The sequence below is a fragment of the Anser brachyrhynchus genome (genome assembly GCF_964034855.1).
Source record: "Anser brachyrhynchus genome assembly, chromosome: 9".
Classification (NCBI taxonomy): Eukaryota; Metazoa; Chordata; class Aves; order Anseriformes; family Anatidae; genus Anser; species Anser brachyrhynchus.
In genome coordinates this window covers 7,501-113,699 of record NC_137703.1, presented here as the reverse complement: position 1 = coordinate 113,699, position 106,199 = coordinate 7,501, and the positions used below count along the sequence as shown (strand labels likewise).

The 106,199-nt window shown below is 49.8% G+C and overlaps 2 protein-coding genes and 4 long non-coding RNA genes across 69 annotated transcripts in view; 4 read left to right on the top strand and 2 right to left on the bottom strand.

The window, feature by feature from the left end:
- Positions 1 to 10,174: 10,174 nt before the first annotated feature.
- LOC308199874 lies at positions 10,175 to 10,974 on the top strand. Of its 2 annotated transcripts, none has more exons than XR_013955063.1 (2): positions 10,175 to 10,315; positions 10,792 to 10,974. It is a non-coding gene; the product is annotated as an uncharacterized lncRNA (long non-coding RNA). The 2 variants fall into 2 exon arrangements; XR_013955064.1 differs by having other exon boundaries at positions 10,215 to 10,315; positions 10,789 to 10,974.
- Positions 10,975 to 14,013: 3,039 nt separating this feature from the next.
- LOC308199676 (uncharacterized protein) lies at positions 14,014 to 63,555 on the top strand. Of its 13 annotated transcripts, none has more exons than XR_013954813.1 (7): positions 14,014 to 14,035; positions 18,751 to 18,806; positions 26,308 to 26,375; positions 26,497 to 26,556; positions 30,517 to 30,602; positions 30,776 to 31,751; positions 32,215 to 33,968. XR_013954813.1 is itself a non-coding variant. In XM_080604165.1 (6 exons), exons 1-6 carry the CDS (start codon positions 54,153 to 54,155, stop codon positions 59,596 to 59,598), a joined length of 477 nt encoding a protein of 158 aa, XP_080460291.1. In that variant the 5' UTR covers positions 53,794 to 54,152; the 3' UTR covers positions 59,599 to 60,487. The 13 variants fall into 13 exon arrangements, 1 of the variants encoding a protein (XP_080460291.1); XR_013954815.1 differs by having other exon boundaries at positions 26,497 to 26,573; XR_013954814.1 differs by having other exon boundaries at positions 30,517 to 31,751.
- Positions 45,151 to 49,740, bottom strand: LOC308199680. The gene is made up of 2 exons (XR_013954856.1): positions 49,433 to 49,740; positions 45,151 to 48,801 (listed from the first exon to the last, which is right to left on the bottom strand). It is a non-coding gene; the product is annotated as an uncharacterized lncRNA (long non-coding RNA).
- A 1,680-nt stretch (positions 63,556 to 65,235) lies between the features above and the next one.
- LOC308199679 lies at positions 65,236 to 67,226 on the top strand. 2 transcript variants are annotated; one of them, XR_013954854.1, is made up of 4 exons: positions 65,236 to 65,293; positions 65,424 to 65,482; positions 65,582 to 65,631; positions 66,768 to 67,226. It is a non-coding gene; the product is annotated as an uncharacterized lncRNA (long non-coding RNA). The 2 variants fall into 2 exon arrangements; XR_013954855.1 differs by lacking the exon at positions 66,768 to 67,226 and having other exon boundaries at positions 65,582 to 66,253.
- Positions 67,227 to 84,942: 17,716 nt separating this feature from the next.
- On the top strand, positions 84,943 to 101,755 carry LOC308199677 (uncharacterized protein). 50 transcript variants are annotated; one of them, XR_013954835.1, is made up of 21 exons: positions 84,943 to 85,121; positions 85,473 to 85,573; positions 89,621 to 89,684; positions 89,850 to 89,902; positions 90,002 to 90,054; positions 90,154 to 90,388; positions 90,565 to 90,679; positions 94,430 to 94,629; positions 94,731 to 94,865; positions 94,949 to 94,999; positions 95,129 to 95,188; positions 95,289 to 95,342; positions 95,709 to 95,800; positions 96,423 to 96,622; positions 96,731 to 96,794; positions 96,935 to 96,989; positions 97,341 to 98,792; positions 98,913 to 99,142; positions 99,223 to 99,457; positions 99,634 to 99,721; positions 101,370 to 101,755. XR_013954835.1 is itself a non-coding variant. In XM_080604172.1 (18 exons), the coding sequence occupies exons 3-7, from the start codon at positions 89,595 to 89,597 to the stop codon at positions 94,959 to 94,961; spliced, it is 351 nt and encodes a 116-aa protein (XP_080460298.1). In that variant the 5' UTR covers positions 84,943 to 85,121; positions 85,473 to 85,989; positions 88,799 to 89,594; the 3' UTR covers positions 94,962 to 94,999; positions 95,129 to 95,188; positions 95,289 to 95,342; positions 95,709 to 95,800; positions 96,423 to 96,622; positions 96,731 to 96,794; positions 96,935 to 96,989; positions 97,341 to 98,792; positions 98,913 to 99,142; positions 99,223 to 99,457; positions 99,634 to 99,721; positions 101,370 to 101,755. The 50 variants fall into 50 exon arrangements, 19 of the variants coding, with proteins under 19 accessions (XP_080460298.1, XP_080460300.1, XP_080460302.1 ...); XR_013954839.1 differs by having other exon boundaries at positions 89,618 to 89,684; XR_013954823.1 differs by lacking the exons at positions 89,621 to 89,684; positions 90,002 to 90,054 and having other exon boundaries at positions 90,154 to 90,210; positions 90,295 to 90,388.
- A 146-nt stretch (positions 101,756 to 101,901) lies between these two features.
- The window catches only part of LOC308199678, a 4,949-nt gene continuing 651 nt past the window's right edge, over positions 101,902 to 106,199 (bottom strand). The window contains exons 1-2 of the long non-coding RNA XR_013954853.1: positions 105,924 to 106,199; positions 101,902 to 103,094 (exon numbers count right to left, since the gene is read on the bottom strand). The exon at positions 105,924 to 106,199 is cut by the window's right edge and continues 651 nt beyond it. This is a non-coding gene — a long non-coding RNA (uncharacterized lncRNA). The remainder of the gene's footprint in view (positions 103,095 to 105,923) is intronic.

Here is a 106,199-nt window from a genome sequence, read left to right as displayed (position 1 = left end):
GTTTGATTGGGCAGGTCCAGCTCGGTTGGCAGATCCCCTGGTATTGACTAACCAGGTGGCCTTTGCCAAATGTGTATCCCAATTTTTGAATGTCCCAGCACCCATTGCTTTCAGTGTAGTCTTCAACAGTCCATTGTATCGTTCAACTTTTCCAGAGGCTGGTGCATGATAGGGGATGTGATACACCCACTCAATACCATGTTCTTTGGCCCAAGTGTCTATAAGGTTGTTTCGGAAATGAGTCCCGTTGTCTGACTCAATTCTCTCTGGGGTGCCATGTCGCCATAAGACTTGCTTTTCAAGGCCCAAGATAGTGTTCCGGGCGGTGGCATGGGGCACAGGATATGTTTCCAGCCATCCGGTGGTTGCTTCCACCATTGTAAGTACGTGGCGCTTGCCGTTGCGGGTTTGAGGGAGTGTGATGTAATCAATCTGCCAGGCCTCTCCATATTTATATTTCAGCCATCGTCCTCCATACCAAAGAGGTTTTGACCGTTTGGCTTGCTTGATTGCAGCACATGTTTCACAGTCATGAATAACCTGTGCTATAGTGTCCATGGTCAGGTCCACCCCTCGATCACGAGCCCATCTGTATGTTGCATCTCTACCTTGATGGCCTGAGGTGTCATGGGCCCATCGGGCTATAAATAATTCACCTTTATGTTGCCAGTCCAGGTCCACCTGAGCCACTTCAATCTTAGCAGCCTGATCCACCTGCTGGTTGTTTTGGTGTTCTTCAGTAGCCCGATTCTTGGGCACATGAGCATCTACATGGCGTACCTTTACAACCAGGTTCTCTACCCGGGCAGCAATATCTTGCCACAATGCCGCAGCCCAGATGGGCTTGCCCCTGCGCTGCCAGTTGTTCTGCTTCCATTGCTGTAACCACCCCCACAGGGCGTTTGCTACCATCCATGAATCAGTATAGAGATAGAGAACTGGCCACTTTTCTCGTTCAGCAATATCTAAAGCCAGCTGAATGGCTTTTACTTCTGCAAACTGACTCGATTCACCTTCTCCCTCAGCAGCTTCTGCAACTCGTCGTGTAGGACTCCATACAGCAGCTTTCCATCTCCGATGCTTTCCCACAATACGACAGGACCCGTCAGTGAACAAGGCATATTTCTTCTCATTTTCCGGTAGCTTGTTGTACAGGGGGGCTTCTTCAGCACGAACCACCTCCTCCTCTGGTGATATCCCAAAGTATTTGCCTTCTGGCCAGTCCATAATCACCTCCAAGATTCCTGGGCGACTGGGGTTTCCTATTCGAGCCCGCTGAGTAATCAGTGCAACCCACTTGCTCCATGTAGCATCAGTTGCATGATGCGTAGAGGGGACCCTTCCTTTGAACGTCCAGCCTAGTACCGGCAGTCGGGGTGCCAGGAGGAGCTGCGCTTCAGTACCGACCACTTCCGAAGCAGATCGAACTCCTTCATATGCTGCCAATATCTCCTTTTCAGTTGGAGTATAGCGGGCTTCAGATCCTCTGTATCCCCGACTCCAAAACCCCAGGGGTCGACCTCGAGTTTCCCCAGGTTCTTTCTGCCAGAGGCTCCAGGTGGGACCATTCTCTCCGGCTGCGGTGTAGAGCACATTCTTTACATCTGGTCCTGTTCGGACTGGCCCGAGGGCTACTGCATGAACTATTTCCTGCTTAATTTGTTCAAAGGCTTGTCGTTGCTCAGGGCCCCATTCAAAAGCATTCTTCTTACGGGTTACTTGGTAGAGCGGGTTTACAATCAGACTGTAATTTGGAATATGCATTCTCCAAAACCCCACGACACCTAGGAAAGTTTGTGTTTCTTTTTTGCTAGTTGGTGGAGACATAGCTGTTATTTTGTTGATCACATCCATTGGGATTTGACGGCGTCCATCTTGCCATTTTATTCCTAAAAACTGGATCTCTCGTGCAGGTCCTTTAACTTTATTCTGTTTTATGGCAAAACCAGCCTTCAGAAGGATTTGGACTATTTTCTTCCCTTTCTCGAAAACTTCTTCTGCAGTGTCACCCCACACAATGATGTCATCGATGTACTGCAGGTGTTCAGGAGCTTCCCCCTGCTCCAGCGCAGACTGGATCAGTCCATGGCAAATGGTAGGGCTGTGTTTCCACCCCTGGGGCAGCCGATTCCAAGTATATTGGACTCCCCTCCAAGTGAAAGCAAACTGTGGCCTGCACTGTGCTGCTAGAGGGATGGAGAAAAATGCATTAGCGATATCAATTGTGGCATACCACTTGGCTGCCTTTGATTCCAGTTCATACTGGAGTTCTAGCATGTCCGGCACTGCAGCACTCAGTGGTGGCGTGACTTCGTTCAGGCCACGATAGTCCACTGTTAGTCTCCACTCACCATTAGACTTTCGCACTGGCCATATGGGACTATTAAAAGGTGAATGAGTCTTGCTGATCACTCCTTGGCTCTCCAGTTGACGAATTAGCTTATGGATGGGACTCAGGGAGTCTCGGTTGGTGCGATATTGCCGCCGGTGCACAGTTGTGGTAGCGATCGGCACTTGCTGTTCTTCAACCCTCAGCAACCCCACAACAGAAGGGTCCTCTGAGAGACCAGGCAAGGTAGACAACTGTTTAATGTCCTCTGTCTCCAAAGCAGCTATGCCAAAAGCCCAGCGGAACCCTTTTGGGTCCTTGAAATATCCTCTTCTAAGATAGTCTATGCCAAGGATGCACGGAGCATCTGGGCCAGTCACAATACGGTGCTTTTGCCGCTCATTACCGGTTAGACTCACTTCAGCCTCCAATACAGTTAACTGCTGGGATCCCCCCGTCACACCATAAATACAGATGGGCTCTGGCCCTTTATAGCTTGATGGCATTAGAGTACATTGTGCACCGGTGTCTACCAAAGCCTTATACTTCTGTGCGTCTGACGTGCCAGGCCATCGAATCCACACAGTCCAATAAACTCGATTGTCCCTTTCCTCCCCCTGGCTGGAGGCAGGGCCCCTCTAGTCCTGGTCAGAATCTTCATTTCTGTGTTTAAAGGACTGCCTGCTGGAAGTTGGAGCAGCAAACCTTTCAGAGAACTCCTTTTTCCCAATTGTTTTCCTTTGCAATTCACGTACCCGTGCCTCTAGGGTCGCAGTAGATTTTCCATCCCATTTTCTCATGTCCTCTCCATGGTCACGTAGGTAAAACCACAGGGTGGCGCGGTGTGTGTGCCCACCATATTGTCTTCCTTGCATAGATGAACGTTTACCCCTAATAGCTGAGACACTGGTTTGTACAGGTGGGGAGGAAAATAAACTCTCTTTAAGTTGGTGGATCTCTTCAGAAAGTTTCTCCAAGGTATTCTCTTTTAGCTGGTGGACACTGGTTCGTTCAGGTGAAGGGGAAGATAATCTTTCTTCAAGTTGGTGGATCTTTTCAGAAAGTTTCTCCAAAGCATTCTCTTTTAGCTGGTGGACACTGGTTCGTTCAGGTGAAGGGGAAGATAATCTTTCTTCAAGTTGGTGGATCTTTTCAGAAAGTTTCTCCAAAGCATTCTCTTTTAGCTGGTGGACACTGGTTCGTTCAGGTGAAGGGGAAGATAATCTTTCTTCAAGTTGGTGGATCTTTTCAGAAAGTTTCTCTAAAGCATTCTCTTTTAGCTGGTGGACACTGGTTCGTTCAGGTGGAGGGGAAGATAAATTCTCTTTAAGTTGGTGGACCTCTTCAGAGAGTTTCTCCACAGCTGAGACACAGGCCTTTAGGGAAGAGGAGAGATTTCCTTCGTACTGCCGGAGTATTTTAGTCACTTCATTCACTGTGGGATTCTCCTCCGTTTTCCAGGCTAGCATTGCCAATGAGCTGGCATATGATGATGGGGCACTCTGTACAAACTTCCGCCACATGGGTAGTGTACACCGGACTGCATCTGGATCTGCGGATGTTTGTGCGTCGTCTAGGTCCTTATAAATTACTTCCCGTACAGCCAATTCCCTCAGGTACTGAATTCCCTTCTCCATGGTGGTCCATTTGCTTGGTAAACATACAAGTTCTTCCTTGAAGAGATACCTTTCCTTCACAGCTGACAGGAGACGCCTCCAGAGGCTGCGAGATTGTGCTCCATCTCCAATTGCTTTGTCAATGCATGCGTCCCTAGCAAGGGATCCCAGCCGCCTGGCTTCCTTGCCCTCCAATTCCACATAATTGGCTCCCGTGTCCCAGCACCGGAGCAGCCAGGTGACAAGCTGCTCGCCTATACAGCGACCAAAATCTTTTCGCACATCTCGTAGCTCACGCTGGTATAGAGTCCGGGTAATTACTGTTGATTTTTCGACATCCTCATCCTCATCTTCAGTCTTCTGCACCTTTGATGGCCGGTGTAGAGTCCGGGTAGTTACTGTTGATTTTCCGACATCCTCATCCTCATCTTCAGTCTCCTGCACCTTTGATGGCTGGTATGGAGTTCGGGTAGTTACTGTTGATTTTTCGCCATCCTCATCCTCATCTTCAGTCTCCTGCACCTTTGATGGCCCAGCCTCGTCTTCACTACGCCCAGACTTAGCAGAAGACTGTCTGCGTTTTAAACGACCTGAGCCTCTATACCATTTTTTCACCTTGTCTACAGGGGCAACTTGCACTGCTACAGCTCGTTTCTCTGACCCAGCCACAGGGTCTGCCACAGGGGTTGGAATACCCTCTGCGGGGTCAACTTGCACTGCTACAGCTCGTTTCTCTGACCCAGACGCAGGGTCTGCCACAGGGGTTGGAATACCCTCTGCGGGGTCAACTTGCACTGCTACAGCTCGTTTCTCTGACCCAGCCACAGGGTCTGCCACAGGGGTTGGAATACCCTCTGCGGGGTCAACTTGCACTGCTACAGCTCGTTTCTCTGACCCAGCCACAGGAGTGGGAGCAGCTGCACGAGCTGGGGCAGCTGCAGGAGCTGGGGCAGCTGCAGGAGCTGGAGCGGCTGCAGGAGCTGGAGCTGGAGCGGCTGCAGGAGCTGGAGCTGGAGTGGCTGCAGGGGCTGGAGCGGCTGCAGGAGCTGGAGCGGCTGCAGGAGCTGGAGCTGGAGCGGCTGCAGGGGCTGGAGCTGGAGCGGCTGCAGGAGCCGGAACGGCTGCAGGAGCTGGAGCGGCTGCAGGAGCTGGAACTGGAATGGCTGCAGGAGCTGGAGCGGCTGCAGGAGCTGGAGCAGGAGTAGCTGCAGGAGCTGGAACTGGAGCGGCTGCAGGAGCTGGAGCGGCTGCAGGAGCTGGAACTAGGTTGCTAGTAGCATCAATTGCAGCTCGATAGGCACAAGCCAGACCCCAGCACGCTACAGTGATTTGTGTCACTTTGGAACTGCCAGAGTCATGACACCTTTTTTTCAAGCATTCTGCCAGCTTTTTAGGATTTTGCAGTTGTTCAGGGGTGAATGTCCAAAACACTGGAGGTGACCACTGCTCTAGAAACCTGCCCATATCCTCCCACACTCCCTGCCACTCGCAACTATCCCGCCTCAAGACAGATCTCCGGATGAGATTCCTAAGTAGTTGTTTAACCCTCCACAAAATCTGAAGCGCATTCAGGAGACATAACAACAAGAGCAGGCTGGTCTGAGTATCCCAAGGATATTCAACATCTCGGAGAACCACCGTAACTAACTCGGGGGATAAGAGGGTGGTGGTGAAGGAGAAAGGGAGAGTGAACAGGTAGGGAAACATGTCTTCCCCTGTCCCCTTCACAGATTGGCTCCCTAACGAAAACAGGCAATAGGTGTAATTGCTAATAGTTTCCGAGATATGGGTTCCAAAGTATAGAGTCGACGTCAGTGCTGAGTACAAATACCAGGTTAAAGTCACGACCAGATATCTCATCATTTCATAAGCCATTGTTACACCGCACAGTACCATAACAATCTTAAACCAGGGCCCGGAAAGGATAAACAGTGCAACAGGGAGCACATACAGAAAGTAACGCACCATAAAACTCAATTTGGAATACAGGTACAGCAGACTGGAGATTAAGGCAATCAACATCGTGACTAGCAACTATTAAGCAGGTCCAATACTTATACCAATTTTAGTTTAACACACTCTGGTCAGATTTGTCGATATCTCAACCCTTCGGGCCCCACGTTGGGCGCCAAAAAGACTGTTGTGGTTTAACCCGGCTGGCAGCTAAACACCACACAGCCGTTCGCTCACCCTCCCCCCTCCCTCTCTGGGATGGGGGAGAGAAACGGGAAAGTGAAGCCTGTGAGTTGAGATAAAGACAGTTTATTAAGACAGGAAAATAATAACAACAATAATAATAATAATAGTGATAATGGTAATAGTATTAACAATAATAATGTGTAAGAAAACAAGTGATGCACAATGCAATTGCTCACCACCCGCTGACCGATGCCCAGCCTATTCCCGAGCAGCCGGCCCCCCACCCCGGCCAGCCACCCCTATATATTGTTTAGCATGACGTCAGATGGTATGGAATACCCCTTTGGCCAGTTTGGGTCAGCTGTCCTGGGTCTGTCCCCTCCCAGCTCCTGCTGCACCCCCAGCCTGCTCGCTGGCAGGACAGAGCAAGAAGCCGAAAAGTCCTTGGCCTGGTGTAAACACTGCTCTGCAACAATTAAAACATCAGCATGTTATCAGCGCTCTTCTCATCCTAATCCAAAACATAGCACCCTACCAGCTACTATGAGCTACTTAACTCTGTCCTAACTGGAACCAGGACAGTTTCACTTAGGAAAAAGTACAGCAGAGAGTACAGCTCTGTTTATGAAGCCATTTACAATTATGGCAAGATACAGTAGAAAACAGTTTGTTTCCAGTCTTCTTTCCAGAGGCCTGGCACGTTTAATGTCCGTAGCTTCACTTAAAGGAATGTGTTTTTTTCCTTCTAGCACTTTAGATATATTTAAAGCCACTAGTAGGCTCCAAATATTATATGATAGTCTTTAACGAGACTCTTTTCTCGTGTATTAGAGAGGACAATGTGTGTTGTTTTTTTTGTTTTTTTTTTTTTCCTCCCTGGAGTAATACAATTGAAGGATTGAAGGCGAGTGTGCTGTGTTTTCTTAATGGTTACTATTTATACACTGGTTTTCTGTTCAGTTCTGTATTACTTCTTACCTGAACTTGGGGAGTTAAGACAGATCAAAGCTGTGCATTGGTCCAGATAAGAAGTGAAAAACGATCAAGAAGTGAGACAGCGGTAAGAGTAGCAATTTGGAGCAACTGCGAGGGGAGTAAGGATTGTGAGATGTCAAATAAGCAATAGCGGAACTCTTTTATGAACTGTGGAGTAATCCTGGGGAATGTGGGCATTAAACCGTGAAGTTGATAAACAGAGATGGACAGGATCAGAAGCTACAGATTGCAATAGTTTTTTTTTTTTTTTTTTTTTTTTTTTTAACAATTGTAATCTAGCTTTTTAAAAGCAGCTTGTATTAAACTACTCTGATAGGGAAACCTGCCTAATGCTTGTCTTGTAACCTCTCATCACACCTCTCAAAGACCTCATTGACTTTGAGAGCTATTCATGATTAGTACGAGGAGTGTTTTAGTGCTAGTTGCAGCATCACGGGGGGTAAGCAGCAAAATTCAAGTTACTTCAATATCATAGAATCACAGAATATCCGAGTTGGAAGGGACCCACGAGGATCATCGAGTCCAGCTCCTGGGTCCCCAAGGGACGCAGTGTAAAGCAGCTGTTTGATTTGATTTCACTTGAACTAGGAAGGAGAGAGGTCACTTCCTTGCCAGATCATCAGGGGCAGAATTCGTCTTATTGCATAAAATACTTGGAATCATAGAATATCCCAAGTTAATTGTGACAGATCGAGTTGACATCATGTAGGTCTGAGCACAGCAGGCACTCTTGTGACTGTCAAAGCAGAAAGGCTAAACTTCCAGAGTTCTGCTAAAATCTGTTATCTAAAAAGTACTGTAAACCCACACATGAAGTAATGCCAGGGCTTGTGAAAGCTGTTCGAAGGTTATCTGCTGCATCCCTGTCCTCATGTAGTGTTTTTTCTAACAATAACCTTTGTTACAGGTGGCTTCTTAACTACAGCGTATCTTATTATGAGCATTGTCCAGTTGTGTAAAATTACACCATTTGTTCTCCCCCAGACTTGGTGATCTGTAGGAGATGACCACAGGAAAAATATGTAAATATTTTTTAGCTGAGGTTTGCACATTTTTCCGATTGCCTAGTGGTTGTTCTGATCTTGATGCGTCTCTAAAACCTTTGTCTACCTTACCCCTCCTCTTTGTGAAATAAGATGCACATTTGTGCCAAAATTATGTACGTTGTGCATAAGGTGCACAATGATTATGGGGCATTTTCAGCTTTTCACAGGTAAGGGTCCACGTTTACCTAATCACTTAAGTGTAGTCCTGGCTTTAAGCATAGGCATAGCTAATGATTATTACTCAAGTGGTTATAAAGTTTAAAATGTTAGTTTATATATATATGTATATATATATAAATGAAACTGAATCTGTGGAGTAAAAGACTTTTCTGCTCGTTGCGTATACTCACCTATCAGCAGACTCATACGCAAGCTGATCCAAACTGGGTGCCAAGCTGTGCCTTTTTTATCGCCTCGAATGTGCAATCTGCGCACCTCGGGTGTACCTTCTCTATTAATTATCTCTTACATTGTGCCACCCCATTAATATCAGTGGATGTACCCAGCAGTGCCGTGGGGCTACACAGAACGTGGAAATTTCTAGTATGTTAATGTTACTCTGTTAACAAAACTGACGTACTAGCCGCTTGCTGTTTCTATTTTTTTTTGTTTTTATTTTCAGTAGTCTCCTCAAAAGTTGTTGTGGACACGTTGTGTATCTTTTCTGTTCTTCCAGGATTCGTTCGTCAGGAAAGACGACCATGAAATCCGAGGGCTGCGGACAACCGTCTACCAGATGGTTGTTGCAGTTGCCTTTGGTCACGTCATTCGTCCCTTTAGCTCGCCCTTTCCTTTATCTCGAGTTGAATTTTTGTGCAGCGCTATGTTTGCAGTGGTAACATTGCGGCCAAGGTGTTTTCGATTAAAAACGATCTTAACTGTAATAGTGAATTCACTGGGTGTGGCTTTGTATAATGACTCCCACGATCAAAACATTTTTCTCCTTTGTCACAGACAGGAGAAAAGCTCTTTCCAGAGAGATGGAGAAGGAATTAATTATACCTCTGCCTCATCCTGAGACCAGAAGACATGGAGTAACTGTAAGCTGCGATTCTCAGGAGACGTACTAAGAGTCTCGGGTTCCTTTTCTGCCCGCCCCCCAAGGCCTTGGGCACGTTGGGTTCACCCTGGGAAGGGCACGTTGCTCAGGGCAGTTATTTCCTCCCCGAGATGATGCGGGGTGCATTTTTCTGCTGCACTTTTGGTTTTCCAGGTGTGGTTTTCCACGTGGTTCGCACTGCTTCCATTATTGAGAAGGCGGTTTGGGAAGCTGTGTCTGCCACTTCTCAGGATTTTCTGCCAACACCTGCTGGCAAAAAAAATCAGTAACGCGGGTGGAGCCACGTAGGACTTCTCAGAGGTAAGCCTTCGGCGTACGGGGACGCCTAAACTCGTGAGCCGAGCATGCAGGACGAATGTCCGTGGCACGAAGATCAAGGACGACTTCTCAGGGGTAAGCAGCTTTCCCTTTGTTTCCCCGTCCTCTCGAGAGCCCTCTTTATGATGCTTGTACACACTTCAGGCTCACAACACTCATTTTCTCCTCTACTTAGTACTCCTAGTCCCTGCCTAACCCGCCCTCCCTCCCCCCACTTTCCAAAGACCTACGTGCTCTGCTCAGGTCCCTCCTGAGGTCTTACAGATCTTTTAAATCTGCTCAGCGTCCTTTCCGGCTTGTACTGTGCCATTATTTTTTCCCTGCTCCTTTTGAGAATGTCTGTACCCTTTTCAGATTTCGATTGGGTTGGCTTTTTTGGACCCGTCTGCATAGCCTTTTGTTTTTTAGACAGTCTACTAAGGTATGTTACTTCTCCTGTGAGTTATTTTACTACAATGAATTGTACTTTTGTGGTTTGTAATCTGTTACACTCCTAGATTATTTCCACCTATGTAAAGAAAGGTTTCAGCTAATTACAGTCAAAACCAGTTTTAATTACCTACTTGGTCGTATTGTCATTTCAATAATCAGACCTGAAGCAAAAGCACAGGAATTGTTGCTTCTAGTAACACTCCACACACTGTTGAGCTAAGCCAAATAAAAAACGCAGCTGCTGCTCTCTTTATCCCTTCCTGTGCTTTGCCCTTCCTCTTTCCCAGGTGATTGGGGCAGGGTGCCAGGTGGGGCCCAATGGTATAAGAGCCGCAGGTGTCCTATCAGAGAGCTCATTCTGCCTGAGCTGCTCTTTGGGGTAAGTGCTTTGTTTTTCCTTCAGTCAGATGCAGGTTTTTTTTTTTTTTTTTTTTTTTTTTTTTTTTTTTAAGGTGGGTCAGAGTCTAGGGGTTGGTGCGTTTCCGAGATGAAAGAGACAAGTACATCTATTTAAAGTAACATCTAGTAGGATCATTTAAAGTAAACTATACAGTAGTAGATGCCTTTATTGCATGCAGCTCTTCTTCAGGTAATTCTTATAGTATAAGTAATTCATTTCCCATGTGTTTTGGTCATGATGTTTGTAGCGTGCCTGTTTATGTATGTGTTTGGCCTGGAGCTGTCCTGCCTGGCAATTAGTGATGGTAGCTGATGTGGTGGTTCATCAGCGCAATAATACATTGTCCTGAACCTTTTGGGAAAGACATCTGGTCTGTCTCTGGGCGAATACTCAAGCTCTGGGCGAGTACTCAAGGGCAGCTGGCACAGTGTCTTTTTTCTTTTTTTTCCCAGCAGTAGGTAAACCTTAGGAGGAATTTGTCAAAGGAAACAGCGACTGTCAAGTTGCTGTTCGGCAAAAAACTGTCAAGTTTTTGTTCGGCAACTCGGTGACTGGTTTGATCTGCTTCTCGGAGGTAGAGGCAAATGGACTGCTCTTTTGAAATGATAAAATAAAAAATATGAAGTTTGTCAAATGTGGCAGTGCCTGTTTGCAGTCTGTTTATTGCTTTTGCCAGTGGTAGATAACACTTATAAGGAATCGGTCAAAGGAAAGAGCGCCTTCTGGAACCGTGAAGCTCTGCGTTGGCAACTCGGTGACTGACTTGACCTACTGTCCATCATCAGAGGGAAGCGGACTGCTGTTTTGAAAATAAGAATTAAAAAAAGATATTAAAAATTAAAAAAAACTAGGGTGCTGCTCTGTGGCACCTGGAGGACCGCCACTCTGCGTGGCAGTTAAAAGAATGTGATTTGGAGATGGAGAGCAGCAGAGGTAAAGCAGCTGGGAAGACAGGTATAGGTATTGCAGTAGGTAGGCTGCGGTTATGAGGTGCCTCAGGGTGTGCTTTTCGTCTTGTTTCTGTCCTTCCGTCGTGCAGCCTTGGAGAGGTGAATTCCCCATGTTGTGGAGTGGTGCAAAAAAGGTGAGAGGGTGTTGTGGTTTAACCCGGCCGGCAGCTAAACACCACGCAGCCGTTCGCTCACCCTCCCCCCTCCCTCTCTGGGACGGGGGAGAGAAACGGGAAAGTGAAGCCGGTGAGTTGAGATAAAGACAGTTTATTAAGACAGGCATATAATAATAACAATAATAATAATAATAGTGATAGTGATAATAGTATTAATAATAATAATGTGTAAGAAACAAGTGATGCACAATGCAATTGCTCACCACCCGCTGACCGATGCCCAGCCTATCCCCGAGCAGCCGGCAACCCCACCCCGGCTAGCCACCCCTATATATTGTTTGGCATGACGTCAGATGGTATGGAATACCCCTTTGGCCGGTTTGGGTCAGCTGCCCTGTGTCTGTCCCCTCCCAGCTCCTGCTGCACCCCTAGCCTGCTCGCTGGCAGGACAGAGCGAGAAGCCGAAAAGTCCTTGGCCTGGTGTAAACACTGCTCTGCAACAATTAAAACATCAGCGCTCTTCTCATCCTAATCCAAAACATAGCACCCTACCAGCTACTAGGAGGAAAAATTAACTCTGTCCTAACTGGAACCAGGACAGAGGGTTATCGGCCCGATCAGTTTCCTTCAACAAAGCTAAGGCAGGTCTTTCAAGAGAAACAGCCTGGTTGCCTGTGCTGTACTGTGCACGCTGCTGACCTAAGCCACGCCAAAAACAGGGCTGCTGTTCCTCCTGCTCTCTTTACCTCTTGTCATGCACGGCCCCTCCCATTTCCCATGTGATTGGGGTGGGGTGCTGGGTGGGGTGCAATGGTATATGAGTTGCAGGCATCCCATCAGAGAGCTCATTCAGCCTGGGCTGCACTTTAGAGTAAGTGCTTTGTTTTTCTTTCAGTCAGTTGCAGGTTTCTTTAGGTGGTTAAGAGTCTATGGACTGATGCGTTTTGAAGTAGAGACCGGTACGCCCATCTTTGTGAGGTAACAACTAGTAGGATCTGTTAGAGTAAACCAATCTAGTAATAGGTGCCTGTATTGCATGCAGCTCTTCTTCAGGTGAGTAATTGTTATAGCATGTTTACGGATAGGATGACGATGTTACTTTGTGTTTGCTTTGTGGTTCTGGGTCCCTTATGATTTTTGCCGAATTGCGGGGCTTACTTGTGAGTCTTTGCCCGTATGTCAAATCTTATCAAAGTTACAACCTTGGTGGCAAAGTGATGGAGCACGGTTTCGGAGGTAAGTATCATCGAAGCTCCCTGTATAAGCACGTATCTGAAAAGAGCAGCAGTAGACATGTAAGATGTAGTCTTTTTCAGGGTTAGGGACAGTTTGTTATATTTTTGGAGCTTTTGCCTGCAGTTTGGCTGGCTGTAGAGTCTTTAGACCTTGCAGCCTTCTAGATTTTAAGTGCTTGGAATTCACGTAATAGAGGTGTGCTTAGGAGGTGTTGCTGCCTAACTTGTTTTTAAGAAATGGTGGGGTACGGTTCCTCGACCGCATAAGCACGGTAGTATTACCAAGAGACTGAGCAGGGTCCCCTTTTTCATCTGTAATGGGTATGTCTGTGATTGCTGCCGTCCGGGCACGTTTTCATGCCCATCACTACAGTTACTTTACTACATCAAATAGAGTAAAATTCCAGTTTCTCTTTTAGAGGTGCTATAGGTGGCTACAGAGAATGGGTGGAAGCATCTGCCATGTGGGGTAGGTAAGAGGCTGAGGTAAAGGAGGGGATGAGAGTAACTGCCCTGAGGGTGCTGTGGCTTTTGCTGCAGTGGTTGCTTTCTCTTCTGTTTACCAGGTGCCACAGGCAAGGTGGGCTGTGATAGTCTTCAGAACAGGAGCAAAGCAGGTCACTGGAATGCTGTTTGGTTCCTGAGACAGGTGTTGTAGAGGAAAAAGCTTGTCTGGCGTGGCAGCTCCTGATGGTGGTCGTCTTCGGTAGGTGAAGAGGTGCCTGAAGCCCCATGCCGTGGAGCCTGAGTACACCTCGCTGAGGATGAAGCCTGCTTTCCAGCAGTTCCCAAAACTGTGTTGAGGCTGAAATGCTGTGTCTGTGTTTGGGTTGCACCTTGGTGAGTGTAGGGATAGGAATCAAGCTGGTGCAGCAGAGGGCCAGGCTCCATTGTCCTGTAGTGTGTTTTGACCCATCAGCATAGCCTTTTGGTTTTCAGATAGCCTACTCAAGTATGTGATTTTTCCTGCGAGTGGTGTCATTACATGGAATCTTTTTTTTTTTTTGGCTTGTAATCTGTTATGCTCCTAGATTTTTCTTTCTATATAAAGAAAGGTTTGAGCTAATTCCAGCTGAAAAAATTTCAGTTACTTGCTTGGTCATATTGGCCTTTCAATAGTCAAAGCTGCAGCAAAAGCATGGGGATTGTTGCCTCTAGAAACACCCCAGTTCTCTTGTCTGCAGTCTGCATGCTGTTGAGCTAAACCAGATTTAAACAAACAAACAAAACCCCCCAAAAAAACCACACAGCTGCTGCTGCTCCTGCTCTTTCTACTTTCTTGTGCTTTGCCCCTCCCCTTTTGCAGGTGATTGGGTTTGGGTGCTGGGCGGGGCCAAATGGTATATGAGCTCCAGGTGTGCCATTAGAGAGTTCATTGTGCCTGGGCTGCTCTTTGGGGTAAGTGCTTTGTTTTTCCTTCAGTCAGTTGCAGGGTTCTTTGGGCAGGTTGGAGTCTATGGATTTCTAGATTTTAAGTGCTTGGAAATCACTTACTAGAGGGATATTTAGCAGAGGTTGCTGGCTCACTTGTTTTTGGGATGGTGGGATCCACTTGTGTTTTTGGGTTATATTTGAATCTCTAGAAGTATGAAGCAACTTGTGTAACTCTCCAGAGGACTAAAAAGAGCTTGATTACACACTACAAGAGGCTTGACCACGTAGGCGCAGTATTTCCAAGAGACTGAGCAGGGTCGTATCAGAGTTACCTTTTTCATCTGTAAAAGGTAGGTCTGTGATCGGCGCCGCCCGGGCTCTTTTTGGCGCGGCGCCGCCCGGGCTCTTTTTGGCGCGGCGCCGCCCGGGCTCTTTTTGGCGCGGCGCCGCCCGGGCTCTTTTTGGCGCGGCGCCGCCCGGGCTCTTTTTGGCGCGGCGCCGCCCGGGCTCTTTTTGGCGCGGCGCCGCCCGGGCTCTTTTTGGCGCGGCGCCGCCCGGGCTCTTTTTGGCGCGGCGCCGCCCGGGCTCTTTTTGGCGCGGCGCCGCCCGGGCTCTTTTTGGCGCGGCGCCGCCCGGGCTCTTTTTGGCGCGGCGCCGCCCGGGCTCTTTTTGGCGCGGCGCCGCCCGGGCTCTTTTTGGCGCGGCGCCGCCCGGGCTCTTTTTGGCGCGGCGCCGCCCGGGCTCTTTTTGGCGCGGCGCCGCCCGGGCTCTTTTTGGCGCGGCGCCGCCCGGGCTCTTTTTGGCGCGGCGCCGCCCGGGCTCTTTTTGGCGCGGCGCCGCCCGGGCTCTTTTTGGCGCGGCGCCGCCCGGGCTCTTTTTGGCGCGGCGCCGCCCGGGCTCTTTTTGGCGCGGCGCCGCCCGGGCTCTTTTTGGCGCGGCGCCGCCCGGGCTCTTTTTGGCGCGGCGCCGCCCGGGCTCTTTTTGGCGCGGCGCCGCCCGGGCTCTTTTTGGCGCGGCGCCGCCCGGGCTCTTTTTGGCGCGGCGCCGCCCGGGCTCTTTTTGGCGCGGCGCCGCCCGGGCTCTTTTTGGCGCGGCGCCGCCCGGGCTCTTTTTGGCGCGGCGCCGCCCGGGCTCTTTTTGGCGCGGCGCCGCCCGGGCTCTTTTTGGCGCGGCGCCGCCCGGGCTCTTTTTGGCGCGGCGCCGCCCGGGCTCTTTTTGGCGCGGCGCCGCCCGGGCTCTTTTTGGCGCGGCGCCGCCCGGGCTCTTTTTGGCGCGGCGCCGCCCGGGCTCTTTTTGGCGCGGCGCCGCCCGGGCTCTTTTTGGCGCGGCGCCGCCCGGGCTCTTTTTGGCGCGGCGCCGCCCGGGCTCTTTTTGGCGCGGCGCCGCCCGGGCTCTTTTTGGCGCGGCGCCGCCCGGGCTCTTTTTGGCGCGGCGCCGCCCGGGCTCTTTTTGGCGCGGCGCCGCCCGGGCTCTTTTTGGCGCGGCGCCGCCCGGGCTCTTTTTGGCGCGGCGCCGCCCGGGCTCTTTTTGGCGCGGCGCCGCCCGGGCTCTTTTTGGCGCGGCGCCGCCCGGGCTCTTTTTGGCGCGGCGCCGCCCGGGCTCTTTTTGGCGCGGCGCCGCCCGGGCTCTTTTTGGCGCGGCGCCGCCCGGGCTCTTTTTGGCGCGGCGCCGCCCGGGCTCTTTTTGGCGCGGCGCCGCCCGGGCTCTTTTTGGCGCGGCGCCGCCCGGGCTCTTTTTGGCGCGGCGCCGCCCGGGCTCTTTTTGGCGCGGCGCCGCCCGGGCTCTTTTTGGCGCGGCGCCGCCCGGGCTCTTTTTGGCGCGGCGCCGCCCGGGCTCTTTTTGGCGCGGCGCCGCCCGGGCTCTTTTTGGCGCGGCGCCGCCCGGGCTCTTTTTGGCGCGGCGCCGCCCGGGCTCTTTTTGGCGCGGCGCCGCCCGGGCTCTTTTTGGCGCGGCGCCGCCCGGGCTCTTTTTGGCGCGGCGCCGCCCGGGCTCTTTTTGGCGCGGCGCCGCCCGGGCTCTTTTTGGCGCGGCGCCGCCCGGGCTCTTTTTGGCGCGGCGCCGCCCGGGCTCTTTTTGGCGCGGCGCCGCCCGGGCTCTTTTTGGCGCGGCGCCGCCCGGGCTCTTTTTGGCGCGGCGCCGCCCGGGCTCTTTTTGGCGCGGCGCCGCCCGGGCTCTTTTTGGCGCGGCGCCGCCCGGGCTCTTTTTGGCGCGGCGCCGCCCGGGCTCTTTTTGGCGCGGCGCCGCCCGGGCTCTTTTTGGCGCGGCGCCGCCCGGGCTCTTTTTGGCGCGGCGCCGCCCGGGCTCTTTTTGGCGCGGCGCCGCCCGGGCTCTTTTTGGCGCGGCGCCGCCCGGGCTCTTTTTGGCGCGGCGCCGCCCGGGCTCTTTTTGGCGCGGCGCCGCCCGGGCTCTTTTTGGCGCGGCGCCGCCCGGGCTCTTTTTGGCGCGGCGCCGCCCGGGCTCTTTTTGGCGCGGCGCCGCCCGGGCTCTTTTTGGCGCGGCGCCGCCCGGGCTCTTTTTGGCGCGGCGCCGCCCGGGCTCTTTTTGGCGCGGCGCCGCCCGGGCTCTTTTTGGCGCGGCGCCGCCCGGGCTCTTTTTGGCGCGGCGCCGCCCGGGCTCTTTTTGGCGCGGCGCCGCCCGGGCTCTTTTTGGCGCGGCGCCGCCCGGGCTCTTTTTGGCGCGGCGCCGCCCGGGCTCTTTTTGGCGCGGCGCCGCCCGGGCTCTTTTTGGCGCGGCGCCGCCCGGGCTCTTTTTGGCGCGGCGCCGCCCGGGCTCTTTTTGGCGCGGCGCCGCCCGGGCTCTTTTTGGCGCGGCGCCGCCCGGGCTCTTTTTGGCGCGGCGCCGCCCGGGCTCTTTTTGGCGCGGCGCCGCCCGGGCTCTTTTTGGCGCGGCGCCGCCCGGGCTCTTTTTGGCGCGGCGCCGCCCGGGCTCTTTTTGGCGCGGCGCCGCCCGGGCTCTTTTTGGCGCGGCGCCGCCCGGGCTCTTTTTGGCGCGGCGCCGCCCGGGCTCTTTTTGGCGCGGCGCCGCCCGGGCTCTTTTTGGCGCGGCGCCGCCCGGGCTCTTTTTGGCGCGGCGCCGCCCGGGCTCTTTTTGGCGCGGCGCCGCCCGGGCTCTTTTTGGCGCGGCGCCGCCCGGGCTCTTTTTGGCGCGGCGCCGCCCGGGCTCTTTTTGGCGCGGCGCCGCCCGGGCTCTTTTTGGCGCGGCGCCGCCCGGGCTCTTTTTGGCGCGGCGCCGCCCGGGCTCTTTTTGGCGCGGCGCCGCCCGGGCTCTTTTTGGCGCGGCGCCGCCCGGGCTCTTTTTGGCGCGGCGCCGCCCGGGCTCTTTTTGGCGCGGCGCCGCCCGGGCTCTTTTTGGCGCGGCGCCGCCCGGGCTCTTTTTGGCGCGGCGCCGCCCGGGCTCTTTTTGGCGCGGCGCCGCCCGGGCTCTTTTTGGCGCGGCGCCGCCCGGGCTCTTTTTGGCGCGGCGCCGCCCGGGCTCTTTTTGGCGCGGCGCCGCCCGGGCTCTTTTTGGCGCGGCGCCGCCCGGGCTCTTTTTGGCGCGGCGCCGCCCGGGCTCTTTTTGGCGCGGCGCCGCCCGGGCTCTTTTTGGCGCGGCGCCGCCCGGGCTCTTTTTGGCGCGGCGCCGCCCGGGCTCTTTTTGGCGCGGCGCCGCCCGGGCTCTTTTTGGCGCGGCGCCGCCCGGGCTCTTTTTGGCGCGGCGCCGCCCGGGCTCTTTTTGGCGCGGCGCCGCCCGGGCTCTTTTTGGCGCGGCGCCGCCCGGGCTCTTTTTGGCGCGGCGCCGCCCGGGCTCTTTTTGGCGCGGCGCCGCCCGGGCTCTTTTTGGCGCGGCGCCGCCCGGGCTCTTTTTGGCGCGGCGCCGCCCGGGCTCTTTTTGGCGCGGCGCCGCCCGGGCTCTTTTTGGCGCGGCGCCGCCCGGGCTCTTTTTGGCGCGGCGCCGCCCGGGCTCTTTTTGGCGCGGCGCCGCCCGGGCTCTTTTTGGCGCGGCGCCGCCCGGGCTCTTTTTGGCGCGGCGCCGCCCGGGCTCTTTTTGGCGCGGCGCCGCCCGGGCTCTTTTTGGCGCGGCGCCGCCCGGGCTCTTTTTGGCGCGGCGCCGCCCGGGCTCTTTTTGGCGCGGCGCCGCCCGGGCTCTTTTTGGCGCGGCGCCGCCCGGGCTCTTTTTGGCGCGGCGCCGCCCGGGCTCTTTTTGGCGCGGCGCCGCCCGGGCTCTTTTTGGCGCGGCGCCGCCCGGGCTCTTTTTGGCGCGGCGCCGCCCGGGCTCTTTTTGGCGCGGCGCCGCCCGGGCTCTTTTTGGCGCGGCGCCGCCCGGGCTCTTTTTGGCGCGGCGCCGCCCGGGCTCTTTTTGGCGCGGCGCCGCCCGGGCTCTTTTTGGCGCGGCGCCGCCCGGGCTCTTTTTGGCGCGGCGCCGCCCGGGCTCTTTTTGGCGCGGCGCCGCCCGGGCTCTTTTTGGCGCGGCGCCGCCCGGGCTCTTTTTGGCGCGGCGCCGCCCGGGCTCTTTTTGGCGCGGCGCCGCCCGGGCTCTTTTTGGCGCGGCGCCGCCCGGGCTCTTTTTGGCGCGGCGCCGCCCGGGCTCTTTTTGGCGCGGCGCCGCCCGGGCTCTTTTTGGCGCGGCGCCGCCCGGGCTCTTTTATCTCAGGTTGAGCTAACAAGCAGCAGAAGTAAAGCAGCTGGGAAGAGAGAGATATTGCAGCAGGTATGCTGTGGCTGTGAGGTGCCTCAGGGTGTGCTTTTCTCTTGTTTCTGCAGGTGCCTGGTGCAGCCTTGGACAGGGAAATCCCCGTGTCACGGAGCAGTGAGGGAAGGTGAGCGTGTTGTCAGCCTGGTTGTCCCTTAACCGAAGCGAAGGGATGTAGTGGGTTTATGTGGCAAGGTTTTGGTAGCAGGGGGCTCTAGGGGTGGCTTCTGTGCAAAGAATCTAGAAGCTGCCCCACGTTCGATAAGGGCCCCGGTGCCGAGCAGAGCCAATAAGCGATGTTGTTTGCGCGTCTGTGAGAGCATATTTAAGACAGGAAAAAAAAAAAAACACGCGGTGCCACACAGCAGCTGGGAGAGCAAGAGGAGTGAGGAACAGCCTTGCAGGTGCCAAGGTCAGTGAATAAGGGGGGGGAGAGGTACTCCAGGTGCCGGAGCAGAAGTCCCCTGCGGCCTATGGCGAGGACCATGGTGAAGCAGGCTGTCCCACTGCAGCTCATGGAGTACCCCGGTGGAGCAGGGTTCCACGCTGCAGCTGGTGGAGGAGACCACGGTGGAGCAGGTGGACCTGCACTGACAGAGGCTGCGGCCTGTGACAGACCCCTGCCGGAGCAGATTCCGGGCCGGACTTGTAGACCGTGGAGAGGAGACCACGCAGGGAGGGGGAGTGAGAGAGTGATTGTGGTGGAGCTCGGTTGCCCACCTGTTGTGGTTTAACCCGGCTGGCAGCTAAACACCACACAGCTGTTCGCTCACCCTCCCCCCTCCCTCTCTGGGATAGGGGAGAGAAACAGGAAAGTGAAGCCTGTGAGTTGAGATAAAGACAGTTTATTAAGACAGGCATATAATAATAATAGTGATAATGATAATAGTATTAATAATAATAATGTGTAAGAAAACAAGTGATGCACAATGCAATTGCTCACCACCCGCTGACCGATGCCCAGCCTATCCCAGAGCAGCCGGCCCCCCACCCTGGCCAGCCACCCCTATATATTGTTTAGCATGACGTCAGATGGTATGGAATAACCCTTTGGCCAGTTTGGGTCAGCTGCCCTGTGTCTGTCCCCTCCCAGCTCCTGCTGCACCCCTAGCCTGCTCGCTGGCAGGACAGAGCGAGAAGCCGAAAAGTCCTTGGCCTGGTGTAAACACTGCTCTGCAACAATTAAAACATCAGCATGTTATCAGCGCTCTTCTCATCCTAATCCAAAACATAGCACCCTACCAGCTACTAGGAGGAAAAATTAACTCTGTCCTAACTGGAACCAGGACCGATATCCACCCCTTATTCCATACCATTTATGTCATGCTCAGGTTACGCTCTTTCCAATACCTTGTAATTAATCACTATTTTCATCTATGATATATAGCAATCATGGTAGTGATGACATACAGTATTATATAATAAACAACATACTACAATTCAACTCATGGGCTATTCTCACCCAGTATCAAATCCCCTTGAGGTACACACCGGACCTCCCCATTCTTTTGCATTACCCACCAAGTGCATCCAGGTCCCTGAGCAAAAGCAATTCCACGAATGGGTTTGCCTTTTCCCGAGGCAGGAGTAGCCCAGACTATTTTACCCAGCATGTTTCTTACGTGCACTACAGGAACTTTATCCCCTTCTACAGTGCGTAACAGGTTTGATTGGGCAGGTCCAGCTCGGTTGGCAGATCCCCTGGTATTGACTAACCAGGTGGCCTTTGCCAAATGTGTATCCCAGTTTTTGAATGTCCCAGCACCCATTGCTTTCAGTGTAGTCTTCAACAGTCCATTGTATTGTTCAACTTTTCCAGAGGCTGGTGCATGATAGGGGATGTGATACACCCACTCAATATCATGTTCTTTGGCCCAAGTGTCTATAAGGTTGTTTCGGAAATGAGTCCCGTTGTCTGACTCAACTCTCTCTGGGGTGCCCTGTCGCCATAGGACTTGCTTTTCAAGGCCCAGGATAGTGTTCCGGGCGGTGGCATGGGGCACAGGATATGTTTCCAGCCATCCGGTGGTTGCTTCCACCATTGTAAGTACGTGGCGCTTGCCGTTGCGGGTTTGAGGGAGTGTGATGTAATCAATCTGTCAGGCCTCTCCATATTTATATTTCAGCCATCGTCCTCCATACCAAAGAGGTTTTGACCGTTTGGCGTGTTTGATTGCAGCACATGTTTCACTATCATGAATAACCTGTGCTATAGTGTCCATGGTCAGGTCCACCCCTCGATCACGAGCCCATCTGTAGGTTGCATCTCTACCTTGATGGCCTGAGGTGTCATGGGCCCATCGGGCTATAAATAATTCACCTTTATGTTGCCAGTCCAGGTCCACCTGAGCCACTTCAATCTTAGCAGCCTGATCCACCTGCTGGTTGTTTCGATGTTCTTCAGTAGCCCGATTCTTGGGCACATGAGCATCTACATGGCGTACCTTTACAACCAGGTTCTCTACCCGGGCAGCAATATCTTGCCACAATGCCGCAGCCCAGATGGGCTTGCCCCTGCGCTGCCAGTTGTTCTGCTTCCATTGCTGTAACCACCCCCACAGGGCATTTGCTACCATCCATGAATCAGTATAGAGATAGAGAACTGGCCACTTTTCTCGTTCAGCAATATCTAAAGCCAGCTGAATGGCTTTCACTTCTGCAAACTGACTCGATTCACCTTCTCCCTCAGCAGCTTCTGCAACTCGTTGTGTAGGACTCCATACAGCAGCTTTCCATCTCCGATGCTTTCCCGCAATACGACAGGACCCGTCAGTGAACAAGGCATATTTCTTCTCATTTTCCGGTAGCTTGTTGTACAGTGGGGCTTCTTCAGCACGGACCACCTCCTCCTCTGATGATATCCCGAAGTATTTGCCTTCTGGCCAGTCCATAATCACCTCCAAGATTCCTGGGCGACTGGGGTTTCCTATTCGAGCCCGCTGAGTAATCAGTGCAACCCACTTGCTCCATGTAGCATCAGTTGCATGATGTGTAGAGGGGACCCTTCCTTTGAACATCCAGCCTAGTACCGGCAGTCGGGGTGCCAGGAGGAGCTGCGCTTCAGTACCGACCACTTCCGAAGCAGATCGAACTCCTTCGTATGCTGCCAATATCTCCTTTTCAGTTGGAGTATAGCGGGCCTCAGATCCTCTGTATCCCCGACTCCAAAATCCCAGGGGTCGACCTCGAGTTTCCCCAGGTTCTTTCTGCCAGAGGCTCCAGGTGGGACCATTCTCCCCGGCTGCGGTGTAGAGCACATTCTTTACATCTGGTCCTGTTCGGACTGGCCCGAGGGCTACTGCATGAACTATTTCCTGCTTAGTTTGTTCAAAGGCTTGTCATTGCTCAGGGCCCCATTCAAAAGCATTCTTCTTAACGGGTTACTTGGTAGAGCGGGTTTACAATCAGACTGTAATTTGGAATGTGCATTCTCCAAAACCCCACGACACCTAGGAAAGTTTGTGTTTCTTTTTTGCTAGTTGGTGGAGACATAGCTGTTATTTTGTTGATCACATCCATTGGGATTTGACGACGTCCATCTTGCTATTTTATTCCTAAAAACTGGATCTCTCGTGCAGGTCCTTTAACTTTATTCTGTTTTATGGCAAAACCGGCCTTCGGAAGGATTTGGACTATTTTCTTCCCTTTCTCGAAAACTTCTTCTGCAGTGTCACCCCACACAATGATGTCATCGATGTACTGCAGGTGTTCAGGAGCTTCCCCCTGCTCCAGCGCAGACTGGATCAGTCTATGGCAAATGGTAGGGCTATGTTTCCACCCCTGGGGCAGCCGATTGCAAGTATATTGGACTCCCCTCCAAGTGAGAGCAAACTGTGGCCTGCACTGTGCTGCTAGAGGGATGGAGAAAAATGCATTAGCGATATCAATTGTGGCATACCACTTGGCTGCCTTTGATTCCAGTTCATACTGGAGTTCTAGCATGTCCGGCACTGCAGCGCTCAGTGGTGGCGTGACTTCGTTCAGGCCACGATAGTCCACTGTTAGTCTCCACTCACCATTAGACTTTCGCACTGGCCATATGGGACTATTAAAAGGTGAATGAGTCTTGCTGATCGCTCCTTGGCTCTCCAGTTGACGAATTAGCTTATGGATGGGACTCAGGGAGTCTCGGTTGGTGCGATATTGCCGCCGGTGCACAGTTGTGGTAGCGATCGGCACTTGCTGTTCTTCAACCCTCAGCAACCCCACAACAGAAGGGTCCTCTGAGAGACCAGGCAAGGTAGACAACTGTTTAATGTCCTCTGTCTCCAAGGCAGCTATGCCAAAAGCCCAGCGGAACCCTTTTGGGTCCTTGAAATATCCTCTTCTAAGATAGTCTATGCCAAGGATGCACGCAGCATCTGGGCCAGTCACAATACGGTGCTTTTGCCGCTCATTACCGGTTAGACTCACTTCAGCCTCCAATACAGTTAACTGCTGGGATCCCCCCGTCACACTGTAAATACAGATGGGCTCTGGCCCTTTATAGCTTGATGGCATTAGAGTACATTGTGCACCGGTGTCTACCAAAGCCTTATACTTCTGTGCGTCTGATGTGCCAGGCCATCGAATCCACACAGTCCAATAAACTCGATTGTCCCTTTCCTCCCCCTGGCTGGAGGCAGGGCCCCTCTAGTCCTGGTCAGAATCTTCGTTTCTGTGTCTAAAGGACTGCTTGCTGGAAGTTGGAGCAGCAAACTTTTCAGAGAATTCCTTTTTCCCACTTGTTTTCCTTTGCAATTCACGTACCCGTGCCTCTAGGGTCGCAGTAGATTTTCCATCCCATTTTCTCATGTCCTCTCCATGGTCACGTAGGTAAAACCACAGGGTGGCGCGGTGTGTGCCCACCATATTGTCTTCCTTGCATAGATGAACGTTTACCCCTAATAGCTGAGACACTGGTTTGTACAGGTGGGGAGGAAAATAATCTCTCTTCAAGTTGGTGGATCTTTTCAGAAAGTTTCTCCAAAGTATTCTCTTTTAGCCGGTGGACACTGGTTCGTTCAGGTGGAGGGGAAGATAAATTCTCTTTAAGTTGGTGGACCTCTTGAGAGAGTTTCTCCACAGCCGAGACGCAGGCCTGTAGGGAAGAGGAGAGATTTCCTTCGTACTGCCGGAGTGTTTTAGTCACTTCGTTCACTGTGGGATTCTCCTCCTCTTTCCAGGTTAGTATTGCCAATGAGCTGGCATATGATGATGGTGCACTCCGTACAAACTTCCGCCACATGGGTGGTGTACACTGGACCTCATCTGGATCTGTGGATGTTTGTGCGTCGTCTAGGTCCTTATAAATTACTTCCCGTACGGCCAATTCCCTCAGGTACTGAATTCCCTTCTCCATGGTGGTCCATTTGCCTGGTAGACATACAAGTTCTTCCTTGAAGGGATACCTTTCCTGCACAGCTGACGGGAGATGCCTCCAGAGGCTGCGAGATCGTGCTCCATCTCCAATTGCTTTGTCAATGCATGCGTCCCTAGCAAGGGATCCCAGCCGCCTGGCTTCCTTGCCCTCTAATTCCACATAATTGGCTCCGGTGTCCCAGCACCGGAGCAGCCAGGTGACAAGCTGCTCACCTATACAGCGACCAAAATCTTTTCGCACATCTCGTAGCTCACGCTGGTATAGAGTCCGGGTAGTTACTGTTGATTTTTTGACATCCCCATCCTCCTCTTCAGTCTCCTGCACCTTTGATGGCCCAGCCTCGTCTTCACTATGCCCAGACTTAGCAGAAGACCGTCTGCGTTCTAAACGACCTGAGTCTCTATACCATTTTTTCACCTTGTCTACAGGGGCAACTTGCACTGCTACAGCTCGTTTCTCTGACCCAGCCACAGGGTCTGCCACAGGGGTTGGAATACCCTCTGCGGGGTCAACTTGCACTGCTACAGCTCGTTTCTCTGACCCAGACACAGGGTCTGCCACAGGGGTTGGAATACCCTCTGCGGGGTCAACTTGCACTGCTACAGCTCGTTTCTCTGACCCAGGCACAGAGGTGGGAGCGGCTGCGGGAGCTGGAGCGGCTGCGGGAGCTGGAGCTAGGTTGATAGTAGCATCAATTGCAGCTCGATAGGCACAAGCCAGACCCCAGCACGCTACAGTGATTTGTGTCACTTTGGAACTGCCAGAGTCATGACACTTTTTTTTCAAGCATTCTGCCAGCTTTTTAGGATTTTGCAGTTGTTCAGGGGTGAATGTCCAAAACACTGGAGGTGACCACTGCTCTAGAAACCTGCCCCTATCCTCCCACACTCCCTGCCACTCGCAACTATCCCGCCTCAAGACGGATCTCCAGATGAGATTCCTAAGTAGTTGTTTAACCCTCAACAAAACCTGAAGCGCATTCAGGAGACATAACAACAAGAGCAGGCTGGTCTGAGTATCCCAAGGATATTCAACATCTCGGAGAGCCACCGTAACTAGCTCGGGGGGATAAGAGGGTGGTGAAGGAGAAAGGGAGAGTGAACAGGGAGGGAAACATGTCTTCCCCTGTCCCCTTCACAGGTTGGCTCCCTAACGAAAACAGGCAATAGGTGTAATTGCTAATAGTTTCCGAGATATGGTTTCCAAAGTATAGAGTCGATGTCAGTGCTGAGTACAAATACCAGGTTGGAGTCGTGACCAGATATTTCATCATTTCGTAAGCCATTGTTACACCACACAGTACCATAACAATCTTAAACCAGGGCCTGGAAAGGATAAACAGTGCAACAGGGAGCAGATACAGAAAGTAACGCGCTATGAAACTCACTCTGGAAAACAGGCACAGCAGACTGGAGATTAAGGCAATCAACATCGTAACTAGCAACTATTAAGCAGGTCCAATACGTATACCAATTTTAGTTCAACACGCTCTGGTCAAATTTGTCGATATCTCAATCCTTCGAGCCCCACGTTGGGCGCCAAAAGGACTGTTGTGGTTTAACCCGGCTGGCAGCTAAACACCACACAGCCGTTCGCTCACCCTCCCCCCTCCCTCTCTGGGATGGGGGAGAGAAACGGGAAAGCGAAGCCGGTGAGTTGAGATAAAGACAGTTTATTAAGACAGGAATATAATAATAACAATAATAATAATAATAGTGATAGTGATAATAGTATTAATAATAATAATGTGTAAGAAAACAAGTGATGCACAATGCAATTGCTCACCACCCGCTGACCGATGCCCAGCCTATCCCCGAGCAGCCGGCCCCCCACCCCGGCCAGCCACCCCTATATATTGTTTAGCATGACGTCAGATGGTATGGAATACCCCTTTGGCCAGTTTGGGTCAGCTGCCCTGTGTCTGTCCCCTCCCAGCTCCTGCTGCACCCCTAGCCTGCTCGCTGGCAGGACAGAGTGAGAAGCCGAAAAGTCCTTGGCCTGGTGTAAACACTGCTCTGCAACAATTAAAACATCAGCATGTTATCAGCGCTCTTCTCATCCTAATCCAAAACATAGCACCCTACCAGCTACTATGAGGAAAAAATAACTCTGTCCTAACTGGAGCCAGGACACCACCCCAGTAAAACTACCACAGGGGAAGATGTTCAGGTGTTTCCCTCTGAGGGTCTGAGGTGAGGCTGTTTGGGACAGAGGAGCAGTGTGGCAGGTGGTTGCTTGTGAATACAGTGATCATTTTGTCCTTCAGTATTCCCAGGTGGCATGGGTGATGGTGGCCGTTCCTTTCGAGCTTGGATCTAACTTCCAGGTACAGAGGCAAATGGACTGCTGTTTTGAAACGAAAACATTAAATACGGGGTCACTTACGTTGTTGAGGGGTGGGTGCTAATGCTGTCAGCTGAATGTTTATCTTCTGACTGTGTTTTCCTTTGTTCAGGCTGAAACGCAGTGTGCGGTACAGGACGTCATGACCTGAACTACCTCTGGAGTGACTCTGGTGAGTGATGAACAGAGGTAGGTGTTATTTTTGGGGTGCGGTTGTCGCTGCACTTCCTTTACTACATCAATTAGAGTAAAATTCCAGTTCCTGTTTTAGAGGTGCTCTAGGTGGCTTCAGAGGACGGGTGGAAGCATCTGCCGCGTGGGGTAGGTAAGGGGCTGAGGTAAAGGAGGGGATGAGAGTAACTGTCCTGAGGGTGCAGTGGCTTTTATTGCTGTGGTTGCTTTCTCCTCTGCTTATCAGGTGCCACAGGCAAGGTGGGCTGTGAGAGTCTTTAGAATAGGAGCAAAGCAGGTCACTGGAATGCTTCATAGTTCATTCAATCTATCGCATTATTTGTAGCGTGCAAATGTTGAAACAACATCTCATGCTTTTCTCACTGTATAGTCTGTGGGTTTGTTTTTTTTTCTATCGTCTTTTATTGGGATATTTGGTGTTGCCTCACAGCTTCCAGAGTGTTCACAATGCAGATGCAGCACTTCTGTTCCCTGGACTGGGCAACAGCAATCACGTTACCCAGGCCCCACACTCTTTTACATTAGTTGTTGATAGGAAGGCAAATTTAATTATAGCTAGTACTAGTTAGGGGGAGAGAGTGGGATGGACACTTGTTTGTTTGAAAAGCCACAATTGGCATAATAAGAAGACCTGGGCTCGCTTTGTTTTTGTTTTTTTTTTTTTTTTTTTTTCTGTTGCTATTGCCAGTGACTATATTTTGATGCAGAGTCTTGCCTATGAAGGTCGGTTTGTTGCAGCAGTTGATGCTGATATAGCTGTTGTGGCTGGCACTTAAGATCTGAAGCGAGTTTGAGTATGCGTTGAATCTTAGATAGTTTTTCTGTACTGCTTTTGTGACTGTATTTTTATTTGCCGTAAAAATGTGAAAAACTTGAAAGCCCTGCAATGCTTCTGACTTTATAACAGTTCATGAAGTGAACTCCACTGCATAATTTTAACGTTATGTCAGTGCTAAGTATAGGCTAAGTATAGTACAGATCCTTCCCATTCTGTGTTCCCCACTATCTCCTGGAGAAGACCTAATTAACATGACACTCCTCAAGTTTCAGGAAAGGTTTAAGGTGCATTTTTTGTTATTTGAGGTTGTTCTGTTATTGAGGGTACTATATGTTCTTCCAGTACCTGTAATTTACAAGGGATGTTCTGAGTATTTTAGATCAAATAGGGATGACTGCTACAAAGTTTCTGGGTATTATTGCTGTGTTCTCTGCTACAAGAGGCATAAAAAATTCATAGATAGGAATTCACAGCCTTTTTTTTTTCTTAGTCGAAATGTATGTTTTATAGCTCTTACAAAAACTATAGTATAGAACGATTTGTGCCATGATCTTGCTAAAAAAAAAACCACGCTGCATTTGTACATAAGTTGAACATTAATTTATTTATATGTTTAGTGGTTATAATGGTCCACTTAAGAGATACAGCCTATAGTATTAAGCGGTTAACTTTGGTATGGCTTATGTTCAAGAAGGCCATTTGGATAAAGCACAGTATCACTTATGTGAATACGTATTGAGGAAATGTGTTTCACTTAGGAAAAAGTACAGCAGAGAGTACAGCTCTGTTTATGAAGCCATTTACAATTATGGCAAGATACAGTAGAAAACAGTTTGTTTCCAGTCTTCTTTCCAGAGGCCTGGCACGTTTAATGTCCGTAGCTTCACTTAAAGGAATGTGTTTTTTTCCTTCTAGCACTTTAGATATATTTAAAGCCACTAGTAGGCTCCAAATATTATATGATAGTCTTTAACGAGACTCTTTTCTCGTGTATTAGAGAGGACAATGTGTGTTGTTTTTTTTGTTTTTTTTTTTTTCCTCCCTGGAGTAATACAATTGAAGGATTGAAGGCGAGTGTGCTGTGTTTTCTTAATGGTTACTATTTATACACTGGTTTTCTGTTCAGTTCTGTATTACTTCTTACCTGAACTTGGGGAGTTAAGACAGATCAAAGCTGTGCATTGGTCCAGATAAGAAGTGAAAAACGATCAAGAAGTGAGACAGCGGTAAGAGTAGCAATTTGGAGCAACTGCGAGGGGAGTAAGGATTGTGAGATGTCAAATAAGCAATAGCGGAACTCTTTTATGAACTGTGGAGTAATCCTGGGGAATGTGGGCATTAAACCGTGAAGTTGATAAACAGAGATGGACAGGATCAGAAGCTACAGATTGCAATAGTTTTTTTTTTTTTTTTTTTTTTTTTTTTAACAATTGTAATCTAGCTTTTTAAAAGCAGCTTGTATTAAACTACTCTGATAGGGAAACCTGCCTAATGCTTGTCTTGTAACCTCTCATCACACCTCTCAAAGACCTCATTGACTTTGAGAGCTATTCATGATTAGTACGAGGAGTGTTTTAGTGCTAGTTGCAGCATCACGGGGGGTAAGCAGCAAAATTCAAGTTACTTCAATATCATAGAATCACAGAATATCCGAGTTGGAAGGGACCCACGAGGATCATCGAGTCCAGCTCCTGGGTCCCCAAGGGACGCAGTGTAAAGCAGCTGTTTGATTTGATTTCACTTGAACTAGGAAGGAGAGAGGTCACTTCCTTGCCAGATCATCAGGGGCAGAATTCGTCTTATTGCATAAAATACTTGGAATCATAGAATATCCCAAGTTAATTGTGACAGATCGAGTTGACATCATGTAGGTCTGAGCACAGCAGGCACTCTTGTGACTGTCAAAGCAGAAAGGCTAAACTTCCAGAGTTCTGCTAAAATCTGTTATCTAAAAAGTACTGTAAACCCACACATGAAGTAATGCCAGGGCTTGTGAAAGCTGTTCGAAGGTTATCTGCTGCATCCCTGTCCTCATGTAGTGTTTTTTCTAACAATAACCTTTGTTACAGGTGGCTTCTTAACTACAGCGTATCTTATTATGAGCATTGTCCAGTTGTGTAAAATTACACCATTTGTTCTCCCCCAGACTTGGTGATCTGTAGGAGATGACCACAGGAAAAATATGTAAATATTTTTTAGCTGAGGTTTGCACATTTTTCCGATTGCCTAGTGGTTGTTCTGATCTTGATGCGTCTCTAAAACCTTTGTCTACCTTACCCCTCCTCTTTGTGAAATAAGATGCACATTTGTGCCAAAATTATGTACGTTGTGCATAAGGTGCACAATGATTATGGGGCATTTTCAGCTTTTCACAGGTAAGGGTCCACGTTTACCTAATCACTTAAGTGTAGTCCTGGCTTTAAGCATAGGCATAGCTAATGATTATTACTCAAGTGGTTATAAAGTTTAAAATGTTAGTTTATATATATATGTATATATATATAAATGAAACTGAATCTGTGGAGTAAAAGACTTTTCTGCTCGTTGCGTATACTCACCTATCAGCAGACTCATACGCAAGCTGATCCAAACTGGGTGCCAAGCTGTGCCTTTTTTATCGCCTCGAATGTGCAATCTGCGCACCTCGGGTGTACCTTCTCTATTAATTATCTCTTACATTGTGCCACCCCATTAATATCAGTGGATGTACCCAGCAGTGCCGTGGGGCTACACAGAACGTGGAAATTTCTAGTATGTTAATGTTACTCTGTTAACAAAACTGACGTACTAGCCGCTTGCTGTTTCTATTTTTTTTTGTTTTTATTTTCAGTAGTCTCCTCAAAAGTTGTTGTGGACACGTTGTGTATCTTTTCTGTTCTTCCAGGATTCGTTCGTCAGGAAAGACGACCATGAAATCCGAGGGCTGCGGACAACCGTCTACCAGATGGTTGTTGCAGTTGCCTTTGGTCACGTCATTCGTCCCTTTAGCTCGCCCTTTCCTTTATCTCGAGTTGAATTTTTGTGCAGCGCTATGTTTGCAGTGGTAACATTGCGGCCAAGGTGTTTTCGATTAAAAACGATCTTAACTGTAATAGTGAATTCACTGGGTGTGGCTTTGTATAATGACTCCCACGATCAAAACATTTTTCTCCTTTGTCACAGACAGGAGAAAAGCTCTTTCCAGAGAGATGGAGAAGGAATTAATTATACCTCTGCCTCATCCTGAGACCAGAAGACATGGAGTAACTGTAAGCTGCGATTCTCAGGAGACGTACTAAGAGTCTCGGGTTCCTTTTCTGCCCGCCCCCCAAGGCCTTGGGCACGTTGGGTTCACCCTGGGAAGGGCACGTTGCTCAGGGCAGTTATTTCCTCCCCGAGATGATGCGGGGTGCATTTTTCTGCTGCACTTTTGGTTTTCCAGGTGTGGTTTTCCACGTGGTTCGCACTGCTTCCATTATTGAGAAGGCGGTTTGGGAAGCTGTGTCTGCCACTTCTCAGGATTTTCTGCCAACACCTGCTGGCAAAAAAAATCAGTAACGCGGGTGGAGCCACGTAGGACTTCTCAGAGGTAAGCCTTCGGCGTACGGGGACGCCTAAACTCGTGAGCCGAGCATGCAGGACGAATGTCCGTGGCACGAAGATCAAGGACGACTTCTCAGGGGTAAGCAGCTTTCCCTTTGTTTCCCCGTCCTCTCGAGAGCCCTCTTTATGATGCTTGTACACACTTCAGGCTCACAACACTCATTTTCTCCTCTACTTAGTACTCCTAGTCCCTGCCTAACCCGCCCTCCCCCCCCCCACTTTCCAAAGACCTACGTGCTCTGCTCAGGTCCCTCCTGAGGTCTTACAGATCTTTTAAATCTGCTCAGCGTCCTTTCCGGCTTGTACTGTGCCATTATTTTTTCCCTGCTCCTTTTGAGAATGTCTGTACCCTTTTCAGATTTCGATTGGGTTGGCTTTTTTGGACCCGTCTGCATAGCCTTTTGTTTTTTAGATAGTCTACTAAGGTATGTTACTTCTCCTGTGAGTTATTTTACTACAATGAATTGTACTTTTGTGGTTTGTAATCTGTTACACTCCTAGATTATTTCCACCTATGTAAAGAAAGGTTTCAGCTAATTACAGTCAAAACCAGTTTTAATTACCTACTTGGTCGTATTGTCATTTCAATAATCAGACCTGAAGCAAAAGCACAGGAATTGTTGCTTCTAGTAACACTCCACACACTGTTGAGCTAAGCCAAATAAAAAACGCAGCTGCTGCTCTCTTTATCCCTTCCTGTGCTTTGCCCTTCCTCTTTCCCAGGTGATTGGGGCAGGGTGCCAGGTGGGGCCCAATGGTATAAGAGCCGCAGGTGTCCTATCAGAGAGCTCATTCTGCCTGAGCTGCTCTTTGGGGTAAGTGCTTTGTTTTTCCTTCAGTCAGATGCAGGTTTTTTTTTTTTTTTTTTTTTTTTTTTAAGGTGGGTCAGAGTCTAGGGGTTGGTGCGTTTCCGAGATGAAAGAGACAAGTACATCTATTTAAAGTAACATCTAGTAGGATCATTTAAAGTAAACTATACAGTAGTAGATGCCTTTATTGCATGCAGCTCTTCTTCAGGTAATTCTTATAGTATAAGTAATTCATTTCCCATGTTTTGGTCATGATGTTTGTAGCGTGCCTGTTTATGTATGTGTTTGGCCTGGAGCTGTCCTGCCTGGCAATTAGTGATGGTAGCTGATGTGGTGGTTCATCAGCGCAATAATACATTGTCCTGAATCTTTTGGGAAAGACATCTGGTCTGTCTCTGGGCGAATACTCAAGCTCTGGGCGAGTACTCAAGGGCAGCTGGCACAGTGTCTTTTTTCTGTTTTTTCCCAGCAGTAGGTAAACCTTAGGAGGAATTTGTCAAAGGAAACAGCGACTGTCAAGTTGCTGTTCGGCAAAAAACTGTCAAGTTTTTGTTCGGCAACTCGGTGACTGGTTTGATCTGCTTCTCGGAGGTAGAGGCAAATGGACTGCTCTTTTGAAATGATAAAATAAAAAATATGAAGTTTGTCAAATGTGGCAGTGCCTGTTTGCAGTCTGTTTATTGCTTTTGCCAGTGGTAGATAACACTTATAAGGAATCGGTCAAAGGAAAGAGCGCCTTCTGGAACCGTGAAGCTCTGCGTTGGCAACTCGGTGACTGACTTGACCTACTGTCCATCATCAGAGGGAAGCGGACTGCTGTTTTGAAAATAAGAATTAAAAAAAGATATTAAAAATTAAAAAAAACTAGGGTGCTGCTCTGTGGCACCTGGAGGACTGCCACTCTGCGTGGCAGTTAAAAGAATGTGATTTGGAGATGGAGAGCAGCAGAGGTAAAGCAGCTGGGAAGACAGGTATAGGTATTGCAGTAGGTAGGCTGCGGTTATGAGGTGCCTCAGGGTGTGCTTTTCGTCTTGTTTCTGTCCTTCCGTCGTGCAGCCTTGGAGAGGTGAATTCCCCATGTTGTGGAGTGGTGCAAAAAAGGTGAGAGGGTGTTGTGGTTTAACCCGGCCGGCAGCTAAACACCACGCAGCCGTTCGCTCACCCTCCCCCCTCCCTCTCTGGGACGGGGGAGAGAAACGGGAAAGTGAAGCCGGTGAGTTGAGATAAAGACAGTTTATTAAGACAGGCATATAATAATAACAATAATAATAATAATAGTGATAATGATAATAGTATTAATAATAATAATGTGTAAGAAACAAGTGATGCACAATGCAATTGCTCACCACCCGCTGACCGATGCCCAGCCTATCCCCGAGCAGCCGGCAACCCCACCCCGGCTAGCCACCCCTATATATTGTTTGGCATGACGTCAGATGGTATGGAATACCCCTTTGGCCGGTTTGGGTCAGCTGCCCTGTGTCTGTCCCCTCCCAGCTCCTGCTGCACCCCTAGCCTGCTCGCTGGCAGGACAGAGCGAGAAGCCGAAAAGTCCTTGGCCTGGTGTAAACACTGCTCTGCAACAATTAAAACATCAGCGCTCTTCTCATCCTAATCCAAAACATAGCACCCTACCAGCTACTAGGAGGAAAAATTAACTCTGTCCTAACTGGAACCAGGACAGAGGGTTATCGGCCCGATCAGTTTCCTTCAACAAAGCTAAGGCAGGTCTTTCAAGAGAAACAGCCTGGTTGCCTGTGCTGTACTGTGCACGCTGCTGACCTAAGCCACGCCAAAAACAGGGCTGCTGTTCCTCCTGCTCTCTTTACCTCTTGTCATGCACGGCCCCTCCCATTTCCCATGTGATTGGGGTGGGGTGCTGGGTGGGGTGCAATGGTATATGAGTTGCAGGCATCCCATCAGAGAGCTCATTCTGCCTGGGCTGCACTTTAGAGTAAGTGCTTTGTTTTTCTTTCAGTCAGTTGCAGGTTTCTTTAGGTGGTTAAGAGTCTATGGACTGATGCGTTTTGAAGTAGAGACCGGTACGCCCATCTTTGTGAGGTAACAACTAGTAGGATCTGTTAGAGTAAACCAATCTAGTAATAGGTGCCTGTATTGCATGCAGCTCTTCTTCAGGTGAGTAATTGTTATAGCATGTTTACGGATAGGATGGCAGTGTTACTTTGTGTGTTTACTTTGTGGTTCTGGGTCCCTTATGATTTTTGCAGAATTGCAGGGCTTACTTGTGAGTCTTTGCCCGTATGTCAAATCTTATCAAAGTTACAACCTTGGTGGCAAAGTGATGGAGCACGGTTTCGGAGGTAAGTATCATCGAAGCTCCCTGTATAAGCACGTATCTGAAAAGAGCAGCAGTAGACATGTAAGATGTAGTCTTTTTCAGGGTTAGGGACAGTTTGTTATATTTTTGGAGCTTTTGCCTGCAGTTTGGCTGGCTGTAGAGTCTTTAGACCTTGCAGCCTTCTAGATTTTAAGTGCTTGGAATTCACGTAATAGAGGTGTGCTTAGGAGGTGTTGCTGCCTAACTTGTTTTTAAGAAATGGTGGGGTACGGTTCCTCGACCGCATAAGCACGGTAGTATTACCAAGAGACTGAGCAGGGTCCCCTTTTTCATCTGTAATGGGTATGTCTGTGATTGCTGCCGTCCGGGCACGTTTTCATGCCCATCACTACAGTTACTTTACTACATCAAATAGAGTAAAATTCCAGTTTCTCTTTTAGAGGTGCTATAGGTGGCTACAGAGAATGGGTGGAAGCATCTGCCATGTGGGGTAGGTAAGAGGCTGAGGTAAAGGAGGGGATGAGAGTAACTGCCCTGAGGGTGCTGTGGCTTTTGCTGCAGTGGTTGCTTTCTCTTCTGTTTACCAGGTGCCACAGGCAAGGTGGCCTGTGATAGTCTTCAGAACAGGAGCAAAGCAGGTCACTGGAATGCTGTTTGGTTCCTGAGACAGGTGTTGTAGAGGAAAAAGCTTGTCTGGCGTGGCAGCTCCTGATGGTGGTCGTCTTCGGTAGGTGAAGAGGTGCCTGAAGCCCCATGCCGTGGAGCCTGAGTACACCTCGCTGAGGATGAAGCCTGCTTTCCAGCAGTTCCCAAAACTGTGTTGAGGCTGAAATGCTGTGTCTGTGTTTGGGTTGCACCTTGGTGAGTGTAGGGATAGGAATCAAGCTGGTGCAGCAGAGGGCCAGGCTCCATTGTCCTGTAGTGTGTTTTGACCCATCAGCATAGCCTTTTGGTTTTCAGATAGCCTACTCAAGTATGTGATTTTCCCTGCGAGTGGTGTCATTACATGGAATCTTTTTTTTTTTTTGGCTTGTAATCTGTTATGCTCCTAGATTTTTCTTTCTATATAAAGAAAGGTTTGAGCTAATTCCAGCTGAAAAAATTTCAGTTACTTGCTTGGTCATATTGGCCTTTCAATAGTCAAAGCTGCAGCAAAAGCATGGGGATTGTTGCCTCTAGAAACACCCCAGTTCTCTTGTCTGCAGTCTGCATGCTGTTGAGCTAAACCAGATTTAAACAAACAAACAAAACCCCCCCAAAAAAACCACACAGCTGCTGCTGCTCCTGCTCTTTCTACTTTCTTGTGCTTTGCCCCTCCCCTTTTGCAGGTGATTGGGTTTGGGTGCTGGGCGGGGCCAAATGGTATATGAGCTCCAGGTGTGCCATTAGAGAGTTCATTGTGCCTGGGCTGCTCTTTGGGGTAAGTGCTTTGTTTTTCCTTCAGTCAGTTGCAGGGTTCTTTGGGCAGGTTGGAGTCTATGGATTTCTAGATTTTAAGTGCTTGGAAATCACTTACTAGAGGGATATTTAGCAGAGGTTGCTGGCTCACTTGTTTTTGGGATGGTGGGATCCACTTGTGTTTTTGGGTTATATTTGAATCTCTAGAAGTATGAAGCAACTTGTGTAACTCTCCAGAGGACTAAAAAGAGCTTGATTACACACTACAAGAGGCTTGACCACGTAGGCGCAGTATTTCCAAGAGACTGAGCAGGGTCGTATCAGAGTTACCTTTTTCATCTGTAAAAGGTAGGTCTGTGATCGGCGCCGCCCGGGCACATTTTGGCGCGGCGCCGCCCGGGCACATTTTGGCGCGGCGCCGCCCGGGCACATTTTGGCGCGGCGCCGCCCGGGCACATTTTGGCGCGGCGCCGCCCGGGCACATTTTGGCGCGGCGCCGCCCGGGCACATTTTGGCGCGGCGCCGCCCGGGCACATTTTGGCGCGGCGCCGCCCGGGCACATTTTGGCGCGGCGCCGCCCGGGCACATTTTGGCGCGGCGCCGCCCGGGCACATTTTGGCGCGGCGCCGCCCGGGCACATTTTGGCGCGGCGCCGCCCGGGCACATTTTGGCGCGGCGCCGCCCGGGCACATTTTGGCGCGGCGCCGCCCGGGCACATTTTGGCGCGGCGCCGCCCGGGCACATTTTGGCGCGGCGCCGCCCGGGCACATTTTGGCGCGGCGCCGCCCGGGCACATTTTGGCGCGGCGCCGCCCGGGCACATTTTGGCGCGGCGCCGCCCGGGCACATTTTGGCGCGGCGCCGCCCGGGCACATTTTGGCGCGGCGCCGCCCGGGCACATTTTGGCGCGGCGCCGCCCGGGCACATTTTGGCGCGGCGCCGCCCGGGCACATTTTGGCGCGGCGCCGCCCGGGCACATTTTGGCGCGGCGCCGCCCGGGCACATTTTGGCGCGGCGCCGCCCGGGCACATTTTGGCGCGGCGCCGCCCGGGCACATTTTGGCGCGGCGCCGCCCGGGCACATTTTGGCGCGGCGCCGCCCGGGCTCTTTTATCTCAGGTTGAGCTAACAAGCAGCAGAAGTAAAGCAGCTGGGAAGAGAGAGATATTGCAGCAGGTATGCTGTGGCTGTGAGGTGCCTCAGGGTGTGCTTTTTCTCTTGTTTCTGCAGGTGCCTGGTGCAGCCTTGGACAGGGAAATCCCCGTGTCACGGAGCAGTGAGGGAAGGTGAGCGTGTTGTCAGCCTGGTTGTCCCTTAACCGAAGCGAAGGGATGTAGTGGGTTTATGTGGCAAGGTTTTGGTAGCAGTGGGCTCTAGGGGTGGCTTCTGTGCAAAGAATCTAGAAGCTGCCCCACGTTCGATAAGGGCCCCGCTGCTGAGCGGAGCCAATAAGTGATGTTGTTTGCGTGTCTGTGAGAGCATATTTAAGACAGGAAAAAAAAAAAAACATGCGGTGCCACACAGCAGCTGGGAGAGCAAGAGGAGTGAGGAACAGCCTTGCAGGTGCCAAGGTCAGTGAATAAGGGGGGGGAGAGGTACTCCAGGTGCCGGAGCAGAAGTCCCCTGCGGCCTATGGCGAGGACCATGGTGAAGCAGGCTGTCCCACTGCAGCTCATGGAGTACCCCGGTGGAGCAGGGTTCCACGCTGCAGCTGGTGGAGGAGACCACGGTGGAGCAGGTGGACCTGCACTGACAGAGGCTGTGGCCTGTGACAGACCCCTGCCGGAGCAGATTCTGGGCCGGACTTGTAGACCGTGGAGAGGAGACCACGCAGGGAGGGGGAGTGAGAGAGTGATTGTGGTGGAGCTCAGTTGCCCACCTGTTGTGGTTTAACCCGGCTGGCAGCTAAACACCACACAGCTGTTCGCTCACCCTCCCCCCTCCCTCTCTGGGATAGGGGAGAGAAACAGGAAAGGGAAGCCTGTGAGTTGAGATAAAGACAGTTTATTAAGACAGGCATATAATAATAACAATAATAATAATAATAGTGATAATGATAATAGTATTAATAATAATAATGTGTAAGAAAACAAGTGATGCACAATGCAATTGCTCACCACCCGCTGACCGATGCCCAGCCTATCCCAGAGCAGCCGGCCCCCCACCCTGGCCAGCCACCCCTATATATTGTTTAGCATGACGTCAGATGGTATGGAATAACCCTTTGGCCAGTTTGGGTCAGCTGCCCTGTCTGTCCCCTCCCAGCTCCTGCTGCACCCCTAGCCTGCTCGCTGGCAGGACAGAGCGAGAAGCCGAAAAGTCCTTGGCCTGGTGTAAACACTGCTCTGCAACAATTAAAACATCAGCATGTTATCAGCGCTCTTCTCATCCTAATCCAAAACATAGCACCCTACCAGCTACTAGGAGGAAAAATTAACTCTGTCCTAACTGGAACCAGGACCGATATCCACCCCTTATTCCATACCATTTATGTCATGCTCAGGTTACGCTCTTTCCAATACCTTGTAATTAATCACTATTTTCATCTATGATATATAGCAATCATGGTAGTGATGACATACAGTATTATATAATAAACAACATACTACAATTCAACTCATGGGCTATTCTCACCCAGTATCAAATCCCCTTGAGGTACACACCGGACCTCCCCATTCTTTTGCATTACCCACCAAGTGCATCCAGGTCCCTGAGCAAAAGCAATTCCACGAATGGGTTTGCCTTTTCCCGAGGCAGGAGTAGCCCAGACTATTTTACCCAGCATGTTTCTTACGTGCACTACAGGAACTTTATCCCCTTCTACAGTGCGTAACAGGTTTGATTGGGCAGGTCCAGCTCGGTTGGCAGATCCCCTGGTATTGACTAACCAGGTGGCCTTTGCCAAATGTGTATCCCAGTTTTTGAATGTCCCAGCACCCATTGCTTTCAGTGTAGTCTTCAACAGTCCATTGTATTGTTCAACTTTTCCAGAGGCTGGTGCATGATAGGGGATGTGATACACCCACTCAATATCATGTTCTTTGGCCCAAGTGTCTATAAGGTTGTTTCGGAAATGAGTCCCGTTGTCTGACTCAACTCTCTCTGGGGTGCCATGTCGCCATAGGACTTGCTTTTCAAGGCCCAGGATAGTGTTCCGGGCGGTGGCATGGGGCACAGGATATGTTTCCAGCCATCCGGTGGTTGCTTCCACCATTGTAAGTACGTGGCGCTTGCCGTTGCGGGTTTGAGGGAGTGTGATGTAATCAATCTGTCAGGCCTCTCCATATTTATATTTCAGCCATCGTCCTCCATACCAAAGAGGTTTTGACCGTTTGGCGTGTTTGATTGCAGCACATGTTTCACAATCATGAATAACCTGTGCTATAGTGTCCATGGTCAGGTCCACCCCTCGATCACGAGCCCATCTGTAGGTTGCATCTCTACCTTGATGGCCTGAGGTGTCATGGGCCCATCGGGCTATAAATAATTCACCTTTATGTTGCCAGTCCAGGTCCACCTGAGCCACTTCAATCTTAGCAGCCTGATCCACCTGCTGGTTGTTTCGATGTTCTTCAGTAGCCCGATTCTTGGGCACATGAGCATCTACATGGCGTACCTTTACAACCAGGTTCTCTACCCGGGCAGCAATATCTTGCCACAATGCCGCAGCCCAGATGGGCTTGCCCCTGCGCTGCCAGTTGTTCTGCTTCCATTGCTGTAACCACCCCCACAGGGCATTTGCTACCATCCATGAATCAGTATAGAGATAGAGAACTGGCCACTTTTCTCGTTCAGCAATATCTAAAGCCAGCTGAATGGCTTTCACTTCTGCAAACTGACTCGATTCACCTTCTCCCTCAGCAGCTTCTGCAACTCGTCGTGTAGGACTCCATACAGCAGCTTTCCATCTCCGATGCTTTCCCGCAATACGACAGGACCCGTCAGTGAACAAGGCATATTTCTTCTCATTTTCCGGTAGCTTGTTGTACAGTGGGGCTTCTTCAGCACGGACCACCTCCTCCTCTGATGATATCCCGAAGTATTTGCCTTCTGGCCAGTCCATAATCACCTCCAAGATTCCTGGGCGACTGGGGTTTCCTATTCGAGCCCGCTGAGTAATCAGTGCAACCCACTTGCTCCATGTAGCATCAGTTGCATGATGTGTAGAGGGGACCCTTCCTTTGAACATCCAGCCTAGTACCGGCAGTCGGGGTGCCAGGAGGAGCTGCGCTTCAGTACCGACCACTTCCGAAGCAGATCGAACTCCTTCGTATGCTGCCAATATCTCCTTTTCAGTTGGAGTATAGCGGGCCTCAGATCCTCTGTATCCCCGACTCCAAAATCCCAGGGGTCGACCTCGAGTTTCCCCAGGTTCTTTCTGCCAGAGGCTCCAGGTGGGACCATTCTCCCCGGCTGCGGTGTAGAGCACATTCTTTACATCTGGTCCTGTTCGGACTGGCCCGAGGGCTACTGCATGAACTATTTCCTGCTTAGTTTGTTCAAAGGCTTGTCATTGCTCAGGGCCCCATTCAAAAGCATTCTTCTTAACGGGTTACTTGGTAGAGCGGGTTTACAATCAGACTGTAATTTGGAATGTGCATTCTCCAAAACCCCACGACACCTAGGAAAGTTTGTGTTTCTTTTTTGCTAGTTGGTGGAGACATAGCTGTTATTTTGTTGATCACATCCATTGGGATTTGACGACGTCCATCTTGCTATTTTATTCCTAAAAACTGGATCTCTCGTGCAGGTCCTTTAACTTTATTCTGTTTTATGGCAAAACCGGCCTTCAGAAGGATTTGGACTATTTTCTTCCCTTTCTCGAAAACTTCTTCTGCAGTGTCACCCCACACAATGATGTCATCGATGTACTGCAGGTGTTCAGGAGCTTCCCCCTGCTCCAGCGCAGACTGGATCAGTCTATGGCAAATGGTAGGGCTATGTTTCCACCCCTGGGGCAGCCGATTGCAAGTATATTGGACTCCCCTCCAAGTGAGAGCAAACTGTGGCCTGCACTGTGCTGCTAGAGGGATGGAGAAAAATGCATTAGCGATATCAATTGTGGCATACCACTTGGCTGCCTTTGATTCCAGTTCATACTGGAGTTCTAGCATGTCCGGCACTGCAGCGCTCAGTGGTGGCGTGACTTCGTTCAGGCCACGATAGTCCACTGTTAGTCTCCACTCACCATTAGACTTTCGCACTGGCCATATGGGACTATTAAAAGGTGAATGAGTCTTGCTGATCGCTCCTTGGCTCTCCAGTTGACGAATTAGCTTATGGATGGGACTCAGGGAGTCTCGGTTGGTGCGATATTGCCGCCGGTGCACAGTTGTGGTAGCGATCGGCACTTGCTGTTCTTCAACCCTCAGCAACCCCACAACAGAAGGGTCCTCTGAGAGACCAGGCAAGGTAGACAACTGTTTAATGTCCTCTGTCTCCAAGGCAGCTATGCCAAAAGCCCAGCGGAACCCTTTTGGGTCCTTGAAATATCCTCTTCTAAGATAGTCTATGCCAAGGATGCACGCAGCATCTGGGCCAGTCACAATACGGTGCTTTTGCCACTCATTACCGGTCAGACTCACTTCAGCCTCCAATACAGTTAACTGCTGGGATCCCCCCGTCACACTGTAAATACAGATGGGCTCTGGCCCTTTATAGCTTGATGGCATTAGAGTACATTGTGCACCGGTGTCTACCAAAGCCTTATACTTCTGTGCGTCTGACGTGCCAGGCCATCGAATCCACACAGTCCAATAAACTCGATTGTCCCTTTCCTCCCCCTGGCTGGAGGCAGGGCCCCCCTAGTCCTGGTCAGAATCTTTGTTTCTGTGTTTAAAGGACTGCCTGCTGGAAGTTGGAGCAGCAAACTTTTCAGAGAACCCCTTTTTCCCAATTGTTTTCTTTTGCAGTTCACGTACCCGTGCCTCTAGGGTCGCAGTAGATTTTCCATCCCATTTTCTCATGTCCTCTCCATGGTCACGTAGGTAAAACCACAGGGTGGCGCGGTGTGTGCCCACCATATTGTCTTCCTTGCATAGATGAACGTTTACCCCTAATAGCTGAGACACTGGTTTGTACAGGTGGGGAGGAAAATAATCTCTCTTCAAGTTGGTGGATCTTTTCAGAAAGTTTCTCCAAAGTATTCTCTTTTAGCCGGTGGACACTGGTTCGTTCAGGTGGAGGGGAAGATAAATTCTCTTTAAGTTGGTGGACCTCTTGAGAGAGTTTCTCCACAGCCGAGACGCAGGCCTGTAGGGAAGAGGAGAGATTTCCTTCGTACTGCCGGAGTGTTTTAGTCACTTCGTTCACTGTGGGATTCTCCTCCTCTTTCCAGGTTAGTATTGCCAATGAGCTGGCATATGATGATGGTGCACTCCGTACAAACTTCCGCCACATGGGTGGTGTACACTGGACCTCATCTGGATCTGTGGATGTTTGTGCGTCGTCTAGGTCCTTATAAATTACTTCCCGTACGGCCAATTCCCTCAGGTACTGAATTCCCTTCTCCATGGTGGTCCATTTGCCTGGTAGACATACAAGTTCTTCCTTGAAGGGATACCTTTCCTGCACAGCTGACGGGAGATGCCTCCAGAGGCTGCGAGATCGTGCTCCATCTCCAATTGCTTTGTCAATACATGCGTCCCTAGCAAGGGATCCCAGCCGCCTGGCTTCCTTGCCCTCTAATTCCACATAATTGGCTCCGGTGTCCCAGCACCGGAGCAGCCAGGTGACAAGCTGCTCACCTATACAGCGACCAAAATCTTTTCGCACATCTCGTAGCTCACGCTGGTATAGAGTCCGGGTAGTTACTGTTGATTTTTTGACATCCCCATCCTCCTCTTCAGTCTCCTGCACCTTTGATGGCCCAGCCTCGTCTTCACTATGCCCAGACTTAGCAGAAGACCGTCTGCGTTCTAAACGACCTGAGTCTCTATACCATTTTTTCACCTTGTCTACAGGGGCAACTTGCACTGCTACAGCTCGTTTCTCTGACCCAGCCACAGGGTCTGCCACAGGGGTTGGAATACCCTCTGCGGGGTCAACTTGCACTGCTACAGCTCGTTTCTCTGACCCAGACACAGGGTCTGCCACAGGGGTTGGAATACCCTCTGCGGGGTCAACTTGCACTGCTACAGCTCGTTTCTCTGACCCAGGCACAGAGGTGGGAGCGGCTGCGGGAGCTGGAGCGGCTGCGGGAGCTGGAGCTAGGTTGATAGTAGCATCAATTGCAGCTCGATAGGCACAAGCCAGACCCCAGCACGCTACAGTGATTTGTGTCACTTTGGAACTGCCAGAGTCATGACACTTTTTTTTCAAGCATTCTGCCAGCTTTTTAGGATTTTGCAGTTGTTCAGGGGTGAATGTCCAAAACACTGGAGGTGACCACTGCTCTAGAAACCTGCCCCTATCCTCCCACACTCCCTGCCACTCGCAACTATCCCGCCTCAAGACGGATCTCCAGATGAGATTCCTAAGTAGTTGTTTAACCCTCAACAAAACCTGAAGCGCATTCAGGAGACATAACAACAAGAGCAGGCTGGTCTGAGTATCCCAAGGATATTCAACATCTCGGAGAGCCACCGTAACTAGCTCGGGGGGATAAGAGGGTGGTGAAGGAGAAAGGGAGAGTGAACAGGGAGGGAAACATGTCTTCCCCTGTCCCCTTCACAGGTTGGCTCCCTAACGAAAACAGGCAATAGGTGTAATTGCTAATAGTTTCCGAGATATGGTTTCCAAAGTATAGAGTCGATGTCAGTGCTGAGTACAAATACCAGGTTGGAGTCGTGACCAGATATTTCATCATTTCGTAAGCCATTGTTACACCACACAGTACCATAACAATCTTAAACCAGGGCCTGGAAAGGATAAACAGTGCAACAGGGAGCAGATACAGAAAGTAACGCGCTATGAAACTAACTCTGGAAAACAGGCACAGCAGACTGGAGATTAAGGCAATCAACATCGTAACTAGCAACTATTAAGCAGGTCCAATACGTATACCAATTTTAGTTCAACACGCTCTGGTCAAATTTGTCGATATCTCAATCCTTCGAGCCCCACGTTGGGCGCCAAAAGGACTGTTGTGGTTTAACCCGGCTGGCAGCTAAACACCACACAGCCGTTCGCTCACCCTCCCCCCTCCCTCTCTGGGATGGGGGAGAGAAACGGGAAAGCGAAGCCGGTGAGTTGAGATAAAGACAGTTTATTAAGACAGGAATATAATAATAACAATAATAATAATAATAGTGATAGTGATAATAGTATTAATAATAATAATGTGTAAGAAAACAAGTGATGCAAAATGCAATTGCTCACCGCCCGCTGACCGATGCCCAGCCTATCCCCGAGCAGCCGGCCCCCCACCCCGGCCAGCCACCCCTATATATTGTTTAGCATGACGTCAGATGGTATGGAATACCCCTTTGGCCGGTTTGGGTCAGCTGCCCTGTGTCTGTCCCCTCCCAGCTCCTGCTGCACCCCCAGCCTGCTCGCTGGCAGGACAGAGCGAGAAGCCGAAAAGTCCTTGGCCTGGTGTAAACACTGCTCTGCAACAATTAAAACATCAGCATGTTATCAGCGCTCTTCTCATCCTAACCCAAAACATAGCACCCTACCAGCTACTATGAGGAAAAATTAACTCTGTCCTAACTGGAGCCAGGACACCACCCCAGTAAAACTACCACAGGGGAAGATGTTCAGGTGTTTCCCTCTGAGGGTCTGAGGTGAGGCTGTTTGGGACAGAGGAGCAGTGTGGCAGGTGGTTGCTTGTGAATACAGTGATCATTTTGTCCTTCAGTATTCCCAGGTGGCATGGGTGATGGTGGCCGTTCCTTTCGAGCTTGGATCTAACTTCCAGGTACAGAGGCAAATGGACTGCTGTTTTGAAACGAAAACATTAAATACGGGGTCACTTACGTTGTTGAGGGGTGGGTGCTAATGCTGTCAGCTGAATGTTTATCTTCTGACTGTGTTTTCCTTTGTTCAGGCTGAAACGCAGTGTGCGGTACAGGACGTCATGACCTGAACTACCTCTGGAGTGACTCTGGTGAGTGATGAACAGAGGTAGGTGTTATTTTTGGGGTGCGGTTGTCGCTGCACTTCCTTTACTACATCAATTAGAGTAAAATTCCAGTTCCTGTTTTAGAGGTGCTCTAGGTGGCTTCAGAGGACGGGTGGAAGCATCTGCCGTGTGGGGTAGGTAAGAGGCTGAGGTAAAGGAGGGGATGAGAGTAACTGTCCTGAGGGTGCAGTGGCTTTTATTGCTGTGGTTGCTTTCTCCTCTGCTTATCAGGTGCCACAGGCAAGGTGGGCTGTGAGAGTCTTTAGAATAGGAGCAAAGCAGGTCACTGGAATGCTTCATAGTTCATTCAATCTATCGCATTATTTGTAGCGTGCAAATGTTGAAACAACATCTCATGCTTTTCTCACTGTATAGTCTGTGGGTTTGTTTTTTTTTCTATCGTCTTTTATTGGGATATTTGGTGTTGCCTCACAGCTTCCAGAGTGTTCACAATGCAGATGCAGCACTTCTGTTCCCTGGACTGGGCAACAGCAATCACGTTACCCAGGCCCCACACTCTTTTACATTAGTTGTTGATAGGAAGGCAAATTTAATTATAGCTAGTACTAGTTAGGGGGAGAGAGTGGGATGGACACTTGTTTGTTTGAAAAGCCACAATTGGCATAATAAGAAGACCTGGGCTCGCTTTGTTTTTTTTTTTTTTTTTTTTTTTTTCTGTTGCTATTGCCAGTGACTATATTTTGATGCAGAGTCTTGCCTATGAAGGTCGGTTTGTTGCAGCAGTTGATGCTGATATAGCTGTTGTGGCTGGCACTTAAGATCTGAAGCGAGTTTGAGTATGCGTTGAATCTTAGATAGTTTTTCTGTACTGCTTTTGTGACTGTATTTTTATTTGCCGTAAAAATGTGAAAAACTTGAAAGCCCTGCAATGCTTCTGACTTTATAACAGTTCATGAAGTGAACTCCACTGCATAATTTTAACGTTATGTCAGTGCTAAGTATAGGCTAAGTATAGTACAGATCCTTCCCATTCTGTGTTCCCCACTATCTCCTGGAGAAGACCTAATTAACATGACACTCCTCAAGTTTCAGGAAAGGTTTAAGGTGCATTTTTTGTTATTTGAGGTTGTTCTGTTATTGAGGGTACTATATGTTCTTCCAGTACCTGTAATTTACAAGGGATGTTCTGAGTATTTTAGATCAAATAGGGATGACTGCTACAAAGTTTCTGGGTATTATTGCTGTGTTCTCTGCTACAAGAGGCATAAAAAATTCATAGATAGGAATTCACAGCCTTTTTTTTTTCTTAGTCGAAATGTATGTTTTATAGCTCTTACAAAAACTATAGTATAGAACGATTTGTGCCATGATCTTGCTAAAAAAAAAACCACGCTGCATTTGTACATAAGTTGAACATTAATTTATTTATATGTTTAGTGGTTATAATGGTCCACTTAAGAGATACAGCCTATAGTATTAAGCGGTTAACTTTGGTATGGCTTATGTTCAAGAAGGCCATTTGGATAAAGCACAGTATCACTTATGTGAATACGTATTGAGGAAATGTGTTTCACTTAGGAAAAAGTACAGCAGAGAGTACAGCTCTGTTTATGAAGCCATTTACAATTATGGCAAGATACAGTAGAAAACAGTTTGTTTCCAGTCTTCTTTCCAGAGGCCTGGCACGTTTAATGTCCGTAGCTTCACTTAAAGGAATGTGTTTTTTTCCTTCTAGCACTTTAGATATATTTAAAGCCACTAGTAGGCTCCAAATATTATATGATAGTCTTTAACGAGACTCTTTTCTCGTGTATTAGAGAGGACAATGTGTGTTGTTTTTTTTTTTTTTTTTTTTTTTTCCTCCCTGGAGTAATACAATTGAAGGATTGAAGGCGAGTGTGCTGTGTTTTCTTAATGGTTACTATTTATACACTGGTTTTCTGTTCAGTTCTGTATTACTTCTTACCTGAACTTGGGGAGTTAAGACAGATCAAAGCTGTGCATTGGTCCAGATAAGAAGTGAAAAACGATCAAGAAGTGAGACAGCGGTAAGAGTAGCAATTTGGAGCAACTGCGAGGGGAGTAAGGATTGTGAGATGTCAAATAAGCAATAGCGGAACTCTTTTATGAACTGTGGAGTAATCCTGGGGAATGTGGGCATTAAACCGTGAAGTTGATAAACAGAGATGGACAGGATCAGAAGCTACAGATTGCAATAGTTTTTTTTTTTTTTTTTTTTTTTTTTTTAACAATTGTAATCTAGCTTTTTAAAAGCAGCTTGTATTAAACTACTCTGATAGGGAAACCTGCCTAATGCTTGTCTTGTAACCTCTCATCACACCTCTCAAAGACCTCATTGACTTTGAGAGCTATTCATGATTAGTACGAGGAGTGTTTTAGTGCTAGTTGCAGCATCACGGGGGGTAAGCAGCAAAATTCAAGTTACTTCAATATCATAGAATCACAGAATATCCGAGTTGGAAGGGACCCACGAGGATCATCGAGTCCAGCTCCTGGGTCCCCAAGGGACGCAGTGTAAAGCAGCTGTTTGATTTGATTTCACTTGAACTAGGAAGGAGAGAGGTCACTTCCTTGCCAGATCATCAGGGGCAGAATTCGTCTTATTGCATAAAATACTTGGAATCATAGAATATCCCAAGTTAATTGTGACAGATCGAGTTGACATCATGTAGGTCTGAGCACAGCAGGCACTCTTGTGACTGTCAAAGCAGAAAGGCTAAACTTCCAGAGTTCTGCTAAAATCTGTTATCTAAAAAGTACTGTAAACCCACACATGAAGTAATGCCAGGGCTTGTGAAAGCTGTTCGAAGGTTATCTGCTGCATCCCTGTCCTCATGTAGTGTTTTTTCTAACAATAACCTTTGTTACAGGTGGCTTCTTAACTACAGCGTATCTTATTATGAGCATTGTCCAGTTGTGTAAAATTACACCATTTGTTCTCCCCCAGACTTGGTGATCTGTAGGAGATGACCACAGGAAAAATATGTAAATATTTTTTAGCTGAGGTTTGCACATTTTTCCGATTGCCTAGTGGTTGTTCTGATCTTGATGCGTCTCTAAAACCTTTGTCTACCTTACCCCTCCTCTTTGTGAAATAAGATGCACATTTGTGCCAAAATTATGTACGTTGTGCATAAGGTGCACAATGATTATGGGGCATTTTCAGCTTTTCACAGGTAAGGGTCCACGTTTACCTAATCACTTAAGTGTAGTCCTGGCTTTAAGCATAGGCATAGCTAATGATTATTACTCAAGTGGTTATAAAGTTTAAAATGTTAGTTTATATATATATGTATATATATATAAATGAAACTGAATCTGTGGAGTAAAAGACTTTTCTGCTCGTTGCGTATACTCACCTATCAGCAGACTCATACGCAAGCTGATCCAAACTGGGTGCCAAGCTGTGCCTTTTTTATCGCCTCGAATGTGCAATCTGCGCACCTCGGGTGTACCTTCTCTATTAATTATCTCTTACATTGTGCCACCCCATTAATATCAGTGGATGTACCCAGCAGTGCCGTGGGGCTACACAGAACGTGGAAATTTCTAGTATGTTAATGTTACTCTGTTAACAAAACTGACGTACTAGCCGCTTGCTGTTTCTATTTTTTTTTGTTTTTATTTTCAGTAGTCTCCTCAAAAGTTGTTGTGGACACGTTGTGTATCTTTTCTGTTCTTCCAGGATTCGTTCGTCAGGAAAGACGACCATGAAATCCGAGGGCTGCGGACAACCGTCTACCAGATGGTTGTTGCAGTTGCCTTTGGTCACGTCATTCGTCCCTTTAGCTCGCCCTTTCCTTTATCTCGAGTTGAATTTTTGTGCAGCGCTATGTTTGCAGTGGTAACATTGCGGCCAAGGTGTTTTCGATTAAAAACGATCTTAACTGTAATAGTGAATTCACTGGGTGTGGCTTTGTATAATGACTCCCACGATCAAAACATTTTTCTCCTTTGTCACAGACAGGAGAAAAGCTCTTTCCAGAGAGATGGAGAAGGAATTAATTATACCTCTGCCTCATCCTGAGACCAGAAGACATGGAGTAACTGTAAGCTGCGATTCTCAGGAGACGTACTAAGAGTCTCGGGTTCCTTTTCTGCCCGCCCCCCAAGGCCTTGGGCACGTTGGGTTCACCCTGGGAAGGGCACGTTGCTCAGGGCAGTTATTTCCTCCCCGAGATGATGCGGGGTGCATTTTTCTGCTGCACTTTTGGTTTTCCAGGTGTGGTTTTCCACGTGGTTCGCACTGCTTCCATTATTGAGAAGGCGGTTTGGGAAGCTGTGTCTGCCACTTCTCAGGATTTTCTGCCAACACCTGCTGGCAAAAAAAATCAGTAACGCGGGTGGAGCCACGTAGGACTTCTCAGAGGTAAGCCTTCGGCGTACGGGGACGCCTAAACTCGTGAGCCGAGCATGCAGGACGAATGTCCGTGGCACGAAGATCAAGGACGACTTCTCAGGGGTAAGCAGCTTTCCCTTTGTTTCCCCGTCCTCTCGAGAGCCCTCTTTATGATGCTTGTACACACTTCAGGCTCACAACACTCATTTTCTCCTCTACTTAGTACTCCTAGTCCCTGCCTAACCCGCCCTCCCCCCCCCCACTTTCCAAAGACCTACGTGCTCTGCTCAGGTCCCTCCTGAGGTCTTACAGATCTTTTAAATCTGCTCAGCGTCCTTTCCGGCTTGTACTGTGCCATTATTTTTTCCCTGCTCCTTTTGAGAATGTCTGTACCCTTTTCAGATTTCGATTGGGTTGGCTTTTTTGGACCCGTCTGCATAGCCTTTTGTTTTTTAGATAGTCTACTAAGGTATGTTACTTCTCCTGTGAGTTATTTTACTACAATGAATTGTACTTTTGTGGTTTGTAATCTGTTACACTCCTAGATTATTTCCACCTATGTAAAGAAAGGTTTCAGCTAATTACAGTCAAAACCAGTTTTAATTACCTACTTGGTCGTATTGTCATTTCAATAATCAGACCTGAAGCAAAAGCACAGGAATTGTTGCTTCTAGTAACACTCCACACACTGTTGAGCTAAGCCAAATAAAAAACGCAGCTGCTGCTCTCTTTATCCCTTCCTGTGCTTTGCCCTTCCTCTTTCCCAGGTGATTGGGGCAGGGTGCCAGGTGGGGCCCAATGGTATAAGAGCCGCAGGTGTCCTATCAGAGAGCTCATTCTGCCTGAGCTGCTCTTTGGGGTAAGTGCTTTGTTTTTCCTTCAGTCAGATGCAGGTTTTTTTTTTTTTTTTTTTTTTTTTTTAAGGTGGGTCAGAGTCTAGGGGTTGGTGCGTTTCCGAGATGAAAGAGACAAGTACATCTATTTAAAGTAACATCTAGTAGGATCATTTAAAGTAAACTATACAGTAGTAGATGCCTTTATTGCATGCAGCTCTTCTTCAGGTAATTCTTATAGTATAAGTAATTCATTTCCCATGTTTTGGTCATGATGTTTGTAGCGTGCCTGTTTATGTATGTGTTTGGCCTGGAGCTGTCCTGCCTGGCAATTAGTGATGGTAGCTGATGTGGTGGTTCATCAGCGCAATAATACATTGTCCTGAATCTTTTGGGAAAGACATCTGGTCTGTCTCTGGGCGAATACTCAAGCTCTGGGCGAGTACTCAAGGGCAGCTGGCACAGTGTCTTTTTTCTTTTTTTTCCCAGCAGTAGGTAAACCTTAGGAGGAATTTGTCAAAGGAAACAGCGACTGTCAAGTTGCTGTTCGGCAAAAAACTGTCAAGTTTTTGTTCGGCAACTCGGTGACTGGTTTGATCTGCTTCTCGGAGGTAGAGGCAAATGGACTGCTCTTTTGAAATGATAAAATAAAAAATATGAAGTTTGTCAAATGTGGCAGTGCCTGTTTGCAGTCTGTTTATTGCTTTTGCCAGTGGTAGATAACACTTATAAGGAATCGGTCAAAGGAAAGAGCGCCTTCTGGAACCGTGAAGCTCTGCGTTGGCAACTCGGTGACTGACTTGACCTACTGTCCATCATCAGAGGGAAGCGGACTGCTGTTTTGAAAATAAGAATTAAAAAAAGATATTAAAAATTAAAAAAAACTAGGGTGCTGCTCTGTGGCACCTGGAGGACTGCCACTCTGCGTGGCAGTTAAAAGAATGTGATTTGGAGATGGAGAGCAGCAGAGGTAAAGCAGCTGGGAAGACAGGTATAGGTATTGCAGTAGGTAGGCTGCGGTTATGAGGTGCCTCAGGGTGTGCTTTTCGTCTTGTTTCTGTCCTTCCGTCGTGCAGCCTTGGAGAGGTGAATTCCCCATGTTGTGGAGTGGTGCAAAAAAGGTGAGAGGGTGTTGTGGTTTAACCCGGCCGGCAGCTAAACACCACGCAGCCGTTCGCTCACCCTCCCCCCTCCCTCTCTGGGACGGGGGAGAGAAACGGGAAAGTGAAGCCGGTGAGTTGAGATAAAGACAGTTTATTAAGACAGGCATATAATAATAACAATAATAATAATAATAGTGATAATGATAATAGTATTAATAATAATAATGTGTAAGAAACAAGTGATGCACAATGCAATTGCTCACCACCCGCTGACCGATGCCCAGCCTATCCCCGAGCAGCCGGCAACCCCACCCCGGCTAGCCACCCCTATATATTGTTTGGCATGACGTCAGATGGTATGGAATACCCCTTTGGCCGGTTTGGGTCAGCTGCCCTGTGTCTGTCCCCTCCCAGCTCCTGCTGCACCCCTAGCCTGCTCGCTGGCAGGACAGAGCGAGAAGCCGAAAAGTCCTTGGCCTGGTGTAAACACTGCTCTGCAACAATTAAAACATCAGCGCTCTTCTCATCCTAATCCAAAACATAGCACCCTACCAGCTACTAGGAGGAAAAATTAACTCTGTCCTAACTGGAACCAGGACAGAGGGTTATCGGCCCGATCAGTTTCCTTCAACAAAGCTAAGGCAGGTCTTTCAAGAGAAACAGCCTGGTTGCCTGTGCTGTACTGTGCACGCTGCTGACCTAAGCCACGCCAAAAACAGGGCTGCTGTTCCTCCTGCTCTCTTTACCTCTTGTCATGCACGGCCCCTCCCATTTCCCATGTGATTGGGGTGGGGTGCTGGGTGGGGTGCAATGGTATATGAGTTGCAGGCATCCCATCAGAGAGCTCATTCTGCCTGGGCTGCACTTTAGAGTAAGTGCTTTGTTTTTCTTTCAGTCAGTTGCAGGTTTCTTTAGGTGGTTAAGAGTCTATGGACTGATGCGTTTTGAAGTAGAGACCGGTACGCCCATCTTTGTGAGGTAACAACTAGTAGGATCTGTTAGAGTAAACCAATCTAGTAATAGGTGCCTGTATTGCATGCAGCTCTTCTTCAGGTGAGTAATTGTTATAGCATGTTTACGGATAGGATGGCAGTGTTACTTTGTGTGTTTACTTTGTGGTTCTGGGTCCCTTATGATTTTTGCAGAATTGCAGGGCTTACTTGTGAGTCTTTGCCCGTATGTCAAATCTTATCAAAGTTACAACCTTGGTGGCAAAGTGATGGAGCACGGTTTCGGAGGTAAGTATCATCGAAGCTCCCTGTATAAGCACGTATCTGAAAAGAGCAGCAGTAGACATGTAAGATGTAGTCTTTTTCAGGGTTAGGGACAGTTTGTTATATTTTTGGAGCTTTTGCCTGCAGTTTGGCTGGCTGTAGAGTCTTTAGACCTTGCAGCCTTCTAGATTTTCAGTGCTTGGAATTCACGTAATAGAGGTGTGCTTAGGAGGTGTTGCTGCCTAACTTGTTTTTAAGAAATGGTGGGGTACGGTTCCTCGACCGCATAAGCACGGTAGTATTACCAAGAGACTGAGCAGGGTCCCCTTTTTCATCTGTAATGGGTATGTCTGTGATTGCTGCCGTCCGGGCACGTTTTCATGCCCATCACTACAGTTACTTTACTACATCAAATAGAGTAAAATTCCAGTTTCTCTTTTAGAGGTGCTATAGGTGGCTACAGAGAATGGGTGGAAGCATCTGCCATGTGGGGTAGGTAAGAGGCTGAGGTAAAGGAGGGGATGAGAGTAACTGCCCTGAGGGTGCTGTGGCTTTTGCTGCAGTGGTTGCTTTCTCTTCTGTTTACCAGGTGCCACAGGCAAGGTGGCCTGTGATAGTCTTCAGAACAGGAGCAAAGCAGGTCACTGGAATGCTGTTTGGTTCCTGAGAAAGGTGTTGCAGAGGAAAAAGGTGGTCTGGCGTGGCAGCTCCTGATGGTGGTCGTCTTCGGTAGGTGAAGAGGTGCCTGAAGCCCCATCCCGTGGAGCCTGAGTACACCTCGCTGAGGATGAAGCCTGCTTTCCAGCAGTTCCCAAAACTGTGTTGAGGCTGAAATGCTGTGTCTGTGTTTGGGTTGCACCTTGGTGAGTGTAGGGATGAGTTTTAAGTTGGTGCAGCAGAGGGCCAGGCTCCATTGTCCTGTAGTGTGTTTTGACCCATCAGCATAGCCTTTTGGTTTTCAGATAGCCTACTCAAGTACGTGATTTTCCCTGCGAGTGATGTTATTACATGGAATTGATTTTTTTTTTTTTTGGCATGTAATCTGTTATGCTCCCAGATTTTTCTTTCTATATAAATAAAGGTTTGAGCTAATTCTAGGTGAAAAAATTTCAGTTAATTGCTTGGTCATATTGTCCTTTCAATATTCAAAGCTGCAGCAAAAGCATGGGGATTGTTGCTTCTAGAATCACCCCAGTTCTCTTGTCTGCAGTCTGCATGCTGTTGAGCTAAACCAGATTTAAAACAAACAAACAAACAAAAAAAAACACAAAACCCACAGCTGCTGTGCTGCTTGTGCTCTTTCTACTTTCTTGTGCTTTGCCCCTCCCCTTTTGCAGGTGATTGGGTTTGGGTGCTGGGCGGGGCCAAATGGTATATGAGCCCCAGGTATGCCATTAGAGAGTTCATTGTGCCTGGGCTGCTCTTTGGGGTAAGTGCTTTGTTTTTCCTTCAGTCAGTTGCAGGGTTCTTTGGGCAGGTTGGAGTCTATGGATTTCTAGATGTTAAGTGCTTGGAAATCACTTACTAGAGGGATATTTAGCAGAGGTTGCTGGCTCACTTCTTTTTGGGATGGTGAGGTACACTTCTGGTTTTGGGCTGTATTTGAATCTCTAGATGTATGAAGCTACTTGTGTAACTCTCCAGAGGACTAAAAAGAGCTTGATTACACACTACAAGAGGCTTGACCACGTAGGCGCAGTATTACCAAGAGACTGAGCAGGGTCATATCAGAGTTACCTTTTTCATCTGTAAAGGGTAGGTCTGTGATCGGCGCCGCCCGGGCACATTTTGGCGCGGCACCGCCCGGGCAGTGAGGGAAGGTGAGCATGTTGTCAGCCTGGTTGTCCCTTAACCGAAGTGAAGGGATGTAGTGGGTTTATGTGGCAAGGTTTTGGTAGCAGGGGGCTCTAGGGGTGGCTTCTGTGCAAAGAATCTAGAAGCTGCCCCACGTTAGGTAAGGGCCCCGCTGCTGAGCGGAGCCAATAAGTGATGTTGTTTGCGCGTCTGTGAGAGCATATTTAAGACAGGAAAAAAAAAAACCTCGCTGGTCCGTGCAGCAGCTGGGAGAGCAAGAGGAGTGAGGAACAGCCTTGCAGGCGCCAAGGTCAGTGAAGAAGGAGGGGGAGAGGTACTCCAGGTGCCGGAGCAGAAGTCCCCTGCGGCCTGTGGCGAGGACCATGGTGAAGCAGGCTGTCCCCCTGCAGCCCACGGAGTACCACGGTGGAGCAGGGTTCCATGCTGCAGCTGGTGGAGGAGACCACGGTGGAGCAGGTGGACCTGCACTGATGGAGGCTGCGGCCTGTGGAAGACCCTTGCCGGAGCAGATTCTGGGCCGGACCTGTAGACCGTGGAGAGGAGACCACGCAGGAGCAGGTGAGCTGGCAGGAGCTGCTGCCCGTGGGGGACCCAGGTTGGAGCAGTTTGCTCCTGAGGGATGCACCCCGTGGTATGGACCTACATCTGGAACAGTTCTGGAAGAGCTGCTGCCTGTGGGAAGGCCATGCCAGATCAGTTGACCAAGGACTGCATCCTGTGGGAGGAACCCCACAGCACAGGGGATGAGGGCATCCGAGAAGGAGTGGCGGCAAAGAAGCGCTATAGACTGACCATAAACACCGATCACCTGCACCGCTGGGGGGGGAGAAGGTGGAAGAGGGTGGTTGGGGGGGAAGGTGCTTTTGGTTGCTTTCGTTTGTTTCTCGCTTCTCTACATTGTGTAGTAATAAGCAATAAATCTTTCTATCTTTCTATGCTGAGTGTGTTTTGCCTATCACGATATTTACTGTGTAATCTCCTCGTCCTTATCTCAACTCTTGAGCCCTTTTTCGTTGTATTTTCTCCCTGTCCTTCTTTGAGGAGGGAGAGTGAGAGAGCGGTTTTGGTGGAGCTCGGTCGCCTACCCCTGTAAAACCACCACAGGGGAAGATGTTCAGGTGTTTCCCTCTGAGGGTCTGAGGTGAGGCTGTTTGGGACAGAGGAGCAGCGTGGCAGGTGGTGGCTTGCCAGCACAGTGGTCATTTTGTCCTTCTGTGTTCCCAGGTGGCATGGGTGGCGGTGGCCGTTCCTTTCGAGCTTGGATCTAACTTGCAGGTACAGAGGCAAGTGGACTGCTGTTTTGAAACGAAAACATTAAATATGGGGTCACTTCTGTTGTTGAGGGATGGGTGCTAATGCTGTCAGCTGAATGTTTGTCTTCTGACTGTGTTTTCGTTTGTTCAGGCTGAAACGCAGTGTGCAGTACAGGACGTCACGACCCGAGCTGCCTCTGGAGTGACTCTGGTGAGTGATGAACAGAGGTAGGTGTTATTTTTGGGGTGCGGTTGTCGCTGCACTTACTTTACTACATCCAATAGAGTAAAATTCCAGTTTCTCTTTTAGAGGTGCTCTAGGTGGCTTCAGAGAACGGGTGGAAGCATCTGCCATGTGGGGTAGGTAAGAGGCTGAGGTAAAGGAGGGGATGAGAGTAACTGTCCTGAGGGTGCAGTGGCTTTTATTGCTGTGGTTGCTTTCTCTCCTGCTTATCAGGTGCCACAGGCAAGGTGGGCTGTGATAGTCTTTAGAATAGGAGCAAAGCAGGTCACTGGAATGCTGTTTGGTTCCTGAGAAAGGTGTTGCAGAGGAAAAAGGTGGTCTGGCGTGGCAGCTCCCGATGGTGGTCTTCTTCAGTAGGTGAAGCGGTGCCTGAAGCCCCATCCCGTGGAGCCTGAGCACGCCTCGCTGAGGATGAAGCCTGCTTTCCAGCAGTTCCCAAAACTGTGTTGAGGCTGAAATGCTGTGTCTGTGTTTGGGCTGGGGTTGCACCTTGGTGAGTGTAGGGATGAGTTTTAAGTTGGTGCAGCAGAGGGCTAGGTTTCATTGTCCTGTAGTGTGTTTTGACCCATCAGCATAGCCTTTTGGTTTACAGATAGCCTACTCAAGTACGTGATTTTTCCTGCGAGTGATGTTATTACATGGAATTGATTTTGTTTTTTATTTTGGCGTGTGATCTGTTATGCTCCCAGATTTTTCTTTCTATGTAAAGAAAGGTTTGAGCTAATTCCAGCTGAAAAAATTTCAGTTGCTTGGTCGCATTGTCCTTTCAATATTCAAAGCTGCAGCAAAAGCATGGGGATTGTTGCTTCTAGAAACACCCCAGTTCTCTTGTCTGCAGTCTGCATGCTATTGAGCTAAACCAGATTTAAAAAAAAAACAACAACACAGTAAACAGAAACAAGAAACAAACCACCACAGCTGTTGCTCCTGCTCTCTTTCTACTTTCTTGTGCTTTGCCCCTCCCCTTTCCCAGGTGATTGGGTTTGGGTGCTGGGCGGGGCCAAATGGTATATGAGCCCCAGGTATGCCACTGGAGAGTTCATTGTGCCTGGGCTGCTCTTTGGGGTAAGTGCTTTGTTTTTCCTTCAGTCAGTTGCAGGGTTCTTTGGGCAGGTTGGAGTCTATGGATTTCTAGATGTTAAGTGCTTGGAAATCACTTACTAGAGGGATATTTAGCAGAGGTTGCTGGCTCACTTGTTTTTGGGATGGTGGGATCCACTTGTGTTTTTGGGTTATATTTGAATTTCTAGATGTATGAAGCCACTTGTGTAACTCTCCAGAGGACTAAAAAGAGCTTGATTACACACTACAAGAGGCTTGACCACGTAGGCACAGTATTTCCAAGAGACTGAGCAGAGTTGTATCAGAGTTACCTTTTTCATCTGTAAAGGGTAAGTCTGTGAATACCCCTGCTGGGGCTGCTGTGTGTGCATGGCTTTTTGGCATTTGTGGAGCTCAGTTGTTTTTTGTGTGTGTGTATGTTATTACTTTCTTTTTTTCTTTTGAGAGCCAAATAGTGTGTGTGCTGAGCGTGGTTGGCAGGAGGAGGTGGGGAATTGTCTGGCAGGGGAGCTGTTCAGGACTGGTAGGTTTGGTTTCTAGGAGCGTGCGGCATCCTTCCTGTGCGATGCCACTGATTGTTGGGCAGGAACGTTCCAGCTCGTGTGTCTTAAACAACGTAGCTTGTGCAGTGTGTGTTGTGTGGCCCAGGCAGAGTTTGTCGCGGCGCTGTGAGCGAAGAATCTCAGTTTGAGCTGGTGAGCAGCTGAAGTAAAGGAGCTGGGAAGAGAGAGGTATTGCAGCAGGTACGCTGTGGCTGTGAGGTGCCTCAGGGTGTGCTTTTCTCTTGTCTCTGCAGGGGCTTCATGAAGTCTTGGACAGGGAAATGCCCGTGTCACAGAACAATGAGGGAAGGTGAGAGTTCTATCAGCCTGGTCATCCCTTATCTGAAGCGAAGGGAAGACATTCAGGTGTTTCCCTCTGAGGGTCTGAGGTGAGGCTGTTTGGGACAGAGGAGCAGTGTGGCAGGTGGTTGCTTGCAAGCACAGAGGTCATTTTGTCCTTCTGTGTTCCCAGGTGGCATGGGTGATGGTGGCCGTTCCTTTCGAGCTTGGATCTAACTTGCAGGTACAGAGGCAAGTGGACTGCCGTTTTGAAACGAAAACATTAACTATGGGGTGACTTCTGTTGTTGAGGGATGGGTGCTAATGCTGTCAGCTGAATGTTTGTCTTCTGACTGTGTTTTCCTTTGTTCAGGCTGAAACGCAGTGTGCAGTACAGGACGTCACGACCCGAGCTGCCTCTGGAGTGACTCTGGTGAGTGATGAACAGAGGTAGGTGTTATTTTTGGGGTGCGGTTGTCGCTGCAGTTTTTTTAACTATATCAAATAGAGAAAATTCCAGTTTCTCTTTTAGAGGTGCTGTAGGTAGCTTCAGAGAACGGGTGGAAGCATCTGCCATGTGGGGTAGGTAAGAGGCTGAGGTAAAGGAGGGGATGAGAGTAACTGTCCTGAGGGTGCAGTGGCTTTTATTGCTGTGGTTGCTTTCTCTTCTGCTTATCTGGTGCCCCAGGCAAGGTAGTAAACCTTCCTGTTAGTAAACGGGAGAACGGTTGAGATAGTGGAATCTGGACCTTTGAGTCCTAGCTGGTCTACCCAAGCTTGTGAGCTATATGCCATATTGCGGGCCCTAAAATTGTTGAAAAATAAAAGCGGTACAGTATATACAGATTCAAAATATGCCTATGGGGTAGTACATACATTTGGTAAAATATGGGAAGAAAGGGGGCTCATCAATTCACAAGGAAAGGGTTTAATACATCAGGAATTGATTACCCAGGTTTTACAAGCTATCAGAGAGCCCAAAGAAATTGCCGTAGTACATATAAAAGGGCATCAAAAAGGCCTCACCCCTCAGGTTAGGGGTAATAATCTAGCAGATCAGGAGGCAAAAGGGCAGCATTAATGAGTATAAGAATTATAAGAACGAAGGAAGATTGCCCAGACTGTGGGAAATAATACTTATACTTAATAGTTAATATATAATAATTAATATAATAATAATATATAAATAATCTATAATAATGCTTAATATAATACTTAATACTGTGGGAAAGACTTAAAGGAATTTCCATGTTATGATTGCTGGAGTGAATGGGGAGTTGATGGGATTGAATGCAATTGTTCTGAGGAAGAAAGCCCGCCTTGTAAAAACTGCTACAAGTGCGGGCCGACTAACTCCCTGTGGTTGAATGGACCCATTCCCCTCCCCTTACTCTGTTTCACTATTACAGAAGAAGACAAGATGACACAAATGGGGGTTCAAAAAAAAAAACAAAAAAACGATAAAGGGAAATGGGTACTGCCTGATGGACGGGAAGTGTTACCAAAATCAGTAGCTATGAGGGTGCTACGGAGATTTCATGAACAGATGCACTGGGGTACTCAGGCATTGGTGGATCAATTTGCCACATATTATATGTGTATAGGGATTTATAATATAGCAAAGAGGATCGTAAATGATTGCGTAACTTGTCGGAGGGTAAATGCTCAACACATGAGAAAAAGGGTCCCGGGAGGAGGATGAGAATTGGCACATCGACCTTTTGCAAAGATTCAATTAGACTTTACTGAACTTCCGAAAACGGGGCGATATAGATACTTATTAGTTATTGTAGACCACCTCACAAACTTTGTTGAAGCATTCCCTACGGCAAGGGCCACAGCTCAAACCGTGGTAAAGATATTACTAGAAAGCATCATACCCAGATACAGGGTAATAGAAGCAATTGACTCTGATTGAGGCCCACACTTTGTGTCAAAGGTATCCCGAGACACGATGAAGGCTCTGGGAATTAAATGGGAATATCACACTCCCTGGCATCCTCAGAGTTCGGGAAAGGTAGAACGAATGAATGGTGAAATTAAAAAGCAACTAACAAAGCTTATGATAGAGACTAAAACCTCCTGGGTGAAATGTTTACCGCTTGCACTATTGAATATCTGGATATAGCCCCGAGCCGATGTCGGAATCTCACCTTTTGAAAGGCTGTATGGTATGCCTTATGATTTAGAGATGCCATCTGATCACCCCCAGGTACAGGATATCCAATTAAAACCTTATTTAATACAGCTTATGAACCGACGGAGGGAGTTGCAAGCGAAAGGCTTGGTAGCTAGATATAGCAATCCATAGGATACAACCTGGAGATAGGGTTCTAATTAAGAAATTGAAAGAAACGTCTTTAACAGCACGGTGGGGAGGCCCCTATGTTGTTTTACTTATCACAGAGACGGCTATCCGGATGGCTGAGAAGGGGTGAACGCATGCCAGTCGCGTGAAAGGACCGATCCAGAAAAGCGAATGGGAAGCGGTCGCAGGCCCTGATGACTTAAAGCTCACGTTGAAACGAACTCGATAAGTATGGTCTAACTGTCTATGTATCGTAAAAAGGAGGAGAGGGGACCCTGTTTGATCAGAAAAAGGTCGCGGTTACCTGAGAAACTCCCCTGAAGAACGCTGCTGCTGCCGAGAAGAACCTGCACCTTGTAGTTCGCTGCAACCGAACTGACAAGCGAGGCAGAGAGTGAAACGGTGGGGAATTACGTGGCCAGGTAAAGAACTCTGGAAAATGGGCCCTAGCCATTTTTTTTTTTTTTTTGCGATACATAGTAATGGGTACGATTGTTTACACTGTTCCTGGGTCTGCGCACCCTCACAAACCTTTTAAATGGAGCCTGATTAGATGGGAAGATCACCATGTTGTTCAGCAGATAACTACTGCTGGGGGACTGATAGGGGAGGCATCATCTATATAAAGAAGGAAGACACTAAGAGTCCCCAACGGGTGGGACGAAATCAGAAACTGTCGGGGAGTGTTTTGAGGATTCAGCCTACACAAGCTTTTAGAATGCTAACTCCTTGTTGTGGTTTAACCTGGCTGGCAGCTAAACACCACACAGCCGTTCGCTCACCCTCCCCCCTCCCTCTCTGGGATGGGGGAGAGAAACAGGAAAGTGAAGCCTGTGAGTTGAGATAAAGACAGTTTATTAAGACAGGAATATAATAATAATAATAATAGAGATAATGATAATATTATTAATAATAATAATGTGTAAGAAACAAGTGATGCACAATGCAATTGCTCACCACCCGCTGACCGATGCCCAGCCTATCCCCGAGCAGCCGGCCCCCCACCCCGGCTAGCCACCCCTATATATTGTTTAGCATGATGTCAGATGGTATGGAATACCCCTTTGGCTGGTTTGGGTCAGCTGTCCTGGGTCTGTCCCCTCCCAGCTCCTGCTGCACCCCTAGCCTGCTCGCTGGCAGGACAGAGCGAGAAGCCGAAAAGTCCTTGGCCTGGTGTAAACACTGCTCTGCAACAATTGGAACATCAGCATGTTATCAGCGCTCTTCTCATCCTAATCCAAAACATAGCACCCTACCAGCTACTAGGAGGAAAAATTAACTCTGTCCTAACTGGAACCAGGACACTCCTAATAGCCCTAAACCACTGGAGGTTGCTAATAAATCAGTAAACCCGGAGTACGGGATTAGAAATGAAGGGGTGACCGGGAATAACATATGGAGAATCGTGAATGCTAGTTATCAGTTGTTGAATCAAACAAATCCAGACGTGCCTAGACCTTGCTGGTTATGTCTTGATATAAGGCCCCCATATTACGACGCCATTGGGGATCTGGGAGAGACCACCCGTTCAAACGAAACCGATCCCCCACAATGCAATTGGGGAAGGGATGTAGGAATAACGTTAACGGAAGTAACTGGGAATGGCAGATGCGTAGGCACGGTCCCTGGTGAGAAGTTCCATCTATGCAATATTACAGAAAATGTTACACAATTAGACAAAGAAAAATGGTTAATACCAGCAGATAACACCAGATGGGTATGTTCGTCTCTGGGGGTAACTCCATGCTTATCTTTGAAATTGTTCAACTCGTCTCATGATTTCTGTGTACAGGTAGTAATTATCCCAAGGATTCTTTACCATTCTGAGGAGTATATGTACATCCAACATGCTATGGCAAAAAACCACTTAAGGAAGAGAGAGCCTATTACGGCTCTTACTTTAGCCACTCTGCTGATTCTGGGGGCTGCAGGAGCCGGAACTGGAATTACCTCTCTGGTAAAACAATGCCAAGAATTTACCTCGTTACGCATCGCTGTAGTTGAGGATTTGGCCCGTATCGAGCAATCTATATAAGCTTTAGAGAAATCTGTGCGATCCTTATCTGAAGTAGTACTACAAAATCGTAGGGGATTAGATCTGATTTTTCTACAATAAGGAGCATTGTGTGCAGCCCTACGAGAGGAGTGTTGTGTATATGCTGATCATACTGGAGTGGTAAGGGATACAATGACTAAATTGAGAGAAGGGCTAGAAAAACGAAAAAGGGAGAATGAAGCCCACCAAAACTGGTACGAATCCTGGTTTAATTACTCACCTTGGCTCACTACACTGCTATCAGCTATAGCAGGACCTTTGTTGCTGCTCATATTTACACTAACTTTTGGACCATGTATATTCAATCAAATAATCACAATTGTAAAAAACTGATTAGAGGCAGCTCAACTTATGCTTGTGTGTGCGAAATATGAATCTCTTGAACAGGAGGAGGATGACGCGGAAACTTTAATATTGAGCAAACAAGTGCTTCAAAAATTCATCAATGAACAAAATATGTTAGAAAAAGAAAAAGGAGGGATTGTGATAAATTAGCGGGTGTTTGTTCATTGTCTTTAAAAAGAATTCAGAGAATCTGCTGAGAAGATAAGGTTTTGCAATTTACGACCTTGTTAAGAGGGAAGACTAAGCAAGTAGCTAGTGGGGAGGGGGTGTTGTATAAACGTCCTTGGTAAAACAAAGACTCTGTGAAATACTGTTTGCTGCTTTACTACCCTTGAACACGAGCACAACGCATGATCATTGAAAGAAACAGAACGAACTGCACAGCTTCAGAAGATTCAACAAGTCCTGACAAGCCGAACTTGGATGCTGACAAGCCGAACTTGGATGCTGACAAGCCGAACTTGGATGCTATAAAATGGCGACACTGGAAAGGGAAAGTTGCGTGCTGTGATGGAGCGGAGACTCCCCAGCCGCCCAGCGCTGTTTTGCTTGTACCTGCTTACTTAATAAATAAATTATCTTTGATAGACCAGAAAATTGCGTGGTCGCGCTTATAACATTAAACAATGTAGCTTGTGCAGTGTGTGTTGTGTGGCCCGGGCAGAGTTTGTCGCGGCGCTGTGAGCGAAGAATCTCAGTTTGAGCTGGTGAGCAGCTGAAGTAAAGGAGCTGGGAAGAGAGAGGTATTGCAGCAGGTACGCTGTGGCTGTGAGGTGCCTCAGGGTGTGCTTTTCTCTTGTCTCTGCAGGGGCTTTGTGCAGTCTTGGACAGGGAAATCCCCGTGTCACGGAGCAGTGAGGGAAGGTGAGAGTTTTATCAGCCTGGTCATCCTTGATCTGAAGTGAAGGGAAGACATTCAGGTGTTTCCCTCTGAGGGTCTGAGGTGAGGCTGTTTGGGACAGAGGAGCAGTGTGGCAGGTGGTTGCTTGCAAGCACAGAGGTCATTTTGTCCTTCTGTGTTCCCAGGTGGCATGGGTGATGGTGGCCGTTCCTTTCGAGCTTGGATCTAACTTGCAGGTACAGAGGCAAGTGGACTGCTGTTTTGAAAGGAAAAAATTAAATATGGGTTCACTTCTGTTGTTGAGGGATGGGTGCTAATGCTGTCAGCTGAATGTTTGTCTTCTGACTGTGTTTTCGTTTGTTCAAGCTGAAACGCAGTGTGCAGTACAGGACGTCACGACCCGAGCTACCTCTGGAGTGACTCTGGTGAGTGATGAGCAGAGGTAGGTGTTATTTTTGGGGTTCGGTTGTCGCTGCACTTACTTTACTACATCCAATAGAGTAAAATTCCAGTTTCTGTTTTAGAGGTGCTCTAGGTGGCTTCAGAGAACGGGTGGAAGCATCTGCTATGTGGGGTAGGTAAGAGGCTGAGGTAAAGGAGGGGATGAGGGTAACTGTCCTGAGGGTGCAGTGGCTTTTATTGCTGTGGTTGCTTTCTCTTCTGCTTATCAGGTGCCACAGGCAAGGTGGGCTGTGATAGTCTTTAGAATAGGAGCAAAGCAGGTCACTGGAATGCTGTTTGGTTCCTGAGAAAGGTGTTGCAGAGGAAAAAGGTGGTCTGGCGTGGCAGCTCCCGATGGTGGTCTTCTTCAGTAGGTGAAGCGGTGCCTGAAGCCCCATCCCGTGGAGCCTGAGCACACCTCACTGAGGTTGAAGCCTGCTTTCCAGCAGATTCCAAAACTGTGTTGAGGCTGAAATGGTGTGTCTGTGTTTGGGCTGGGGTTGCACCTTGGTGAGTGTAGGGATGAGTTTTAAGTTGGTGCAGCAGAGGGCCAGGCTCCATTGTCCTGTAGTGTGTTTTGACCCATCAGCATAGCCTTTTGGTTTTCAGATAGCCTGCTCAAGTATGTGATTTTTCCTGCGAGTGATGTTATTACATGGAATTGATTTTTTTTTTTGTTTTGGCACGTGATCTGTTATGCTCCCAGATTTTTCTTTCTATATAAATAAAGGTTTGAGCTAATTCCAGCTGAAAAAATTTCAGTTGCTTGGTCATATTGTCCTTTCAATATTCAAAGCTGCAGCAAAAGCATGGGGATTGTTGCTTCTAGGAACACCCCAGTTCTCTTGTCTGCAGTCTGCATGCTATTGAGCTAAACCAGATTAAAGAAAAAACAAAAGAAAAACAAAAAACACCAAAAAAAAAAACCACAGCTGCTGTGCTGCTTGTGCTCTTTCTACTTTCTTGTGCTTTGCCCCTCCCCTTTCCCAGGTGATTGGGTTTGGGTGCTGGGCGGGGCCAAATGGTATATGAGCCCCAGGTATGCCATTAGGGAGTTCATTGTGCCTGGGCTGCTCTTTGGGGTAAGTGCTTTGTTTTTCCTTCAGTCAGTTGCAGGGTTCTTTGGGCAGGTTGGAGTCTATGGATTTCTAGATGTTAAGTGCTTGGAAATCACTTACTAGAGGGATATTTAGCAGAGGTTGCTGGCTCACTTCTTTTTGGGATGGTGAGGTACACTTCTGGTTTTGGGCTGTATTTGAATCTCTAGATGTATGAAGCCACTTGTGTAACTCTCCAGAGGACTAAAAAGAGCTTGATTACACACTACAAGAGGCTTGACCATGTAGGCGCAGTATTTCCAAGAGACTGAGCAGGGTTGTATCAGAGTTACCTTTTTCATCTGTAAAGGGTAAGTCTGTGAATACCCCTGCTGGGGCTGCTGTGTGTGCATGGCTTTTTGGCATTTGTGGAGCTCAGTTGTTTTTTGTGTGTGTATGTTATTACTTTTTTTAAGGCCAAGTAGTGTGTGTGCTGAGCGTGGCTAGCAGGAGGAGGTGGGGAATTGTCTGGCAGGGGAGCTGTTCAGGACTGGTAGGTTTGGTTTCTAGGAGCGTGCGGCATCCTTCCTGTGCGATGCCACTGATTGTTGGGCAGGAACGTTCCAGCTCGTGTGTCTTAAACAACGTAGCTTGTGCAGTGTGTGTTGTGTGGCCCAGGCAGAGTTTGTCGCGGCGCTGTGAGCGAAGAATCTCAGGTCGAGCTGGTGAGCAGCTGAAGTAAAGGAGCTGGGAAGAGAGAGGTATTGCAGCAGGTACGCTGTGGCTGTGAGGTGCCTCAGGGTGTGCTTTTCTCTTGTCTCTGCAGGGGCTTTGTGCAGTCTTGGACAGGGAAATCCCTGTGTCACGGAGCAGTGAGGGAAGGTGAGAGTTTTATCAGCCTGGTCATCCTTGATCTGAAGTGAAGGGAAGACATTCAGGTGTTTCCCTCTGAGGGTCTGAGGTGAGGCTGTTTGGGACAGAGGAGCAGTGTGGCAGGTGGTTGCTTGCAAGCACAGAGGTCATTTTGTCCTTCTGTGTTCCCAGGTGGCATGGGTGATGGTGGCCGTTCCTTTCGAGCTTGGATCTAACTTGCAGGTACAGAGGCAAGTGGACTGCTGTTTTGAAAGGAAAAAATTAAATATGGGTTCACTTCTGTTGTTGAGGGATGGGTGCTAATGCTGTCAGCTGAATGTTTGTCTTCTGACTGTGTTTTCGTTTGTTCAAGCTGAAACGCAGTGTGCAGTACAGGACGTCACGACCCGAGCTACCTCTGGAGTGACTCTGGTGAGTGATGAGCAGAGGTAGGTGTTATTTTTGGGGTTCGGTTGTCGCTGCACTTACTTTACTACATCCAATAGAGTAAAATTCCAGTTTCTGTTTTAGAGGTGCTCTAGGTGGCTTCAGAGAACGGGTGGAAGCATCTGCTATGTGGGGTAGGTAAGAGGCTGAGGTAAAGGAGGGGATGAGGGTAACTGTCCTGAGGGTGCAGTGGCTTTTATTGCTGTGGTTGCTTTCTCTTCTGCTTATCAGGTGCCACAGGCAAGGTGGGCTGTGATAGTCTTTAGAATAGGAGCAAAGCAGGTCACTGGAATGCTGTTTGGTTCCTGAGAAAGGTGTTGCAGAGGAAAAAGGTGGTCTGGCGTGGCAGCTCCCGATGGTGGTCTTCTTCAGTAGGTGAAGCGGTGCCTGAAGCCCCATCCCGTGGAGCCTGAGCACACCTCACTGAGGTTGAAGCCTGCTTTCCAGCAGATTCCAAAACTGTGTTGAGGCTGAAATGGTGTGTCTGTGTTTGGGCTGGGGTTGCACCTTGGTGAGTGTAGGGATGAGTTTTAAGTTGGTGCAGCAGAGGGCCAGGCTCCATTGTCCTGTAGTGTGTTTTGACCCATCAGCATAGCCTTTTGGTTTTCAGATAGCCTGCTCAAGTATGTGATTTTTCCTGCGAGTGATGTTATTACATGGAATTGATTTTTTTTTTTTTGTTTTGGCACGTGATCTGTTATGCTCCCAGATTTTTCTTTCTATATAAATAAAGGTTTGAGCTAATTCCAGCTGAAAAAATTTCAGTTGCTTGGTCATATTGTCCTTTCAATATTCAAAGCTGCAGCAAAAGCATGGGGATTGTTGCTTCTAGGAACACCCCAGTTCTCTTGTCTGCAGTCTGCATGCTATTGAGCTAAACCAGATTAAAGAAAAAACAAAAGAAAAACAAAAAACACCAAAAAAAAAAACCACAGCTGCTGTGCTGCTTGTGCTCTTTCTACTTTCTTGTGCTTTGCCCCTCCCCTTTCCCAGGTGATTGGGTTTGGGTGCTGGGCGGGGCCAAATGGTATATGAGCCCCAGGTATGCCATTAGGGAGTTCATTGTGCCTGGGCTGCTCTTTGGGGTAAGTGCTTTGTTTTTCCTTCAGTCAGTTGCAGGGTTCTTTGGGCAGGTTGGAGTCTATGGATTTCTAGATGTTAAGTGCTTGGAAATCACTTACTAGAGGGATATTTAGCAGAGGTTGCTGGCTCACTTCTTTTTGGGATGGTGAGGTACACTTCTGGTTTTGGGCTGTATTTGAATCTCTAGATGTATGAAGCCACTTGTGTAACTCTCCAGAGGACTAAAAAGAGCTTGATTACACACTACAAGAGGCTTGACCATGTAGGCGCAGTATTTCCAAGAGACTGAGCAGGGTTGTATCAGAGTTACCTTTTTCATCTGTAAAGGGTAAGTCTGTGAATACCCCTGCTGGGGCTGCTGTGTGTGCATGGCTTTTTGGCATTTGTGGAGCTCAGTTGTTTTTTGTGTGTGTATGTTATTACTTTTTTTAAGGCCAAGTAGTGTGTGTGCTGAGCGTGGCTAGCAGGAGGAGGTGGGGAATTGTCTGGCAGGGGAGCTGTTCAGGACTGGTAGGTTTGGTTTCTAGGAGCGTGCGGCATCCTTCCTGTGCGATGCCACTGATTGTTGGGCAGGAACGTTCCAGCTCGTGTGTCTTAAACAACGTAGCTTGTGCAGTGTGTGTTGTGTGGCCCAGGCAGAGTTTGTCGCGGCGCTGTGAGCGAAGAATCTCAGGTCGAGCTGGTGAGCAGCTGAAGTAAAGGAGCTGGGAAGAGAGAGGTATTGCAGCAGGTACGCTGTGGCTGTGAGGTGCCTCAGGGTGTGCTTTTCTCTTGTCTCTGCAGGGGCTTTGTGCAGTCTTGGACAGGGAAATCCCTGTGTCACGGAGCAGTGAGGGAAGGTGAGAGTTTTATCAGCCTGGTCATCCTTGATCTGAAGTGAAGGGAAGACATTCAGGTGTTTCCCTCTGAGGGTCTGAGGTGAGGCTGTTTGGGACAGAGGAGCAGTGTGGCAGGTGGTTGCTTGCAAGCACAGAGGTCATTTTGTCCTTCTGTGTTCCCAGGTGGCATGGGTGATGGTGGCCGTTCCTTTCGAGCTTGGATCTAACTTGCAGGTACAGAGGCAAGTGGACTGCTGTTTTGAAAGGAAAAAATTAAATATGGGTTCACTTCTGTTGTTGAGGGATGGGTGCTAATGCTGTCAGCTGAATGTTTGTCTTCTGACTGTGTTTTCGTTTGTTCAAGCTGAAACGCAGTGTGCAGTACAGGACGTCACGACCCGAGCTGCCTCTGGAGTGACTCTGGTGAGTGATGAACAGAGGTAGGTGTTATTTTTGGGGTTCGGTTGTCGCTGCACTTACTTTACTACATCCAATAGAGTAAAATTCCAGTTTCTGTTTTAGAGGTGCTCTAGGTGGCTTCAGAGAACGGGTGGAAGCATCTGCTATGTGGGGTAGGTAAGAGGCTGAGGTAAAGGAGGGGATGAGGGTAACTGTCCTGAGGGTGCAGTGGCTTTTATTGCTGTGGTTGCTTTCTCTTCTGCTTATCAGGTGCCACAGGCAAGGTGGGCTGTGAGAGTCTTTAGAATAGGAGCAAAGCAGGTCACTGGAATGCTGTTTGGTTCCTGAGAAAGGTGTTGCAGAGGAAAAAGGTGGTCTGGCGTGGCAGCTCCCGATGGTGGTCTTCTTCAGTAGGTGAAGCGGTGCCTGAAGCCCCATCCCGTGGAGCCTGAGCACACCTCACTGAGGTTGAAGCCTGCTTTCCAGCAGATTCCAAAACTGTGTTGAGGCTGAAATGGTGTGTCTGTGTTTGGGCTGGGGTTGCACCTTGGTGAGTGTAGGGATGAGTTTTAAGTTGGTGCAGCAGAGGGCCAGGCTCCATTGTCCTGTAGTGTGTTTTGACCCATCAGCATAGCCTTTTGGTTTTCAGATAGCCTGCTCAAGTATGTGATTTTTCCTGCGAGTGATGTTATTACATGGAATTGATTTTTTTTTTTTGTTTTGGCACGTGATCTGTTATGCTCCCAGATTTTTCTTTCTATATAAATAAAGGTTTGAGCTAATTCCAGCTGAAAAAATTTCAGTTGCTTGGTCATATTGTCCTTTCAATATTCAAAGCTGCAGCAAAAGCATGGGGATTGTTGCTTCTAGGAACACCCCAGTTCTCTTGTCTGCAGTCTGCATGCTATTGAGCTAAACCAGATTAAAGAAAAAACAAAAGAAAAACAAAAAACACCAAAAAAAAAAACCACAGCTGCTGTGCTGCTTGTGCTCTTTCTACTTTCTTGTGCTTTGCCCCTCCCCTTTCCCAGGTGATTGGGTTTGGGTGCTGGGCGGGGCCAAATGGTATATGAGCCCCAGGTATGCCATTAGGGAGTTCATTGTGCCTGGGCTGCTCTTTGGGGTAAGTGCTTTGTTTTTCCTTCAGTCAGTTGCAGGGTTCTTTGGGCAGGTTGGAGTCTATGGATTTCTAGATGTTAAGTGCTTGGAAATCACTTACTAGAGGGATATTTAGCAGAGGTTGCTGGCTCACTTCTTTTTGGGATGGTGAGGTACACTTCTGGTTTTGGGCTGTATTTGAATCTCTAGATGTATGAAGCCACTTGTGTAACTCTCCAGAGGACTAAAAAGAGCTTGATTACACACTACAAGAGGCTTGACCATGTAGGCGCAGTATTTCCAAGAGACTGAGCAGGGTTGTATCAGAGTTACCTTTTTCATCTGTAAAGGGTAAGTCTGTGAATACCCCTGCTGGGGCTGCTGTGTGTGCATGGCTTTTTGGCATTTGTGGAGCTCAGTTGTTTTTTGTGTGTGTATGTTATTACTTTTTTTTCTTTTGAGAGCCAAATAGTGTGTGTGCTGAGCGTGGTTGGCAGGAGGAGGTGGGGAATTGTCTGGCAGGGGAGCTGTTCAGGACTGGTAGGTTTGGTTTCTAGGAGCGTGCGGCATCCTTCCTGTGCGATGCCACTGATTGTTGGGCAGGAACGTTCCAGCTCGTGTGTCTTAAACAACGTAGCTTGTGCAGTGTGTGTTGTGTGGCCCAGGCAGAGTTTGTCGCGGCGCTGTGAGCGAAGAATCTCAGGTCGAGCTGGTGAGCAGCTGAAGTAAAGGAGCTGGGAAGAGAGAGGTATTGCAGCAGGTACGCTGTGGCTGTGAGGTGCCTCAGGGTGTGCTTTTCTCTTGTCTCTGCAGGGGCTTTGTGCAGTCTTGGACAGGGAAATCCCCGTGTCACGGAGCAGTGAGGGAAGGTGAGAGTTTTTTCAGCCTGGTCATCCCTTATCTGAAGTGAAGGGAAGACATTCAGGTGTTTCCCTCTGAGGGTCTGAGGTGAGGCTGTTTGGGACAGAGGAGCAGTGTGGCAGGTGGTGGCTTGCAAGCACAGTGGTCGTTTTGTCCTTCTGTGTTCCCAGGTGGCATGGGTGATGGTGGCCGTTCCTTTCGAGCTTGGATCTAACTTGCAGGTACAGAGGCAAGTGGACTGCTGTTTTGAAACGAAAACATTAACTATGGGGTGACTTCTGTTGTTGAGGGATGGGTGCTAATGCTGTCAGCTGAATGTTTATCTTCTGACTGTGTTTTCCTTTGTTCAGGCTGGAATGCAGTGTGCAGTACAGGACGTCACGACCCGAGCTACCTCTGGAGTGACTCTGGTGAGTGATGAGCAGAGGTAGGTGTTATTTTTGGGGTGCGGTTGTCGCTGCAGTTTTTTTAACTATATCAAATAGAGAAAATTCCAGTTTCTCTTTTAGAGGTGCTCGAGGTAGCTTCAGAGAACGGGTGGAAGCATCTGCCGTGTGGGGTAGGTAAGAGGCTGAGGTAAAGGAGGGGATGAGGGTAACTGTCCTGAGGGTGCAGTGGCTTTTATTGCTGTGGTTGCTTTCTCTTCTGCTTATCAGGTGCCACAGGCAAGGTGGGCTGTGAGAGTCTTTAGAATAGGAGCAAAGCAGGTCACTGGAATGCTGTTTGGTTCCTGAGAAAGGTGTTGCAGAGGAAAAAGGTGGTCTGGCGTGGCAGCTCCCGATGGTGGTCTTCTTCAGTAGGTGAAGTGGTTCCTGAAGCCCCATCCCGTGGAGCCTGAGCACGCCTCGCTGAGGTTGAAGCCTGCTTTCCAGCAGATTCCAAAACTGTGTTGAGGCTGAAATGGTGTGTCTGTGTTTGGGCTGGGGTTGCACCTTGGTGAGTGTAGGGATGAGTTTTAAGTTGGTGCAGCAGAGGGCCAGGCTCCATTGTCCTGTAGTGTGTTTTGACCCATCAGCATAGCCTTTTGGTTTTCAGATAGCCTTCTCAAGTATGTGATTTTTCCTGCGAGTGATGTTATTACATGGAATTGATTTTTTTTTTTTGCATGTAAACTGTTATGCTCCCAGATTTTTCTTTCTATATAAATAAAGGTTTGAGCTAATTCTAGGTGAAAAAATTTCAGTTAATTGCCTGGTCGTATTGTCCTTTCAATATTCAAAGCTGCAGCAAAAGCATGGGGATTGTTGCTTCTAGAATCACCCCAGTTCTCTTGTCTGCAGTCTGCATGCTGTTGAGCTAAACCAGATTAAAGAAAAAACAAAAGAAAAACAAAAAACACCAAAAAAAAAAAAACCACAGCTGCTGTGCTGCTTGTGCTCTTTCTACTTTCTTGTGCTTTGCCCCTCCCCTTTCCCAGGTGATTGGGTTTGGGTGCTGGGCGGGGCCAAATGGTATATGAGCCCCAGGTATGCCACTGGAGAGTTCATTGTGCCTGGGCTGCTCTTTGGGGTAAGTGCTTTGTTTTTCCTTCAGTCAGTTGCAGGGTTCTTTGGGCAGGTTGGAGTCTGGATTTCTAGATGTTAAGTGCTTGGAAATCACTTACTAGAGGGATATTTAGCAGAGGTTGCTGGCTCACTTGTTTTTGGGATGGTGGGATCCACTTGTGTTTTTGGGTTATATTTGAATCTCTAGAAGTATGAAGCAACTTGTGTAACTCTCCAGAGGACTAAAAAGAGCTTGATTACACACTACAAGAGGCTTGACCACGTAGGCGCAGTATTTCCAAGAGACTGAGCAGGGTCGTATCAGAGTTACCTTTTTCATCTGTAAAAGGTAGGTCTGTGATCGGCGCCGCCCGGGCACATTTTGGCGCGGCGCCGCCCGGGCACATTTTGGCGCGGCGCCGCCCGGGCACATTTTGGCGCGGCGCCGCCCGGGCACATTTTGGCGCGGCGCCGCCCGGGCACATTTTGGCGCGGCGCCGCCCGGGCACATTTTGGCGCGGCGCCGCCCGGGCACATTTTGGCGCGGCGCCGCCCGGGCACATTTATCTTAGATCGAGCTAACGAGCAGCTGAAGTAAAGCAACTGGGAAGAGAGAGGTATTGCAGCAGGTACGCTGTGGCTGTGAGGTGCCTCAGGGTGTGCTTTTCTCTTGTCTCTGCAGGGGCTTTGTGCAGTCTTGGACAGGGAAATCCCCGTGTCACGGAGCAGTGAGGGAAGGTGAGCGTGTTGTCAGCCTGGTCGTCCCTTAACCGAAGTGAAGGGACGTGGTGGGTTTATGTGGCAAGGTTTTGGTAGCAGGGGGCTCTAGGGGTGGCTTCTGTGCAAAGAATCTAGAAGCTGCCCCACGTTCGATAAGGACCCCGCTGCTGAGCGGAGCCAATAAGTGATGTTGTTTGCGCGTCTGTGAGAGCATATTTAAGACGGGGGAAAAAAAATAAAAAAAAAACCAAAGACGCTGTGCCATGCAGCAGCTGGGAGAGCAAGAGGAGTGAGGAACAGCCTTGCAGGCGCCAAGGTCAGTGAAGAAGGAGGGGGAGAGGTACTCCAGGTGCCGGAGCAGAAGTCCCCTGCGGCCTGTGGCGAGGACCATGGTGAAGCAGGCTGTCCCCCTGCAGCCCACGGAGTACCACGGTGGAGCAGGGTTCCATGCTGCAGCTGGTGGAGGAGACCACGGTGGAGCAGGTGGACCTGCACTGATGGAGGCTGCGGCCTGTGGAAGACGCTTGCCGGAGCAGATTCCGGGCCGGACCTGTAGACCGTGGAGAGGAGACCACGCAGGAGCAGGTGAGCTGGCAGGAGCTGCTGCCCGTGGGGGACCCAGGTTGGAGCAGTTTGCTCCTGAGGGATGCACCCCGTGGTATGGACCTACATCTGGAACAGTTCTGGAAGAGCTGCTGCCTGTGGGAAGGCCATGCCAGATCAGTTGACCAAGGACTGCATCCTGTGGGAGGAACCCCACAGCACAGGGGATGAGGGCGTCCGAGAAGGAGTGGCGGCAAAGAAGCGCTATAGACTGACCATAAACACCGATCACCTGCACCGCTGGGGGGGAGAAAGTGGAAGAGGGTGGTTGGGGGGAGAAGGTGCTTTTGGTTGCTTTCGTTTGTTTCTCGCTTCTCTACATTGTGTAGTAATAAGCAATAAATCTTTCTATCTTTCTATGCTGAGTGTGTTTTGCCTATCACGATATTTACTGTGTAATCTCCTCGTCCTTATCTCAACTCTTGAGCCCTTTTTCCTTGTATTTTCTCCCTGTCCTTCTTTGAGGAGGGAGAGTGAGAGAGCGGTTTTGGTGGAGCTCGGTCGCCTACCCCTGTAAAACCACCACAGGGGAAGATGTTCAGGTGTTTCCCTCTGAGGGTCTGAGGTGAGGCTGTTTGGGACAGAGGAGCAGCGTGGCAGGTGGTGGCTTGCCAGCACAGTGGTCATTTTGTCCTTCTGTGTTCCCAGGTGGCATGGGTGGCGGTGGCCGTTCCTTTCGAGCTTGGATCTAACTTGCAGGTACAGAGGCAAGTGGACTGTTGTTTTGAAACGAAAACATTAAATATGGGGTGACTTAGTGTTGTGGTTTAACCCGGCTGGCAGCTAAACACCACACAGCCGTTCGCTCACCCTCCCCCCTCCCTCTCTGGGATGGGGGAGAGAAATAGGAAAGTGAAGCCGGTGAGTTGAGATAAAGACAGTTTATTAAGACAGGAATATAATAATATAAGGAATATAAGGAATATAATAATAACAATAATAATAATAATAGTGATAATGATAATAGTATTAACAATAATAATGTGTAAGAAAACAAGTGATGCACAATGCAATTGCTCACCACCCGCTGACCGATGCCCAGCCTATCCCCGAGCAGCCGGCCCCCCCACCCCGGCCAGCCACCCCTATATATTGTTTAGCATGACGTCAGATGGTATGGAATACCCCTTTGGCCAGTTTGGGTCAGCTGTCCTGGGTCTGTCCCCTCCCAGCTCCTGCTGCACCCCCAGCCTGCTCGCTGGCAGGACAGAGCGAGAAGCCGAAAAGTCCTTGGCCTGGTGTAAACACTGCTCTGCAACAATTAAAACATCAGCATGTTATCAGCGCTCTTCTCATCCTAACCCAAAACATAGCACCCTACCAGCTACTATGAGCTACTTAACTCTGTCCTAACTGGAACCAGGACCGATATCCACCCCTTATTCCATACCATTTATGTCATGCTCAGGTTACACTCTGTCCAATACATTCTAATTAATCACCATTTTCATCTATGATATATAGCAATCATGGTAGTGATGACATACATTATTATATAATAATTAACATACTACAATTCAACTCACGGGCTATTCTCACCCAGTATCAAATCCCCTTGAGGTACGCACCGGACCTCCCCATTCTTTTGCATTACCCACCAAGTGCATCCAGGTCCCTGAGCAAAAGCAATTCCACGAATGGGTTTGCCTTTTCCCGAGGCAGGAGTAGCCCAGACTATTTTACCCAGCATGTTTCTTACGTGCACTACAGGAACTTTATCCCCTTCTACAGTGCGTAACAGGTTTGATTGGGCAGGTCCAGCTCGGTTGGCAGATCCCCTGGTATTGACTAACCAGGTGGCCTTTGCCAAATGTGTATCCCAATTTTTGAATGTCCCAGCACCCATTGCTTTCAGTGTAGTCTTCAACAGTCCATTGTATCGTTCAACTTTTCCAGAGGCTGGTGCATGATAGGGGATGTGATACACCCACTCAATACCATGTTCTTTGGCCCAAGTGTCTATAAGGTTGTTTCGGAAATGAGTCCCGTTGTCTGACTCAATTCTCTCTGGGGTGCCATGTCGCCATAAGACTTGCTTTTCAAGGCCCAGGATAGTGTTCCGGGCGGTGGCATGGGGCACAGGATATGTTTCCAGCCATCCGGTGGTTGCTTCCACCATTGTAAGTACGTGGCGCTTGCCGTTGCGCGTTTGAGGGAGTGTGATGTAATCAATCTGCCAGGCCTCTCCATATTTATATTTCAGCCATCGTCCTCCATACCAAAGAGGTTTTGACCGTTTGGCTTGCTTGATTGCAGCACATGTTTCACAGTCATGAATAACCTGTGCTATAGTGTCCATGGTCAGGTCCACCCCTCGATCACGAGCCCATCTGTAGATTGCATCTCTACCTTGATGGCCTGAGGTGTCATGGGCCCATCGGGCTATAAATAATTCACCTTTATGTTGCCAGTCCAGGTCCACCTGAGCCACTTCAATCTTAGCAGCCTGATCCACCTGCTGGTTGTTTTGATGTTCTTCAATAGCTCGATTCTTGGGCACATGAGCATCTACATGGCGTACCTTTACAACCAGGTTCTCTACCCGGGCAGCAATATCTTGCCACAATGCCGCAGCCCAGATGGGCTTGCCCCTGCGCTGCCAGTTGTTCTGCTTCCATTGCTGTAACCACCCCCACAGGGCATTTGCTACCATCCATGAATCAGTATAGAGATAGAGAACTGGCCACTTTTCTCGTTCAGCAATATCTAAAGCCAGCTGAATGGCTTTCACTTCTGCAAACTGACTCGATTCACCTTCTCCCTCAGCAGCTTCTGCAACTCGTCGTGTAGGACTCCATACAGCAGCTTTCCATCTCCGATGCTTTCCCACAATACGACAGGACCCGTCAGTGAACAAGGCATATTTCTTCTCATTTTCCGGTAGCTTGTTGTACAGTGGGGCTTCTTCAGCACGGACCACCTCCTCCTCTGATGATATCCCAAAGTATTTGCCTTCTGGCCAGTCCATAATCACCTCCAAGATTCCTGGGCGACTGGGGTTTCCTATTCGAGCCCGCTGAGTAATCAGTGCAACCCACTTGCTCCATGTAGCATCAGTTGCATGATGTGTAGAGGGGACCCTTCCTTTGAACATCCAGCCTAGTACCGGCAGTCGGGGTGCCAGGAGGAGCTGCGCTTCAGTACCGACCACTTCCGAAGCAGATCGAACTCCTTCATATGCTGCCAATATCTCCTTTTCAGTTGGAGTATAGCGGGCTTCAGATCCTCTGTATCCCCGACTCCAAAACCCCAGGGGTCGACCTCGAGTTTCCCCAGGTTCTTTCTGCCAGAGGCTCCAGGTGGGACCATTCTCCCCGGCTGCGGTGTAGAGCACATTCTTTACATCTGGTCCTGTTCGGACTGGCCCGAGGGCTACTGCATGAACTATTTCCTGCTTAATTTGTTCAAAGGCTTGTCGTTGCTCAGGGCCCCATTCAAAAGCATTCTTCTTACGGGTTACTTGGTAGAGCGGGTTTACAATCAGACTGTAATTTGGAATATGCATTCTCCAAAACCCCACGACACCTAGGAAAGTTTGTGTTTCTTTTTTGCTAGTTGGTGGAGACATAGCTGTTATCTTGTTGATCACATCCATTGGGATTTGACGGCGTCCATCTTGCCATTTTATTCCTAAAAACTGGATCTCTCGTGCAGGTCCTTTAACTTTATTCTGTTTTATGGCAAAACCGGCCTTCGGAAGGATTTGGACTATTTTCTTCCCTTTCTCGAAAACTTCTGCAGTGTCACCCCACACAATGATGTCATCGATGTACTGCAGGTGTTCAGGAGCTTCCCCCTGCTCCAGCGCAGACTGGATCAGTCCATGGCAAATGGTAGGGCTGTGTTTCCACCCCTGGGGCAGCCGATTCCAAGTATATTGGACTCCCCTCCAAGTGAAAGCAAACTGTGGCCTGCACTGTGCTGCTAGAGGGATGGAGAAAAATGCATTAGCGATATCAATTGTGGCATACCACTTGGCTGCCTTTGATTCCAGTTCATACTGGAGTTCTAGCATGTCCGGCACTGCAGCGCTCAGTGGTGGCGTGACTTCGTTCAGGCCACGATAGTCCACTGTTAGTCTCCACTCACCATTAGACTTTCGCACTGGCCATATGGGACTATTAAAAGGTGAATGAGTCTTGCTGATCACTCCTTGGCTCTCCAGTTGACGAATTAGCTTATGGATGGGACTCAGGGAGTCTCGGTTGGTGCGATATTGCCGCCGGTGCACAGTTGTGGTAGCGATCGGCACTTGCTGTTCTTCAACCCTCAGCAACCCCACAACAGAAGGGTCCTCTGAGAGACCAGGCAAGGTAGACAACTGTTTAATGTCCTCTGTCTCCAAGGCAGCTATGCCAAAAGCCCAGCGGAACCCTTTTGGGTCCTTGAAATATCCTCTTCTAAGATAGTCTATGCCAAGGATGCACGGAGCATCTGGGCCAGTCACAATACGGTGCTTTTGCCGCTCATTACCGGTTAGACTCACTTCAGCCTCCAATACAGTTAACTGCTGGGATCCCCCCGTCACACCATAAATACAGATGGGCTCTGGCCCTTTATAGCTTGATGGCATTAGAGTACATTGTGCACCGGTGTCTACCAAAGCCTTATACTTCTGTGCGTCTGACGTGCCAGGCCATCGAATCCACACAGTCCAATAAACTCGATTGTCCCTTTCCTCCCCCTGGCTGGAGGCAGGGCCCCTCTAGTCCTGGTCAGAATCTTCGTTTCTGTGTCTAAAGGACTGCTTGCTGGAAGTTGGAGCAGCAAACTTTTCAGAGAATTCCTTTTTCCCACTTGTTTTCCTTTGCAATTCACGTACCCGTGCCTCTAGGGTCGCAGTAGATTTTCCATCCCATTTTCTCATGTCCTCTCCATGGTCACGTAGGTAAAACCACAGGGTGGCGCGGTGTGTGTGCCCACCATATTGTCTTCCTTGCATAGATGAACGTTTACCCCTAATAGCTGAGACACTGGTTTGTACAGGTGGGGAGGAAAATAATCTCTCTTCAAGTTGGTGGATCTTTTCAGAAAGTTTCTCCAAAGTATTCTCTTTTAGCTGGTGGACACGGGTTCGTTCAGGTGGAGGGGAAGATGATCTTTCTTCAAGTTGGTGGATCTTTTCAGAAAGTTTCTCCAAAGCATTCTCTTTTAGCTGGTGGACACTGGTTCGTTCAGGTGGAGGGGAAGATAAATTCTCTTTAAGTTGGTGGACCTCTTCAGAGAGTTTCTCCACAGCCGAGACACAGGCCTGTAGGGAAGAGGAGAGATTTCCTTCGTACTGCCGGAGTAATTTAGCCACTTCATTCACTGGGGGATTCTCCTCCGCTTTCCAGGCTATTATTGCCAATGAGCTGGCATATGATGATGGTGCACTCCATACAAACTTCCGCCACATAGGTGGTGTACACTGGACTGCATCTGGATCTGCGGATGTTTGTGCGTCGTCTAGGGCCTTATAAATTACTTCCCGTACGGCCAATTCCCTCAGGTACTGAATTCCCTTCTCCATGGTGGTCCATTTGCCTGGTAGACATACAAGTTCTTCCTTGAAGGGATACCTTTCCTGCACAGCTGACAGGAGACGCCTCCAGAGACTGCGAGATCGTGCTCCATCTCCAATTGCTTTGTCAATGCATGCGTCCCTAGCAAGGGATCCCAGCCGCCTGGCTTCCTTGCCCTCTAATTCCACATAATTGGCTCCAGCGTCCCAGCACCGGAGCAGCCAGGTGACAAGCTGCTCACCTATACAGCGACCAAAATCTTTTCGCACATCTCGTAGCTCACGCTGGTATAGAGTCCGGGTAGTTACTGTTGATTTTTCGACACCCTCATCCTCATCTTCAGTCTCCTGCACCTTTGATGGCTGGTGTAGAGTCCGGGTAGTTACTGTTGATTTTTCGACATCCTCATCTTCAGTCTCCTGCACCTTTGATGGCCCAGCCTCGTCTTCACTATGCCCAGACTTAGCAGAAGACTGTTTGCGTTGTAAACGACCTGAGCCTCTATACCATTTCTTCACCTTGTCTACAGGGGCAACTTGCACTGCTACAGCTCGTTTCTCTAATCCAGACACAGGAGTGGGAGCAGCTGCAGGAGCTGGAGCTGCTGCAGGGGCTGGAGTGGCTGCGGGAGCTGGAACTGGAGCGGCTGCAGGAGCTGGAGCTGGAGCGGCTGCAGGAGCTGGAGCTGGAGCGGCTGCAGGAGCTGGAGCGGCTGCAGGAGCAGGAGCTGGAGCGGCTGCAGGAGCGGGAGCTGGAGCGGCTGCAGGAGCTGGAGCGGCTGCAGGAGCTGGAGCTGGAGCGGCTGCAGGAGCTGGAGCGGCTGCAGGAGCTGGAGCTGGAGCGGCTGCAGGAGCTGGAGCGGCTGCAGGAGCTGGAGCGGCTGCCGGAGCTGGAGCGGCTGCCGGAGCTGGAACTGGAGCGGCTGCCGGAGCTGGAGCTGGAGCGGCTGCAGGAGCTGGAGCTGGAACGGCTGCAGGAGCAGGAGCGGCTGCAGGAGCTGGAGCTGGAGCGGCTGCAGGAGCTGGAGCTGGAGCGGCTGCAGGAGCAGGAGCGGCTGCAGGAGCTGGAGCTGGAGTGGCTGCAGGAGCTGGAGCTGGAGCGGCTGCAGGTGCTGGAGCGGCTGCAGGAGCTGGAACTGGAATGGCTGCAGGAGCTGGAGCAGGAGCGGCTGCAGGAGCTGGAGCTGGAGCGGCTGCAGGAGCTGGAGCTGGAGTGGCTGCAGGAGCTGGAACTGGAGCGGCTGCAGGAGCTGGAGCTGGAGCGGCTGCAGGAGCTGGAGCTGGAGCGGCTGCAGGAGCTGGAACTGGAGCGGCTGCAGGAGCGGGAGCTAGGTTGCTAGTAGCATCAATTGCAGCTCGATAGGCACAAGCCAGACCCCAGCACGCTACCGTGATTTGTGTCACTTTGGAACTGCCAGAGTCATGACACCTTTTTTTCAAGCATTCTGCCAGCTTTTTAGGATTTTGCAGTTGTTCAGGGGTGAATGTCCAAAACACTGGAGGTGACCACTGCTCTAGAAACCTGCCCATATCCTCCCACACTCCCTGCCATTCGCAACTATCCCGCCTCAAGACAGATCTCCGGATGAGATTCCTAAGTAGTTGTTTAACCCTCCACAAAATCTGAAGCGCATTCAGGAGACATAACAACAAGAGCAGGCTGGTCTGAGTATCCCAAGGATATTCAACATCTCGGAGAGCCACCGTAACTAGCTCGGGGGGATAAGAGGGTGGTGGTGAAGGAGAGAGTGAACAGGGAGGGAAACATGTCTTCCCCTGTCCCCTTCACAGATTGGCTCCCTAACGAAAACAGGCAATAGGTGTAGTTGCTAATAGTTTCCGAGATACGGGTTCCAAAGTATAGAGTCGACGTCAGTGCTGAGTACAAATACCAGGTTAAAGTCGTGACCAGATATTTCATCATTTCATAAGCCATTGCTACACCGCACAGTACCATAACAATCTTAAACCAGGGCCCGGAAAGGATAAACAGTGCAACAGGGAGCACATACAGAAAGTAACGCACCATAAAACTCAATTTGGAATACAGGTACAGCAGACTGGAGATTAAGGCAATCAACATCGTGACTAGCAACTATTAAGCAGGTCCAATACTTATACCAATTTTAGGTTAACACACTCTGGTCAGATTTGTCGATATCTCAACCCTTCGGGCCCCACGTTGGGCGCCAAAAAGACTGTTGTGGTTTAACCCGGCTGGCAGCTAAACACCACACAGCCGTTCGCTCACCCTCCCCCCTCCCTCTCTGGGATGGGGGAGAGAAACGGGAAAGTGAAGCCGGTGAGTTGAGATAAAGACAGTTTATTAAGACAGGAATATAATAATATAAGGAATATAAGGAATATAATAATAACAATAATAATAATAATAGTGATAATGATAATAGTATTAACAATAATAACGTGTAAGAAAACAAGTGATGCACAATGCAATTGCTCACCACCCGCTGACCGATGCCCAGCCTATTCCCGAGCAGCCGGCCCCCCCACCCCGGCCAGCCACCCCTATATATTGTTTAGCATGACGTCAGATGGTATGGAATACCCCTTTGGCCAGTTTGGGTCAGCTGTTCTGGGTCTGTCCCCTCCCAGCTCCTGCTGCACCCCCAGCCTGCTCGCTGGCAGGACAGAGCGAGAAGCCGAAAAGTCCTTGGCCTGGTGTAAACACTGCTCTGCAACAATTAAAACATCAGCATGTTATCAGCGCTCTTCTCATCCTAATCCAAAACATAGCACCCTACCAGCTACTATGAGCTACTTAACTCTGTCCTAACTGGAACCAGGACACTTATGTTGTTGAGGGATGGGTGCTAATGCTGTCAGCTGAATATTTGTCTTCTGATTGTGTTTTCGTTTGTTCAGGCTGAAACGCAGTGTGCAGTACAGGACGTCACGACCCGAGCTGCCTCTGGAGTGACTCTGGTGAGTGATGAACAGAGGTAGGTGTTATTTTTGGGGTGCGGTTGTCGCTGCACTTACTTTACTACATCAATTAGAGTAAAATTCCAGTTTCTGTTTTAGAGGTGCTCTAGGTGGCTTCAGAGAATGGGTGGAAGCATCTGCCATGTGGGGTAGGTAAGAGGCTGAGGTAAAGGAGGGGATGAGAGTAACTGTCCTGAGGGTGCAGTGGCTTTTATTGCTGTGGTTGCTTTCTCTTCTGCTTATCAGGTGCCACAGGCAAGGTGGGCTGTGAGAGTCTTTAGAATAGGAGCAAAGCAGGTCACTGGAATGCTGTTTGGTTCCTGAGAAAGGTGTTGCAGAGGAAAAAGGTGGTCTGGCGTGGCAGCTCCTGATGGTGGTCTTCTTCAGTAGGTGAAGCGGTGCCTGAAGCCCCATGCCGTGGAGCCTGAGGATGAAGCCTGCTTTCCAGCAGTTTCCAAAACTGTGTTGAGGCTGAAATAGTGTGTCTGTGTTTGGGCTGGGGTTGCACCTTGGTGAGTGTAGGGATGAGTTTTAAGTTGGTGCAGCAGAGGGCCAGGCTCCATTGTCCTGTAGTGTGTTTTGACCCATCAGCATAGCCTTTTGGTTTTCAGATAGCCTGCTCAAGCACGTGATTTTTCCTGCGAGTGATGTTATTACATGGAATTGATTTTTTTTTTGTTTTGGCGTGTGATCTGTTATGCTCCCAGATTTTTCTTTCTGTATAAATAAAGGTTTGAGCTAATTCCAGCTGAAAAAATTTCAGTTACTTGCTTGGTCATATTGTCCTTTCAATATTCAAAGCTGCAGCAAAAGCATGGGTATTGTTGCTTCTAGAATCACCCCAGTTCTCTTGTCTGCAGTCTGCATGCTGTTGAGCTAAACCAGATTTAAAAAAAAAAAAAAAAAAACACAGCTGCTGCTGTTTGTGCTCTTTCTACTTTCTTGTGCTTTGCCCCTCCCCTTTCCCAGGTGATTGGGTTTGGGTGCTGGGTGGGGCCAAATGGTATATGAGCCCCAGGTATGCCACTGGAGAGTTCATTGTGCCTGGGCTGCTCTTTGGGGTAAGTGCTTTGTTTTTCCTTCAGTCAGTTGCAGGGTTCTTTGGGCAGGTTGGTGTCTATGGATTTCTAGATTTTAAGTGCTTGGAAATCACTTACTAGAGGGATATTTAGCAGAGGTTGCTGGCTCACTTGTTTTTGGGATGGTGGGATCCACTTGTGTTTTTGGGTTACATTTGAATCTCTAGACGTATGAAGCCACTTGTGTAACTCTCCAGAGGACTAAAAAGAGCTTGATTACACACTACAAGAGGCTTGACCACGTAGGCACAGTATTTCCAAGAGACTGAGCAGGGTCATATCAGAGTTACCTTTTTCATCTGTAAAGGGTAAGTCTGTGAATACCCCTGCTGGGGCTGCTGTGTGTGCATGGCTTTTTGGCATTTGTGGAGCTCAGTTGTTTTTTGTGTGTGTATGTTATTACTTTTTTTTCTTTTGAGAGCCAAATAGTGTGTGTGCTGAGCGTGGTTGGCAGGAGGAGGTGGGGAATTGTCTGGCAGGGGAGCTGTTCAGGACTGGTAGGTTTGGTTTCTAGGAGCGTGCGGCATCCTTCCTGTGCGATGCCACTGATTGTTGGGCAGGAACGTTCCAGCTCGTGTGTCTTAAACAACGTAGCTTGTGCAGTGTGTGTTGTGTGGCCCGGGCAGAGTTTGCCGCAGCGCCGTGAGCGAAGAATCTCAGTTCGAGCTGGTGAGGAGCTGAAGTAAAGGAGCTGGGAAGAGAGAGGTATTGCAGCAGGTATGCTGTGGCTGTGAGGTGCCTCAGGGTGTGCTTTTCTCTTGTCTCTGCAGGGGCTTCATGAAGTCTTGGACAGGGAAATCCCCCTGTCACGGAGCAGTGAGGGAAGGTGAGAGTTTTTTCAGCCTGGTCATCCCTTATCTGAAGCGAAGGGAAGACATTCAGGTGTTTCCCTCTGAGGGTCTGAGGTGAGGCTGTTTGGGACAGAGGAGCACTGTGGCAGGTGGAGGCTTGCAAGCACAGAGGTCATTTTGTCCTTCTGTGTTCCCAGGTGGCATGGGTGATGGTGGCCGTTCCTTTCGAGCTTGGATCTAACTTGCAGGTACAGAGGCAAGTGGACTGCCGTTTTGAAACGAAAACATTAAATATGGGGTGACTTATGTTGTTGAGGGATGGGTGCTAATGCTGTCAGCTGAATGTTTGTCTTCTGACTGTGTTTTCCTTTGTTCAGGCTGAAACGCGGTGTGCAGTACAGGACGTCCCGACCCGAGCTGCCTCTGGAGTGACTCTGGTGAGTGATGAACAGAGGTAGGTGTTATTTTTGGGGTTCGGTTGTCGCTGCACTTACTTTACTACATCAATTAGAGTAAAATTCCAGTTTCTGTTTTAGAGGTGCTCTAGGTGGCTTCAGAGAATGGGTGGAAGCATCTGCCATGTGGGGTAGGTAAGCAGCTGAGGTAAAGGAGGGGATGAGAGTAACTGTCCTGAGGGTGCAGTGGCTTTTATTGCTGTGGTTGCCTTCTCTTCTGCTTATCAGGTGCCACAGGCAAGGTGGGCTGTGAGAGTCTTTAGAATAGGAGCAAAGCAGGTCACTGGAATGCTGTTTGGTTCCTGAGACAGGAGTTGTAGAGGAGAAAAGCTTTCAATATTCAAAGCTGCAGCAAAAAAAAATAAACCACAGCTGCTGCTTCTCCTCTTTCTACTTTCTTATGTTTTGCCCCTCCCCTTTCCCAGGTGATTGGCTTTGGGTTCCAGGGAGGGCCTAGTGGTCATTGAGTCACAGGCATCCCATCAGAGAGCTCATTCTGCCTGGGCTGCACTTTGGGGTAAGTGCTTTGCTTTTCCTTCAGTGAGTTGCAGGTTTCTTTAGGTGGTTAAGAGTCTATGGACTGATGTGTTTCCAAGTAGAGACCGGTACGCCCATCTTTGTGAGGTAACAACTAGTAGGACCTGTTAGAGTAAACCAATCTAGTAATAAGTGCCTGTATTGCATGCAGCTCTTCTTCAGGTGAGTAATTGTTATAGCATGTTTACGGATAGGATGTCAATGGTACTTTGTGTGTTTGCTTTGTGGTTCTGGGTCCCTTATGATTTTTGCTGAATTAAGGCAAATATTATGAAAGTATAACCTTGGTGGCAGTGATGGAGCAGGGTTTAGGAGATAAGTATAATCGAAGCTCCCTGTGTAAGCACGCATCTGAAAAGAGCAGCAGTAGGCATGTAAGGGGTGGTCTTTTTCAAGGTTAGGGACAGGAGCTTTTGCCTGTGGTTTGTGTGGCTGTAGGGTCTTTAGACATTGCAGCCTTCTAGATTTTAAGTGCTTGGAATTCACGTAATAGAGGTGTGCTTAGGAGGTGTTGCCGGCTAACTTGTTTCTGGGAAATGGTGGGGTACGGTTCCTTGACCGCATAAGCACGGTAGTATTACTAAGAGACTGAGCAGGGTCACCTTTTTCGTCTGTAAAGGGTAAGTCTGTGATTACCCCTGTTGGGGCTGTTGTGCATTCATGGCCTTTTGGTATTTGTGGACCTGAGGGTGTGTTTTTTTTTTCCTGGCTCTCGTCTCTGTGTTTGAGTCCTCTGCAAGGAGCTGTACTGTTTGCGTGTCCATCACGGATATGACCTCCTCTTTTCGTTTCTTGTAGCCCAGGGCATAGGCACGGACACTTAAATGAGGCACGAGGGTGAGTGGACGGCAGTGTGGGCCCTGAGTTGGTCAGTGGATTGTGTTGGTCTGCTTTGCCTGTTATGCAGGCTTTGGTAGCACCTTGCGACAGCAGAGTATATCTCCTGCCACGTTCCTGAGGCGCGCCAGGCGTCAGCGGTTCCAGTTCCTGAAATGCTGGAGATGCTCGGAGCACAAGAGGAGCTGGGAGCGTGATGCATCTCCTTGGGAAATTAGGTGAGTGAAGCGGTAGTACTGGGTTGGGGAACGTGGGTCTGGGGCTTCTTGGCTGTTGGGGTAGGGGAGGAAAGAAGAGGAGTGGGTATAGACTGTTTTGTGGATTGTCATTTTTGTTTGTTCTTTCTCCTTGGTCTAAGCTACGTGACCTTGGCTCAGCACAGTAAATGGAAGCGCTAAGCCTGGATCGGGAAGGTGAGTGGAGAAAAGTTGGAAAAAGGGCATTGGTTTTGGTTTGGTAGTCTATTGGTCCCACCTCTGGGTGACTCCTCTTTTCCGGGGACGAAGAAGATGCTGGGAACATCCTAGTTGGCCTCTGTGGTCCACCTTGAGGATGGATTGTGACCCCTGAGAATTAAGTCCAGGGGCAAATACTGTGTGTTTGGGGGTGGTTGGCAGGGGAAGGCGGGCAGTTGTCTCGAGTTGGTCTATCTGACTTCAGTAGCAGAGCAGGTCAGTGGACTACTGTTTTGTTTTTGAGGTGGGTGTTTCACTGGAAGAAGTTTGGCTGGTGTGCCAGTGCCTGATGGCACTTTATTTCTGCAGGTGAAGAGGAGCCTCGTGCCGGAAGCAATGTCCTGGCTAGCCTTCGTGTTCCTTGATGAGGATGGAACCTGCCTCCCGTCATTCCCAAGCTAAGTTGTGGGGCAAGTGCTATGTTTGCTTTCGGGTTTTGAATGCACACATAGGGCGAGGGTCTGTGCTTTTAAGTCATTGCTGTGGATGGGGCCTTTTAGGATTGATCACGGTCAGACAGTGTGTGGAGGCGTGAGATTCTGTCAGGTAGGGCTTGAGCACGTGCCAGGCAGGGCAGTTCCAGCTTGGTGCCTGTGTTCTGTGTTGTCTGTGCTGTGCTGTTGCTCCTGGTGCTTGGCAGGCCCTGGGGAAACCTTCCTGAGGGTGTTGAACACTTGACCTCACTGGAATAATGCTGATGCTCAATTGGCAGCTGAGCATTTCTTGTCTTGCAGTGGGAGCCTAAAGAGATCATTTCTTCTGTGCGTGTAATTTTTTTGTATCAAATGTTTCTTGATGCGATCATCATGTGTTACGCGCTCCTCAGGTCTTGATATCCTCATTGCCTTTTTCCACTGGACGGATTAGATGGGCAACTTGTTAGCCACGCCAAAGGTCCTATGCTTGTTTCATGTTTGTAATGCTTGTTTCATCATCGTAGGGCTGATCTGAGCACTTCTTGTCTTGCAGTCACAGCCTGAAGCGCAGATGTGTTTCAGGTCTTGTGCATCATATTCGGTTTCAGATGGCATCTGTTTCCATCCTCGCTCTTGCAGAAGTCATGTGGGCTTCATCAGGAGCTCTGTCTTGGGAGTTCATTTCCGAAGCATTTTTCTTCTGGGGTTTGCACTCCCCATCCTTCTGGTCTCTTGCCTTGAAGGTAGGCTTTTTATGCCTCCATCATCCCAGTTCTGGCAGTTGCTTCCAGTCGCATGTAGTGACATTTGAGTCTCTCCTTGGGTCTGCTGCAGAGCACCTGTTCTGACTTGCTGTAGGGCTTCCCTCTGGGAGTCCTCTTTTTTTTTGCGCCTTGTGTTCTGTGTTTTGTTCGTAATGTTTGTAGCGTGCGTGTGTGTGTTTGGCCTGGAGCTGTCCTGCCTGGCAGTTAGTGATGGTAACTAACGTGGCGGTGTACTAATACATTGTCCGGACTGTTTTGGCAAAGACATCCGGTCTGCCTCTGGGCACGTACTGAAGGGCAGCTGGCACAGAGTCATCTCCGTGGTGTTTGGCAAATGTGGAGGGGGAGACTTGAGCTGCTTGCGAGCAGCTGTTTGCATAGTGCTTGAGTAGTGCTAGAGGAGAGGTCTGTCATTGAATCTTGAAAGCTCGCAGATGTGGAGTGTTTTTATTTTTCTCCAGTCCTAGATAAACCTTAGGAGGAACCGGTCAAAGGAAAGAGCTCCTTCTGGAGCTGTCAAGCTCTCGTTCAGCAGCTCAGTGACTGTCTTGATCTACTTCTGGGGTGCCGAGGCAAGTTGTCTGCTGTTTTGAAATGATAAAATTAGCCATGGGGTCCCTTGTGTTGTTGAGGGATGGGTGCTAATGCTGGCAGCTGAATGATTACCTTCTATGTTTTCGTTTGTTAAAGCTGAAACACAGCGTACAACCTGGGACGTTGTACCCAGAGCTGCCTCTGGCAAGGTGAGCGATGAACAAACGGAGCAGTTATAGTTGGGTTGCAGTTCTCACTGTCACTCTAAGTGACCCCTCTTTTCTGTTTTAGAGGTGTTGTAGCTGGCTTAAGAGGGTAGATGGAAGCATCTGCCTCGGGGTAGGTAAGCGGGTAGAGGTAAGGCAGCAGATGAGAGTAACTGTCCTAGCTGTGCTGCGGCTTTGGATGCTGCCTTAGCCTATGCTTTTCTTCCTCTTTCACAGGTGTCTTGCACAGGCTCAAAGGAGCAAACTGCATTCTGAAGAGCTGCTTAAGTAGGGGGGCTTGTCATGAGCTGGGTTGGAGCGGAATGGCCAAGTAGCACGAGGTGACTATGAAAGGTCTCTGTCTTGCTTTGCAGGTGCCATGGCAGGCTCTCCACAGAAGTGGCTGAGGATTTGAGATGAGGCCGGAGAGTGACAAGGAGCAGCACGTGCAGGGATGGTTTCCAAGCGCTGCGGTTGCTTTCTCTTCTGTTGGTCAGGTGCCACAGGCAAGGTGGGCTGTGACATCAGTCTTTAGAATTGGAGCAAAGCAGGTCACTTGAATGCCGCAGGGCATCTGAGAAGGGTGTTTTAACAGGAAAAGTTTGTCTGGCGTGGCGGTGTCTGATGGCAGTGTGTTTCCACAGGTGAAGAGGTGCCTGGAGCCCCATCTCATCTAGCCTGCACGTGCCTTGAGGATAAAGCCTGCTTTCCAGCAGTGTGGAAAGCACCACCAGTCTGTGGTGCCGGCCCGGCCGAGTTGGAGCATGTGAGCAGCTGAAGAAAAAGAGCTAGTGAAAGAGAGGTATTGCAGCAGGTAGGCTGTGCCTGTGAGGTGCCTGAGGATCTGCCTTTTCTTTTTTTTCTTTTGTGGGTGCTTCCTGCAGCCTTGGATAGGTGAATCCCCACATTGTGGAGTGCTGAGGAAAGGCGAGAGGGTCGTCAGCCCAGTCAGTGTCCCTAAGCAAGGTCCCCCTAAGGCAAGTCCTTGAAGTGTTTCCCCTGTTTTAGCAGGTGCTGCAGCAGGCCTTCCTCAGAATCTGCTGAGGGTCTGAGGTGAGGCTGGGTGGGATAGAGGAGCAGTGTGGTGGGTGATTACTTGAGAACACAACGATCATTTTATCCCTTTGTTTTCCCAGGTGGTGTGGGTGATACTGGCTGTACTGTTGGAGCTTGGACTCAGAGAGGAACGGGTGAGCACAACCGTATGTTGCTTCAGTGGTAGTCAGTATTGCGGAGGAGGTGGGCATCAGGGCCGGTGTGCTAGTGAATGCTGGTACGCTGTTTTTGCAGATGATGATAAGCCTGGCCATGGACTAAGATGTCTCTCAGTGCCTGTGCATTTCTTGAGGTGGAGGGAATTTACCATCCAGCAATCTGAGAGCTAAGTTGAGGGGCACCTGGTATTTGCATATGTGGTGTGGCTGATGGGAGCTGGGAGCCGGAGCAGCATGGAGCCAGCCGGCTGAATATACTTGGTGCCACTGTGAGGGTGGTTCAGGCTGGGTCACCTTCAGGCTGCTTGAGGCTGGGTCATCAGGCTAATAGAAGGAGCAGGGGGTATTTTGTAGCGTGAGTGTATGTGCCAGGCAGGACAGTTCCCATCTGTTTATTTGTCTTGTAGTGCTGCCTCTGCAGGGTGTGTTCTGTGTCATGCACTCCTCGGCTCTTTGTATCAAATGTTTCTTGATGTGATCATCATGTTACGTGCTCCTCAGGTCTTGATATCCTCATTGCCTTTTTCCACTGGACGGATTAGATGGGCAACTTGTTAGCCACACCAAAGGTCCTAAATGCTTGTTTTGTCATCATGGGTCTGATCTGAGCACTTCTTGTCTTGCAGTCGCAGCTTAAAGCGCAGATGTGTTTCAGGTCTTGTGCATCATATTCGGTTTCAGATGGCATCTGTTTCCATCCTCGCTCTTGCAGAAGTCATCTGGGTCGCATCAGGAGCTCTTGCTTGGGAATTCATTTCCTAAGAGATTTCTTCTGGGGTTTGCACTCCCCATCCTTCTGGTCTCTTGTCTTGAAGGCAGGCTTTTTATGCCTCCATCATCCCAGTTCTGGCAGTTGCTTCCAGTCGCATGTCGTGACATTTGAGTCTCTCCTTGGGTCTGCTGCAGAGCACCTGTTCTGACTTGCTGTAGGGCTTCCCTCTGGGAGTCCTCTTTTTTTTTTGCGCCTTGTGTTCTGTGTTTTGTTTGTAATGTTTGTAGCGTGCCTGTGTGTGTGTGTTTGGCCTGGAGCTGTCCTGCCTGGCAGTTAGTGATGGTAGCTAACGTGGCGGTGTACTAATACATCGTCCAGACTGTTTTGGCAAAGACATCCGGTCTGCCTCTGGGCACGTACTGAAGGGCAGCTGGCACAGAGTCATCTCCGTGGTGTTTGGCTAATGTGGAGGGGGAGACTTGAGCTGCTTGCGAGCAGCTGTTTGCATAGTGCTTGAGTAGTGCTAGAGGAGAGGTCTGTCATTGAATCTTGAAAGCTCGCAGATGTGGGGTTTTGATTTTTTGTATGTATTTCGTTCCCCTCCCCAGTAGAGGGGTAAACCTTAGGAGGAACTGGTCACAGGAAAGAGCTCCTTTTGGAACTGTCAAGGACTCGGTAGGCAACCCGGTGACTGGCTTGATCTACTTTCCAGGTGCTGAGGTAAGGGGGCTGCTGTTTTGAAATGATAAAATTAGCCATGGGGTCCCTTGTGTTGTTGAGGGATGGGTGCTAATGCTGGCAGCTGAATGATTATCTTCTGACTGTTTTCATTTGTTAAAGCTGAAACACAGCGTACAACCTGGGACTTCACGACCAGAGCTGGTTTTGGCAAGGTGAGCGATGAACAGATGCAGCAGTTATTTTAGGGGTGCGGTTGTCACTGCAGTTACTTAACTACACAAAATACAGTTAAAGTCCTGTTTATATTCCAGAGGTGTTGTAGCTGGCTTAAGAGAGCAGATGGAAGCATCTGCCTCGAGGGCAGGTGAGGGGGCAGACTAAGGGAGCAGGTGAGAGTACCTGTCCTAGCTGTGCTGCGGCTTTGGATGCTGCCGCGGCCTATGCTTTTCTTTTTTTTTCGCAGGTGCCTTGCACAGACTCAGAGGGGCCAAGCTGCACTCTGAAGAGCAGCACGAGAAGGGCAGGCTGGTCGTGAGTGGAGCAGTGGAGCAGAATGGCCGAGTTGCGCAAGGTGACTGCGAAGGGTATCCATCTTGCTTTGCAGGTGTCATGGCAGGCTCTACACAGAAGTGGCTGAGGATTTGAGAAGAGGTTACAGAGCATCAAGGAGCGGCACGTGCAGTGACGGTTTCCAAACGGTATGGTTGCTTTCTCTTCTGTTGATCGGGTGCCACAGGCAAGGTGGGCTGTGACACTAGTCTTTAGAATCGGAGCAAAGCAGGTCACTTGAATGCCGCGGGGCATCTGAGAAGGGTGTTTTAACAGAAAAAGCTTGTCTGGCATGGCAGTGCCTGATGGCAGTGTGTTTCCACAGGTGAAGAGGTGCCTGGAGCCCCATCCTGTCTAGCCTGCGCACACCTCGCTGAGAATGAAAGCCGCTTTCCAGTAATTCAGAAAGCCAAGTTACGTCTCGGCCTCGAGCATCTGGGGCTCGTGCCTGTGCTTTTGGGCCTGTCTGTAGCGTTTGGCACCTGCATTAGTACTTGCTTGGCATATGTTTAGGCTTTTGGGGCCTGTGTCTTGGGGGGTGTGTGGAGCTGCTTGTACACCTTTGGGGCTTGCATCTGGGGGGGGTTGGGAGCTGCTTGTACGCCTTTGGGACTTGCATCTGGGGGGGGGTTGGGAGCTGCTTGTTCACTGCAGGGTCCTGCCTTGGGCAGGGTTTGTAGCTGCTTGTACAGCTTTGGGGTCTGCAGCTGGGGCTGGTTGAGAGGTGCTTGTCCACTGTAGGTGCCCACGTTTGGGGAGTTGGGAGCTGCTTGTACACTTTTGGGGCCTGCAGCTGGGAGGGGTTGTGAGATGCTTGTACACGCTAGGGGCTTCCCTGTATGGGGCTTTGGGGCCTGCCTCTGGGCGGGGGGTGGTTGTGAGCTGCTTGCACACCCTTGGGGCCTGCCTCTGCGGGGGCTTGGTGCCTGTGTCTGGGGAGTGGGGGGGTTCAGAGCTGGTTGTACAGTATAGGAGCCTGAGTTGGGGGGGGGGGTTGAGAGCTGCTCGTACACTGGACTCCTGGGTTGGGGGGGAAGGTTTGGAGCTGCTTGTGCACCTTTGGGGCTTGCATCTGGGGCGGGGTTGGGAGCTGCTTGTACACCTTTGGGACTTGCATCTGGGGGGGGGTGGGAGCTGCTTGTACACCTTTGGGACTTGCATCTGGGGGGGGTTGGGAGCTGCTTGTACACCTTTCGGGCTTGCATCTGGAGGGGGTTGGGAGCTGCTTGTACACTGTTAGGGCCTGCCTTGGGGGGGGGGGGGGTTGGGGCATGTGCCTTGGGGGTGGGGTTGGGAGCTGCTTCTACGCTGTAGGGGTCTGGGTCTTGGGGGGTTGGGGCTGTTTTTACACCTTTGGGGCGTGCCTCTGGGGAGGGTGGGGAGTTGCTTGTACACGCTAGGGGCTTCCCTCTATGGGGCTTTGGGGCCTGCCTCGGGGGGGGAGGGGTTGGAAGCTGCTTGCACACCCTTGGGGCCTGCCTCTGCGGGGGCTTGGTGCCTGCGTCTGGTGAGTGGGGGGGTTCAGAGCTGGTTGTAGTGTAGGAGCCTGCGTTGGGGGGGGGTTGGGAGCTGCTCGTACACTGGAAGCCTGGTTTGGGGGGGGGAGGTTTGGAGCTGCTTGTGCACCCCCGGGGCCTGCCTTTGCGGGGGCTTGGTGCCTGTGTCTGGGGAGTGGGGGGGTTCAGAGCTGGTTGTACAGTATAGGAGCCTGCGTTGGGGGGGGGGGTTGGGAGTTGCTCGTACACTGGACGCCTGGGTTGAGGGGGAAGGTTTGGAGCTGCTTGTGCACCTTTGGGGCTTGCATCTCGGGGGGGTTGGGAGCTGCTTGTTGTCCTGGTTCCAGTTAGGACAGAGTTAATTTTTCCTCATAGTGGCTGGTAGGGTGCTATGTTTTGGATTAGGATGAGAAGAGCGCTGATAACATGCTGATGTTTTAATTGTTGCAGAGCAGTCTGTACACCAGGCCAAGGACTTTTCGGCTTCTCGCTCTGTCCTGCCAGCGAGCAGGCTAGGGGTGCAGCAGGAGCTGGGAGGGGACAGACCCAGGACAGCTGACCCAAACTGGCCAAAGGGGTATTCCATACCACCTGACGTCATGCTAAACAATATATAGGGGTGGCTGGCCGGCTGCTCGGGGATAGGCTGGGCATCGGTCAGCGGGTGGTGAGCAATTGCATTGTGCATCACTTGTTTTCTTACACATTATTATTATTAATACTATTATCATTATCACTAATATTATTATTATTGTTATTATTATATGCCTGTCTTAATAAACTGTCTTTATCTCAACTCACTGGCTTCACTTTCCCATTTCTCTCCCCCATCCCAGAGAGGGAGGGGGGAGGGTGAGCGAACGACTGTGTAGTGTTTAGCTGCCAGCCGGGTTAAACCACAACAGGGGGGTTGGGAGCTGCTTGTACACCTTTGGGACTTGCATCTGGGGGGGGGGGGTGGGAGCAGCTTGTACATCTTTCGGGCTTGCATCTGGAGGGGGTTGGGAGCTGCTTGTACACTGTTAGGGCCTGCCTTGGGGGGGGGGGTTGGGGCATGTGCCTTGGGGGTGGGGTTGGGAGCTGCTTCTACGCTCTAGGGGTCTGGGTCTTGGGGGGTTGGGGCTGTTTTTACACCTTTGGGGCGTGCCTCTGGGGAGGGTGGGGAGTTGCTTGTACACGCTAGGGGCTTCCCTCTATGGGGCTTTGGGGCCTGCCTCTGGGGGGGGGGGGGGGGGGGGGGTTGGGAGCTGCTTGCGCACCCTTGGGGCCTGCCTCTGCGGGGGCTTGGTGCCTGCGTCTGGTGAGTGGGGGGGGGGTTCAGAGCTGGTTGTAGTGTAGGAGCCTGCGTTGGGGGGGGGTTGGGAGCTGCTTGTGCACCTTTGGGGCTTGCATCTGGGGGGGTTTGGGGCCTGCCTCTGGGGGGGGTGGGTGGTTGTGAGCTGCTTGCACACCCTTGGGGCCTGCCTCTGGGGGGGGGGTGGGTGGTTGTGAGCTGCTTGCACACCCTTGGGGTCTGCCTCTGGGGGGGGTGGGTGCTTGCGTCTGGGGAGTGGGGGGGTTCAGAGCTGGTTGTACAGTATAGGAGCCTGCGTTGGGGGGGGGTTGGGAGCTGCTCATTCACTGGACGCCTGGGATGGGGGGGAGGTTTGGAGCTGCTTGTGCACCTTTGGGGCTTGCATCTGGGGGGGGATCGGGTGCTGGTTGTACACCTTTGGGGCCTGCCTCTGGGGGGGGTGGGAGCTGCTTGTACACTGTTAGGGCCTGCCTTGGGGGGGGGTTGGGGTATGTTCCTTGGGGGGGTGGGGTTGGGAGCTGCTTCTATGCTGTAGGGGTCTGGGTCTTTGGGGGTTGGGGCTGTTTGTACACCTTTGGGGTGTGCCTCTGGGGAGGGCGGGGAGTTGCTTGTACACCTTTGGGGCCTGTCTCTGGGGGGGGTTGGGGCCTGTGCCGGGGGCATTGGGAGCTGCTTGTACACTCTAGGGCCCTCTGGCGGGCTTTGGAGCCTCCCTTTGAGGGGGGCAGTTGGGAGCTGGTTGTACACCTTTGGGGCCTGAGTCTGGGGTGTGGGGGCTGGGCCTGGGGCCTGCACTGGGGTGGGGTGGGGTCCAGTTCATGGGGGGGGGTGGGTTGGGAGCTGCTTGTGGACAGTTGGGGTCTGCATCTGGGTGTGGTTGGGGCCTGTGTCTGGGGGTGGGTCGTGGCCCGCTTGTAGACTTCTGCAGCCTGCATCTGGTGTTTGGGGGCTTTTCTGTAGCGTTTGGGGCTTGCATTTTGGCTTTGGGATGTGTCTTGAGCTTCTGGGGCCTAGCTGTAGTGCTTGGGGCCTGCGTCTGGGGCTTTTCTGTAGCATTTTGGTCACGTGTGTGTGATTTGGGGTCTGTATCCAGGGTTTTGCCTTTTTTGTAGTTTTCAGCTTTGTGTCAGTTTCTTTGTCGGTTTCCTGGGGTTGGGGCAGTTTGGGGTTTGAATCATTAGTCAGTGTCATTAGCATCGGGGGGCTGATATGAAGGGTTAGGGTTGTGGTTAGAGTTGTTAGGGTTAAAGGGAATAAGGATTTTAGGGTGGTAAGGGGATCAAGGTTGTGGGAATAAAAATGTTTTTGCACAGAGTTACGTTGTTTAGAGGGAAGGAAGGTGGTATCGAGATATGCTTGCAGTGAGAAGAAAGCTTACCAGACAACCTTGTGAAATGCAGACAACCAGAATCCTTAGAGCAATTGGGTGGAAATCACGGTGTAAGAAACATTACCACCTCAAAGAGGAGAACAGTCAAGGAAAAGAGAAAATTGGCTTTTAACAGGCCAGCAGCTGTGTATTTTCAGTGAAGCGCCGGATAGATCGTGAACCTGGATTACCCAGTCAATGGGGAAACTGAAGCAAAGAATCTCAGAGCTGGTGAGGAGCTGAAGTAAAGGAGCTGGGAAGAGAGAGGTATTGCAGCAGGTACGTTGTGGCTGTGAGGTGCCTCAGGGTGTGCTTTTCTCTTGTCTCTGCAGGGGCTTCGTGCAGTCTTGGACAGGGAAATCCCCGTGTCACGGAGCAGTGAGGGAAGGTGAGAGTTCTATCAGCCTGGTGATCCCTGATCTGAAGTGAAGGGAAGACATTCAGGTGTTTCCCTCTGAGGGTCTGAGGTGAGGCTGTTTGGGACAGAGGAGCAGTGTGGCAGGTGGTGGCTTGCAAGCACAGTGGTCATTTTGTCCTTCTGTGTTCCCAGGTGGCATGGGTGATGGTGGCCGTTCCTTTCGAGCTTGGATCTAACTTGCAGGTACAGAGGCAAGTGGACTGCTGTTTTGAAACGAAAACATTAAATATGGGGTGACTTCTGTTGTTGAGGGATGGGTGCTAATGCTGTCAGCTGAATGTGTATCTTCTGACTGTGTTTTCCTTTGTTCAGGCTGAAACGCAGTGTGCAGTACAGGACGTCACGACCCGAGCTGCCTCTGGAGTGACTCTGGTGAGTGATGAACAGAGGTAGGTGTTATTTTTGGGGTGCGGCTGTCGCTGCAGTTTTTGTAACTATATCAAATAGAGTAAAATTCCAGTTTCTCTCTTAGAGGTGCTCTAGGTGGCTTCAGAGAATGGGTGGAAGCATCTGCCATGTGGGGTAGGTAAGCGGCTGAGGTAAAGGAGGGGATGAGGGTAACTGTCCTGAGGGTGCTGTGGCTTTTGCTGCTGTGGTTGCTTTCTCTTCTGCTTATCAGGTGCCACAGGCAAGGTGGGCTGTGATAATCTTTGGAATAGGAGCAAAGCAGGTCACTGCAATGCTGTTTGGTTCCTGAGGCAGGTGTTGTAGAGGAGAAAAGCTTTCAATATTCAAAGCTGAAGCCAAAACATGGGGATTGTTGCTTCTAGAAACAACCCAGTTCTCGTCTGCACCCTGCATGCTGTTGAGCTAAGCCATATAAATAGATACGTAAACCATAGGTGTTGCTTCTCCTCTTACTACTTTGTGCTTTGCCCCTCCCCTTTCCCAGGTGATTGGCTTTGGGTCCCAGGCAGGGCCTAGTGGTCATTGAGTCGCAGGCATCCCATCAAAGAGCTCATTCTGCCTGGGCTGCACTTTGGGGTAAGTGCTTTGTTTTTCCTTCAGTCAGTTGCAGGGGTCTTTAGGTGGGTCAGAGTCTACAGACTGATGCGTTTCGACGTAGAGACCGGTAGGCCCATCTTTGTGGGGTAACAACTAGTAGGACCTGTTAGAGTAAACCAATCTAGTAATAGGTGCCTGTATTGCATGCAGCTCTTCTTCAGGTGAGTAAGTGTTATAGCATGTTTATGGATAGGATATCAATGTTACTTTGTGTGTTTGCTTTGTGGTTCTGGGTCCCTTATGATTTCTGCAGAATTAAGGCAAATCTTATCAAAGTTACAACCTTGGTGGCAAAGTGATGGAGCAGGGTTTAGGAGATAAGTATCATCGAAGCTCCCTGTGTAAGCATGCATCTGAAAAGAGCAGCAGTAGGCATGTAAGGGGTGGTCTTTTTCAGGGTTAGGGACAGTTAGTTATAGTTTTGGAGCTTTTGCCTGTGGTTTGGGTGGCTGTAGGATCTTTAGACCTTGCAGCCTTCTAGATTTTAAGTGCTTGGAATTCACATAATAGAGGTGTGCTTAGGAGGTGTTGCCGGCTAACTTGTTTCTGGGAAATGGTGGGGTAAGGTTCCTTTTTTTTTGAGTTATCTTTTAATCTCTAGGTATATCAAGTCATTTGCATAACTGTCCAGAGGCTTCACAAGGAGCTTCAGTACACATCAGAAGGGGCTTGACCGCATAAGTGCAGTATTATGGAAAGACTGAGCAGGGTCACCGTTCTCATCTGTAAAGGATAAGTCTGTGATTACCCCTGTTGGGGCTGCTGTGCATTCATGGCCTTTTGGTATTTGTGGACCTGAGGGTGTGTTTTTTTTTTTCGGCTCTCGTCTCTGTGTTTGAGTCCTCTGCAAGGAGCTGTACTGTTTGCGTGTCCATCACGGATATGACCTCCTCTTTTTGTTTCTTGTAGCCCAGGGCATGGGCACGGACACTTGAATGAGGCACGAGGGTGATGCATCTCCTTGGGATGTTAGGTGAGCGAAGTGGTGGTACTGGGTTGGGGAACGTGGGTCTGGGGCTTCTTGGCTGTTGGGGTAGGGGAGGAAAGAAGAGGAGTGGGTATAGACTGTTTTGTGGATTGTCATTTTTGTTTGTTCTTTCTCCTTGGTCTAAGCCACGTGACCTTGGCTCAGCACAGTAAATGGAAGTGCTGAGCCTGGATCGGGAAGGTGAGTGGAGAAAAGTTGGGAAAAGGGCATTGTTTTTGATTTGGTAGTCTATTGGTCCCACCTCTGGGTGACTCCTCTTTTCCAGGGACGAAGAAGATAGTGGGAACATCCTAGTTGGCCTCTGTGGTCCACCTTGAGGATGGATTGTGACCCCTGAGAATTAAGTCCAGGGGCAAATACTGTGTGTTTGGGGGTGGTTGGCAGGGGAAGGCGGGCAGTTGTCTCGAGTTGGTCTATCTGACTTCAGTAGCAGAGCAGGTCAGTGGACTACTGTTTTGTTTTTGAGGTGGGTGTTTCACTGGAAGAAGTTTGGCTGGTGTGCCAGTGCCTGATGGCACTTTATTTCTGCAGGTGAAGAGGAGCCTCGTGCCGGAAGCAATGTCCTGGCTAGCCTTCGTGTTCCTTGATGAGGATGGAACCTGCCTCCCATCATTCCCAAGCTAAGTTGTGGGGCAAGTGCTATGTTTGCTTTCGGGTTTTGAATGCACACATAGGGCGAGGGTCTGTGCTTTTAAGTCATTGCTGTGGATGGGGCCTTTTAGGATTGATCACGGTCAGACAGTGTGTGGGGGCGTGGGATTCTGTCAGGTAGGGCTTGAGCACGTGCCAGGCAGGGCAGTTCCAGCTTGGTGCCTGTGTTCTGTTGTCTGTGCTGTGCTGTTGCTCCTGGTGCTTGGCAGGCCCTGGGGAAGCCGTCCTGAGGGTGTTGAACACTTGACCTCACTGGAATAATGCTGATGCTCAAACGGAAGCTGAGCATTTCTTGTCTTGCAGTGGGAGCTTAAAGAGATCATTTCTTCTGTGCGTGTAATTTTTTTGTATCAAATGTTTCTTGATGCGATCATCATATGTTACGCGCTCCTCAGGTCTTGATATCCTCATTGCCTTTTTCCACTGGACGGATTAGATGGGCAACTTGTTAGCCACACCAAAGGTCCTAAATGCTTGTTTCATCATCGTAGGGCTGATCTGAGCACTTCTTGTCTTGCAGTCACAGCCTGAAGCGCAGATGTGTTTCAGGTCTTGTGCATCATATTCGGTTTCAGATGGCATCTGTTTCCATCCTCGCTGTTGCGGAAGTCATGTGGGCTTCATCAGGAGCTCTGTCTTGGGAGTTCATTTCCGAAGCATTTTTCTTCCGGGGTTTGCACTCCCCATCCTTCTGGTCTCTTGTCTTGAAGGCAGGCTTTTTATGCCTCCATCATCCCAGTTCTGGCAGTTGCTTCCAGTCGCATGTCGTGACATTTGAGTCTCTCCTTGGGTCTGCTGTAGAGCACCTGTTCTGACTTGCTGTCGCTGTAGGGCTTCCCTCTGGGAGTCCTCTTTTTTTTTGCGCCTTGTGTTCTGTGTTTTGTTCGTAATGTTTGTAGCGTGCCTGTGTGTGTGTGTTTGGCCTGGAGCTGTCCTGCCTGGCAGTTAGTGATGGTAGCTAACGTGGCGGTGTACTAATACATCGTCCGGACTGTTTTGGCAAAGACATCCGGTCTGCCTCTGGGCACGTACTGAAGGGCAGCTGGCACAGAGTCATCTCCGTGGTGTTTGGCTAATGTGGAGGGGGAGACTTGAGCTGCTTGCGAGCAGCTGTTTGCATAGTGCTTGAATAGTGCTAGAGGAGAGGTCTGTCATTGAATCTTGAAAGCTCGCAGATGTGGGGTTTTGATTTTTTGTATGTATTTCGTTCCCCTCCCCAGTAGAGGGGTAAACCTTAGGAGGAACTGGTCACAGGAAAGAGCTCCTTTTGGAACTGTCAAGGACTCGGTAGGCAACCCGGTGACTGGCTTGATCTACTTTCCAGGTGCTGAGGTAAGGGGGCTGCTGTTTTGAAATGATAAAATTAGCCCTGGGGTCCCTTGTGTTGTTGAGGGATGGGTGCTAATGCTGGCAGCTGAATGATTATCTTCTGACTGTTTTCATTTGTTAAAGCTGAAACACAGCGTACAACCTGGGACTTCACGACCAGAGCTGGTTTTGGCAAGGTGAGCGATGAACAGATGCAGCAGTTATTTTAGGGGTGCGGTTGTCACTGCAGTTACTTAACTACACAAAATACAGTTAAAGTCCTGTTTATATTCCAGAGGTGTTGTAGCTGGCTTAAGAGAGCAGATGGAAGCATCTGCCTCGAGGGCAGGTGAGGGGGCAGAGTAAGGGAGCAGGTGAGAGTACCTGTCCTAGCTGTGCTGCGGCTTTGGATTCTGCCGCGGCCTATGCTTTTCTTTTTCTTTTTTTTTCGCAGGTGCCTTGCACAGACTCAGAGGGGCCAAGCTGCACTCTGAAGAGCAGCACGAGAAGGGCAGGCTGGTCGTGAGTGGAGCAGTGGAGCAGAATGGCCGAGTTGCGCAAGGTGACTGCGAAGGGTATCCATCTTGCTTTGCAGGTGTCATGGCAGGCTCTACACAGAAGTGGCTGAGGATTTGAGAAGAGGTTACAGAGCATCAAGGAGCGGCACGTGCAGTGACGGTTTCCAAACGGTATGGTTGCTTTCTCTTCTGTTGATCGGGTGCCACAGGCAAGGTGGGCTGTGACACTAGTCTTTAGAATCGGAGCAAAGCAGGTCACTTGAATGCCGCGGGGCATCTGAGAAGGGTGTTTTAACAGAAAAAGCTTGTCTGGCATGGCGGTGCCTGATGGCAGTGTGTTTCCACAGGTGAAGAGGTGCCTGAAGCCCCATCCTGTCTAGCCTGCGCACACCTCGCTGAGAATGAAAGCCGCTTTCCAGTAATTCAGAAAGCCAAGTTACGTCTCGGCCTCGAGCATCTGGGGCTCGTGCCTGTGCTTTTGGGCCTGTCTGTAGCGTTTGGCACCTGCATTAGTACTTGCTTGGCATATGTTTAGGCTTTTGGGGCCTGTGTCTTGGGGGGTGTGTGGAGCTGCTTGTACACCTTTGGGGACTGTGTTTTGGGGGTGGGGTCAGGGCCTGCATCTGGGGGGGTTGGAAGCTGCTCCTACAATGTAGGGATCTGTATCTGTGGGGGTTGGGAGCTGCTTGTACAATGTAGGGATCTACATCTGAAGTGGGTTGGGAGCTGCTTGTACGTCTTTGGGACTTGCATCTGGAGGGGGTTGGGAGCTGCTTGTCCACCTTTGGGACTTGTATCTGGGGGGGGGTGAGAGCTGCTTGTACACTGCAGGGTCCTGCCTTGGGCATGGTTTGTAGCTGCTTGTACAGCTTTGGGGTCTGCAGCTGGGGGGTGGTTGAGAGGTGCTTGTCCACTGTAGGTGCCCACGTTTGGGGAGTTTGGAGCTGCTTCTACGCTTTTGGGGCCTGCAGTTGGGAGGGGTTGTGAGTTGCTTGTACACGCTAGGGGCTTCCCTGTATGGGGCTTTGGGGCTTGCCTCGGGGGGGGTGGTTGGGAGCTGCTTGCACACCCTTGGGGCCTTCTCTGCGGGGTCTTGGTGCCTGTGTCTGGGGAGTGGGGGGGTTCAGAGCTGGTTGTACAGTATAGGAGCCTGCGTTGGGGAGGGGTTGAGAGCTGCTCGTACACTGGACTCCTGGGTTGGGGGGGAGGTTTGGAGCTGCCTTGTGCACCTTTGGGGCTTGCATCTGGGGGGGGGTCGGGTGCTGGTTGTACACCTTTGGGGCCTGCCTCTGGGGAGGGAGCGTGGGGAGGGAGTTGCTTGTACACCTTTGGGGCCTGCCTTGGGGGGGGGTTGGGGCATGTGCCTTGGGGGATGGGGTTGGGAGCTGCTTCTATGCTGTAGGGGTCTGGGTCTTGGGGGTTTGGGGCTGTTTGTACACCTTTGGGGTGTGCCTCTGGGGAGGGCGGGGAGTTGCTTGTACACCTTTGGGGCCTGTGTCTGGGGGGGGTTGGGGCCTGTGCCGGGGGGGTGGGAGCTGCTTGTACACTCTAGGGTCCTCTGGCGGGCTTTGGAGCCTCCCTTTGAGGGGGGCAGTTGGGAGCTGGTTGTACACCTTTGGGGCCTGAGTCTGGGGCGTGGGGCTGGGCCTGGGGCCTGTGTCTGGGGGTGGGTCGTGGCCCACTTGTAGACTTCTGCAGCCTGCGTCTGGTGTTTGGGGGCTTTTCTGTAGCGTTTGGGGCTTGCATTTTGGCTTTGGGATGTGTCTTGAGCTTCTGGGGCCTAGCTGTAGTGCTTGGGGCCTGCGTCTGGGGCTTTTCTGTAGCATTTTGGTCGTGTGTGTGTGATTTGGGGTCTGTATCCAGGGTTTTGCCTTTTTTGTAGTTTTCAGCTTCGTGTCAGTTTCTTTGTCGGTTTCCTGGGGTTGGGGCAGTTTGGGGTTTGGATCATTAGTCAGTGTCATTAGCATCGGGGGGTTGATATGAAGGGTTAGGGTTGTGGTTAGAGTTGTTAGGGTTAAAGGGAATAAGGATTTTAGGGTGGTAAGGGGATCAAGGTTGTGGGAATAAAAATGTTTTTGCACAGAGTTACGTTGTTTAGAGGGAAGGAAGGTGGTATCGAGATATGCTTGCAGTGAGAAGAAAGCTTACCAGACAACCTTGTGAAATGCAGACAACCAGAATCCTTAGAGCAATTGGGTGGAAATCACGGTGTAAGAAACATTACCACCTCAAAGAGGAAAACAGTCAAGGAAAAGAGAAAATTGACTTGTAACAGGCCAGCAGCTGTGTATTTTCAGTGAAGCACCGGATAGATTGTGAACCTGGATTACCCAGTCAATGGGGAAACTGGGGAGGGTCCTGGTCACCGAGAGGAAAAAAAAATTTATATAAACTGTGTTATGGAACTAGTAGGTAGTTTGTGGGACGCCTGCCATTGCAATCGTGAATAAAAATGCTACTTCACTGAGATTCTTGCCTGAGCCTATGTTATTGGTTACAGAGTGTTTCTAACAAGGTGTTAGGGTTTTAAGGTTTCAGGGCTAAGGCACTAGGGTTGGGTTTCAGGGTTAGGGTTTTCAGGGTTTAGGGTTAGGATTTTAAGGTTGTTAGGGCTGGAGGTATAAGGGTTAGGGTTTGGGGGTTAGTGTGTTAAGGTTTTAAAATATTTTGTGGTTTTAGTGTTGATAGGGTTTTTAGGGTTAGGGTCTTAGGGTTTTAGTTATGGTCAGGTATTTAGGGTTAGGGTTTTAAGGTCTTAATGTTTTTTTTAAGGTTAGGGTCTCCAGGGTTAGGGCTTTGAGAATCTTTACTTTTTGGGTTAGGGTTTAGAGGGTCTTAATTTTTAGGGTTAGGGCTTTTAGGTGTAGGTCTAGTGTGGTAAATTTTATCGGGTTAGGACTGTAAGGGTTTTTAGGGTTAGGGTTTCTAGGGTTTTTTGGGGTAGGGGTTAGGGTTAGATCCGTGGGAGCCGTAGTGTTAGGGGTCAGGGTTCTTAGGGGTTAGGCCCAATATTAGGGTGGAAGGCCAAACTAAGAGGGTGGGAGCCCCCCAAAATTGAAGGGTTGAAGCCCAAAGTTAGGGGAAGGAACGTCAAAATTGTGGGGTCCCTCAAAATTGGGCGGAAGAACTCTTAATATTAGGGGGGAACCCAAAAAAGGAGGGTGGGGGACTCTACAATTGGGGGGGACCCCTAAAATCGGTTGTGTCCCCCCCAGTTAGGGGAGGAACCCCCAAAATTGGGTGGGCGAACCCCCAAATTGGGGGGAAGAAGACTTAAATGGAAGTGTGAAATTCCAGAATTGGATGTGGACCCCCCAGAGCAGCAGTCTTCAGGGGTTTAGTGTGGTAAATTTTATCGGGTTAGGGCTGTAAGGGTTTTTAGGGTTAGGGTTTCTAGGGTTTGTTGGGGTAGGGGTTAGGGTTAGATCCGTGGTTGCCGTAGGGTTAGGGGTCAAGGTTCTTAGGGGTTAGGCCTAATATTAGGGAGGAAGGCCAAAATAAGAGGGGGGGAGCTCCCCCCAAAATTGAAGGGTTGAAGCCCCAAGTTAGGGGAAGGAACGTCAAAATTGTGGGGTCCCCCAAAATTGGGCGGAAGAACTTTTAATATTAGGGGAGAACCCAAAAGAGGAGGGTGGGGGACTCTAAAATCGGTTGTGTCCCCCCCAAAATCGGTTGTGTCCCCCCCAAAATTGGTTGTGTCCCCCCCAATTAGGGGAGGAACCCCCAAAATTGGGTGGGCGGACCCCCAAGTTTGGGGGGAAGAAGACTTAAATGGAAGTGTGAAATTCCAGAATTGAATGTGGACCCCCTAGAGCAGTCTTCAGGGGTTTAGTGTGGTAAATTTTATCGGGTTAGGACTGTAAGGGTTTTTAGGGTTAGGGTTTCTAGGGTTTGTTGGGGTAGGGGTTAGGGTTAGATCCGTGGGAGCCGTAGTGTTAGGGGTCAGGGTTCTTAGGGGTTAGGCCCAATATTAGGGTGGAAGGCCAAACTAAGAGGGTGGGAGCCCCCCAAAATTGAAGGGTTGAAGCCCCAAGTTAGGGGAAGGAACGTCAAAATTGTGGGGTCCCCCAAAATTGGGCGGAAGAACTCTTAATATTAGGGGGAAACCCAAAAAACGAGGGTGGGAGACTCTAAAATTGGGGGGACCCCCAGAATTGGTTGTGTCCCCCCCAGAATTGGTTGTGTCCCCCCCAATTAGGGGAGGAACCCCCAACATTGGGGGGGCGAACCCCCATATTGGGGGGGAAGAACACTTAAATGGAAGTGTGAAATTCCAGAATTGAATGTGGACCCCCCAGAACAGTCTTCAGGGGTTTAGTGTGGTAAATTTTATCGGGTTAGGACTGTAAGGGTTTTTAGGGTTAGGGTTTCTAGGGTTTTTTGGGGTAGGGGTTAGGGTTAGATCCGTGGGAGCCGTAGTGTTAGGGGTCAGGGTTCTTAGGGGTTAGGCCCAATATTAGGGTGAAAGGCCAAAGTAAGAGGGGGGGAGCCCCCCAAAATTGAAGGGTTGAAGCCCCAAGTTAGGGGAAGGAACGTCAAAATTGTGGGGTCCCCCAAAATTGGGCGGAAGAGCTCTTAATATTGGGGGGAAACCCAAACAACGAGGGTGGGGGACTCTAAAATTGGTTGTGTTCCCCCCAAAATGGGTTGTGTCCCCCCCAAAATTGGTTGTGTCCCCCCCAATTAGGGGAGGAACCCCCAAAAGTGGGTGGGGCGAACCCCCATATTGGGGGGGAAGAACACTTAAATGGAAGTGTGAAATTCCAGAATTGAATGTGGACCCCCCAGAACAGTCTTCAGGGGTTTAGTGTGGTAAATTTTATCGGGTTAGGACTGTAAGGGTTTTTAGGGTTAGGGTTTCTAGGGTTTTTTGGGGTAGGGGTTAGGGTTAGATCCGTGGGAGCCGTAGTGTTAGGGGTCAGGGTTCTTAGGGGTTAGGCCCAATATTAGGGTGGAAGGCCAAACTAAGAGGGTGGGAGCCCCCCAAAATTGAAGGGTTGAAGCCCCAAGTTAGGGGAAGGAACGTCAAAATTGTGGGGTCCCCCAAAATTGGGCGGAAGAACTTTTAATATTAGGGGGGAACCCAAAAAAGGAGGGTGGGGGACTCTAAAATTGGTTGTGTCCCCCCCAAAATTGGTTGTGTCCCTCCCAATTAGGGGGAGGAACCCCCAAAATTGGATGGGCGAACCCCCATATTGGGGGGGCAGAACACTTAAATGGAAGTGTGAAATTCCAGAATTGGATGTGGACCCCCCAGAACAGTCTTCAGGGGTTTAGTGTGGTAAATTTTATCGGGTTAGGGCTGTAAGGGTTTTTAGGGTTAGGGTTTCTAGGGTTTGTTGGGGTAGGGGTTAGGGTTAGATCCGTGGTTGCCATAGCGTTGGGGGTCAGGGTTCTTAGGGGTTAGGCCCAATATTAGGGCGGAAGGCCAAAATAAGAGGGGGGGAGACCCCCCCAAAATTGAAGGGTTGAAGCCCCAAGTTAGGGGAAGGAACGTCAAAATTGTGGGGTCCCCCAGAATTGGGCGGAAGAACTTTTAATATTAGGGGGGAACCCAAAAAAGGAGGGTGGGGGACTCTAAAATCGGTTGTGTCCCCCCCAGTTAGGGGAGGAACCCCCAAAATTGGGTGGGGCGAACCCCCAAATTGGGGGGGAAGAAGACTTAAATGGAAGTGTGAAATTCCAGAATTGAATGTGGACCCCCCAGAACACTCATAAGGGGTTTAGTGTGGTAAATTTTATCGGGTTAGGGCTGTAAGGGTTTTTAGGGTTAGGGTTTCTAGGGTTTGTTGGGGTAGGGGTTAGGGTTGGATCCGTGGTTGCCATAGGGTTAGGGGTCAAGGTTCTTAGGGCTTAGGCCTAATATTAGGGCGGAAGGCCAAAATAAGAGGGGAGGAGCCCACCCAAAATTGAAGGGTTGAAGCCCAAAGTTAGGGGAAGGAATGTCAAAATTGTGGGGTCCCCCAAAATTGGGCGGAAGAGCTCTTAATATTGGGGGAAACCCAAACAACGAGGGTGGGGGACTCTAAAATCGGTTGTGTCCCCCCCCAAAATCGGTTGTGTCCCCCCCAAAATCGGTTGTGTCCCCCCCAATTAGGGGAGGAACCCCCAAAATTGGGTGGGCAAACCCCAAATTGGGGGGGAAGAAGACTTAAATGGAAGTGTGAAATTCCAGAATTGGATGTGGACCCCTAGAGCAGTCTTCAGGGGTTTAGTGTGGTAAATTTTATCGGGTTAGGGCTGTAAGGGTTTTTAGGGTTAGGGTTTCTAGGGTTTGTTGGGGTAGGGGGTTAGGGTTAGATCCGTGGTTGCCGTAGGGTTAGGGGTCAAGGTTCTTAGGGGTTAGGCCTAATATTAGGGTGGAAGGCCAAACTAATAGGGTGGAAGCCCCCCAAAATTGAAGGGTTGAAGCCCAAAGTTAGGGGAAGGAACGTCAAAATTGTGGGGTCCCCCAAAATTGAGCAGAAGAAGTCTTGATATTAGGGGGGAACCCAAAAAAGGAGGGTGGGGGACCCCCGAAATTGGTCGGGTCCCCCCAAATTAGGGGAGGAACCCCCAAAATTGGGTGGGCGAATCCCCAAGTTGGGGGGGAAGAACACTTAAATGGAAGTGTGAAATTCCAGAATTGGATGTGGACCCCCCCCAGACCTGGGGAGGAATCCCCAAACTTGGGGGGGACCCCCAAAATTGGGGTTGAAGCCCCAGATCCCGGGGAGCTAAGCCCCAAATTAAGGGAAGGCACCTCAAATGTGGTGAGAACCCCAACATTGGGGGAAAGAACCTTAATATTAGGGTGGCAGGCTAAGAAAGGATGGTGGGGGGGGACTCCAAAATTGTGGGGGGCTTGGAATTGGGGGGAATCCCCAAAATGGAGGGGGAACCCCAAAACTGGGGGGGGGGGGGGGGCGAAGCA

Bases quoted from the DNA above. Each gene is read 5' to 3' on its own strand.
- LOC308199676 (XM_080604165.1), top strand. From the start codon at position 54,153: ATGGTGAAGCAGGCTGTCCCCCTGCAGCCCACGGAGTACCACGGTGGA. The intron at 54,349-54,831 runs GTGAGCTGGCAG...TCCTTCTTTGAG, and splicing joins AGGAGACCACGCAGGAGCAG to GAGGGAGAGTGAGAGAGCGG. The intron at 57,415-57,543 runs GTACAGAGGCAA...TCCTTTGTTCAG, and splicing joins AGCTTGGATCTAACTTGCAG to GCTGAAACGCAGTGTGCAGT.
- LOC308199677 (XM_080604166.1), top strand. From the start codon at position 97,396: ATGAGGATGGAACCTGCCTCCCATCATTCCCAAGCTAA. The intron at 98,793-98,912 runs GTAAGGGGGCTG...CATTTGTTAAAG, and splicing joins TCTACTTTCCAGGTGCTGAG to CTGAAACACAGCGTACAACC. The intron at 99,118-99,222 runs GTGAGGGGGCAG...TTTTTTTCGCAG, and splicing joins AGCATCTGCCTCGAGGGCAG to GTGCCTTGCACAGACTCAGA.